This window comes from Ptychodera flava, chromosome 14 (genome assembly GCF_041260155.1).
Source record: "Ptychodera flava strain L36383 chromosome 14, AS_Pfla_20210202, whole genome shotgun sequence".
Taxonomy (NCBI): domain Eukaryota; kingdom Metazoa; phylum Hemichordata; class Enteropneusta; family Ptychoderidae; genus Ptychodera; species Ptychodera flava.
The window spans coordinates 35501068-35622963 of NC_091941.1; the positions used below are offsets into that span (position 1 = coordinate 35501068).

Below are 121896 nucleotides of genomic sequence, written 5' to 3' on the forward strand. Positions count from 1 at the left end.
TTATAGGCAAGAATACCCAAGACAAAACAAACACATTCATCATGTTAAACCCTTGTTTTATTATGCAAACATCAACGTTATGAGACAAAGCTTTTTTTTTTTTTTTTTTTTTTTTTTTTTTTCACAGGCAAATTATCTTTTACACACTCATAACAATGACACTCTAAGTGAGAATCAAAATACATCTGAACTGGCCAATTCACAATTCTGTACAAGTCAGTCATTCCATCATAATTCAGACTACTTCTTATCTGGACAATTTCTGGCTATATGACCTTTGTTTCCACAAACGTAACACTTAATGTCTCTTCCTCTGCCTTGAGGGCGTTGAAATTGATAAGGACGAGGATAACTGCGCGTGTTCTTTAGAAATTTGCCCACTTTTGACGCGATTTCTTCTTCCTCTTTGTTGCCAAGTAGAAGGAGGACTAACTTTCCCGCGTCACTCCCAAAATCATTACTCTCAAATTGTGCTAGCACAGCTCTGAAACGTTGAAGTTTCGAGTGATTCACCAAGGTAGCCCTATCTACCAACACTCTCAGGGCATTTATGATAGCGTATCTCGATGCGCCAGAATGTGCCACATCCATAACTTTTTGCAGAGCTTCATCGACATTCGCAGAGTCTGCCGCTTTCTGTAGCTTTTCCACTTTTTCTTCCAATTGTTTCAAAGCACACGCCACTGGCATCTGAAAAATAGTGCTTAAATTATTTCAACACGTGAGCAAGCATAACACTTCCTTTCATTTTAAAGTTATGCAATTACCCTTCTTAGCACCATTTTCACAAAACAAGACGACTTGTTGCATACCTCAGCGTATGCAAATTTTACAAAGCAAGACCACTTGTTGCATACCTCAACGTATGCAAAATTTTACAAAGCGAGACTACTTGTTGCATACCTCGACGTATGCAAAATTTTACAAAGCAAGACCACTTGTTGCATACCTCAACGTATGCAAATTTTCACGAAGCAAGACCACTTGTTGCATACCTCAGCGCATGCAAATTTTCACAAGCAAGACCACTTGTTGCATACCTCAGCGTATGCAAATTTTACACAGCAAGACCACATGTTGCATACCTCAGCGCATGCAAATTTTCACAAAGCAAGACCACTTGTTGCATACCTCAGCGTATGCAAATTTTCACAAAACAAGACCACTTGTTGCATACCTCGGCGTATGCAAATTTTCACAGAGCAAGATCACCTGTTGCATACCTCAACGTATGCAAATTTTACAAAGCAAGACCGCTAGTTGCGTCCCTCAACGTAAGCAAAATTAAAGTAAAAAAAAAAAAGTAAAAATGGAGGGAAATAAAGATGGTGTCCCTGTAACGCTGAGCAAAAACCGTAACTTCGCACAGGTGAACAAAGACATAACTAAGGAAAGGGAAAAAACTACTAACAAAAGGTATAAAACGCTAATTTACAACACCTAAAAGCACATGTAACAAGCTGCTATATAACAACCACATGTATACAAAAAACAAAAGAGAAAAACTGAATGAAAAGGAAAAAGGAAAAAAAAAGAATACAACAAGACAGAAAACAAAGGTATGCTACAAAATAATTACTAACAAGAAAATAAAATAAAACAGGAGCTAAGGAGATTTCAAAATCGAAAAAATTTCAAACTTATCGCACACACCAATGGAACAAAGAGAAAAAAAAAAAAAATAAACAACGTACACAGAACGACTACGATCGAATTAAAAAACCAAACAGTTCAACTGAAAACTCGTGTTCTCAACGAAGATAACAAATAACCGTGTCTCAACGCAACCCCAGAAACATTGAAACTTGACCGACCGCATATGCACGATAAAAAGGGGTAACTCGACAATCAGGCAATGTAAAACTTGAATAGAATGAAAGAAACACATGATATTGAGTCTCACCTGAGATTCAGACTCTTTAGAGGTTGTTTCAGTAACTACTACAGGTGTAGGAACTTGTGCGCTGGTAGAAGGGTTTTGAGCCGGAGTCCTCGCAGCACCAAGATTGTCTTGAGTCGATACCTGAGTAGCAGCATTACCAGAAATTGAAGGACGGGACACAGCCGAAGCAAAAGACCTGGTTGCATCTGCTACAGTGTTAGGACGATCCATTCTGCCGTGTTACTGTGGCTCCTCCGTTATCGAGTGACAAACTAAGTGTACCAATTATGTTGCCCTATTTATACTCATGCATTATATATATTTATGAGATGCGTAATGATATCGCTGCGTAATGAGGCTTTGAATAATGTCATTATTTTAGTCCTTATATGGTACTAAACTGGGTTCAAAGGGTCAGGAATACCCTCCTTCTGGCTGAGTTCGGCAATGCATAGCTAAGTTAGGCATAAGCATAGAACGCAATCACTGTCGGTTTATAATACCGACGTGGCGCTGAGAGCGAGAATGCCGTGTCGGTTTATAAACCGACGCGGCACTTTAAGGGTTAAAGTACGGGGTCGGTAAGATTTACTGGGATGTGTTTTACGTGTTCAGCAGCTTCGCAAGGTGTACACCAGCAACAGATATTGCTGCGTCCCAAGGGACGCGGGTTTAGTTTTTGAGGGGTCCTGCGTCCGGTTTTATGCGTAAAGGACGCAGAAATGCGCGTCATGTAAAACCCTGCAAATGAATTACCTGTATTATAGAATAATACACGTGAATTCACATGAATCCACATGAAAACAGGCTTGCAGAATACAAGCAATGGATTATTGACTGTATTCATCTGTATACCCTTACCGAAAATTATTTCTACTGCAAATTTGCCGTAAGTTTGCTGCAAATATGCAGCAAGCATATAGCTTGCAGGAAGGAGTTGCAGAAGTTTGCAGGTAGATGTGACCCTCCTGCAAACCCTTAAGTCAGTTTGCAGCAAATTTGCGGTAAACGACTAAGTTGCTGCAAATTTGCGGCAAACCAGATTATTGCTGCAAATATGCAGCAACACATGATTGACATATTTCCCACTATTTCATTACCAGGGAGTACACACTACACACTGAGTTATACTGTTGCACTTCGTGACCAGTCATGTGTAAGCAACATAAAATTGATCTTTCATTTATATTTTATGTTCCTTTATTTCATAACAGACAATCCACTTTTTAAATTATAATAACTGTAATGCTAGATAATGAACAGCTTCAGTTATGCTGGTGAAAGCATTGCATGGATATAGAGTGCATCTATAGTATATACTGTAGTGACATGATGTAATAAAAGTGCCCTTTGACAATCTGGTTGGGTAAATTATGGTTGGATCGAAACTGAATTTTTAGGGAAACAATTTTTGAAACAGGGACTTGTCTGTCTTGCAAGTTACACCCTGTATTTTCTGCGAATGATACCAAAATGCAAACAGTTTCGAACGAAATGTGCGTTTGATGATGGTCTGTAAGGACACGTCGTAGACTTTTGTTACTGCAAATCTGTACAGTAATGTTTCCGCTGCTACCTCCAAGCAGAGTAGTGGCTGTGCTCCAAGCTATTCATCCCATCAATATAGTACATGTATATACGGTACGTACAATGCACTGCAGCTTACACTTACAGTCTGTCCCATCGATGCCGCTGACAAAATCTCGCCTTCTGATAACATGGGTCGAGGTAAAAGGCTTTTGTCCATGTTTTCAGCGTTAGAGTTGTATTGCCGAGCACAAATTTGAGATTTAGGATTACACTCCATCCCGAGTCGCTGTACGAAAATTCAAAGCGCCGCTTCACCAACATCCAACACGTCCTGTGTATCAGCTGCGAGCAGCCGACATGTTTACACTCTCCGGTCACGGTTCATCAAGGTCAGTTCGCGCATTGATATTGATTCTTCGTGCTGAAAGAATTTTTACTCTCTTTTTAGTCTTTCTATGATAAAAATAACCATTTTCATTAAACTAATAAATTAAATGCTATATTAAGTATGAAATATAACGGATTGGTGCAGATGTAGAGTCAATTCCAGCATTTAAAAACGGGACTACATTATCAATCGCGTAATGATTTATAGATCGCACTTCCGTTATCGTCATGAGGCTTGATCGGCGCGAAGTTAGATTTTAGTACCATCGGCCAGTGTCGGCTGCGTACTAGTGAGCAGGGAATTTTCTAGTGGACAATTTCGTGATCTTTCTATGGAATCGCCAGCCAAATGATATCACATAGTTGCAAAAACGTGTATACAGTACCAGGGACAGGCGGAGTTCTAAATTTGTGAACGCGAGCGGCAGTAAAGATGCCGACTATATTTTCTGAGTACGGTATTTACACACAGCACGGTGAGACCTGCAACCGGACCGGGAATCGTCCAGCGTCTGCGAGCCGTTCAGAAATGTAAGTCAATGTACCGTTCGTCTGTACATCGATCGCTATAATTATGTTCTGTAATCGTTGTATTGCAATCTTTACCTAAAGATAAATTTTCGTTGAGTACTGATTCATACTGAATTCACTTTCGTTTCACAACAGTTACTTACAGTAAGTGCTTAGATTTTGCAGATTGTCGCCGTCGTGTATGTAAACAACATACGGCGAGTTGTCCGCTGTCGGACATTTTAATCATTATCAATTTAATTTCGATCATGAATATTTATGCAATTTCTGCTTCAATTTTTCAACTTGATTTTGTCTCATTTTCAAATAATTATCGATTTCTTTCATGAAATTTACAATGTTTGGTCAAACGGTAAAGACTTACACTCTTCCCTGAACGATTTATATTTTCAGAATCCATTGCTGGTACACTAAGTAAAGGGACAAGAAATTCAGAGAACAGAAAGCCAAATCGCAGCCTTTGACAGTAATGTAAATGTTACAAACTTCTCAAGTCAAAAGAAAATCTTGACATGATCAGACACTTATGTGGCATGAAATGAACATGGCATATAAAATAAATTGTACCACAATTGAATTTAACCTTTTTTTCTCTGTCATCTTTTTGTTTATAATAACTTGCGCTGACCATTGTTTCTCGTGAAACTGGTATTTCAGAGTTAAGTTGGATAAATAATATTTATATATTGGCCGACTGTGGACAGCACAAGATGTGTTTTATCAACTAAACTCTGAAATACCAGTGTTATTACCAGTTTCACGAGAAACAATGGTCAGCACAAATAAAATAATTTGCTGTATGGAGTTTGCGGCAAATTTTCAGTAACATTCAAATTAATTTGCCGCAAGTTTGCTGCAAGGATTGTGCAGCAAATTTGCTGCAAAGAGTTTGCAGCAACGTTGCGGCAGGGAGTTTGCTGCTATTTGCAGCAAGTTCACAAGAAACCTAATTTGCATCTGAAAAATGAACCACCCGCATATTTGCGGCAAATAGTTTGCTGCAAATTTTGCAAATTTGTGCTGCAAATTTTGCATTCTGTGCCGAATGCAAAGGACACAATCCGACAGCTTGGACCAAATAAAACTGACAATGCAATTGTTCATGCAACTCAGGCAGCAGACAACATTGTAACACAGAATTTCAGCCATGCCATCGGAGCACGTCAGAAGTCATCAAGACACACAACAAGGTTATCCGAAGCCGATAGAAACAGAGTGAATTCAAAAGAACAGTTGCGTCAAGTTGATGACACTGAGACTTAGCTGCTGCCTTAAAGGGGAAGGTCACCAAGGCTGATTTGTTCTACATGTCTCCTTTACGTACTGCTTGATTTTGAAGCCCTGAAAGTGAATACTTGTCAAATTTTTCCTCTGTTTAAGAGAAATTGCACAAGTTGACCTAAAACAGACAAAACTTATCCTTGGTGGCCTTCCCCTTTATCCATCATCACTCTACAAACGGTTAAGAAATGCTGCCTTTTCATTGAACAACAAAAATTTGAGCAAATCACAGACCCCAGAAAAAGACTTGAGTCTTCGAGCAAATATGCTTACAGATCTACTTTGGCCACCAGTGTACAATAGAGACGTTACATTCTTTAGGAAATGTGTTTCAAATATAAAATTCCCATTTTACATTTTATTATATCAATATATACAATATTGCCATTTACATATTTACTATTTAATATACGGTGGAAAAAATAATATTTTTTTTGCCAAACAACACACACAGGGAGTGTGGTAAGGAAAAAATTAAATAATGCAACAAAAACACTTGGTCAAAATGTCGATCCAACTGTAAATGTTGGGTTGGTTTTGCTTGATATAGCACCCTCGAGAGGCTGGGACTTGTTTTCTCATCAATGTAAGACTGTATCAATCTCGTTGAGTTGCTCAAATTTCAATCTGAAATCAGTGCATATTATTTATTTACTGCTTTTTGAATTCCATACCAAAGGTTCATGCTTACAAATAATTTCTGAAAAATTCTAAACATAACATCATCTCCAGATATATTTTACTGCTTTTTTTTAACTTTTGCAATCTGATATGATAGTGAAAGAAACTAATCTTTTTTGTCCAAAAATATTCACAAACATGTAGTTTGTAATCCTTATTGTCAAAACGTCTTGCTGAATTGAAAGTACCACATTCAATGTATTAGCCTTTTCAAATTATTATTATGTAATTTCAGGAAAATGGCTTAAAATGTCATCAAAAAACTGGAATGAGCTGTTTTGAAAGTCAACATGGGTCTGAGACTTTGTCTGTTTTTAGACCATGTAGTTAGCTGTTTTCACACCAGTAGATATCATTGGATAGGCACAGTTATGGCAAAACAACATTTTAACTAGTACTATCCCTGTATATTGTCAACACATCTGTAATTCTTGAAGTTATATTTCAACGGAGATGGTCAACATTGAAAGATGATGTATGGCAGGAGAGATAGGGAGTTCATTCTTGTGATGAAACCCTATAAACAGGCCATAATCACAATCGATAACAATGTGTTTAGGCCAAACCATCAGAGTGAAAAGAGTTAAAGCCCAAATGTGTTATAACATGATCTCAAAGTATTCCATGTTTTCCAAAAAGTTTCTTTGAATAAGACCCATTGAAAACTGAAAAAGTGTACAACACTGTCATAAGTGCCAAAAGTGGCATGTAAATTCAAACGTTTTAACATCATCTAATGTGTTGTGCATGCTTGTTTCTTTTATGATGACAATGTGCATGTGCAGGAAATACTGCATTTTTTTGTACTTTTCCATGGCGTGCCATTTTAATGAGTGTGGCACCCTATCATTATTTATTCTGTTAAAACGTGTAGGAATGGTCCAAATCGGCAAGCAGTGATACTTCTATTCAGTTAGCACATTTGCATGAACCAACTTTGGTTGAAAATACAATCATGAAAAAAATGCATAAAATTCACAGGTATTGGGGCTTTGATATGAAGCACGAGTAAATTTGTCCATAATACAAGATGCTTCGCAAAACCTGCTGAGTGAAATAGTTCCCGATTATGTTGCGTAAGAGCTTCTGTGCTACCAAAACGATTTAGAAGCGAAGCGTCAGATCCAAAATTGCTGCAGTGCTTTGCCTTGGAATAGCTGGTAATTCAATACCGAATTTAGATTACGTCCTAGTGTTTAGTATCATTATACTCAAATTTTTTTCTTTGAATTTCTTTGTTATTCCATTTGATTGTGCTAATTTTTGAAGATTGTTCAATGAGTCCGGCTCTGTCTACCAGGTTATAAATTTTCCTCGGGATCTGAACTTCAGCTTAATATCACTAATTGTAATTCTACTTTGCATGTGGTCAATTAGGACACAAAATTCCAAGTGATATTCACTAAATACCTACGTCTTCAAGCACATATTCGTCTCCAAATCACTTTTTTTTGAAATTGTTGCCATTTATTACTGAGCATGCTGAGTGTGCCTCGTACGTCTCTTGGGTGGGATAAAGGTCATGACCTCAGACGTGGTCTATAAACTTGTCTGAGCGAAAAAAATGCTTTACATATGTAACACAGTTTACTTGCATCGAAGCCCGCTCGTACTACCGGTATTTGCACTGCAATGCAATACCAAAAACATTATGCTGTTCCTTTATGTTAATGAGTATTTACCAATTTTGACCCGGAACTATTTTTGTTCGAGTTTGAGTCTCAGATTGGCAATAAGTCATTGATGCTGCAGATTGAAAAATGTAATAAAACCTTAAGGCATCGAATATTTCATTTTTTTCTGCATTTTGTCATCACAGATAATTGGTAAAGTGTAAAATGTATGATAAATCAAAATATAACTTCGCTGTAGGCTAATGTGGTTAGTTGATTAAAATTAGTTCAGTGTAGAAAAGAAGGTAGAATAAATTCGGAATGGTGAGTAAAAAAACGATTCACTACTTTCGATAGGATTTGCTGACTCGATGTGCGGCGTTAGATGTTCGTTGTCTGCTCGCAAAGTGATTCTTTTTCATCCTGGAGTGCGGCGACAAAACGTCATGGGACGCCACACTGTTTGATTGACAATTTGTGAGAAGAAAGTTGCAATTTGTGAACCACTCACAGACCCCGGGGGGGTCACTTCCATTACTTGCCTATATGTATACGTGCCGCCCAATGGGGTGGGTATTTCAGCAACTTGGTCTAAAATGGGGGTATCAATTCCATTGCAAACCAAGGTTAAAATGGGGTTGATTTTTGAGTGCCACACAAGAACAAATTTCAACCGTCTGTTTCCGTCTCGCTCGCAGGGCTCTGAGCTGCACTTTATAAGCATCGATATCTTTTTCTGTGGCAGGGGAACCATTAAAGAGACCCCCTGGCTTACGCCAAAAGTAAATATCGACTTGGTTGTCAAACACTGTCACTGATTGGTAAGAACTCCATATATTGAAGATTTTTGCCCAATATAAAATACCCAAACAAAGTGGTTCCTAGTATTGATCATGACAGACAGGTCAACCATGGCCACATGAAGTAGTGTTGCTTTACAGATGAACAGCGAGGTTTGTTGTGAATTGCAATTTCAAAAAAACCCACTAGTCAGACTGTAACTGCAGATAATTGATAATTTGTAGAAGCGTGACCAAAATTCGGTGAGGGTGAAAGACAAAATTTTCTTTCATCAATTTTTTTTGGTATTCCTTTTGGAAATCATGGTTTGGCCCAGCAACAACATAGTCCTAAACGCAGTACAGTGGTAGGCTTTGCCGGGGCAAATACTTGCTTTTTTCCGTTTTAAAAATTTTGACACTTTGACTTTTGACCTGGGTCAAAGGTCATAAAGGTCTAAAATGGGGTCCTAAAATAACGGGATTTTAGGTCTAAAATGGGCCCTGGGTTTTATACCTGCGGCCGCACACCCCTACCACTTCTCTGAACAGGTACCCCCCCCGGGTCACAGACCTTGTTGTTGATGAACTTCCCCCCACGTGGTATAAAATTGAGACAAAATTCGGAAAGGGCCAATCATGACGCAAGTTTTAGAGAAGACAATCAACCCGAGATATGGGAGGGCTTTATTAGTCCTTTGGGCCTTTGGCCGCGCCCAAAGTACTAATGTGATGACGCGGCCTCTGTTGTTGCATACAGTGGGCCGTATGCTGTGAACGCAGGAATCTCAGAAACGCTTCAGTAACTTTTCTGAAATTTGGTCTGGTGGTCACTTTGGCATGTATCTCAAACGGTCTTTTTCTTTTTTTGATTGAATCATTTTAAAGTCACTTTTTTAGCTTTTTTGTGAAAACCACTATTTTCAATTTTTCCTCAAAACCACTGATTTGATTATTGTGATATTTGGCATGGGTGTTCGTATAGTTGAAATGCCGTCAGAAATGTTCAAAATTTGGTGATACATGCCTTGTATTATTTTTAAACAATATTTTTATCCATTTTATTTTATATTTACTTTGATTTTGACTCGCTTTCGTTAAAGCTACCGTCTGCGCATGCGCACAACTCTAGGACAAATCTGAGTTGAAGAATCGAATCGGACGCCATCTTGTTTCTCGGTGTGGGCACATTTTTTACTTTGTGAACGTTTCACTGTGTATTTCAATATGTTCTATAGTTATGAAGTTGACAGTGATGCACTTTTGCGGCTGTCGTGTATTTTTTGGTACGAAAGGCGCCTTTGATCGACTGAAGAATGATGGTACCGGCAGGCATATCAGTTCTACTGAGGAAGTAATCCACTGGCCGCATAGGTCAGGGACTCACTTAGGGAGAACCACTTGATTTCTGAGGGGGGGGGGGGTATGGAGGATTTTGAGAAAAAAAAATTGTCACCAGGTGAAATAAAAGAAAAAAATAAGCCTGTAATGGCTTGAGAAAAAAAATTCTCATAACAGACAGAAATAAAAAAGGAATTGTCATAATGCAGTTGAAATGAGCAAAATTTTGGAAACTTCATTCTCATATGTTCTTGCTAGCATGCTGCCATAGGCAGCGCAAATGTTTTTACCACAAGCAATTCTCATGTGTTTTTTTTCCCCAGCACTTATGATATAAGCATTCACTACTTTACACCTCAGTGCACTCGATGTTTTCCTTCCCTTTTCTGACCCAAGAAATCATATACAGGATTTCTGTTGCAATATCTCAATGGTACAGGCAATATCTAGATTGGACTATTTGACTTCTGTACATTGTGAAAATTTAAAACACAAGACAGGAGTCAATAAAACTAGTGTAAAAACCAATATATTATTCTCTCAACATAAACATGTTAGAAAGATTACAAGTTGTCAAAGAAAAATTGAGGAACAACAAATATAATGAAATACAATGTGTGAGCCTTGTTTCTCTGACCACAAAAGATAACATCTCCCCTGAGAACTTAAAAGGAATTGACTGTTATAAAGAAAAGCAGGTATAGTACTGATCACTGTTGATTTGCCAAAAAAGTGTTCTATAATTTAAGTTGTATATATACTAGACTTTCCATTTTGTTTTCATTCGTTGGAATGTAAAATGAATATATAAAACCATCCTGTGACATGTGAAACACTGGCTTAAATTGAAAAATTGCACTGCTACTCCATTTGATAAAAAGAATTGATGCAGGTGTGACAGTTGAAATTAAAAATTGCTGTCTCTCTGACAAAAAAAGTTCCCATACCCACTTCCTGCATACCCCCCCCCCGAAATCAAATGGGTCTCCCCTTAATATGCGCATGCGCATATAACAAGTAGCGTTGTTTTGCAAGGACGAGCTCCTGGCAAGGACTTTGAAAATCAAACCGATGCCGTCTTGTTTCTCGGTCTTGTGCGAATTTTGACGTTTTGAAGCTTTTAGCGTTTATTTGATGATGTCTTGTAAATATGAAGTTCACAGTTATTGTATTTTTGTTGCTGTCATGTATTTTTTGGCACGAAACGCTCCTTCGTTACCGGCGAATCCATTGCTTTAGCGAGGCAATCCCACCGGTGGCCCGTTAGTAATAGCTGGGTGAGAGCGAGGGAATTCGCTCTGTCCTTCTACCTCCATGTCATAACAAACTAGCGTCGTTTTATGTTGATGTACTGTCCTTTCGACACAGCGATAACTTTAAGTTTTCTGTTGCTTATTTTGGGTAATTTCGACAGTTGTGCATTGATTTTGACATCATTGTTGATGACAGTGTGTGCTTTAGACTGTCGACAGTCCTCGTGCCTTCTTTTGACCGGATCCGGAGTCACTTGCGGTAGTAATCCAACGTAGGCGATCGAGCGCCGAAGGCGCAAGGTCGAGTGCCGAAGGCACGAGCTTGTATTAATACCGAAAGCTACGCGAGACCAAGCAGTACAAGCGACTGGCGAGAGTCTATGTGTGCTTATGTTGACCGATTTACGCGCACTTCAGAATCACGGCATAATCCGACATGGTAATTTGGCATGATCATCAGATCATACATGATCCGAGATTGCACTTTAGCAAGGTCACGATAACTAATGTTGTTTGTTTCACTGTCGTTTAATACCTATATTTCCACTAAAAGACCATTAGAATTTCCTCCTGGCTACTTTGAAATTGTGCACTGGCATGCATGTAGTTGTCAACATCACTATGCTTGAATGTAGTAGACCCTTACTATGAATATATCGACTGTCACTGCATATTGCATATGTGTGCAAGTCACTCCATATCATATCAAAAAATGTAGTATTGCGACGTTTGAGCTGCCACAAGCCAGAATTTACAGTTTATGAGAAAGTTATCTTACATGTAAAACTCAGTTCTACTGTGAACAAATGCAAGCTATGTTGCATAACTATGGTGAATAACATAATATTTTGTACCTATCACCGTGTCAGAAAATCAGAAGGAAACAACCACTCAGACAAACTCTGGTCAGGATGATACTGTCCAATTTTAATATTTGTCTCTCGGCACACACTAGATACTCATGACTGTAAAACAACATCTCCATATAATTGTATATTCAGTTTTTATATTTAGTTTGCTTTTCACCATATTCTATGACAGTCCTTCCCTGCACTACATAATTCAAAATTAAATATTGTTTTTGGCCTATACATACTTGAGGGGTAAGCTTATTTAGTCTCATACATTAAAGATGCACTGTTGAGCTTCAGAGTCCAAACTTTTTATCATTGTATTGTAGATAGGTGTACACTCCAAATACTAAGTTCAAGTGTGGAGAGTGTAACAAGCAAATGTTTTTAAGTCAATGGCCCAAATTTGTTTTCTATTTGATGGACAATAAATACATGTGTAATCAATGCACAACCAGTTTAAGTAATTTGGTTTAGATTAGCCATTGCCCATTATATTACAATAGTTTGTGGCTAAATTTTCTCCCCTTCTGTATCATATAAGTTCACCGTTTCCTGTTTTAGATATTGTTGATCCTATTGAGTTCCATCTCTTATTCTTGATTCATATTAACTTACATTTATGTCCAAACGATTTGACTTTTTTTTGTCAAATTTCACATTTATGGCAAATAATAAACAGTAAGGAGGCACAAAGGACGTCGGTGCCCCGGGCCCCATGTTTTTATCATCCAACGATAGTTTGGACTTATTTTATAGACATCCTGAAGGAAAGTCATTCATTGATGCCAAGTCACAACTTTGAACAAAGCAAGAGTCCTGGGCCGCCGGGGATGTTTGAGTACGATCACCCGGCCTCGACAATAGGGGAAAGTGGGGCAAGTGGGCCGTCGGGGCAAGTGGGCCACTTTCCATTTTACGATAAATTGTCGTTAAAAGCGATCTCCCCCTTTACGGCAAGTTTACGTTCCAGTATACCAGACATCAGACGAATCCAGCCGATGGTGTCAACCGCCAGCAGACGCGCCGATTTCAGGTAAAAATCCGTATTTTCTTCTTAGGGTTGCGTGTTTTACTACTTGTCACGTGTCCACTAGTATGTGTGAAAGTGGCGATAACATGGATTTCGACCGTATTCTATTGATATGATTATTTCGATAAAAAATAACTATGTAAACATGACAGAGACAACGGTGCATTTGTTTATGACACCAAATAATCAACGATCAATAACAGTTGTTGAATTATTACACGATTTTTGACAGAAATCGTATTTGCTTTTTCTAATATGGCCGCCAAATTCAAATATAACGACATAAAGTGAAAACATCACGTATTTTCTAAGATTTTAGTATTCACATTTATCATTGTATTTTGCATGTATAACTCCTCCATGTTAACAGTACAAGTTTTGCTGCATATATTACATTGTATTCGATAACAAGAGTCGATTATTTCCTCTCTTGATTTCCTTTGGCGGCCATTTTTAAATACTTCTCGTGGGAAATACTGGTAAAATTTGAGAAAATTATTTATAAACTGAATATTCTCGATTACAATTTAATTCATCTATCAAAACATATATGTTATTGAATAAATATTCCATGGCAGCCCATTGAATCAGTACTGCAAGTTATATTTTACTAATATGGTGACATGTTTTGTGACTGGCCCACTTACCCCAACTACTCTGGGCAAGTGGGCCACCACATATAGTGAATTCAAAGCTGTGTATACTGCCTGAAAAATTAATGTTTACCAGCAGAAGCAGCTGGCCTGTAAACACATAGACACATTCACATAGGAAATAAATAGATAAATGACAATGAATTAATAAATAAATGGATAAATGAATTTATAAGTATACAATTATAATATTGTTTATAATAATATAGATAATATATTTATTTTCATAAAAAAAATTGAATAAATTAATTATATATATATTTATTGGTGGATAAATTGATGATGTAATGAATTAATTATTCAATCAAGTAAAATTATAAATTTATTGATATATAATAAGTTAATATATAAATTTATTAGCTTATAAATAAATAATATGTAGGTATTTATTTATTGTATGCATAGCATATATTTAATATTATGTGTAATATATGTTCGTGCATATGTGGATAAATAAATATGTCTGACTAAGAATGTGTATTTATATTGTGAGGGTAATACAGTCAATTATATATTATATTAATATGATTTTTTATATATTTGCTCCACAACAGAACATGGTAAGAAGAAAAGACTTGCCCAAGAAGTGTTTACACTGTGGCATAACAAACAAGACTTAATTCCTACATGTAAGTTACTAAAATGTACACATCATATATGCAACCTATGTTAAAACATCTAAGGTATTACTAGATATAGTAAGCTAAGCAATTTAGCAATTTTTTTCTGTCACAGTTTGAGTCGTTAGAAAGGGTGTCATCCATAATGTACCAAAATTGCCTGCTGGAGGCAGGAAATAGATTTCTCACCTCAGTGTATAAATTGCAATTAAATCTCAAATGTGTTTTAGCAGTAATTGTGGTTAGCATACGCTGAAATATTATGTCAAATATCGCAGTAGGGCTATATTGGCCACCAGGCATCTGCTTTGCCTATTTCAGTGTGAGTGCTTGTCAAGGTTCGCTGCATGAAAACGCAATAATACAGATAAATTCACACAAATGAATTACCTGTATTATAGAATAATACACGTGAATTCACATGAATCCACATGAAAACAGGCTTGCAGAATACAAGCAATGGATTATTGACTGTATTCATCTGTATATGCACTCCAGCTAAAACACAGGCAATAATCCATGCAAATACAGTATGTATTATTGGGTTTTCATGCAGTGGTTATGAATGAAAGACAATCAACCCTAGAATAATGAGATAAATTTGGCATTTCTAGTATGCTTCATTTTTTATTACTTTTTGTTATTTCTTGACTATCTTTTTCCTTGCAGAAGGCTTTTAGGCGTTTTTGGAACAAAGCTTCTGGACGTGACAAGGGCACACTATTTTATTTCAAGGCACTACTTCGGCGTTCCAATGTCAATGGTCTAGTGAAAAACAACTATACAGCACATGAAGAGCTGTTCCTGTTGGTAGGAGAATTTCTAATAATGGAGCAGGCTATGGAGTATCTTGGAATGACCACATATGACGATACCCCCATCAAGGTAGCAAGCCTAGAGAACGTTGATAAAATGAGAAAGGATAAGAGGATTGAGTTGGCAGATAGAATTCTTCTGGGACTATTGAATCGGTATGGTTATGGATTATTCAGCATAGATGAACATTATGGAAGTAAAGTCAATCCTCCACAAAGCATTCTGAATGAAGGGGAAAGTGCTACAGATCAGGTCATGAGCTACTCATCACATTTTTGTCACTGGGCCCTTTACTTAATGCAGCTCAATGATATGGCTATAAGGAAGGTGACCTCGATAGACTAATATTATCATGTAAAGTGAATATTCTATTCTTTTTCTCACATTCAAAACTCAGCAAATATTATGTTGAAAACAGATTTTTTGCTGAAATCTAAGGTCATTACATCAGAATGGATGCAGCTAAGAATAATGGAAGAAAGTTTTGTAAACATGAGAGGTGGTACAGGTAACAATATGGAAACCGATCTTGTAATGGAACATTCTGTGCCGAATGCAAAGGACACAATCCGACAGCTTGGACCAAATAAAACTGACAATGCAATTGTTCATGCAACTCAGGCAGCAGACACTATCGACATTGTAACACATAATTTCAGCCATGCCATCGGAGCACGTCAGAAGTCATCAAGACACACAACAAGGTTATCCGAAGCCGATAGAAACAGAGTGAATTCAAAAGAACAGTTGCGTCAAGTTGATGACACTGAGACTTAGCTGCTGCCCCAAGGTCACCAAGGCTGATTTTGTTCTACCTGTCTCCTTTACGTGCTGCTTGATTTTGAAGCCCTGAAAGTGAATACTTTTCAAATTTTTTCCTCTGTTTAAGAAAAATTACACAAGTTCCCCTACTAACTGAACCTAAAAGAGACAAAATTATCCCTGGTGGCCTTCCCCTTTATCCATGGTCACTCTATACTTACAAACGGTCAAGAAATGCTGCCTTTTTCATTGAACAACAGAAAATTTGAGCAAATCACAGACCCCAGAAAAAGACTTGAGTCTTCGAGCAAATATGCTTGCAGATCTACTTTGGCCACCAGTGTACAATAGAGACGTTACAGTCTTTAGGAAATGTATATGTGTTTCAAATATAAAATTCCCATTTTACATTTTATTATATCAATATATACAATATTGCCATTTACATATTTACTATTTAATATACGGTGGAAAAAATAATATTTTTTTTGCTAAACAACACACACAGGGAGTGTGGTAAGGAAAAAATTAAATAATGCAACAAAACACTTGGTCAAAATGTCGATCCAACTGTAAATGTTGGTTGGTTTTGCTTGATATAGCACCCTCGAGAGGCTGGGACTTGTTTTCTCATCAATGTAAGACTGTATCAATCTCGTTGAGTTGCTCAAATTTCAATCGGAAATCAGTGCATATTATTTATTTACTGCTTTTTGAATTCCATACCAAAGGTTCATGCTTACAAATAATTTCTGAAAAATTCTAAACATAACATCATCTCCAGATATATTTTACTGCTTTTTTTAACTTTGAAATCTGATATGATAGTGAAAGAAACTAATCTTTGTTGTACAACAATATTCACAAACATGTAGTTTGTAATCCTTATTGTCAAAACTTCTTGCTGAATTGAAAGTACCACATTCAATGTATTGGCCTTTTCAAATTATTATTATGTAATTTCAGGAAAATGGCTTAAAATGTCATCAAAAAACTGGAATGAGCTGTTTTGAAAGTCAACATGGGTCTGAGACTTTGTCTGTTTTTAGACCATGTAGTTAGCTGTTTTCACACCAGTAGATATCATTGGATAGGCACAGTTATGGCAAAACAACATTTTAACTAGTACTATCCCTGTATATTGTCAACACATCTGTAATTCTTGAAGTTGTATTTCAAAGGAGATGGTCAACATTGAAAGATGATGTATGGCAGGAGAGATAGGGTGTTCATTCTTGTGATGAAACCCTATAAACAGGCCCATAATCACAATCGATAACAATGTGTTTAGGCCAAACCATGAGAGTGAAAAGAGTTAAAGCCCAAATGTGTTATAACATGATCTCAAAGTATTCCATGTTTTCCAAAAAGTTTCTTTGAATAAGACCCATTGAAAACTGAAAAAGTGTACAACACTGTCATAAGTGCCAAAAGTGGCATGTAAATTCAAACGTTTTAACATCATCTTTTAATGTGTTGTGCATGCTTGTTTCTTTTATGATGACAATGTGCATGTGCAGGAAATACTGCATTTTTTTGTACTTTTCCATGGTGTGCCATTTTAATGAGTGTGGCACCCTATCATTATTTATTCTGTTAAAACGTGTAGGAATGGTCCAAATCGGCGAGCAGTGATACTTCTATTCAGTTAGCACATTTGCATGAACCAACTTTGGTTGAAAATAAAATCATGAAAAAAATGCATAAAATTCACAGGTATTGGGGCTTTGATATGAAGCACGAGTAAATTTGTCCATAATACAAGATGCTTCGCAAAACCCTGCTGAGTGAAATAGTTCCCGATTATGTTGCGTAAGAGCTTCTGCGCTACCAAAAGGATTTAGAAGCGAAGCGTCAGATCCAAAATTGCTGCAGTGCTTTGCCTTGGAATAGCTGGTAATTCAATACCGAATTTAGATTACGTCCTAGTGTTTAGTATCATTATACTCAATTTTTTTCTTTGAATTTCTTTTGTATTCCATTTGATTGTGCTAATTTTAAAGATTGTTCAATGAGTCCGGCTCTGTCTACCAGGTTATAAATTTTCCTCGGGATCTGAACTTCAGCTTAATATCATTAATTGTAATTCTACTTTGCATGTGGTCAATCAGGACACAAAATTCCAAGTGATATTCACTAAATACCTACGTCTTCAAGCACATATTCGTCTCCAAATCACTTTTTTTTGAAATTGTTGCCATTTATTACTGAGCATGCTGAGTGTGCCTCGTACGTCTCTTGGGTGGGATAAAGGTCATGACCTCAGACGCGGTCTATAAACTTGTCTGAGCGAAAAAATGCTTTACATATGTACCACAGTTTACTTGCATCGAAGCCCGCTCGTACTACCGGTATTTGCACTGCAATGCAATACCAAAAACATTATGCTGTTCCTTTATGTTAATGAGTATTTACCAATTTTGACCCGGAACTATTTTTGTTCGAGTTTGAGTCTCAGATTGGCAATAAGTCATTGATGCTGCAGATTGAAAAATGTAATAAAACCTTTAGGCATCGAATATTTCATTTTTTTCTGCACTTTTTCATCACAGATAATTGGTAAAGTGTAAAATGTATGATAAATCAAAATATAACTTCGCTGTAGGCTAATGTGGTTAGTTGATTAAAATTAGTTCAGTGTAGAAAAGAAGGTAGAATAAATTCGGAATGGTGAGTAAAAAAACGATTCAGTACTTTCGATAGGATTTTCTGACTCGATGTGCGGCGTTAGATGTTCGTTGTCTGCTCGCAAAGTGATTCTTTTTCATCCTGGAGTGCGGCGACAAAACGTCATGGGACGCCACACTGTTTGATTGACAATTTGTGAGAAGAAAGTTGCAATTTGTGAACCACTCACAGACCTTGTTGTTGATGAACTTCCCCCCACGTGGTATAAAATTGAGACAAAATTCAGAAAGGGCCAATCATGACGCAAGTTTTAGAGAAGACAATCAACCCGAGATATGGGAGGGCTTTATTAGTCCTTTGGGCCTTTGGCCGCGCCCAAAGTACTAATGTGATGACGCGGCCTCTGTTGTTGCATACAGTGGGCCGTATGCTGTGAAACGCAGGTATCTCAGAAACGCTTCAGTAACTTTTTCTGAAATTTGGTCTGGTGGTCACTTTGGCATGTATCTCAAACGGTCTTTTTTCTTTTTTTGATTGAATCATTTTAAAGTCACTTTTTTAGCTTTTTTGTGAAAACCACTATTTTCAATTTTTCCTCAAAACCACTGATTTGATTATTGTGATATTTGGCATGGGTGTTCGTATAGTTGAAATGCCGTCAGAAATGTTCAAAATTTGGTGATACATGCCTTGTATTATTTTTAAACAATATTTTTATCCATTTTTATTTATATTTACTTGATTTTGACTCGCTTTCGTTAAAGCTACCGTCTGCGCATGCGCACAACTCTAGGACAAAATCTGAGTTGAAGAATCGAATCGGACGCCATCTTGTTTCTCGGTGTGGGCACATTTTTTACTTTGTGAACGTTTCACTGTGTATTTCAATATGTTCTATAGTTATGAAGTTGACAGTGATGCACTTTTGCGGCTGTCGTGTATTTTTTGATACGAAAGGCGCCTTTGATCGACTGAAGAATGATGGTACCGGCAGGCATATCAGTTCTACTGAGGAAGTAATCCACTGGCCCGCATAGGTCAGGGACTCACTTAGGGGAGAACCACTTGATTTCTGAGGGGGTATGGAGGATTTTGAGAAAAAAAAATTGTCACCAGGTGAAATAAAAGAAAAAAATAAGCCTGTAATGGCTTGAGAAAAAAAATTCTCATAACAGACAGAAATAAAAAAGGAATTGTCATAATGCAGTTGAAATGAGCAAAATTTTGGAAACTTCATTCTCATGTGTTCTTTGCTAGCATGCTGCCATAGGCAGCGCAAATGTTTTTACCACAAGCAATTCTCATGTGTTTTTTTTCCCAGCACTTATGATATAAGCATTCACTACTTTACACCTCAGTGCACTCGATGTTTTCCTTCCCTTTTCTGACCCAAGAAATCATATACAGGATTTCTGTTGCAATATCTCAATGGTACAGGCAATATCTAGATTGGACTATTTGACTTCTGTACATTGTGAAAATTTAAAACACAAGACAGGAGTCAATAAACTAGTGTAAAAACCAATATATTATTCTCTCAACATAAACATGTTAGAAAGATTACAAGTTGTCAAAGAAAAATTGAGGAACAACAAATATAATGAAATACAATGTGTGAGCCTTGTTTCTCTGACCACAAAAGATAACATCTCCCCTGAGAACTTAGTAATCCAACGTAGGCGATCGAGCGCCGAAGGCGCAAGGTCGAGTGCCGAAGGCACAAGCTTGTATTAATACCAAAAGCTACGCGAGACCAAGCAGTACAAGCGACTGGCGAGAGTCTATGTGTGCTTATGTTGACCGATTTACGCGCACTTCAGAATCACGGCATAATCCGACATGGTAATTTGGCATGATCATCAGATCATACATGATCCGAGATTGCACTTTAGCAAGGTCACGATAACTAATGTTGTTTGTTTCACTGTCGTTTAATACCTATATTTCCACTAAAAGACCATTAGAATTTCCTCCTGGCTACTTTGAAATTGTGCACTGGCATGCATGTAGTTGTCAACATCACTATGCTTGAATGTAGTAGACTCTTACTATGAATATATCGACTGTCACTGCATATTGCATATGTGTGCAAGTCACTCCATATCATATCAAAAAATGTAGTATTGCGACGTTTGAGCTGCCACAAGCCAGAATTTACAGTTTATGAGAAAGTTATCTTACATGTAAAACTCAGTTCTACTGTGAACAAAATGCAAGCTATGTTGCATAACTATGGTGAATAACATAATATTTTGTACCTATCACCGTGTCAGAAAATCAGAAGGAAACAACCACTCATGGATTGGTATGATTGCGATTATTTTACTCAGACAAACTCTGGTCAGGATGATACTGTCCAATTTTAATATTTGTCTCTCGGCACACACTAGATACTCATGACTGTAAAACAACATCTCCATATAATTGTATATTCAGTTTTTATATTTAGTTTGCTTTTCACCATATTCTATGACAGTCCTTCCCTGCACTACATAATTCAAAATTAAATATTGTGTTTGGCCTATACATACTTGAGGGGTAAGCTTATTTAGTCTCATACATTAAAGATGCACTGTTGACCTTCAGAGTCCAAACTTTTTATCATTGTATTGTAGATAGGTGTACACTCCAAATACTAAGTACAAGTGTGGAGAGTGTAACAAGCAAATGTTTTTAAGTCAATGGCCCAAATTTGTTTTCTATTTGATGGACAATAAATACATGTGTAATCAATGCCAACAATCCAGTTTAAGTAATTTGGTTTAGATTAGCCATTGCCCATTATATTACAATAGTTTGTGGCTAAATTTTCTCCCCTTCTGTATCATATAAGTTCACCGTTTCCTGTTTTAGATATTGTTGATCCTATTGAGTTCCATCTCTTATTCTTGATTCATATTAACTTACATTTATGTCCAAACAATTTGACTTTTTGTCAAATTTCACATTTATGGCAAATAATAAACAGTAAGGAGGCACAAAGGACGTCGGTGCCCCCGGGCCCATGTTTTTATCATCCAACGATAGTTTGGACTTATTTTATAGACATCCTGAAGGAAAGTCATTCATTGATGCCAAGTCACAACTTTGAACAAAGCAAGAGTCCTGGGCCGCCGGGGATGTTTGAGTACAATCACCCGGCCTCGACAATAGGGGAAAGTGGGGCAAGTGGGCCGTCGGGGCAAGTGGGCCACTTTCCATTTTACGATAAATTGTCGTTAAAAGCGATCTCCCCCTTTACGGCACGTTTACGTTCCAGTATACCAGACATCAGACGAATCCAGCCGATGGTGTCAACCGCCAGCAGACGCGCCGATTTCAGGTAAAAATCCGTATTTTCTTCTTAGGGTTGGGTGTTTTACTACTTGTCACGTGTCCACTAGTATGTGTGAAAGTGGCGATAACATGGATTTCGACCGTATTCTATTGATATGATTATTTCGATAAAAAATAACTATGTAAACATGACAGAGACAACGGTGCATTTGTTTATGACACCAAATAATCAACGATCAATGACAGTTGTTGAATTATTACACGATTTTTGACAGAAATCGTATTTGCTTTTTCCAATATGGCCGCCAAATTCAAATATAACGACATAAAGTGAAAACATCACGTATTTTTCTAAGATTTTAGTATTCACATTTATCATTGTATTTTGCATGTATAACTCCTCCATGTTAACAGTACAAGTTTTGCTGCATATATTACAATGTATTCGATAACAAGAGTCGATTATTTCCTCTCTTGATTTCCTTTGGCGGCCATTTTTAAATACTTCTCGTGGGAAATACTGGTAAAATTTGAGAAAATTATTTATAAACTGAATATTCTCGATTACAATTTAATTCATCTATCAAAACGTATATGTTATTGAATAAATATTCCATGGCAGCCCATTGAATCAGTACTGCAAGTTATATTTTACTAATATGGTGACAGTTTTGTGACTGGCCCACTTACCCCAACTACTCTGGGCAAGTGGGCCACCACATATAGTGAATTCAAAGCTGTGTATACTGCCTGAAAAATTAATGTTTACCAGCAGAAGCAGCTGGCCTGTAAACACATAGACACATTCACATAGGAAATAAATAGATAAATGACAATGAATTAATAAATAAATGGATAAATGAATTTATAAGTATACAATTATAATATTGTTTATAATAATATAGATATATATTTATTTCATAAAAGTAATTGAATAAATTAATTATATATATATTTATTGGTGGATTAAATTGATGATGTAATGAATTAATTATTCAATCAATTAAAATTATAAATTTATTGATATATAATAAGTTAATATATAAATTTATTAGCTTATAAATAAATAATATGTAGGTATTTATTTATTGTATGCATAGCATATATTTAATATTATGTGTAATATATGTTCGTGCATATGTGGATAAATAAATATGTCTGACTAAGAATGTGTATTTATATTGTGAGGGTAATACAGTCAATTATATGTTATATTAATATGATTTTTTATATATTTGCTCCACAACAGAACATGGTAAGAAGAAAAGACTTGCCCAAGAAGTGTTTACACTGTGGCATAACAAACAAGACTTAATTCCTACATGTAAGTTACTAAAATTACACATCATATATGCAACCTATGTTAAAACATCTAAGGTATTACTAGATATAGTAAGCTAAGCAATTAGCAATTTTTTCCGTCACAGTTTGAGTCGTGAGAAAGGATGTCATCCATAATGTACCAAAATTGCCTGCTGGAGGCAGGAATAGATTTCTCACCTCAGTGTCTAAATTGCAATTAAATCTCAAATGTGTTTTTGCAGTAATTTTGGTTAGCATACGCTGACATATTATGTCAAATATTGCAGTAGGGCTATATTGGCCACCAGGCATCTGCTTTGCCTATTTCAGTGTGAGAGCTTGTCAAGGTTCACTGCATGAAAACGCAATAATACAGATAAATTCACACAAATGAATTACCTGTATTATAGAATAATACACGTGAATTCACATGAATCCACATGAAAACAGGCTTGCAGAATACAAGCAATGGATTATTGACTGTATTCATCTGTATATGCACTCCAGCTAAAATACAGGCAATAATCCATGCAAATACAGTATGTATTATTGGGTTTTCATGCAGTGGTTATGAATGAAAGACAATCAACCCTAGAATAATGAGATAAATTTGGCATTTCTAGTATGCTTCATTTTTTATTACTTCTTGTTATTTCTTGACTATCTTTTCCTTGCAGAAGGCTTTTAGGTGTTTTTGGAACAAAGCTTCTGGACGTGACAAGGGCACACTGTTTTATTTCAAGGCACTACTTCGGCGTTCCAATGTCAATGGTCTAGTGAAAAACAACTATACAGCACATGAAGAGCTGTTCCTGTTGGTAGGAGAATTTCTAATAATGGAGCAGGCTATGGAGTATCTTGGAATGACCACATATGACGATACCCCCACCAAGGTAGCAAGCCTAGAGAACGTTGATAAAATGAGAAAGGATAAGCGTATCGAGTTGGCAGATAAAATTCTTCTGGGCCTATTGAATCGGTATGGTTATGGATTATTCAGCATGGATGAACATTATGAAAGTAAAGTCAATCCTCCACAAAGCATTCTGAATGAAGGGGAAAGTGCTACAGATCAGGTCATGAGCTACTCATCGCAATTTTGTCACTGGGCCCTTCACTTAATGCAGCTCAATGATATGGCCAAGGAAGGTGACCTCGATAGACTAATATTATCGTGCAAAGTGAATATTCCATTCTTTTTCTCACATTCAAAACTCAGCAAATATTATGTTGAAAACAGATTTTTGCTGAAATCTAAGGTCATTACATCAGAATGGATGCAGCTAAGAATAATGGAAGAAAGTTTTGTAAACATGAGAGGTGGTACAGGTAACAATATGGAAACCGATCTTGTAATGGAACATTCTGTGCCGAATGCAAAGGACACAATCCGACAGCTTGGACCAAATAAAACTGACAATGCAATTGTTCATGCAACTCAGGCAGCAGACACGACATTGTAACACATAATTTCAGCCATGCCATCGGAGCACGTCAGAAGTCATCAAGACACACAACAAGGTTATCCGAAGCCGATAGAAACAGAGTGAATTCAAAAGAACAGTTGCGTCAAGTTGATGACACTGAGACTTAGCTGCTGCCCCAAGGTCACCAAGGCTGATTTTGTTCTACCTGTCTCCTTTACGTGCTGCTTGATTTTGAAGCCCTGAAAGTGAATACTTTTCAAATTTTTTCCTCTGTTTAAGAAGAAATTGCACAAGTTCACCTAAAAGAGACAAAATTATCCCTGGTGGCCTTCCCCTTTATCCATGGTCACTCTATGCTTACAAACGGTCAAGAAATGCTGCCTTTTTCATTGAACAACAGAAAATTTGAGCAAATCACAGACCCCAGAAAAAGACTTGAGTCTTCGAGCAAATATGCTTGCAGATCTACTTTGGCCACCAGTGTACAATAGAGACGTTACAGTCTTTAGGAAATGTATATGTGTTTCAAATATAAAATTCCCATTTTACATTTTATTATATCAATATATACAATATTGCCATTTACATATTTACTATTTAATATACGGTGGAAAAAATAATATTTTTTTTGCCAAACAACACACACAGGGAGTGTGGTAAGGAAAAAATTAAATAATGCAACAAAAACACTTGGTCAAAATGTCGATCCAACTGTAAATGTTGGGTTTGTTTGCTTGATATAGCACCCTCGAGAGGCTGGGACTTGTTTTCTCATCAATGTAAGACTGTATCAATCTCGTTGAGTTGCTCAAATTTCAATCGGAAATCAGTGCATATTATTTATTTACTGCTTTTTGAATTCCATACCAAAGGTTCATGCTTACAAATAATTTCTGAAAAATTCTAAACATAACATCATCTCCAGATATATTTTACTGCTTTTTTTAACTTTTGAAATCTGATATGATAGTGAAAGAAACTAATCTTTGTTGTACAACAATATTCACAAACATGTAGTTTGTAATCCTTATTGTCAAAACTTCTTGCTGAATTGAAAGTACCACATTCAATGTATTGGCCTTTTCAAATTATTATTATGTAATTTCAGGAAAATGGCTTAAAATGTCATCAAAAAACTGGAATGAGCTGTTTTGAAAGTCAACATGGGTCTGAGACTTTGTCTGTTTTTAGACCATGTAGTTAGCTGTTTTCACACCAGTAGATATCATTGGATAGGCACAGTTATGGCAAAACAACATTTTAACTAGTACTATCCCTGTATATTGTCAACACATCTGTAATTCTTGAAGTTGTATTTCAAAGGAGATGGTCAACATTGAAAGATGATGTATGGCAGGAGAGATAGGGAGTTCATTCTTGTGATGAAACCCTATAAACAGGCCCATAATCACAATCGATAACAATGTGTTTAGGCCAAACCATCAGAGTGAAAAGAGTTAAAGCCCAAATGTGTTATAACATGATCTCAAAGTATTCCATGTTTTCCAAAAAGTTTCTTTGAATAAGACCCATTGAAAACTGAAAAAGTGTACAACACTGTCATAAGTGCCAAAAGTGGCATGTAAATTCAACGTTTTAACATCATCTTAATGTGTTGTGCATGCTTGTTTCTTTTATGATGACAATGTGCATGTGCAGGAAATACTGCATTTTTTTGTACTTTTCCATGGCGTGCCATTTTAATGAGTGTGGCACCCTATCATTATTTATTCTGTTAAAACGTGTAGGAATGGTCCAAATCGGCGAGCAGTGATACTTCTATTCAGTTAGCACATTTGCATGAACCAACTTTGGTTGAAAATACAATCATGAAAAAAATGCATAAAATTCACAGGTATTGGGCTTTGATATGAAGCACGAGTAAATTTGTCCATAATACAAGATGCTTCGCAAAACCCTGCTGAGTGAAATAGTTCCCGATTATGTTGCGTAAGAGCTTCTGCGCTACCAAAACGATTTAGAAGCGAAGCGTCAGATCCAAAATTGCTGCAGTGCTTTGCCTTGGAATAGCTGGTAATTCAATACCGAATTTAGATTACGTCCTAGTGTTTAGTATCATTATACTCAATTTTTTTCTTTGAATTTCTTTTGTATTCCATTTGATTGTGCTAATTTTGAAGATTGTTCAATGAGTCCGGCTCTGTCTACCAGGTTATAAATTTTCCTCGGGATCTGAACTTCAGCTTAATATCATTAATTGTAATTCTACTTTGCATGTGGTCAATTAGGACACAAATTCCAAGTGATATTCACTAAATACCTACGTCTTCAAGCACATATTCGTCTCCAAATCACTTTTTTTTGAAATTGTTGCATTTATTACTGAGCATGCTGAGTGTGCCTCGTAGTCTCTTGGGTGGGATAAAGGTCATGACCTCAGACGCGGTCTATAAACTTGTCTGAGCGAAAAAATGCTTTACATATGTACCACAGTTTACTTGCATCGAAGCCCGCTCGTACTACCGGTATTTGCACTGCAATGCAATACCAAAAACATTATGCCGTTCCTTTTGTTAATGAGTATTTACCAATTTTGACCCGGAACTATTTTTGTTCGAGTTTGAGTCTCAGATTGGCAATCAGTCATTGATGCTGCAGATTGAAAAATGTAATAAAACCTTTAGGCATCGAATATTTCATTTTTTTCTGCATTTTGTCATCACAGATAATTGGTAAAGTGTAAAATGTATGATAAACCAAAATATAACTTCGCTGTAGGCTAATGTGGTTAGTTGATTAAAATTAGTTCAGTGTAGAAAAGAAGGTAGAATAAATTCGGAATGGTGAGTAAAAAAAACGATTCAGTACTTTCGATAGGATTTTCTGACTCGATGTGCGGCGTTAGATGTTCGTTGTCTGCTCGCAAAGTGATTCTTTTTCACCCTGGAGTGCGGCGACAAAACGTCATGGGACGCCACACTGTTTGATGACAATTTGTGAGACGAAAGTTGCAATTTGTGAACCACTCACAGACCTTGTTGTTGATGAACTTCCCCCCACGTGGTATAAAATTGAGACAAAATTCGGAAAGGCCAATCATGACGCAAGTTTTAGAGAAGACAATCAACCCGAGATATGGGAGGGCTTTATTAGTCCTTTGGGCCTTTGGCCGCGCCCAAAGTACTAATGTGATGACGCGGCCTCTGTTGTTGCATACAGTGGGCCGTATGCTGTGAACGCAGGTATCTCAGAAACGCTTCAGTAACTTTTCTGAAATTTGGTCTGGTGGTCACTTGGCATGTATCTCAAACGGTCTTTTTCTTTTTTTGATTGAATCATTTTAAAGTCACTTTTTTAGCTTTTTTGTGAAAACCACTATTTTCAATTTTTCCTCAAAACCACTGATTTGATTATTGTGATATTTGGCATGGGTGTTCGTATAGTTGAAATGCCGTCAGAAATGTTCAAAATTTGGTGATACATGCCTTGTATTATTTTTAAACAATATTTTTATCCATTTTTATTTTATATTTACTTGATTTTGACTCGCTTTCGTTAAAGCTACCGTCTGCGCATGCGCACAACTCTAGGACAAAATCTGAGTTGAAGAATCGAATCGGACTCCATCTTGTTTCTCGGTGTGGGCACATTTTTTACTTTGTGAACGTTTCACTGTGTATTTCAATATGTTCTATAGTTATGAAGTTGACAGTGATGCACTTTTGCGGCTGTCGTGTATTTTTTGGTACGAAAGGCGCCTTTGATCGACTGAAGAATGATGGTACCGGCAGGCATATCAGTTCTACTGAGGAAGTAATCCACTGGCCCGCATAGGTCAGGGACTCACTTAGGGGAGAACCACTTGATTTCTGGGGGGGGGGGGGGTATGGAGGATTTTGAGAAAAAAAAATTGTCACCAGGTGAAATAAAAAAAAAAATAAGCCTGTAATGGCTTGAGAAAAAAATTCTCATAACAGACAGAAATAAAAAAGGAATTGTCATAATGCAGTTGAAATGAGCAAAATTTTGGAAACTTCATTCTCATATGTTCTTGCTAGCATGCTGCCATAGGCAGCGCAAATGTTTTTACCACAAGCAATTCTCATGTGTTTTTTTTCCCAGCACTTATGATATAAGCATTCACTACTTTACACCTCAGTGCACTCGATGTTTTCCTTCCCTTTTCTGACCCAAGAAATCATATACAGGATTTCTGTTGCAATATCTCAATGGTACAGGCAATATCTAGATTGGACTATTTGACTTCTGTACATTGTGAAAATTTAAACACAAGACAGGAGTCAATAAACTAGTGTAAAACCAATATATTATTCTCTCAACATAAACATGTTAGAAAGATTACAAGTTGTCAAAGAAAAATTGAGGAACAACAAATATAATGAAATACAATGTGTGAGCCTTGTTTCTCTGACCACAAAAGATAACATCTCCCCTGAGAACTTAGTAATCCAACGTAGGCGATCGAGCGCCGAAGGCGCAAGGTCGAGTGCCGAAGGCACAAGCTTGTATTAATCAAAAGCTACGCGAGACCAAGCAGTACAAGCGACTGGCGAGAGTCTATGTGTGCTTATGTTGACCGATTTACGCGCACTTCAGAATCACGGCATAATCCGACATGGTAATTTGGCATGATCATCAGATCATACATGATCCGAGATTGCACTTTAGCAAGGTCACGATAACTAATGTTGTTTGTTTCACTGTCGTTTAATACCTATATTTCCACTAAAAGACCATTAGAATTTCCTCCTGGCTACTTTGAAATCGTGCACTGGCATGCATGTAGTTGTCAACATCACTATGCTTGAATGTAGTAGACTCTTACTATGAATATATCGACTGTCACTGCATATTGCATATGTGTGCAAGTCACTCCATATCATATCAAAAAATGTAGTATTGCGACGTTTGAGCTGCCACAAGCCAGAATTTACAGTTTATGAGAAAGTTATCTTACATGTAAAACTCAGTTCTACTGTGAACAAAATGCAAGCTATGTTGCATAACTATGGTGAATAACATAATATTTTGTACCTATCACCGTGTCAGAAAATCAGAAGGAAACAACCACTCAGACAAACTCTGGTCAGGATGATACTGTCCAATTTTAATATTTGTCTCTCGGCACACACTAGATACTCATGACTGTAAAACAACATCTCCATATAATTGTATATTCAGTTTTATATTTAGTTTGCTTTTCACCATATTCTATGACAGTCCTTCCCTGCACTACATAATTCAAAATTAAATATTGTGTTTGGCCTATACATACTTGAGGGGTAAGCTTATTTAGTCTCATACATTAAAGATGCACTGTTGACCTCAGAGTCCAAACTTTTATCATTGTATTGTAGATAGGTGTACACTCCAAATACTAAGTACAAGTGTGGAGAGTGTAACAAGCAAATGTTTTTAAGTCAATGGCCCAAATTTGTTTTCTATTTGATGGACAATAAATACATGTGTAATCAATGCCAACAATCCAGTTTAAGTAATTTGGTTTAGATTAGCCATTGCCCATTATATTACAATAGTTTGTGGCTAAATTTTCTCCCTTCTGTATCATATAAGTTCACCGTTTCCTGTTTTAGATATTGTTGATCCTATTGAGTTCCATCTCTTATTCTTGATTCATATTAACTTACATTTATGTCCAAACAATTTGACTTTTTGTCAAATTTCACATTTATGGCAAATAATAAACAGTAAGGAGGCCAAAGGACGTCGGTGCCCCCGGGCCCCATGTTTTATCATCCAACGATAGTTTGGACTTATTTTATAGACATCCTGAAGGAAAGTCATTCATTGATGCCAAGTCACAACTTTGAACAAAGCAAGAGTCCTGGGCCGCCGGGATGTTTGAGTACAATCACCCGGCCTCGACAATAGGGGAAAGTGGGGCAAGTGGGCCGTCGGGGCAAGTGGGCCACTTTCCATTTTACGATAAATTGTCGTTAAAAAGCGATCTCCCCCTTTACGGCAAGTTTACGTTCCAGTATACCAGACATCAGACGAATCCAGCCGATGGTGTCAACCGCCAGCAGACGCGCCGATTTCAGGTAAAAATCCGTATTTTCTTCTAGGGTTGTGTGTTTTACTACTTGTCACGTGTCCACTAGTATGTGTGAAAGTGGCGATAACATGGATTTCGACCGTATCTATTGATATGATTATTTCGATAAAAAATAACTATGTAAACATGACAGAGACAACGGTGCATTTGTTTATGACACCAAATAATCAACGATCAATGAACAGTTGTTGAATATTACACGATTTTTGACAGAAATCGTATTTGCTTTTTCCAATATGGCCGCCAAATTCAAATATAACGACATAAAGTGAAAACATCTCGTATTTTCTAAGATTTTAGTATTCACATTTATCATTGTATTTTGCATGTATAACTCCTCCATGTTAACAGTACAAGTTTTGCTGCATACATTACAATGTATTCGATAACAAGAGTCGATTATTTCCTCTCTTGATTTCCTTCGGCGGCCATTTTTAAATACTTCTCGTGGGAAATACTGGTAAAATTTGAGAAAATTATTTATAAACTGAATATTCTCGATTACAATTTAATTCATCTATCAAAACATATATGTTATTGAATAAATATTCCATGGCAGCCCATTGAATCAGTACTGCAAGTTATATTTTACTAATATGGTGACATGTTTTGTGACTGGCCCACTTACCCCAACTACTCTGGGCAAGTGGGCCACCACATATAGTGAATTCAAAGCTGTGTATACTGCCTGAAAAATTAATGTTTCCAGCAGAAGCAGCTGGCCTGTAAACACATAGACACATTCACATAGGAAATAAATAGATAAATGACAATGAATTAATAAATAAATGGATAAATGAATTTATAAGTATACAATTATAATATTGTTTATAATAATATAGATAATATATTTATTTGCATAAAAGTAATTGAATAAATTAATTATATATATATTTATTGGTGGATAAATTGATGATGTAATGAATTAATTATTCAATCAATTAAAATTATACATTTATTGATATATAATAAGTTAATATATAAATTTATTAGCTTATAAATAAATAATATGTAGGTATTTATTTTTTGTATGCATAGCATATATTTAATATTATGTGTAATATATGTGCGTGCATATGTGGATAAATAAATATGTCTGACTAAGAATGTGTATTTATATTGTGAGGGTAATACAGTCAATTATATGTTATATTAATATGATTTTTTATATATTTGCTCCACAACAGAACATGGTAAGAAGAAAAAACTTGCCCAAGAAGCAGGGCCTCTGGGCCCTATTTGCCATGCAAAATGCAGTCAGAGCAGTTCGTTACGACTGGTGGAAGTGCCGAAAATGTACAAAATGACACCATGAATCATGCACTGGTGTATTTGGTTCATCTAAATTGGAACAATTCTGCTGTTCGGACCACAGCAGCAGTGACAATGATTAAAGGGACAAAGTTACTCATTTTGACATTATTCCAGTTATTTAAGTTTCTTGTGAAATATTATTGTATTGCTCTGCTTATTGAAATAGGCTGAATTACCCAGTTGTCACAGCTCAACTCACACCCTGTACATGGACATAAGGCATGATTACTTCCATCATTTTAATTTTGGTAAGTACCACTGCAAAATTGCTTTGTGGAAGAATTCATGCATTATAACTATGCATATGGTGAGAGTTGAACTGTAGGCAACTGGTTATTCAGCATATTTCAGTGACCAGAGCAATACACTTATATTTCAAATGAAACTAAAATACCAGAAATAATGTCAAAATGAGTGAGTTTGTCCCTTTAAGGTGGTTGGAAAGGCTATTTTGGACCAAAACTTTTTGAGAGTAAAATTCAAATTTCAAATGTTAAAGTCAAGATGTTTGGTTACAATTTTTGGGATAACTCCCTTTCTTTACATGTTCTCGGAAGAATATAAAAAATTTAATATTTGCAGCCATGGTGTTATATTAAATTAATGGCTTGTGCAGCTCTGTACAGTTCATATAACAGCGTTCACAATTACGCAACATTTTGCATATTTTAAACTTTGAAAACAACTCTTTCCGCATTTTTTGCCTTGCTTTGCTTTGCATTTTCAGTATACAATGATTACAGAAATATTTCACAAAGCACTGCCCACTATATGATCAATACCACTGCTACTTTGTCAGGTGACTTCATGGAGAATTATATTTCATGAAGGCTCGACCAGATTCATAGTTTGTAAGATCTGTACACAAGACAAGTGATTTATTCTTGCAACAATTTCATGTTAAAAACTGATGCAATACGTCTTTTGCATGTGATGGCGTAAATCAGTTGATAATTCAGGCCACTGTCACAGAACTCAAAGGACTGCTGAATGACACTATACTTAAACAAAAGTAAGGTCAACTTTACTCTGAATTTTGTCTGCATCGCGATTGCCATTCTGTAATGTATAGTTCTAAGTTATGAGATGCTGTAGCTACAAAAATGTAGCGAGATGGCAAGGCACAAAAATACTAAAGCATGGTCAGGCTGATAGTTTAGTGCTTAGTTAGATATCGCTGTGAGAGCTACCAGTAATTGAATCCAAATTGTTGAGCATTGCTCAGTTCTCGCGTACTATCACAATGTTTTCCAAGTTGTGAGGATACAGTTACTTATTTGAAATAAAAAATTACAATGTATTGTTATATTAATTGTAAAATTGACAAAAAATAAATAAAATATTAATGCATTAAGTGTTATTTATAAAGATAATCATTTACATTCATATATCTTTCAAAATAGGTGATAAATTAATATTTATACATAGATTTGTACATCAAGCAGAAATTCCAGCCTTGGGGAAAATTTGCATATTATTGGTGGCCCACTTACCCCAAATAGTGGGGCAAGTGGGCCGCTTCAACAAATATTTTTATGGGCATGTCATTTGCATAATAATATTTCTTTAATATCATTTATTATACCATTATATTTCATTGATCTCATTTTATATTATGACCATATTAACATGAGATTTAATGAAGTCGTTACAATTATATAAAGCAAATATCACTAAGTGGCCCACTTGCCCCATTTCCTATTTACCCCAGAGACCGGCGTGGCGTTGATAGATCATACCATGTAAAGTTTTCTTACTACTATCTCGCATTACTTTTTTGTGAATATTTTGTAAATCACAATTTTCCAATCGCGTAAATAATAAGCTTAGCTCCATGCACTGAGAATAAACCAAGGGACGGACTACGTCGCATAAGAACATTTTCACGTCCTTTCGTGTGATGATCAACCCGGTGATCAACCTTCGCCACTCCATCCGGTGTCAGCCCCGGCCGGACTGGATGTGTTAATCACGGCAATTTGACAGCAATACTTGAAAAGAAATACACTACATCCCTACCCAATGTAAAACTTTATCTTTCTGACATTATTATCCAAACGTCCTTTCACAAACTCCTCACTTTGCGCGATATGCACATAAATATACGTTAAGGCCAGGAGATACGGCGCGCCTTTCATGGGCTTGCAAAATACATAGGAGTTCGTTGACCTCATTGTACGTCTGGGCGACCGACTTGGCGACGCGCGCGAAATCGAAATATCGTTTAAAAACTGGAAGTTTTGAATAGTTCATGTTGTTTAAAGGTTATAATTTTTAAAAGTTCATGGCTCCTATCATATTCCTATCTATTGATCTAAATCTACGCCTCTTTTACGAGCGTATACCGTTTCGGTCACAGGTTCATGTTTGTTTGCTGACAGGCGAAACATCGTCGGGGGTGCGACTCCGCGGCTTGTCCGGAGTGTTCGTTTGATGCCGCTAATTCACATTAAATCAAACCCATTCACAATTTTAAAGACGGGACGAGTAAACAAAGGTATGGCTGGAGTAAATTAACATGTTTCGGGACATTATACGCGTAAAGATACTTGAAATTAGCGGTTTTCGTTTGTGCTAAATTTGTTCCGTTAGAACATAGGGTAAGCGACGGGGGTCACGTATAGCGGTCGGGCGCACTTACAAACAAAAAGTCGGTCGCGAGCCCCCCACCGGAGACGGGATATTATAATTATATACGCAAACACGGAGATAATTTAAGCAAACAAATTAAACCAGGTGAATGTCAGAATAATCTGCAAGAAACATACCAAAATGTACCTCATTAAATGCGATTGTGTTTGTTTATATTTGCCTTTATTATAATTTCTCGCGCGGGGGCACCGTCAATTGTTAGGGTAAGCGAGAGTAACGGGATTTTGCGATTTTTTTATCAAAAATATGAATTTTTATCAACATATTTCTGTATCACCGTTTTCCTGAATGAGAAGAGAACGTGTGGCCACAAAACAGGGTCTCTTTACGATCTGTGCTTGGAGAACTGGGTGAAAAAAAGATCCGGGCGTAAATAGGTCAACCTGAATTCTTTTTACTATATAGTAGTAATTAATGTTAATACCAATTATGCATATATCGGTATTGTATTGAACATAGGATTTTCAATGAAAAAAAAACACTCATAGGTGATCAAAGACATGACAAACATTGAAAGTAATACTTGTACATTGTACCGTACTTTATTTTAAAACAAGTGTAGTGAAAGGTTCGGTTTTTATTTTGAAGCAATTTTTCAGAAATTTTGACAAGAGCTCAGTACTCTTATGAAGCAATTTTATGAGTTGTTACTAGCTCACCTGAAGTGGGTGGTTGAGCTCTTATTCTGATGTTTATAGAATCATAAGTTTCTTCTTAATCAAGGCAAAGAAAAACAAAATTTTAAAGTGTCAAATTTGAAGGTTGACAGACTCGCAATCCATCTTTGGTTCAATGAGTTTCACACATAAAGCAGATTGACTTAAAATTTTCACATTTACAGTCTGATTAGAAAGTGTTTTTTTATTAACCACTGCTGTTTGTTGCTAAGTTCCTCTAGTTTTGATGTCTGACTGTCATGCATATCACAGAAACTTTCAAACATCATCACATGAAATATCAGAAATATCAACATTCCAGCTACCTCTCTGTATCTCTCTATGGTCTATATAAGACTTGTTTATAAACGAGTGCTCTGTCTTTCGGGGATCATACATCAAACTTTTCTATCTATACATGAATCTCTGTTGACTTGTTTAATATGTCTTGCCTTTCTGTATTCATGTCACTTTCTCACATCAGCATATATTTGTTTGTTAGTTCATGGCTCAGTGTCTTGGTTATAGACACTGTCTATGGTACATCAATTTATCTTTCATCTACAGCTGTATTAAGGTCATTATGCCGGTCACTTTGACCATCTAAATAATTAACATCACCCGGCTACCACATCAAGTACTGGTATCTTCTTCACACCCACTATCAATAGTACCTAGCTAAAACACTTGATATGAGTGGAGAGACAAATTATACTTTATCACCATACTGTCTGACAAACAAATTTGCATCTTACAATATCGCCCTCCTGTCTGGACCTGGCTAAAAGACTGATTTAGATTTTGTCAATTGACACACTGCATGATGAGGGTTGGGACGAGGCCGTTAGAAGACTCCTAAAAGAGGCCAATTGGATAGATTTACAGGCTTGTCGTACTCACGGGGCATACCAGAGGAACTTGCCAACTACTGCAAAAGGCTCGTGCTTTTTGAAAAGTATAAAGGTGAAAATGTTTCAGCCAAATTTTCTAGAGATGGGATCTATGGCCATGCCATCCACACAGATACACTACTCAATAAAACTTGCAAACAAAATCAAGGAACACTGCCCTGGATTTTCTGGTGTGGACTTGACAATGGTGGATATGTCTGATGTAAGTAAACTGTGTTCAGAGTTTGAAAATTTTGATTTTTTCTAAGTTGTCCTTGTAGCTGAAGGCTATACTTTTTTATTGGTCCAAAGGTTAATTCACTAGTCAATATGAATGTAAATAAAACTAGCCTGTAACTTCTGGTGTTTTTCTTCAAGATTTTGCTGTCTGTTTTATTTCATATTCTTGATCAACTCAAATATGCACTTCGAAATGCCCAGTGTACAGCTTGTAAATACAATGTCTTTGCGCGTAAGGAACATTGTTACTTTTTCCATTGGAATTCAAGTGTGTACTTGTCAACTTGTCATTGGCAACTGTAGGTAGCATAGTTCATTTTATAAAAAGACAAGCTTTGTTGATAAACACAGATCAAGAACACTTACAAAATCATCAAAGTTACAGTCTCTGTTCTTTTCGACCTTAGTCTAAAATAGCAGTTTTCAGTCTGTTACCGGGGTATATACTTATTTTATATAGTCAGACAAACATAATCGAGGTTTCTTATCCTGTAGAAGACTGTGTGTCAACATACAAAGATTTTGACCCTAGGGCATCTTATATTTCATTGGAAGGATTTATGCACGTGGTATTTCCCAGGTCTGGTGACCAGACGTATGCCTAGAAAGCAATGAAAAAATTACCGGGCCTTGACCTTACCTTACCATGCATATAAGGCCAAGATATTTCTACCAATCGATACATTATGGAAAGGAATAATGAGAAAAGAAAATAACTATCTCCGACATTCCATAGCACTTTTCCTTTATCAGTTTTACTTGTCAAACACAATTACCATGAGAGGAACTGCCGTGAAGAACTGTCCGGCAAAGCAGCTGATTATGTATTCAACATTAGCATATATTAGCATACAAATAATCAGCATATCAACGGACTAGCTAGTGATGTATGAATTTTAAGTGAGGGCGTCTTGACCGATGGGAGGAGAACTCCGCGAAGGTGCTAATTAGTGTTCGATGACAATAATTGGCGCTTGATTACAGTCTGATTGCATATCCATTACATTTGTTTAAAAAAAAACTGTCCTCACTCTAAAAAAACACGTCTTGTCTCTTGTCACGCACTTCTTCCTATTATACTGGACCTGCTTTCTGTTCGTAAGTTGCTTCTGTAAATACTACGTTATTGTTTCCTTTTGGAAGTGGCTATTCGCACCGCCGGCAGCAGTGCGGATAATCAATTTTCTATTGATATTGATGTCGATAGTGTCAGAAAAGAGTTGCTTTGCATTAGCACCAGCAAAGCTATAGGAAGTGATGGCATTCCCAATATGTTTTTGAGGGAATGCGTAAATGAACTTGCTATACCAATTACCATCTTATTCAATAGGTCTATTAAAGAGGGGATTTTTCCTGATATCTGGAAACGTGCAAACATTATCCCTATTTTCAAATTAGGAAGTCGTTCAAAAGTTGAACATTACCGGCCAATTTCCATTTCATTGAAAAGAAATGTTCATATTTCCCTTACAAACTCGACACTCATGCATTGAGTAGAGTCAGTAGCATGAGAGATCTCGGTGTTATTATTGACCAAAGATTATATTTTTGTGACCATGTAAATAACATGATTCAAGTTGCTAGAAAAGCTCTCGGTTTTATTATGAGGAATAGCCATTGTATTAACAGTGAGCACGTTTTAAAATTATTGTACTTTACCTTGGTAAGGTCTAAGCTTGAATATGCTTCTGTTTTTTGGAACAGTATAAGAAAACACCAGCCTGATACAATTGAAAGAGTACAGCATAAATTTTTAACGTTTCTTCATAAAAGAATTACTGGTTTTTACAGTGATGACATTGACTCGTTGTGCAATTTTTACAATTTACAGTCATTAAAATCAAGGAGGACTATTTTTGATCATATATTTTTATACAAATGCATAAATACAAAGTTTAATGTTAATGCTTTAGCTTCATTTTTAATCTTCATGTACCAAGGTTTTCAACTCGACGTACTACTTTGTTTCATGTGCCATTTGGTAGAGTTAATTGTGTTCGTGACTCTCTATTTAGTAGAATTTCGAGACAATTTAATTTGCTTTTAAACGAATACAATGACATTGATCCTTTTTCTGTAAATTTAAATGGTTTTAAAAATGTTTTAAATCATTGTTTTCTCAGTATTTGTTAAACTTGTTCGTCTTGTCTTCATGTTTTAACTCTGTTTCTGTATTTTTACTAACAGTCTTCCATAAATGGCCTCGGCTGTGGAAGTCATTATTAATAAAATAAAATAAAATAAAATAAAATGAAAATAAATTTCTTATTCGCACCGCAAGGCTTATACCCAATCGGATAGCGGTTGATATATACAACCAATAAAATTGTAGCTTTCACACATACAAGGATATTTGGTTAATATTAATTGCTCTGTTAACCTTTATTTGGAACTTGATGTCAAAGTGGAACGGTGAGTAGGCAAGACGTGTCAGAAGTGGCCGTAATTGCATATTATCTGGTGCCGCGTTCGCTTCCGCGGACAGGATTTTTTTCTCCCTACCCACTCTGTTTGTTCATCTCTCGTTCTCTCTCACCTTCTCTTTTTCCTTCCATCTTCCCTTCTTTCCCTCTTCGCTCAGGCCCCAGCCCCATTTCCCACCCCACGGGCCGGCACTACTTAGCCCACACGACACAATAAGTGCAAGTGCAATAAGCCAGCACACGGCCCGCGGGCTTACAAAATAATATTGCAGCTGCTCAATCCCTGTGCTAATGCCTTCAAACTTCACATCGCCTACACCTCAACTTTCCTTAAGGGTTTAGTCTGGACATCGTGAAAACAAAAGTAATAGAAAAAATGTATCCGTCTCTACTGCAGAGACGACGTCAACTGTACCATCGTGACATGTGATGCGATGCTGGCCTAGCGACGCTAACAAAATAATTTTTGCCTGGTTACTCGAAATCATGGACTGGTCCGTACTGAGCCTGCCTTCAGACCATTTTCATTATAAAATAGAATATTTAAATGTTATGTCGGATACACGACGCAAACAATGGTACAAATGCGCGTCCTATTACCCTTACAAGCAGTTTTGCGTCTCAAATACGCACTATGGATCGGGAAAAGTGCGAATAAGAAATTCCTTATCCGCACCGCTGCGGTTCTGATAAGAATTTAAGATTTCTTATTCGCACCGCAAATTTAAATTCCTTATCCGCACTGCTGCGGTGCGAATAACAACTTTCTTTATTTTTTAATTGACTTTATAACCACAGTCCACAATCCAGTCAGATGACTAGGTGAACTGGTTTTGAAATGTTCGGGCAGCACTTTTCCCGAACGAAGTCGTTCCGGCCCCCAAAATGAAGTTGTTCATGGCCCCGAGAGTCACTCAATCGCGCCCTAAGACCAAAGGCTAGTTATGTAAAATTAGATATTTGTCACGAGTCATAATTACTGGCAAAAGATGTCCCTATCGCTCACTCAACCTTTGTTGTCCCTTATGGGTCCGACTATAAATTTATTGTTTGTGTCCCTCTCTCTACATACAGATACATTTGTATCTTAGGAAGGGCCTAGAGCCAGGGAATAATCTTGGTGTCAAAATTATTTCGTTTGAGGGCCGGAACGACGACATTGCTCTTGGGACCGGAACTGTTTTGCTTGGTGAAAAAGCGGGGCCGGAAGGGTTCGGGGCCGGATCGTCAACTACCCTGCAACAATTAAGTGATCAATGACCCTTGTGACTTTCGTTGCCTCTATGGTTGTCACGGTATGGAGACATGGCAAGGAAGTAGTCCAGCGCCCGAGTTCGCACAAACGGCATCAGTCTAGCAAAAGTCAGAAGAAGCAATGCATGGGTTTCAAACAATGATTTTGATAAGGGCAATTACCAATGACTTAAAATTTGTGTTTCTGGTTAAACTATCTTTCCTTTACTATGTATGGCTACACAAAACATATCCTATTTTTATGTGTAACTTACGCATGCAAGTGGAAAAACGACTCACTACCTGTGATAAATTTGAAAGCTGAACTTTTATTGAAAAAAGTGTGAGTATGACACCTGCCACTTTCTATGATCATAGACCCTTGAGGGTCTATGCTATGATAGATTGAAATGCTGACTTCTCTTGAATAGTGGTGCTGAAAGTGATTTGCACTATTTGTCTTAGCATTGTTTGGTATTGTTTTATAACATTACAGGTGAATAGTCTGTAGTATATGCTTATCAGCAAAAGTGTTTTGTTTGCAAACACTGGCGTGCCTCCTGTTGCATGTGCATCCAAAAGCGTAGTTGGAAGAATCTATTTTCATTCAAAGGGAAGTGTGAGATTTAAGTATATCCAACCAAATTTAATATACTCTAAGTAGCTGTGATAATGTATGATTTACTCTCTCACCATTACAACTTGTTCATATTTTAAATGGTAAAAATTTCTTAGGCTATGTCTATAGTAGGTCAAATTGCATGTGGTTAAATGGAATCGCCCATTTCTATCAGAGCCTTACTGTAGAAATTGTCGTGGCTCAGAGCTTTCTTACTGTAGAAATTGTCGTGGCTCAGAGCTTTCTTACTGTAGAAATTGTCGTGGCTCAGAGCTTTCTTACTGTAATAATTGTCGTGCCTCAGATTTTTTTAACAGTTCTCATCGTGATGCCGATGTTTTTAAGATGGCCCCTCCGAAGGTGATACACGACATATGATACATAATTTGCAGACTTTCTGACAAAGCTAAAAACAGTGTTTTAGCGCAGTTATTTGATCAACTGTCAACGGCATTAGGCCATACTAGTACAAGCGACCTAGAGGCCGATATAGCTCCGCTGTGTTTATGTAGAGAATAACGTTTTTTGACACATGTTGATGAAGAAGGTGGAAATCTTTGATAGCTCAATGCAGTGGCCAGAAAAAAGTGGCTAAAATAGCTGCAAAAATACACAATTGAAGATTTCATCATACTTTGCATATATCACATCGGATCATCCCTAAGAACATGTCAACCAAAGCTAATATCTGATGAGTCGTTTTTTGAGAATAAAATTTTCAGACCAAAAATGGCAACAATTTCCCCCAAAATAAAAATTGCAGATTCCATCATAATTTCAAAAGATCAAATTTAGTTCATCTATAGAAACCTGTATACCAAATTTCAAAGCTGTTGGACCAGTACTTTTTGAGAAACACATTTTTTAACCAAAAATGGAAAAAATTGACCGAAAAATTCAAACTTGCAGATTTCAGCATAATTTCAATAAATATCATTAAGGTGATCTGTAGGAACCTGTATACCAAATTGCAAAGCTATCAGATGAGTAGTTTTGGAAATACACATTTTTTGACCAAAAGTGGCAAAAATTGCCCCAAAAATACAAAATTGCAGATTTCAGCATAATTTCAATAAATATAATTTTGTTCATCTGTAGGAACCTGTATACCAAGTTTCAAAGCTATCAGATGAGAACTTTTGGAAATACACATTTTTTGACCAAAAATGGCAAAAATTGCCCCAAAAATACAAAATTACAGATTTCATCAGAAATTCAATATATATTACTTAGTTCATCTATAGAAACCTGCATACCAAATTTCAAAACTATCAGATCAGTACTTTTAGAGAAATACATTTTTTGACCAAAAATGGCAAAAATTGCCCTAAAAATGCAAATTTGCATATTTCTGCACAATTTGAACAAATCTGAAATAGATCATCCCTAGGGACATATGTACCAAATATCAAAGCTATCTGACTGGTACTTTTGAAGAAGAAGATTTTTAAAGATTTTTTACCAAAAAGACAAAAATTGCCTTAAAAATACAAATATGCAAATTTCACCACGATTTGAACAAATCTGACTGAAGTCACCCTAAGTAAACTGCATATCAAATTTCAAAGCAATCGGACAAGCGGTTTCAGAGAAGAAGATTTTTTTACCAAAAACACCAAAAAATGCCCCAAAAATACAAATATGCAAATTTCACCACGATTTGATCAAACTTAAGTAAGGTCACCCCATGTGAGCTGCATATAGAATTTCAAAGCAATTGGACTTGCGGTTTCAGAGGAGAAGGCAATTGTTGACGACAGACGACGACGGACGACGACGGAAAATCAACCTATTTGAAAAGCTCCGCGTCGCTGACAGCGGAGCTAAAAAACGGGGAGGCGGTTGGAGAGTACTTTTTTTCCCTGTTAAACTTTAATACCCCCTTTACCTTGTTCTTTCAATAACCCTTCATGACCATCATGGCACACGAAGTTGACACAAGTGTACTAGGCCTACTAATTGTGTTATTTTTAAAGCAATCGCGATCTTGTGCCGTTCCTGGTTTCATGCCAAACTGATCATCCAAATGCATTTGGGAAACTTGTGGGCACACTCAGTAAACAATAAGGCCTTACTTATTCTGGAATGCTCAGATGACAATACAAAGCAAAGCAACTACTACAGCTACTAGCTAGGAAATTCTACTATATTGCCGAATAGGTAGCAGCTACTAGCCAGAGGAAATTTTTCTTTCTTACTGAATGAATAAAAAAATCGGCTACGTTTTAATTTTGAAGCTACCATGGTTAAACTCTATTCATTTCTCTACCAGACGAGAAAGGTATAGTCACGGTCAACATAATAGAGTAGTTGATGATCGCAGCCACATTCCTGCCTGTGCAGCGTCCGGACCTGGCCACAGCCGATCACCTGTTGGTCACCTAATGGGGGCACGATTTTCCCATCAGGCTTTGCACCATTAAACATGGCTGCGTCCAGTCACTGCACAGGAACGGAGTATCGAAATCTACCCTAGCATCAAACTGATAGCAAGTAAGTGTCCATCCGTACAAGAATTACATGTCATATAGTAATTGGTAGTTTAACCTGATCGCTAATACTCGGTCACGTTCATAAAATGGCTATTTATGTATTTCAGGCAACACTTATCAGCATACCCCGATATCTGTAAATCCACAGTTGGAGGGACTGTGGTAAATTGAAGTGAACACTCTCCAGCATCAAAGTAAGGGACACAAATAATGACGAGAATGTAGGCTATCTGTCGGCGTCTACGCCAATAATCAATCACGTCGCCATTGGCTTATTTCTGCTTTAAAAAGATTGTATCTGGTAAAACAAATTCTAAGTGTAATTAGCTGCGAGGCGGGGTTGACCTTTTGATGACCCGCATAGAGACGCATGCTACCCCGCCAACAGATAGCTGCGTTTCCACTGCTCAAGTTGTATATGAAACATATTTAACCTGAGATCGACTGCAACATAATTCAAGTTTGTTATCATGGCCATGCAATACCATAACGTCGACATCTACGTTTACGTTGTTTATCAGGCTGTAATCATACACCCAGGATTGAGCAAAGCTAGAAATAGTAAGATCTCGCATGATTTTCCGTGATTCAAAAATGGTCTTGCCCATTCACTGGCATGGCAAAGGGCAGAAGTTGCAACTGAAAAATTACCTGCGAAAACCGGAAGTGCCCTCTTTCAAACTTGTTGATACAGGTTTCACACCACTAAATAAGCTCCCATGCATATTTTGTAGGTTTTTAGAAGTTATACACTCAGTGTGACAGTTTTTTGGACAGGCCCTACGAAAAAGTCCTATAGGACCCAAGTGGGATTGACCGTGGTCCAATAGGAGTACCACAGGAACGGTGTAGGACCAGGCTGGTCCTATAGGAATGATGATTTTAAGTCCTATTGGACAATCCCATTGTAAATGAAATTCCAATAGGAACTTTGTGGGACCATTCTTGTCCTATGGGAACAATCCCTGAATGTCCTATGGACAATCCTTTTGTAAATGACATTCAAATATGATTTATCCAAATCTGTCAGTATCATTAGGTTTTGCTGTTGCTCTGACAAAATTATTCTTACCATTCTCAGAGAGCAAAATATTTTGCAAATTAATTTGCAATTAATCTTTGGACTGGTACTGAAGAAAACATGGTTTGTAAAAATATTGCATTTTGCTATTTCTAGAATTAAATGAAAAAAAAATACAAGCAAGTAAAATACATAAATAAATAAACAAACACTTAAATCAATAAGATAAATCAATAAATAGGCCCAGCAATCAAATTTACATGCTGGCTCATGCATACATATAAGTAACACGTAGTTACAATATCATTGAGTTTCCACAGACTGAAGACTATTACAACTACCAGCACTTCAAATTCATAAATGAGAATCAATATCACCTCATTATCTTAGCTATGTCTGATCAACACATATTTGTACACCTTTTTAAAGTCCTATTAGACTGTCCTATTGGAAAACTAAGCCCAGAATGCATTTGGGCGACTGCAGTGCATTATGGGCTAGCATCATCAAAACAAGATGGCCGCTGCAGAACAGACAAAAGGGTCAGTTGTAGCTCTGAAAAATGACGTGTGCTGTGGCAGCATAACCGGGTGTTTTACAGCTTTTATATCACTGTAGTACAGCAAAGTTAGGTAGGACAGATTATTATGTCAATATTTTCCTTTTGAAGACTGAATAGTTACGGAAATAGCCAGGTTTACAATAGTCCTTTGTCTACTTGCCTGCTTATGGTCAGTGTATACCCATTGTATGACTTCCAGCTTGTTGACTAGGCATTTCAGTCCACACAAAGAATATAAACAGGAGTGAAGTTTAAAGCCAAGGTAGTAATGTAGTTAGTGATTGGATACATATGGTCAAAATGCATTAATATTTATGTGAGACAAAGGAGCAATGGAACAATGGGGTTGGACCTCCTGTTACATAACAAACAGGAAGTTGATATCTCAATGATTTCTACTCATGTATTGCCATCATGAAACCTGAATTCTTTCTATGCCGATAGGGCTCATTTGGCTTTTGAATTAATAAAATTATGATACTGAAAATTAAATGTTTTGTGTAACTTTTGGATACATTACATAGCAGCATCAAATTAACTTATCACCTAAAACAAGAGCCAGCCATATAAAGCTGCAGCTCAAAAATTTCATGAAGGCAGACCTTAATTTCTATGTGAATATGCTTCTGTAGTCTCAGCCATAATAATTTAATTAGATAATTGTTACACACAGCTTTGTATAATATTTTTCTGATTATAGAAATAAAGTTTCTTTGTTCAAAAGTATATCCATTGCAAGTTCTTCTTTGCTCCCTAATGAACATTGAAACATCCGCTATATAGCTATTGTCTTCTTAGCGTCTGTATGTGTAAAATGCAAATGTTATTGTTTACATTTTAATTCTAGTCCAGACCAGAATTCATTTCTCAACAATAACAATGTCTACACATGTACAGGCTGAGTTCAATGGAACGTTCTAATGTTCCAATTGGATTACCATAGGACTGTCTAATAGGACATATTATTATTAGACTACCATAGGACTGTCTAATAGGACATGTCTAATGTTCCTATTGGACTACTATGGGACAGTCTCGTAGGACAGGTGTCGCATTCCTATTGGACTACTATGGGACTGTCTCATAGGACAGGTGTCACATTCCTATTGGACTACTATGGACAGTCTTGTAGGACAGGTGTCACATTCCTATTGGACTACTATGGGACTGTCTCATAGGACAGGTGTCACATTCCTATTGGACTACTATGGGACTGTCTCATAGGACAGGTGTTGCATTCCTATGGGACTACTATGGGACTGTCTCATAGGACAGGTGTCACATTCCTATTGGACTACTATGGGACTGTCTCATAGGCAGGTGTCGCATTCCTATTGGACTACTATGGGACTGTCTTATAGGATATTGTCTCAAAATACTATTGGACAATCCTATCAGACTGATTCCTATTGGAGTCCAATAGGACTTTTTTGTAAGGGGGGTACCGCTATAGTTGAATTTCGCCCATAATTACGCCATTTCATAAATGACGAGCAGTACAAAATCTTATTACCATACCCTTGGAAATGGTATTTAGGGGGTCAAAGTTGCAAAATTTTTGACCCATGTTGGGTGCGTAGTAATCGGACTGCTATCGCACTAATTGGACGTCGTATTTGGAATATGATTATAAGGGCTAAATACTGATATTTTGAAACTTCGAACCCCAATTTTTAATTTCAATGTGTTTAGAAACCTATATGGTAATATTTTCGTGATAATTAGTTACGTTTAATCCATAAACGACGCAACAATATTTTGACGTGTATAGGGCTCAGATATCAACCACGGGCTGTCTCTATGTAGCGTTCAACACCTTGTATCATACGGTGTGGCTAACTTTGCCAAGTTTGTAGCCCGAAATGGCTTCTACCGAAAAAGAAACTATCCAAAACGGGACAGCAGCGTCACCTGACTTAACATGCCGTAGCATGACTTGTAAAACACCCTTACCGAAATCAGGTATACCCTAAACCCACCCCAGAAGCCAACCCCAGGCACACCTGAAAGTTACCTGTAAGATACCCGTGAACGCATACCTGTAACTAACTCAAAAGTACCTTGATTTCGACACTTACGGGTGGACCCGTTATCCACCCACAACCACCCCTGACTTACGACAAACCTCAAATCCACGTTTAAAGGCCAGGGCCGGGTATAAATAGCCTACTGCTCCCGTTGGAGTTAGTTTATGCAAAGCATGGCTTTGGTGGCGTCTTGCTCGATCGCTCCGTAAAAACCATACCAAAATGGTCACAGGCGAAGAAATTTACGCGTCCATGCACCTATACCTAACTATGAATGTCCAGTGATTGAATGTATCGATAAAATTTTATGATTTGAGCATAAATAAAGCTGATTTTGATCGATGAAGGTATTTCTCTTTGTCTTCAACTAGCGTGGCAAGCGGCCATAACAAAGGTCTGCAAGCTGTCACTCAAAAAAGGACGCGATACAGGTGTGAATCGGTAAACGTTTGCGATGTCAACATGTTAGATACGGCACAGCATTTTAATTAGATGGAGCGACCGCAGTGCAGACCCGCAAGCACAGGCGCTCTGTAGCTTGGGAGTCTGCTAATAGATCGATTTTCGGCTCGATCTATCGATCCCGTAGTCGATATGCCAATGACTGCAACCTAAACACCCATACTGTGCCTGCTAGTATGTTACTCAAGCCATAGTGCGTTTTTGCGTAGACGCCGTACCACGACACGCCGCTATTTCCAATCGTTTCTTCAACAGAACTGTCATGTAAAATTCAGATTCAAGTTCTTTTAGATTTTGCTGTCGTGAAAAGTATTATTATTATCGTCTTGCCGTTTTCAAAGATTTTTGAGGACCTAAACGACATCGTGTGTTGCTCCATTGCCATGGAATCCGATGTCAAGGAAAAGCGGTGACGCTTTTCAAGTTGAATATAATTTCCTTTCTGTTTGCATTAGTCAGTTCATCGAAATACTTTTCACAATTGAGTAAACTATAGACAGTGGACTGTCTCGATTCTCCCGTCTATGATTAGATATTCACTGACTCATCCTTTCTCTAATTTCATCTACAATACTCTGTCCTAATTTGAAAGATGTAATTATCCAAACCTATATTGTCATTTATTTTTGACCAACGTACAAAAACTTGGTCCGTTCGCCAAAGCATATATCTGATGAGATGTTTTGCGAAACAGTGAATAAATATATTGGATGAACAGCCGTACTCTATGCATTAGGGGATATTCATGTTGCAGTCTCTCCGAAAAAAAACGGGGATGTTTAGGCGATAACAAAGGCGATGACTCAGTATATAGTTGAATAAAGAAAAATTCGGACATCATATTTTTATGTAAGCGTACACTTGTCGGTTAGATGTGCGACCGTACGCAGATCGCCCATGCATTCTCCTAAAACTAGTCAAAACAATTCTGCGACAATGATGGTTTCCATTCGTGAACGTCCTTGAACCCGTACCCGCGACCATTGTTTTTTTTATGTGTTTCGTGGTTGATGATTGGTAGAGTTCATGTATCGAAATTTGAAGACACACGTGATTGAATCCTATGAATGTTATGCAATTGACGGTGTGTAGCGACGGCAACAGTCCACGGACCATGGGAGTATCAGCAGTACGCAGTACATTGCATGCTTTCTAAGAATGAACAGCGTGTTTCCATTGCTACCATGCGAAATCCGGCTTTGATCAATGTTCCTGTCCTGACGTAGGATTACTTTCAAGCTGCGTAGCTACTGTTGAGGTTCAGATATCCGAATCTTTCGTGTTCGAAAGGCTTATCGAAAATACTAAACGTTTGTTATTAGTTTAGATGTACATAACCCAGCACATGGGCAAAGCTAAATACTAACCAGGTTGGAAAATTTCTGCGAGTCGCTCTCACCAGAGATCACGAGGAAAAAATACGTCGATATCATTAATCCGCCATGTTTATTGTTGTTTGTACATGTACGACTAATTTGAAAGTGAGAGACTTTCTTGACGGTGAAATTCATATTCATTCAATATTTTATGCACTAAGTCACCTTTGCACTTAAAGACGTCCATTCGGGAGCAGAAACGTTTACAGACTTTCGATGGTGATAACTAGCTCCATGTTGTGACATGTCTCCAGTTACGAAGTTTATCCGGTAAACTTCGTAAATCGAAATCGACATTAACATTGAGCGATGATCGTGAAGCGTTAAATAAATGTCGGCAAAATAAAACATCAAATGGCTAGACGAGGAGAGAGAGAGAGAGAGAGAGAGAGAGAGAGAGAGAGAGAGAGAGAGAGAGAGGAGGGGGGTGGTTTATGCACTCGCGAACGGATCATGGTCTATAGGATGGATGGATGCTGTGTCGGTTCACACATTTGCGCTGCACAGATATCGAAAATGTACAGATACTTTTCCGAAATTTGACTTATTTTATAACAAGCGTAGAACAAAACCAACAGTGTTGAAGATACTCTTCAGATGCTTGATTCGTAAGTTTGCTAAAGTTATATTATACTTACAGAAAATAGTCGCTGTAGTCTTCTCTTCAAAGAAATATGTTCTTCAACATCACGTTTCTTATGATCGGTGATGTTGCATTTTATTATCCCCGTTAATAATCTTTTATAGATTAATGCACCACGGTGTTAATTTCGGATCAATTCAATGATTTCAAACCATAATTATTTTTTTAGTGAGAGGGCTTTTCTGTCAACAAAACGATCGGTAATAGCAGAGTATCTTGGCAATGGCACGACGTCTACACTATCGTTTCATTTAGCTGCAGCGATTGTACAGTTGCAGCCCGTGCCCGGGCCCCGGGTAGGCCTAATTCGGAACCTAAAAAAGCCGTCAGCTGCAGCGGCGTCGTGCTGTACCTTTGTCATTACTGTTGAAGTACAACTGTCATTGCTACTAGCATCGCGGGCCGCTTCATGAAACGTTTCTCAGTCTGCTCAGTGTACTGGTCTCGCCGTTATATTCAGTTACGTATAATCTGTTGTTTGCATGTCAACACATTGGCCTGTTTACAATCTCCTGTGCACACTAATGGTGACCGTATTTACAAAGACATAAACATTCGATCCCGCCCGTGAATGTCAAAGGTGAACGGGATTAACTTGATCCCGGGTATCAAGTCCCTGGCCTTTAACTCACCTATGTACACACACTTGTAACTCACCCAAAAGTACCTTGATTTCGACATGTGCAGGTGCACCTACAAACCACCTGTGCAGCCACAAAGAACCCACATTTGGCAGTACATCCATCCGAAACGAGCTCACAAGTAAAGGTGGGTCTTGAGTGGACCTGAAACCCACCTCCTAAGTCCAACTTAAATGATGCTCATCTGGATGCAGTCATTTAAAGGGTATACTCAGAATAAGCATACATTATCAGGATTCCACATTATTGGGACTTTGTCGAGGGATTGGGGTAAACAATGCCATGGACAGCAATCAGTGTGTGCAGAATATACTTACATTTTATTCATGTAAAATATTCATGAAAAGTTTACATGTACTGTGTTCCTTGCAATTCCTGAGTTAAGATAATGTTTCCAAAAATAACATACCCTGTTTTCTGAAAGGTAAAAAAGTCGTATGCATGCAAAATATATTTAATATAAACTTTTGATCTAAGTAAAATATGAGATAAAATTAAACACTTTATAAAAAAATTCATTGCATTTCTCCTGCAGTCAAAATGTTGCTCATGACAACTGAAAATATTGCATATGGCTGTCGAAAATCTATGTTGACAAAATTACAAAATTGCTATCTCCTCTGCGGAAGAGGGGTTTTTCTTCTCATTATTCACAGTGAGAAATCAGAAAGTAATGATTATCACATATGGATCGAGCTGTTCTGCGTACAGAAGAAATTTGCATTAGTCCAGTGAGTGATCTCCATGTGTAAGGATCATGAAGAATCATGGGTAGCAGGGTTCTCAAAAATTTTTGAAGTAGGCGGAAAATTCAGAAAAGTAGGCGGTTAGCTTCTCTGTGCAACCAGGTTCCCTGGGCGGGCAAGGGGGTTGGGGGGGGGGAGACAGTTCTGAGCAATTTCATGCATTCTTACACAGTGTATAAAAGGCTATTCCAACATACACACAGGGGGGGTTTCAGGGAGGGTGTGCAAGAAATTTTTAAAATTTGAAGACATTTTAGAGTAATTTCATGCATTATTGTACTGTATGAAAGACCATTTCAGCATGAGAGTGTTAAGGATTATTTTAAATTTGAAGACATTTCTGAGCAATTTCATGCATTCTTATACAGTGTATAAAAGGCTTTCAACATACACAAAGGGGGAGGGTTTCAGGGACGGGGGTGGGCAAGAAATTTTTAAATTTTGAAGACATTTTGGAGTAATTTTATGCATTCTTGTACAGTATTAAAGACCATTTCAGAATACAGAATAATCATTATCATTGCCAATTACAACATGTTTTCAAGGGATAAAGTTTAAAAAAGTCAGAAAAATTAATTTGATATCACTCGGGCCTGTCAACTGCATTCAGTTGACATGGATAATAGCAAAATTTCATCAGACTGTTGTGCAGAATTATGTTTAGCTCATGACTTGAACAAACATTTTGAAATACATCATAGAATGGGGCCTAGGGTTTTCATAACCCAGATAACGATCCGCTAGAATCCTGACCAGCCTGGCTGTACAAAGTGTTTTACTGATTTAAATAAACTTGATTGAAGATACAGTAAAATCAAAGAGTTTATTCAATTCAATGAATTATAGGAACACAATTTTCAGTGATTTTAATTCACTGTACTAATTTCACAATAAAACGAATCCGCGAGCTGATTATCGATTTTTTGCTGATGTTGAATATAATTGAAAAAGAGAGCTAAATTTCAGTGTTCATGTTTGATAAAACCTCAAACTAACGACACTGAACGCCAGCCTGTACTACACCGTGTGTGTACAAAGCACCGGTAGTCAATTGTAACACAGTACACACAACGCGATATCGGTCGACCTGAAATTTGACACTGTGATCGACGTAGCGTTTCAGAAGTACGAAAAGTGAGGCCAAGTAATTTTTTGTTTATATTTAGATTTGATCTAAACCTCCCAAAACCAACAGACAAAGTCAGAAAATCAAAGTTTTCAAGCGTCGACTTTGTCTTCCGCGATGCACACAACCACGGCCCCTCCACAAAACGCGATGTCGATCGACTTGAGTTGACATCGTGATCGACCATGGATAGATTGACGTGGCATTTCGAAAGTATGAAAAGTGAGACTCAGTAACTTGTGGTCGCTTTAGATTTGATCAAAAACCTACCAAACCCATCAGACTAGGCCTTACTCTTACGCAGAAAACCAAAGCTCTCAAGCGTCGACTTTCTCTTCCGCGTTTGAGCGAAACAAAAGTCGGCTTCATTCGGAAATGGTCGGCTATTCGCGGGCATAACGTAATTGTATGTTAGTCCAATGTTCGGCTATACCCGATGTGAACGTCGGAATAATTCGGGCTGTGATCGGGCGAGCGAGGGTGACCTCGAGAGCGATTCCCAGTCACGGTGTACAGTACAACACGTTCGCTGATCGCGGTACTACTGCAGTGATAGCAACAAGTTCACCGCGTAAATTGCTAGACTACATATAGCCACGGCACTTCTGAAATATTATCTGCGGCTTGCAAGACCACCAAAAAAATCTAATTATTGTTATCAAAACCAGAATTTCCGGCCAGAGAGCGAAACAGTGCTGAAAGTAGCCGGCCAAAATACGAAAGTAGCCGGTCAATTTGGCCGGCATCCGGCTAAAAATGAACACGCTGGGTACCTCACTTACTGTGTAACGCCGGATGCTTGACGGATACCCATCCCAATAGCTTCTATAAACTGTAGTCTATAGTAGCTAAAAATCAGTTTCCTTCTGCTAAAAATTAATGTCCAACATTTCAACAATGTCCAAAATTTCAAAATTTCAAAACGTCACAAAATAGACAATTGGTTACTGACAGAGCACATCACTTCTTCCTGTTAGACCTGGTTTTCATTGCAGTTATCATGTTCCCAATAGTGCTGTTTATAACTGATTCTTTAATGGCCTGGTCACAATGATCCTGAAGGAATGCTGTGAAGAGAAATAATCGCAATCATACCAATCCATAATCCAATGACAGTAGGTCAGCATTCGCGAGACAATAGTTGTAAACATAGACACAAAACAGCACACAACAGACAGTAAATAGACGGTACACAAACAAAGTCATATTCATGAAAGAAAGATATATGGACCTCTGGCCAGAAGACCAAGAAGTGAAATAATCTCAGGTTAGCAAAGACAAGCAAGATGTTGCAGTACCAAGAAAAGGGACAGCATAAATAAGCCTTTAACCTTTAATTTTATTCTGCATATTGGCTAACCTGTGCAACTCAATAAATGTATTGAAGTAAGCACCAAGCTTATATAGCTTGTATATCTATAGGTAAGCGGACGAGTAGGAGGCGGTTTACGGAATTTAACGGTACAGTTTGCCAGTAAAACTCCGAGGCCTGCAGGGCCGAGGAGTTTTAAGGCAAACAATACCGTTAAATTCCGTAAACCGCCGACTACGAGTTCGCTTACCGTGTTATACCACGAATTTGCCGAGTTTGAGAGCCTTGTTTGCACGCCGAAAGTTTTTATTTGTAATTTTAGTGCAGTGCACGTTGAAACTTTGGCAGGAAAACATTGACGCGTTTTGACACCTTGTTGAACGAAAGTATAAAAAAACAACCCATGATTGGATAAAAGAAAGTTGACATGTGTTGCCATTGTAGTGCGATGACGTGGTTGAGCACCTGGTTTTATTTGAATTGTATGAATTTGCTTTTAAATTATTGGTTGGTTGGTTGGTTGAATGAAGTGAAAAGGTGTTTGCAGATCGACGTTAGAGTCACGCGTTGCTCATTTGGGTCGAAAACTTTGAGCAGCATACATGCAATTGCCGAGTCGCTCTACGTAGTTCGATATGGCGGATGAAGTACAAATGAAAGCTGTATCCGGTGCACTTCAACTACCAAAGCCAAAGATGGAAAAGAAAAGTCCCCTGTCACGCCAGTGCTAACGGTCACAATCGGAAGACCAAGCTACACAGCCACGTCAGAGAAAGGCGCAACAGAAACTGCAAGTACAAAAAAACAATATGTCTAGATCCACAGTGACTGTGGTACTGCGTGTGTGTTTGCATGTAGCTAGATTTAACTTTACCAAAGGCGACTGAAATCTCCACATTCAGTGTTTGACAACTGACTTTGAAGTCTTAAATTTAAGCTTCGAATGATCATGATAACAATAACCCTAACACAGAAGTGATATTTGCAATCAATACCGTTATTTCACGGTGACCTGTAATTGATTTTGAGATGTACAGTCACGCAAAATTAATTCAGTCCGGTGATTCTTTTATAGTGTCTTTACTCTGTCCGTGATGGTGAAATAAATTCCTTCTGGTTAATGTCTCGCATTTGTTTTTTTTTACTCGTCGCCACGTGATTTTCTTTTGTTTAAAAAGTGTCCATTTTACAAGTTCTTTTGTTTAAAAGCTTCCGATTCACTAGTAAATCGGACAGTTTGTAACAAAAGAACTGTCCGATTTACTAGTAAATCGGACACTTTTAAACAAAAGAACTTGTAAATCTGACACTTTTTAAACAAAAGAAAGCCAGATGGTAATAATAAACTATTCGGTTATGGAAATTAGAAAGCATGATTAGAACAATGGGTACGAGGCGGAGAGTAGTATAACAGTATTAATAGTTAATTTAATTGAACATTGGGACTTAATCCAATTGTATATAATAAACAAAATAATTGCATGCATACAGGCTGTGGTGGCAAGCTGAAAAGTTACAATTCTCCACATTTTACAATATTCCAAGACACTACACAGTTTACATGGTAACAAGTCATTGACAATGACATAGTCCCCACTTGTAATAGGAGTATTAGTCTTGATGGGGCAGGGAAATGTGGTCATTAAGAAGTATCACTGGAGTGTATATGTTCAGATCTATGGGCACATAGGTCTATGTCATTGTTCCCAATTTGAAACAAGAGGCATGTCTAAGTTAATTAAGGTTCTAAATTGGGAAAAAAGATCAGACCTCTAGCTGTATTGGCCAGCCAAGAAATACATATGCGCATGATAAATGAGGTACAAGATGTGACATCTTAAGGTCTATTATCCTATCAAAATTGAAGCGTAAAGAACTTATGGTTACTGAGTTATGCATATATATGTATTATCAAGGTCAAAGGTCATCAAGGTCACGTGACATTTTCAAAAAAAAATTGTATTGCTAAATAATCCCTATATGCCAAAATTCAGACCTCTAGCTCTATTGGCTTGCCCACAATTATATATGTACATAATTAATGAGGTAAAGTATGTGTTGTCATAAGGTCTCCCATCCTACTAAATATAAAGGACATAGCACTTGTGGTTACTTTTTTATTGCCATAAACATGTATTTTAGGTAAAAGGTTATCGAGATCACATGACATTTTGTCAAAAAATTTCTATCCTATAGTTATCCCTATATACCAAAAATCATACATCTAGCTCTAGACGGTGTCTGTGGGGACTAAAAATGAAGGAAGGTGTCTAAAGATAAAGCTACTGCACTTTTAAGGTTACCAAGCAGCTGCTTTTGGGGTCATTGTTGAAATTGTAAAAAGAACAAAGTTGAGGTTTGGGGACATAGCGATGTGATTTTTTTGCTCTTTCATTCAAGGGCCATTGAAGTCGCCCATTATTCATGAATTTTGTTTGATATGAGGTACTGTGACATGTTGCAAGATACTGAATAAATGGGTGACCATGCATATATTTGACCTTTGGTTTCTAGACGCAATACATGAAACAAACGAGATAATGAATTAATGGTCATGACAATTCATTCATTCTCGCTATGGTTTCATTTCATTTGTCTAAAACTTGGGTCAAATATATGCATGGTCACCCGTTTATTCAGTATATTTCAACATATGTCAAACAATACTAATAGTACCTCATATGAAACAAAATTCATGAAAAATGGGCCACTTTGTCCCTTTAAAAATTATGTAAAAAATACAATGTGCACATACTAGTCAGAGCTACTGTTAGGATTTTCAAATTTGCATAAGGCTGTATGCAATTTTTTTTTATATGCGTAAAAAATGTATCAAAAATGCATTACAACTACATGTACCAATAAAATAGCTGTATTTGCAATATTGAATACTTGTTCAAAAGTTCATGAATAAAGTGTTTAATAAACATGATAATGTGTTTTTCTTTGACCAAGTTTTACAATCTTTAATACACTTTTGTTCTATTCTCTTACTAATTATTTAGACTATTACTTCCGATGATGTCTTTGCTACCTAAACTCTATCATCACTTCTCTGAAGTCAGTTTGCAAATTTCTGGGCCTTCCATGGTTATCACCATCAGATCATTTATGACATCTCCACTCAAACAACTATGTTTTGATGTTTCAATCCTGTTTTTGGGTACTGAACCCACGTTCACACAGGACAGATGAGATTTGATTCATGTCTGAAATTATGGCCAACTTTGTAAAGTTTGGAAAAAATTCATGGAAATTGTTGTAAAGAAGCGTGCAGACCTGCCATTAAACTATTATTTCTAAGTCTGCTGAGAATTATAGCTTAAATTGTTGATATTTGAAGTGGAGATCGTCAGGGTTTAGAAGTACGCATTGGGTGCAGTGGAGGAAAAAAAAATTTAAAATAATGACAAACTATTGTACGGTACATGTTACATTTCTATTGGTACAGCCTTGAAGGAAACTATTGATAAGACATAATTGACAGGAAGTAGGACGAAATATAGCAAAATAAGGAACATCTTTATCAGCAAACATTGATTTTCAGTCATGGATAAACAACGCAATGGAGGGAAACTACATGTGCTCATGTCTTTGTTATGGAAACTGCATTTTTTTCAATGCGCATCGGATCAGCAGACGTCAATTTACTTTGCATATTTCAGAGTAATTATGGGAGAAATACGCAGAATTTTGTGTTTACGGAAGCTCTGACTAGTGATATTGAGATGACTGAATATTTCTGAAAGTCATTGAAATGCCAGATTTTAAGCAAGCTTTATCAAACTTACCGAAAATGGAGGATCTTATCGCAGGGTCAATGCCTCCTTTTCCATTTATGCCTTTCACATTCATGTGAATAAGTTCATCTTCATCATAAAACAACTTCACCAGGAAACGAGCACAGGCTGTGGGACTACACACTTTTGCCTTCTTCGTTGCTATTGTCATATGTTTAATGACATGCTGTTACAGTGTTCGTTGATGACAACGAACAGCATGTCATTAAATGCCTGAAAACTGGGGTCGTCTGAAAACTGTCACACTGAGTATAGTGGTCTGAGGTATTTTGATTTTGACTCATTACACTTACTTATTGCCATTGCTAAATATATGGTATGGTATAGAAATAATTATATCCAATGACTGTTTATTTAACTCATGATACGTTTCAGCTAATAAAACTGAAGGCTTTAAGGTATTAAAATATCAATATCAGGCTAGCTGCAGTATAGTTTTTTTTTATTTGTCCTTAAAATTATTTGTGGGGACACAATAAATAATTGAGGATTGAATTGTCTGTCTATATTTAAGGCATGACATAGGCATAGGCCATTAGCAACAAGATTAAATTGTTCAATCTACTTTGTTGGCTGCCATTGCTAAAAATAATGGTACCGTACAAAAGCACTCAGCATGATAAGATACTCAACGTGATTAAACAATACAAATAATTTTTTTATTTACCATTTCAAACTATTTTGTAATATTTATACATTGGCATCCCAAAGACATCGCACCTCTTTTTAAAGGATTTTCAGATGTCCAGAGAGGTAACTATAAACAGATGATGAATGCTACGTCAGCTTTTGTCAAAAACCATGATCAGTCAGACTGTCTGCTCCAATTCAAGTAGTACAGCAGGAGGCAGTGGAAGATAGCAATTAGTCATCAAAGAGAGGGACACTTGACAAGACAGTTGAAGAATCCATCAAAAAGAGCAAGAAGGCCAAGACAACAAGGTTTACTGCAATCACAAGAAAATAGATCCTTACCTGCAAACAGAAACAAACTAAGCCTCTCGAGTAGCAGAACAAAAACGTATGGTGGTGGATATGGTTGATAAAATTCATGGAGGTACAGTGTTGGTAACTTTTTTGCTGCCCTTGCATTGAGTGTATATGGCTGTGTTGATGATGCTGACAACAATACCAGTTGCGTTTGGAATGGGGTCTTGAGTTACAAAGATGTTCTGCAATTTCTGAACCAAGCCAAAGTCAAAGTCAACAAGAAAAAATCAACTATATCATGAGGTATGAGGTGCCTAACAAACTAAAAATCACACCAGAAGAAATTCTTAAAATCACTGACACTAACAACAACTGGTGTCTTTGACGTCATCAGGTGCATTGGCAAAAAACTTCCGGGCCGACATGCCTATACACTCATTTTAACGGTCCTCGACATTCAATACTAAACATGAAAGTCCGAATATTGGAAAAAATCTACCATCCTTCCAATAGTTCTAAACTAAGCAGGAGCTACCGCAAGCAACGTGAACACTATTGGATCACTGAACTTGGCACAGCTATGCCCTATGGATGTAACGATAACATTCTAGGGGTGGGTAATTTATCCAGCCCTAGGGGGAGTCGTGTAAATGTGATGGGTTTATTTAACTCTCACACTAGAAGACGACGTAGCCATGGGCATAGACATGGTAATACCAGCAGTCCCCCCAAGTTCAGTGATCTTTTGTCTATTCTTAATCAGCCGTTAGGAGTTCACAAAATAAGAACTGCTTTGTTTGCTTGCTCCTTGCAGAAATTGAGATTGCTACTGTCAAGAGTTCAAACGATGAATATCAACCAAAACAGCCCTGATTATCGTTTAGTCCAAATTATTATCGATATCAGCAATTACCGGCTGTTTAAGCCAGTAAGGACAGAACTCTTGAACAGTGACAAGCGTTTATTTTTTCATGTACCATTTGCAAACAGAGAGGATTGACCAAATAACATCAGCAATATTTTGCATGATAAGAAAGTTGTGGAAAAAATACCTCCATATTTTAAATTTCAAGAACCACCGATAGTTTCCTACTCATACACAAAAACCATTGGTAGGAAACTTTTTAACTATAACAATGTCTTGAAAAAATTCAACTTTCCATCAAACAACAGCAGTACTTGCAATTGCTTGTCATCCCCCTTTTGCTATAAACCACTTGGTCACATAATAACTGGTGACCTGACCATCATTACCAACAGTAAACTTCGGCAACTCTTTCAATATGGCCCAAAATATCGTATTTCACATTTCCGTTCTCACAGTAAAGATGTAAATACTTCCTCAGTATTAGATGACCCATCGGTCAAAGCATGCGTCGATGCTTTACACAACGAATATGTTGTAGTTCCTGCAGACAAAGCTTCAAACAACATCATCTTTGTCTGTAGGAATTATTATATCCAGTGTATAATAGATGAATTAAACCTTCATTCAGATAAGAGTAATACCACCTACACTCTTTCCTCCCTCACTGATGAAGACATTTTTGCAAACCATTCATCTGTGCTCAATGAATTTGGCATTCCTTTGAAAGAGAAGGACAAAAAACTGCCTATGTTGTATTGGATACCTAAACTGCACAAGAACCCTTACAAACAACGTTTTATTGCAGGATCAAGCAATTGCACTACCAAACATCTGTCACAATTATTGACTATAATTTTAACAACCATCAAAAATGGTCTTTTTCGATATTGTGACAAAGTGTATGAAACAAGTGGGTTGAATCAAATATGGATACTAAAAAATTCGAAGGAATTGTTGCTTGATTTAAAAGTCAAGAAAAACAAGTTCAGCTCAATCCGAATATTTGACTTTTCCACATTATACACCACAATTCCCCACGATAAACTTAAAACAAGGCTGTCATCTCTTGTGAAACAAGCTTTCCTGCATAAAAATGGTATTAGAAGGTACCAATACATTACCATCAAACATAGGACAGGTTATTTCAGTAACAACATGGATGCCCAGCACAAATACACAGATGAAGAAATTATTAAAATGCTTAATTTCTTAATCGACAACATATTTGTTAAGTTTGGCGGTATGACATTTCAACAATCTATCGGCATACCAATGGGTACAAATTGTGCACCCTTCTTGCAGACTTATTTCTGTATTCATATGAAGCAGAGTTCCTACAGTCTCTCTACAAAGCAGGGTCTAAAAAACTTGCAAGGCGTTTTAACAACACGCACAGATACATCGATGATCTGATTAGTCTAGACAATCCAGACATATCAAATTACTTACATCATATTTACCCTGATGAGTTGGATATCAAAGAAACAACAGAGGGTAGGAACTCTGCTTCATATCTTGATCTGTTCCTACAAGTGGGTACTAATGGGCTACACACTAAGCTGTATGACAAAAGGGATGATTTCGATTTTGAAATCATAAATTATCCCCACTTGTCAAGTAATATTCCATCTGCACCTGCTTATGGTGTGTACGTGTCTCAACTTCTCAGGTATTGTAGGGCTTGTGATTCCTACACTGATTTTCAACTGAGACACAGCTCATTGGCATCAAAATTACTGAGACAAGGATACACAACAAAAAGACTCGTTAGGACTTTCAAAAAGTTCTACGGTCACGGTCGATATGACGACATTGTGGCCAAATATGACACCTCGGTCACACAAATGATTAACGACAGCATTCCTGGCTTTGACTTATTACAGTGATTCATATCCTGTATCTTTTCATACAATATTTAGACAATTTTGGGACCAATCCTGACGGGTGTAGCATGCTAGCAGGGTACGCTTACCCATTCCGGACACCTGGTACCACCACTAATTATCAGTGGTTCAGGATGGTCCTACTTAAATTTGTAAATCACAATTGTCCCATGGCATGGACCTGGTAATATATTACCTTGAATGGAAATGATTATTGGACCAGTTTAATGTCATATTCCATCCCTGGAGCCCGCTGTTTGCAAAGTAAGGGGCAAGTTTGCAGAACAATTTCAAACTTTAATGCTACCAACAAAAACTGTAACCGGTCTACGTATTGATCTTCATCGACTGACATCCAGGGTTTTACAGTGATTTTATTTTCTGGGAGTCCCTGGGATGCAAGATGTTTGAACAAGGGGGTCCCATCTACAAATCTGGGAGTCCTCAGATATAAGGGAGGCGGGTATCAAAAGACAATTTTGTAACTGCCTTAATTCCCTTAAAACACTACACAAAGGTAATGATACAGTTCACTTTTTATTACTGGTTTTCATGACAGCAACATGAAGTATTTTAATGTGGTATAACATACAATATGCATTACATCACAGTGTTTTACATGACGCAAGATAATTTAGACAGAGTTTTTCAAAGTTTGGTGACTTTAGTATGTTGAAAACACCTTGTCACTGACATGTATTACTGAAATGGTCATTTTACAAACTCTTTACAATCTGCCTACAGCTCCTTCAGCAAATAACCTGGCTGCCTGCAAGAAATCAAAGTCATCAATTACAGGACCAACTAGTTTGATAAACATCAACCTGTTAAGTCGTAGAGGGTTCAGCCTGTTCCTTGCCCTCTGTTTAATGGCATTCTGCACTGAGAAACCCCTTTCACATGGGGCAGATGACACTGGGATTATTAAAGCAATTTGACCCAGTATGGCAAAGTCAGGATACTCATCCTTAAAATCTGTGATTAATAATTTGACATACTTATCAAATGGAAGAGCAATTCTATGGGATCTTGTAAAATGCTTGAATAAGAGAAAGTGTGACCTTGCTCTGTCAGCATCAATACCTGCTGTACTGTTATAATGATGTAACAAATTGTCAAGTTGGTTTACGCCATACTCTGGCAGATTATTCACATTTTCTGGATATCTATTTGGATTGAACACCACATCAAAACATTCAAGAATATTTAATTCTTCTTCTGGGAAACGATTTTCTAAATTCTGAACAAGTTTATCAATGTATCTTTCCCTCAAACTTCTGAATCTTTGTCTGAGTGGCTGATTGTCAGTTATCTCAACATCATTATACTTATTTTTCTGACCATTTGGGGGAACCTCACCTAGCTCAGTACGGACTTCTCTCACGGTCTGGGAATCATGTGTAATTGTATCCAAAGTTTCCTTGGTAGAATCAACACTTTTCCTGATATGAGACAAGTTTACTGAGTCTTTCTGACAAGTCAGACTCAATATTCCAATAACTGTTAGAACATCAATTAGCAGTGCAGAGAACGACACAAACAGGGAGTTTTACATGAATTTCAAGAGCCCGTCCGCTTTACCACCCTTTTTATCACTCTGTAGTGCAAGATAAATGGGCTGAAAAGCAGTGAATATCATCTTTACAGCAGATTCTACTGACAGCCAACGTACCGATGTTGGTTCTGTGATTTGTTTTGCTTTACCGTTTAGTATACATTGTATCTCTCTCAGTTTGTCATATCTGACTGAAGAGTCGCTGAAGTACTTGTACAAAGAATGAATCATGTTATGGTACTCCTTGCAGTAATCTATTTCTTTGCCGGCTTGAGATGCAGCGAGGTTGAGTCTATGAGCAACACAATGTACTTGCACAAGATTTGGGTTACGGCCTTTCAACTTAGCGCCCAATCCATTCAAACGACCCGTCATGACAGCGGCGCCGTCAGTGCCAAGTCCGTATACTTTATGGATATTTTCATCGCAGATTCCCTTTCTAATCAAATAGTCAATCAGTGCAGTTTCAACTCCAGCAGCGGTACAGTCCGTGATATGTTCATTACCTAGAAACGAAACCATCGCTTCACCATTTTCGATGTACCTTACGTAGATGGCGAGTTTCTTGTGAATTGTGATATCGCATGTCTCGTCCAACATTATACCAATGTAGTCACTCGCACTGATGCTATCCATCAGAGACTTGGAAATTACGCGTTCGATGCACTCCTCAAATTCCATGACTATTTGAGGTCGTTTATAGTAGTCAATATTCAAACCATTCAGGTTTTGGACATGCATTAAATCTGTAAACACGTCGCACGGGAGATCGCGTTTTGCTATGAGGTAAACGGTACGCAACTGGGCGACATACGACTTCATACTATCGCTCTGACCTTGGGACTTCAAGTCATCTGCGGCTTTACAAGCAGAGGCAAAGTTAGACTTCAATGACAGAATCTGGATGCTCTGAACATGATTTCTTGAATCTTGGTGCCGAGTAAGGGTAGAGTTCTGAAAATTAGAACATCCATCCGTAAAAGGATTCTTTGAATTAGCTTTCATACATACGTCGCACGTCATTACATTTCCATCTTCGAAATAACGCAACCATTTAAACTTGTCTAGCCAACTTTTTTGGAATGTACGGCCCTTCTTTGGCAAATTCGGTAGGGTTCCATCAGATTTATCCGAATCGCCTGGCGTCGCTGCTTTCTCCGATAACGTATCTGAATTGTATAGCCGGCCTCTGCTGGTACCAGCACTACCGCCAAAGAATTTTCTGAGATCGGACTGACGTGGTTGTTTTGCAGCCGCCATGATTAAAACATGCCTGATTCTTTGTTATGGACTCTAACACGATTGTACGCCGAGAGTGACATGTGATAAGCATTGACCGTTGGTGATGTATGTTACAAGGTATCCGATTGGTAATTTGAAACAGCAGCCGAAATCTATCATGCGTCATAGTACCGCGATTTTCCATATAAGGAAGTTGCATTTTGAACAGACCAATGATCTTTGCAAATGTGTGGACATTCCATTTCATGGAGGGACGGCCAGTGACTGTACGGATGTGCATGTGTGCGTTTATTTTCTGCGTCCCATGGGACGCAACATTTATTTTTTTAGCGTACGGGTCGAGGTTTTAAGCGTCAGAGACGCAATATCTTGCGTCATGTAAAACCCTGGACATCACTGATAAAGTTCAAGCATCCTGAAATACCCAGAAGCAACCAAAGATGGCATGTTCAAGGAGATGCGAGATCGTATGGAGGGCAGTGCACCACTATGTTGGCAAGAATCTGCAGCTGTTCTTATAATAAATGGAACCAATATGCAGTCACCCAATGAAGTCTACCCAGTCACTATATTTGATGGCAAGGACTCCAGGGAAAATCTAGAAAACCAGTCATTGACAATGACATAGTCCCCACTTGTATTAGGAGAGTATTAGTCTTGATGGGGCAGGGAAATGTGGTCATTAAGAAGTATCACTGGAGTGTATATGTTCAGATCTATGGGCACATAGGTCTATGTCGTTGTTCCCAATTTGAAACACATGAGGCATGTCTAACTTATGGTTCTAAATCGGGAAAAAAGATCAGGCCTCTAGCTGTATTGGCCAGCCAAGAAAGGCATATGTGCATAATAAATGAGGTACAAGATGTGACATCTTAAGGTCTAATATCCTATCAAAATTGGAGGGTATAGAACTTGTGATTAATGAGTTATGCATATATATGTATAATCAAGGTCAAAGGTCATCGAGGTCAAGTGACATTAAAAAAAAAATTATTGCTAATTAATCCCTATATGCCAAAAATCAGATCTCAACCTCTATTCGCTTGCCCAGAATTAGATATGTGCATAATTAATGACATTAAGCGTGTGTTGTCATAAGGTCGCCCATCCTACTAAATATAAAGGACATAGCACTTGTGGTTACTTATTTATTGACAAAAACGTATATTTTAGGTAAAAGGTCATAGAGGTCACATGTTGATCAAAAAATTTCTATCCTATAGTTATCCCTATATACTAAAAATCAGACATCCAGCTCTATTGGCTTGATCAGAAATAGGTATGTGCATAATTGATGAGGTACAGTATGTGGCGTCATAAGGTCTTCCATCATACCATCTGATGCCGTAGGTTGTGGGTTCGAATCCGATTGAAAACTAGCTGTATACCAAATATGAAGGGTGTACCACTTGTGGTTACCGAGTTATGGACAAATATGTTTATTTCAGGTCAAAGGTCATTGAGGTCACGTGACATCTTGTTAAAAAATGTATTGATAAGTTATCCCTATATACCAAAAAATCAGACCTCTAGCTCTATTGGCTCGCTCAAAATAAGATATGCACATAATTAATGAGGTACAATATGTGGCTTCATAAGGTGTCCCATCATACTATACATGAAGGGTGTAGCACTTGAGGTTACTGAGTTATGGACAAATATGTATATTTGAGGTCAAAGGTCACCGAGGTCACGTTTTGTAAAAAAATTGTATTGCTAAGGTTTCCCTGTATACCAACAATCAGACCTCTAGCTCTATTGACTCGCTCAAAATTAGATATGCACATAATTAATGAGGCACAATATGTGGTGTCATAAGGTGTCCCATCATACCATTTATGAAGGGTGTACCACTTATGGTTACTGAGTTATGGACAAATATGTATATTTGAGGTCAAAGGTCACCGAGGTCACATGACATTTTGTCAAAAAAATTGTATTGCTAAGTTATCCCTATGTACCAAAATTCAGACCTCTAGCTCTATTGGCTTGCTCAAAATTAGATATGTGCATAATTAATGAGGTACAATATATGGCGTCATAAGGTGTCCCATCATACCATTTATGAAGGGTGTAGCACTTGTGGTTACTGAGTTATGGACAAATATGTATATTTGAGGTCAAAGGTCACCGAGGTCACGTGACATTTTGTCAAAATATCTAAGATATCTGCATGAATGGAGGGACATGACTCAATCTATAAGCTCCCTGGACTTCATCCGTGGGGCTAAAAACTGTGTCACTGCATCCTTTTTGCAATATGAATACGATGAGAAACTAAATTTTTATTTTACTTGGCCTTATACATGGGATTCTGTGCAGAACTGACTTATACATGGGAGTCTATGGAGAAATGCCTTATACATGGGAGTCTATGGAGGTGTAAACTAAAAAGTCCTCTAACACGGCCAAATTTGATCGCATTGTGAAACAAATCAACGTGCATCTGTATGGGGTAGGGTACTATCCTTGTGCAAAGTTTGAAAGAAATTGACCAGGACGTACGTGTCTGAGATATCTGCGTGAACGGACGGACGGACGGACGCACGCACACACGGACGGACGGACATGACCCAATCTATAAGTCCCCCCGGACTTTGTCCATTGGTGATGGGCATGGTTGACCAGGCTACGTGAACAACTTCCGAGCAAGACAAATGACAGAAGGCCACACAGTTACAGCAGGTGGAGACTCGAAGTTTCTTGATGCTTTGGTATCTCCAAAACTGAGCCCAGTTGTTGATGGCTGTTTCAATCTATGGTCAGAGATGAAGAAGGCAGACAAAGGAAAAGTGTGCTCTAACAGTGGTTTGCGCAGTGATGTGATTGTACCCCTTGATAGAAAGCTGACAAACTCCTTGCTGCCTTGCCTTCCATTACACTCATATGTAATGGATATTGATCATGCAGTGGTGAGAGAGACTGAATCCTTGCTGAAGCGAACAGTGGAGAAGCTAAGGGAAGCAGGAATAACATCATATTAAGAGGAAGCAGACTCAAAGATTGCTCACCTAACAGCCAACATCAATCAACGACAAGTTCGCAGTGGCCTGTTCAGATTTATGATAGAGACTGATGGGAAGCTTGCTGATATCTCGCTTAACAAATCACACGCAATAATGATTCTTGCCCCAGCGAATACTTTCGTAGACAAACACTACTGTAACCTGTTTGATAATGTATTTTCGTCAGATTTCTTAATTTGCAAGTCCTCTTCCAGCAGCTCTGCAAAGAGAAATGAATTGGCCCTCGAAACAGATATCAGAGTTCGATCTCATGACCACTATGTTTGAAACTCGTTTTCAAATGTACCCTATGCTTAAAGATCCAGCCATACATCCAAAAGAAGGCATTGAGAATCCCAAGAAGATAGAAGACTGCAATGTTGGTCTATCAGATGAAGATATAAAGAAGTACAAAGGGTAAATACTTTTCAGTTACTAGTTTTGATATTTTTAGAAGGGGGGGGGGGGGTTAATCTCCATGAGAAGTACTTGCAAACACATTTTATGTTGTGTATTTGCATTATGGTGATATAGTTTTTTACATTGTGTATAGATATTTCACTGTTACAGTAGTTGTTTTGGTACCGTGTCTGGAATAAAGTAGCAGATTCATAAAGAGCTAAATCACTGGGTCTGTTTTGAGAATTATTAAATTCAGAAATTTATTTAATAATGGACATGAATGCACTGATTCAAACTAATAAAACAAACCATTTTTTCTTCTTCGCACAGATATGCTAACATCTATCATGGTCTGATAGTGCTGAGGTTTGGTTCAGAGGCCATAACACCATACATGACCAAAACCATAGACATAATTTGTTCCTCAACTGATAAGTCAGCATCCTGACAAACAGATTGGCTTGGCACACACTGAAGCAGGAGAGAGAAAACATTTTTACACCTCACTCATTCAGCGTGCACTGCCATTGGTTAAACATGACTCAGGTGACATGTAAAAGAACGATCATGCCCACTGCAAACGTGATAATGCCCTCTGCGAACTTGATGATGCCCTCTGCATTTGATATTACATAGATGATGTCATTTTACTTACTGCGCGTCCTTTCTGCGCATAACAAATTGTCCTTCGCTTGTAAGCAGTCAGCAACTATGGCTGCGAAACTTCATGCACAGCTGTCACCAGCACAGTTAGATGATATTTTGATGCAAGTAAACAGCAAACGAACGAAAATGGCAACAAGGAATGCAATTTCTGTGTTCAGCGACTATGCAAGCAACAAAAGTGGATACGCCACCGAGGAGATAAGCAAACTTTCAGCGGCTGCCCCTAGACTCGGCACTGACAACAACTTACGCTGAGGTCCGGACTCAGAAAGGCGAACTGTACTCGAAGAAATCTTTGTGTTTTTGTGTCTTTGCATGTTTGCTTGTTCGGTGTAATAAAATTAATAACACACGCCAGCACAGTAATATTGATGATACCCTCGCCTTCGGCTCGGGCATCATCAATATTACCGTCATGAGCACCATCCCTTGGGCGGGCAACAAATCGTGATCTTGCCCGTGCTGGCGTGTGTTATTATTTAACTATGACCACACACTGTGGTATTGGGGAGTAAGTATCACATGTTGAACTTTAATATGTACAACATACTTAGCCCTTGGACCACTGATCAAGACATTTTCCCAAAATAACCAACCAAATAATTGCCTTAAATGTTATTGATCCATTTACCGCGAAAACTAAGGTCATATAGCTTTGTAATGTACTACATTGGAGATAATTTAAATGGAGAATGTCTCTCTCCAACAGCTTAGTGGCAATAAACAAACTAGATGGTACCGTACATGGAAGCATGATACCATTTTACTGACCCATCTTAAATCCGAAGGTATACACATCAGTGAAGTTCAGGAATTTACGGATGGCTCAGCTGCTCAATATAAAGGGAAAGTAGCGTTTTCTGACCTAACTCTTTCTGAAGATGACTTTGGTATGAAAGTGCAACGAAACTTCTATGAGACAGGCCACGGAAAGTCAGTTTGTGATGGTATTGGTGCTATTGTTAAACAGAGTGTTGCAAGAGCCATCAACAAGCGCCAAGTGAAGATTACAAGTGCTCATGACTTGTATCAATATGGCAAAGACAACCTTGAAGACGTTGGTAGATCCTCATATAATTCCCGAAAGAAAATGTACGAAAATTCCAAACGTACATTCGTATGGATTCCAAAGGAAAATATTCAAAGAGGTGATGTGAGGGATAAGAGAGCTTACCAAACTTTGGTTGGCACCAGAAAATTACATGCTGTACAGAGTGTTGCCCTTGGTGGAGTGATCTTGAAAAGAAGATTATCATGTTTTTGCCATGGTTGCCTGGATAACACTGGTAAATGTGAAAACATGGCATACACAGGTGGCTGGGAAAGAACCACAATGAAAAAACAGGCAGACAAGACAGATGTATATTGCACCAGTAACTTGAAAAACCAACCCAGTCAAGAACAAAGTACATCTACTTGCAATGACCAACCCATTGAAAAGAGAGGTAGCTGCAAGACTGCAGGATCTGATCAAGATAAATCAGACAAAGTAATGTAAGTATGACAACTTAAAGGGACACTATCACTATCTTTTGAAACTTTTTACACCAATATTGTTGCCAACGAGCAGTTGCTGATGTTATTCGATTTATTGAAAGATGTCTAGTAGCCCACAGTAGCCCACCAAAAACCTCTGACCCCAGGTTTTTCTAAACAGTGTAGGCAAAATTGGATGGAAGTTGTCTATGGTCGCCCCTTTTTTAGACATCTTTCAATAAGTCGAACGACATCAGCAATTGTTCGTTTGCAACAACATTGGTGAAAAAAGGGCCAAAAGATAGTGATAATGTCCCTTTAATGTTTATCAGTCATGCCTGAAAGATGTTGTTAAACTTCAATGTTTTCTAACTGATCTGGTAATACACTTTCTGGTTAGGGGAGTAACTAACAATATTTCACAAAGCTTTCAACATGTTACAGTGTTCATTCTAGGACGTAAAAACAAGGGGCCACTTTGGGCCCCTACTCCTGTCCCAAGGGGGCCATTTTATAAAATCGGGGGCCGTCATGATCACACATGTAAAACCCTTGAATTTTCTGCTGAAAATACCATAGTCTATCAAGTCAAGAAAAGGAGAATACCAGTCTGATCGGGCCACCTGTAACCAACGAAGCCTACAGCAAAGTTGTGCTCCGTATACGCAACAGGCCCAACAATGGCAGCAGCAAACTAACCGTTTGGTTTGATTCAATTGTTTACGTAACTTATGTGATGAATTATTGATGTCGGACTTTAGGGACTGGTCAGTTTCTTCGGCCTGGGGGGGGCGGGTGGATTATTTTTTGCCGACGTCAAAAAGTGGCTGACCCCCCCTATTCCAAATTTTGAAAACAGGGTGACCCCCCTATCCCAAATTTTGAAAACAGGGTGACCCCCCCCCCCCCCCGCACGCCACAACTGTAACACAAAAGGTTGACATTGTATATATATATATATATATATATATATATATATATATATATATATTATATTTTACATACATTTATATTTTAACAGTCATTCTGTGTTTAATGAAATTGTTGACATGTCAGTTGTAAGATAGGAATTTCAAAGTGTCAATCTTGAAGTTTGAATACGGTCATTTTGAATGAGTTGTGAATGTATTTCACATTTTCTATGCTTAACCAGATGTCCTGAACAGAAATAGATGTCAATCATTAATATCAAAGAGAAAAAAGCAGTAAATCAAAAATTTTGATGGGTGTTAAGACTTGCCAGCCATCCAATTAAATCTCCTGAGGAGCCATAGAGAGGCATTTTAGCTAATTCTGATGTGTGCAGTGTCTGAGATGTCCTTTTCTTGTAACATTGAAACCATAAAAGCACAGCTAATAATGACAAAAACTGCCTTTTTAACTGTTATTTTGCGTCAATGACAACGAAAGATATCTTGTCATTTTTCTATCTCTAAAATAAGTCACTTTATGAAATATATATAATTGTGAAATATTTGTGCATGTTGCTTTCTCATACTGAATTCTCATACAGAGAACAGAAAAGTATCAGGAATTTGTCATGCTTTTCATATAAAATGCAGATTTCATAACGGTACACTTTCACTTAGCAAACATCAAGATATATCTCTTGCATATATCTCTGATTTATTAAAGTATGACGCCCAAAGGGCGCGGAGAAAAATATGAAACATCCTGATACCTCTGATATATATTTCTTGTATATTAAAGTCATGCACAGGAAGGGCGTACTGAAAAATGTCTGACATATTAAAGTAATGTGCTCGAAGAGCACGCTGAAAAGTATTGAACATACAGACATCTCTGATATACCGGTATGTATGCCTGATATGTTAAAGTTGGGGGTGCTGAAAATATGTCTGATTATTAAAGTTACGCGCCCGAAGGGCGCGCCGAAAAATGCAACTGAATGATGAAATTTGTGGCTGACATGATGCATTTTAGGCAATGATGAGCCTGTGTCGAAATTCAAAAACACACTGACCCCCCCTATTGGGCATTTCAAAAACATGGTGACCCCCCCCCTATCACCAAAGTCAAAAACAGGGTGACCCCCCCCCCCATGAATCCACCGCCCCCCCCCCCGGCCGAAGAAACTGACCAGTCCCTTAACAACTGCACAAATTACTACGGACTGTGATTTTGACTGGAAACGATCATGATCAAAGCTTAGCGCACCGGTAGGATTTCTCCGAGTGGCCCCCGATTTGCACTGGTCGACAATTATCACACTGATACAACACGAGAGTGTAACCCGTACGACCTACATAAAGTGATTGATACATCAACTTTTAAACATAACTTGTATGTATTAGCAAATTTACGATCATTGGTTCTGATCTGGCTACTCTGGATAGCGAGATATGTCCGACCTAAACTGTGTTGCTCTTCAAAACGATCATATGGCCGGCCAAGCATGAATGCTGTCCTTGCAGTGTTCAACGTTTCACTGGTATGGACGATAGACGTTGCAAACGCTTCAATTTAAGGGACTGCCCGATCATCCTGGGTTCATCAACTATTATATAGTACTGGCGTTAAAAATCTGAGCGGCGACTAGCTTTTCACGATAACGCGGCGGCCGCGGCCGCGCCGGAGCCGTTGTTTACATTCATCGATCGTACCACATGCGCACGGCTCCAATACACCATTGCCCCTACATCAGTCCTTTTTACCCAGCTTCCTATGCACCACCATATATGCCGTAGTGGGCAAAGGTCGAAGGGTAACTGAATCGTTTAACATGGCACACTATGACTGAGGTAATGACCTTCCGGGAGCTACGTAAATGTATGAACTAAGTGAACTCTGCGTGATCGACCGACCCATTCATAAAATGTTGTGCCCTTGGTGGCGCATCAAAGGTAGAAATGAGGGGCATTCAAGATTTTTTTGCGCAAATTGCGCAATGGCGCGTCCTAGAATTAACTCTGATGTTAATTATGCCAGAATTGTAAAAGGAAAAGAAACACGAGCTAGTGTTGTGAGTATTTGGAATTTTTCTGTAATACGGATTTTGTAACTGGTGTAAAGCTTAGCAGAAGAGATCATATACCAACAGAAATACTTTATAAATTAGAAAATTTTCATTTTTGTTTTCAGCCATCTAAAACAAGGAGATTTTGTAGCAGTTAAGTTTGCTGCACTACAATCCAAAAAGTTCCATCTATTTTTAGCTCACATTTGGTTTTACCAATGTGAGTTTATCGTATAGGCTGAAGTCGATGGCGTCTGTATGTATGTGTGTATGTATGTATGTATGTATGTATGTATGTATGTACAGTATGTCCGTCAACATCAAAAACACGCAAACCGCTGCACGTTTCAGCTTGGTATTTGTTGTGTGATGCATAGTGGGCTATACCGTAGATGGGATTTTGTTGAATTGAAGTTTGCATTGCCCAAATTATGCAAATGAGCTTACAAAATGTGAAAATGGTCAAGAATTAATAACTCAAGAACTGCTTTTTTGATTGCTTTGAAAATTTGTGTGCAAGTACCTTAGGTTAACCTTATACAGTTTTATGAATATTGTGAAGATATCCTTAATTTTGTATTTTTGCTGAATTTTTTGGTGATTTTTCTCATTTTCAGTAAAAATTCTTCTTCTCTGAAACCGCCAGCCCAATCGCTCTCAAATTTGGGTTGTCTCTTTGCAAGGGTGTTACTCTTCTAATTTGTTGAAATTATGACAAAATTGGGAAAATTACTATTTTTGTGCAATTTTGTCATTTTTGGTCAAAAAATCTTAGACAGTGTTTCCTTTTTAAAACCCCTGGACAGACAGCTTTCATATTTCGTACACAGACGTACAGAGATGACAATAGTTAGATATGTGGAAAGTGTCCTGAAATATAAAAAATTGTATTTTTAAGACAATATTGTCATTTTTGGTCAAGAAAACTTTATCTCAACATTACTTGTTTGATAGCTTTGTAATTTGGTATAAAGTCCCGAAAGATGTTATTAGATAAATTTTCTGCTCAAAGTGTTGGGAAACCCCAAAATTTGTATATTTTAGGTACTTTTCTCAGTTTGTGACCTTAAATGACCTATACTAACCCAGGATATGTTGTGAGACAATTTTGAAGGCTGTGAACATAATTTTGTCATATTTGATACCAATTTGTAGGAAAATTTGATCCAGAAAACAAAGCTGAGGTGATTTTTTTCATTTTGGACCAATTTTTGCAACTTTTCTATGTAAGACATACAAAAACTGATGAGAAATTTGGATCCAGGATAATTCCAGATGTTGTAATCACCACCCACAGTGGAAGGCATTTCACTATCTGTAACTAACTTAAGTGCTGTTTACATTAGAATGATAACACTCATGGCATTAATTAAAAATCTCAAAGGTTGTAAATGTACTTCCTGTCATTTGGTCTTATGTAATACCAAGGGGTGGAACATTTGATATGCAGGAGGGGGTAGGGTTTAGAAGATCAATGATGTAGCATTACTTTTTTACCAGATCCCTTGTACATTTTTTGCCCACTCCCACCTTTTCTTTTTATCAAGCCTTCTCTGTTTTTTGTTGTTGACATTTGCTTATGTATTTAGGATCTGCTTCTCCCATTGCTATAGAAGTTGATATTCATGTTCCTAAAGATGACTTCCAGTACCTAAGTTGGAGACCTTATTTGCTTTTGTCATTCTTGTTTTTCCTGGTTTAAATATTTCTCGAATGGACCAATTCAAACCGAATGTGAGCACATAGTGTCCTTGACGGTATTTTTCGCATTGGTGCTGCAAACAGAGCAGGATACTGGCATGGTTCACATTCGCTGTCTCCGGCAGAATGGGAAATATTTTGTATTTCCCCCTAGAGATGATGAGTGCTGGGTCACCTTTGATGACATTCTTTTAAAATCAGTGCCAACCATGGACAATAGAGAGAGACTGTCCTTCCCACAGGATGACATACTGCATGCACAGGACTGTATGAATACTGAATGAAAAAAGTATCTGTAAACAGGAACTTCCTCTCTCAAAGCTGGATTATATAGTAATCTATGCAAATGTAAAAAAGCCACGCTACTGATCAGACGTGCCATGTTTGGTCCCAGTATCCCATGATTTGCCATGTTTCAGGTGTTCATTGTCATTGAATCTTGCATACATGTATGATGTCTGTGACAACTTAACTTTAGTCAAGACTAAACTGAAATAATGTTCTCTTTTTGTCATATATAGAACACATATGTTCAGAATGTGTTCTCTGTACAACCATTTGACCCCTCTTTGCATAGGTCAAGAAAGTGCCTATCAGGATTATTCAAATTTATCATACAGTCAAAGCAATACTATGAGAATTCAAAAACTCTTGCCAAGTCCATGCAAATGGCTGCGTCATCAGTAATTCCCCTGTTGTATGTCAACGGTTGTGTAGGTTCCCATTTAGAGGACCAGTATTTTTGTTTTGTATATCAAATGTATTTTCTTGATCACTTGCCTAAAGCATTACGAAATTTTCAGTGTTCATCTTGTGAACTCAGTTGGTAACAGCATTGTTATTGTTGACATATGAATTTTAGTGCAGACTAATTCAATAGTAAATAATAACATCTATTGGCTGAAGTAATAATTTGAACTCTGGGTATTTTAAAATAATTTGGGAACCAGGACAAGGAAATTCAGTTGATTTACGGAACAGAAGTATTTTAAAAACATCATCAAAAATTACATCTAATGTCCTTCAAAACGCATTTGCAAACACTCCTTGAGTAAAAGGCATTTCCACTCACAGTGTAATGCTTTAAGGGATAGATTTTTGTGAATATGAAGGCCATGTCTTTGCCTTGTACTGTAGTTTTTTGTCAAATGAACACAATTACACTGTTCATCCTCTTTATTGTTCATAATTTGCGTTGAATTGTTGTTACAACTTTCATATTTTATAACTAGAATTGATCTGTGTATTTATTTGTTTGTACTTCAGATGAAAATACTTTTGGTGTTCTGATGTGCCACTTTCATGGCTTTGTTGTTATGAAAAATATTTTGAAATTAGAGCAACATTATCAAACTCATAACACAAACAAAATACACACCCACTCAAAGCTGAGCCTCCCATCCAAAAGTTACAAAATACTGCTGTATGACTTAACTTTTGTATGGATGATGTCAAGTAACCAAGTTAACAAGACAAAAGCCATTAACTTTGGACATTATTTTGGTCCTTTAAATTCACTTGAAACATTAACTATATATTCTTCTGTTACCTGTTATAGGCTCAGTTACCAGTTGTTACAATTCAACTCACACCCCATAAATGATTATGACGTGAACAATGACATCATATACTTTTTACAATATAGCAAAATATTCAATTGGCTAATCATGTACAACATCAATTAAAGGGTGTGAGTTGAGTTGTAACAACTGGTCTTTGAGCCCATTTCAGTGAATAGAACATAGATAATGTTCAAAATAAAATAAACACAATAACGTCAAAAGGTGGCAACTTTGTGCCTGTAACATTCATCAGACATCTCATTGTCCCGTCCGAAGAGTTGAGTGTCCCGTCCGAAGAGTATTTGTAATATTCATTTCCTTGATTGCAGAATAACTTTCTTATGAAAAGTAAACAGGTTTTTCACTAACTGTTGTTAATACTGCTTGCATTAAAGTTTTTTTGACAGTGATTGATTTAGCAAATGCCCTTTTTGTGATATTGGAACAAATGCAACAACGTAACACTTATATTTTCTGTGGATATATCTTCCTAAAATTGTTATATTATATTTTTATCATAATGAGAAGCTATACACTTTGTCTGAATAATGGATTCCAGCCAAGACAGAGATATTCTAAACAAAATCACAATAAAAAATAATTAAGTTAGGTTCATTTTCACTTCTCAATGGAAATTTGTCCCGTCCGAAGAGTTCTTCTGCCCTCAAATGTTAATACATGTATTCCTATTCACAAACTATTTAAACTATCTTTTCAATACCCAAAACATGTACCTGAAAGACTAACCTAACTGATTTTATAAGTAGCCAGTTTGTTAGCTGTTGTTCATTTTTCATGATTTTGACACCCTTTTAGGCACGTTTAGCTTGCAACAGCTGTACTATCTATATGTATGTATAAGTATGTATGAACATTTTTGTATAATTTTGACCAGACTCCAGTGTCCATTTTGTGTCCAAAAGGGAGAAAAACAAAACAACAAAACATTTCTTCAAAATTTTGGTGGGAAAATGTGGCAGTCAAAGGGTTAAAGCAAACGTTGAAAAAGTCTGAACATGATAATAGTCACAAAACTTCAGATGCACACATTGTATACAAATAAATTGGTCAACTAATTTCAAATCATTTTGTTTCCTAAAACTTTCCGTTATTCTTATTATTTCAGACGTGAAGTCTCTGGCATTACAGCTCTAAGAAAAGCTATGAAATCTATGTCCTGGCAATCCAAGGTTAAAAAGCCACGTGTCAAGAAATTGCCCAAGAAGCTGCCTGCGTATATCTTCTATGTTAAGGAAATGTCCACCAGGGTAAGTGAATGTCATAAACAGTTACATCCAAATCAGCTGTTTCGTGTTTGCATGTCAAATTGAAAAATCCTCGCATATAATATCATGGATTTGTGATCTGAGATTATGACCAGGATGCAAGTATTTCTTTTGTAGAGTGTCACTGTATTCCATTATCAGAAATGTAAACTTGCAAGTCTTTTATGTATGCCCAAATCAATAAAACTGAACTTATTATAACTTTTTACTGATTAATGTATATTTTGACCTGACCTAAATCAATAACACAAAATTCATGTAACTGTGTGATCAATAGAACACATTTTTTTTTTACTTTTGTGACTCTGGTATCAATGGAATACTTTAATTGGTTGATTATTATTTTTCAAGGCTGAAGAAAACTCATCAAGGGAAAAATGCCGTGTTTCTCAATAAAGTGTTGCAACAGAAATGGCAAAGAATGCCTGAGGAAACGAAACGAGAATACAAGACAAGGTCTTTGCAGCAGTACAACCAAGACAAGGAGTGCTACGATGCTGATACAAGACGGAACACAGTCAACATAATGGAAGTATCACAACAGAGACTAAAAAGTGCAGACTTGGTTTTTGAGTCTGACATTCATTTTAGAGAACAAGTTAGAAGAAAACAAATTGTAACCCATGTATTGGGTCACAATGAGCAGCTAGAAGATAAGTAGGTTCACTGCCATAGTTAAGTTTGTCATGAAACTGTGTGACGTAAATTTAAAGTTTAGGATTGAGTGCTACGATGCTGATACAAGACAAAACACAGTCAATGTAATGGAACTGTCACAACAGAGACTGAAAAGTGCAGACTTGGTTTTTGAGTCTGACATTCATTTTAGAGCCACAAGTTAGAAGAAAACATTGTAACCCATGTATTGGGTAGATCTACCGGGGTATAGTCATAGCATTGTAATAATTTCAGGAAGGTAGTCGATGTGGGATCGCTCTCTTAACTATATAACTCAGCAGGTCAATTTTGGGATGTATTTATTCACAATGAGCAGCTACCGGTAGAAGATAGTAGGTTCACTGCCGTAGTTAAGTTCATCGTGAAACTGTGTGACGTAAATTTAAAGTTTAGGATTGAGTGTGTATCATCAGATATTCCCTACTGTCATGTCACCTACAGAAACCACATTGTAACACGTGTCTTAGGAAGACCATTGGTCTGATTGTATTGTATTATATAGGTACTGATGACAATCAGATGACTGCAATAAATCTATTTAATTTAATATTTAACCAGCACTTGTTAATTTTTTTTTGTCACTGTCTCCACCAGAAAGTGACAAGTCTGATTCACCAGACACCATCCGGTTGGCTTTGGCAGCTGCTGATGTAATAGATGCCCATGAAACACATCCAGATCCTGAAGATTTCATCTCTGCAGATTGGATGCCGAAATCGTACTTCGATGTGGTTGTACTGATGGCACCCAACAGCTTCAAGTACAATTACATCTTGTACGATTTTATGAAAACAGAAAATAAGGATGAAGCCGTAACAGTCACTATACCAGGGGTTGATTTGGCTGCTGAAGAGGAAGAATTTTCTGTTGAAACAGAGTGAGCCATGTAAATGTACCATGGGTACCAAACAATCTATGGGCTACGGCTATGCACTTCACAGAATCAACCATTCCGACTCATTTACCTGTTGGTAAATAATTTTTGTCAGCACTGTATATTGTTGCATGGGTGAAATCATGCAATGTATGAAGAAGGACAGGAACTGCAGTCAAGGCAATTAATCATGATTGTCAAAAGAAAAACCATAATGTTGCTATCATCTGTACTGCATGGAACATGGGTGAAATCATGCAATGTATGAAGAAGGACAGGAACTGCGCTATGAAAACAGAAAATAAGGATGAAGCCGTAACAGTCACTATACCAGGGGTCGATTTGGCTGCTGAAGAGGAAGAATTTTCTGTTGAAACAGAGTGAGCCATATAAATGTACCATGGGTACCAAACAAAACGATCCTTTCAGGACCAACACATCCTCAAAAAAGAGAAGTATCGGTCAATCGTATCCACATGACATACACTTAAAAGTTTTATTCACATTTAACTTTTATGCGCAGTTAAAAAAATGACTAACTGACATTTTAGGCATAAGTGAAACTTAAATGAGCCCGATTTTCTAACAATGTATCCTACAAAAATACGCAATTTCTTAAAAGTAGAAGACATTGGCCGAGTATCTATCAACAGATCAAACAATATAAATATGGTAGTATCTCATATCAAACAAAATTCATTAATAAACGACTTTGTCCCTTTACGTTTTGTTAAAAAGAAACTCAGAACAAGTTATTGATGAATTTGTTTGAATTTAAAGTTGTTCCATTAATTAATTTTTCCATATGATCTGTCACACTACAGGAATGGTCTGCAGACTGAGGAAATATCACGGCTTCTTGTTGCAGTCAAGGCAATTAATCATGATTGTCAAAAGAAAAACCATAATGTTGCTATCATCTGTACTGCATGGAACATGGGTGAAATCATGCAATGTATGAAGAAGGACAGGAACTGCTATGTACAGCCAGCTTTCTGCCACATAGAGAATAGTAGTAGGGGTAAGCATAATCTTTTTTATCAATAAATGGAAACAAAACATATTTCATAACAAGGCATAAATCCCATACATTGCTACATAACATACATGATTTGTAAGTCATAAAGCAACTTCTCCCAATTGTAGATTTTAATGTTGAATTTTGTGTCTCCATGGCAGATATATCTTCATTTAGCCAAGCATATGTAGGATTTCCATTCTACTTAATGGAAATTTAACATTCTATGTAAATTATGTTGTGATCTTGTAGAGTGTCAGCAGCATATACTAGTGGTCTCTTTAAATTATAAATATTTAGAATACTGGTAATCAATAATTATACGTCAATTAGCTTTAACTTTTAACTATTTTTTCAGTATTTTTGTTCTGTGTTTCAATACAGTTTCTGGTGAGAATCACTGAATCAAAATGAATACCAAAAAAATGTATATTTGTCAATGCAACCTTTTTGTGTACAATCATGCATTGTTTACTGTTGAAAATTGTCAACAATAACAATGGTCGTTACACATGTACAGAGTTGACAAGCAGAATACGGGACACTTCAGCATGACAGGGAAAAAGGATTAGAAACTGTAGTACATTTCTAGAACCAGAATGCTGAAAAAATAGCCAAAATTACAGCTACTGTCCCTTAAAACATATTGTTGTCAACTATTAGCCATACAAGTGTATAATGTAACGCTTTCCGTGCAATTTATTGCAAGTAATAATGTAGTTGTTCCATGCTTTATAGTGTCTTCAAGTATTAATTATCAATATTAATTTATTTACCAACAGGTAAATGAGTCGGAATGGTTGAGTCTGTGAAGTGCATAGCCGTAGCCCGTAGGTTATTTTGGAGAGGAAAACCTTTTCATCTAACCATATCAGATCAACTAAAAACATGTGGATGGTGAAAGCAGACTCTGATAACCAGGATAATCCAATTGGTCTGTATACCAGATTAGTGGAATTGTTAAGTCACCCGTGAGAGCGGGTCTTGCATGGATCAGAAAATGAGAAAGGTGAGAATGGTGTTTATTTTCTGACAATGTTTTTATTTTGCATGTTTTTACAACTTGTGCCATCTTTCATTGTGCAGGTTTAATTTTTGTCAGCACTGTATATTGTTGCAATTTATTTTGGTGCACAGCCTCTACAATCAAAATGAATAATGTAGCAATAAGAAAATGTACTTATTCATCAAGATTGTTTGATGCATCAGTGCGCTTTGTTCAAAATATGTGAAAAATAATATTTACAAAATGTTTTTCTCCACTTTCCTAAAATACCACTATCAATTGCAAAATCACACACTTAAATTTCCTATTCCAGTTTAAAATCTTTTATTATCTTGCTACGGAAGTGAGATGAAACATATATGACTTCTATGTATTATTGTCTATTTCATGTCATATTTGTACAGAACTCATTCCTGGATTTGGTATTTAAATTTCAGTGGTTATGTGGTGCCTTAGAGTGTCCAAAGGCTTAAAGGCGGAGCCTCCCTTTAAAAGGGCGCCAACCTATGGCGGCGTTCACCGTGTAAGTGGACACCAAACAGGCAACATGAGGGCACACGCTCCAGAAAATGCCACTTTTTAGTTTTTTCGGACCGCACAAACGCTGACAGACTTCAAAGCGGTCAGCACGAAGCTGCTGCCAATCGAACCCTGTGGTTATATTCAAATTCTAACGTGACTGGAAGACGTTTTTTTTAAGGAAATTCGAGAGTGGTGCTGGGAATAAATGACCGTTGGCAATTTGAACCACGACTGTCAATCAAACGGTTATATAAGCTCTATTTGCAGGATTAGCAAAGGTTACAAAAGATTGAAATCAGTTTGTGTAATTAATGTAATAGAAATCAAACATCGTACTGGCCATGTGTTTGACTGGGAGGAGAACTCCACTAATGCGAGAACCTGGGATTGAAAAGTGCCGCTTTAAGTAATATTCATGGCATCAGGTTTCTTCAGCCAAGGCAAGAGATTTTGTTTTGTGTAATTATTTTTCTTTACCTCAAAATATTTTTTACATCACTTAAAACAAGTGACAATCATCTGAACTTGTGTTATATAATACTCAGAATTTGGACACTAATGCAAATCCTCATATTTACATGACAGGAACTGGAATTTTGGCAGCAGTAAATGTTTGAAGACACTGCGTCTACAGGGACAGGAGTCTTCTGAGACTACACATTGTGTGTGACACTTTAAGTGCAGTGATGGACATCGACGCCGATGAATGAAGACCATCTTGTAAAGCGATGAATATCCTTGGTCGGACATTATATGATCCAATATGGCCATTTTGTCATGTTTTTTTCATGTTGAGAGCCATAACTCTGGCAAGTCTCAACTCTACCAAGTTGGTACATGGACATTGACTTATGTTATACGTATGCATGTTGATTTTTTAGACAGTAAGATCAAATATGGCTGTGTGGCAGCCATTTTGTTACGATTTTGTCATGTACAGGGCCATAACTCATAAGACATATTTCCTGCAGTATAATCACAGGGGGAAGAAAAAGTCCCCTGGGGTGGGGAGGGAGCTTTTTTTGTGCAACGGTGTACCTTATTAATTTTATTAATTTTGACTGTGATATTTCAAAAGAGTTCAACTCCACACCGTCAGACTGCTTTATATATTACCAACAAGTCCTTATCTCGCCTCCAATTTGTGTATACACCACTATAATTGCTCTGAAAACATTGCCAACTTGCTAATCGGCTGTCCGTATCAGCGGATTAATTGATTATGTCAACACCACTGCGGTCACGTAGTCACTCACGTGTGTTTGATAAGAGATACAATGACTACCGTAGATGGCAGGAAGTATGTGAACTATTTACAACCTTGATACTCTTAAAACTTTGAAAAAACTTTTGAATATATATGTTGGAATCCAAACCTGATAAAATCAGGTAAACCTGATAAACTCAGAATGACAACAATGCAACTGAACAAATTTCAACGGTCTACCTGTAGAAACAATCTTGAAATTTACAGAATACCAGAGAAAGAAAATACTGATGAGAAAGTTATAAAAGTTGCAGCAGCCGCAGGCATGAACATCACAATATGAGCCATGGAATGAGAAAAGGGCCCTCTTGGTTAAAAAATCACTTTTTGAGTTTTTATCAAAATATAATACTGTGACACTTAAATTTTCATTTGATCAAGTTTTAGGGTCAGGTCAGGCCTAATTTGCATATTTATGCATAATTTACATATATAATGAGTCAGTTTGGCTTCAGTCATGTTGACTACAAATGCTTATATACAGCAAATTATTCAGGTTTTCCTGCAATTGTATGTTGTTTTCAATATTGAATACAATGTATTTTATTTCTGTCATACTGCAGGACTTTCATTTTCAAAACTAGACTTAATAAATTAAACAAACAATAATTGAAAAGGTTTGAACATTGCCAGCAACTGCAATATTTTAAAGAAAAACTGGGAAACAAAGAAAAATATAACCAAGTCTCTCTAAAAAGGACAGTAGCTTTTTCTTTTGATAGTTTTCCAGTATCTTTGTTCTTTATATCAAATATTTATTCTCATTCTAATTTTAAAAGTATGTTTAAACATTAAAATTTGTCAAGCTATATTAAGTAAAACACATGACTGTAAGCCCGGACTAAAATTCATGCTGGCGACAGGATTACACATTTTGTGTGCTTACACTACAGCGTGTCTACGTGTGATTCTTGAAATCATAACAAGTCGTCACATCAAAGAGAGTACGACAAATGCTGTGAGCTTTAATACTGAAAAATTCATCAACCATTTCATCATTTGTAATGTCGGTCTCTGTAATATTACTGTTGACCATAGTTTCTTCGAGTCTGGGTATTCAATGTCATGGCTACATTGGCATTTCCGCTGTCAGCAGTACTCATACTGATACTGAATTCGTCTGCACTGTTCAACACAGCCGTCAACACTCATCGATAGAAAGATATTTATGTGCAATGTTTACGAAATAATGCACGCCAGGCGTTTTGTCCAGAACTAATAACAGAGTCGCATTTTCAGGTGATATTACCTGCCTGTTTTAGACTCATTGGAGAAATACGACGCTTAATGCTGACGATGACAACGTCGACTGTGCCATGCTCACACATGTAAACAACATTCAAAATGGCAGCTAAAGTACAGCGTTGATAACTTACCCTGTTCTAAGAGGTCATATGATTACCCACAAGTCATCTGAGTGGGCAAAATATGGGATAAATTCCACTAGACACCGCAATGCATGAGTGGAAATTAGCTGTTTTCATGCGGGAACTTTTAACGCGTTTTTTTATTATTATGCAAATTTGCCGAGAGGGCCCTTTTCTCATTCCACGGCCCATATATGATGCAGTTGACATTTCTCACTGCTTGCCTGGACGGATAATCTCAAAAACCATAATGACCAACAGCTGGTAAAGTAAAGTTTATCTGCAGCACCATCCACAACAATGTACTCACTGAAGAAAAACTTGAAGAACAAAACTATCTGTCACATAGGATCGTCAAATGACAGCAGGATCTACATCATCAAGAACTTAACTCCAGCAATAAACAACTCTTCTACCAGGCAAATCAGCGATGCAAAGCGAAGCATTGGAAGTTCGTTTGGATCAACAATAGTAAAATCTACCGGTACGTAAGAAAGACAGCCGTTGACAAAGCAGTCCACATTACCAAACCAGAAGACCCCTGTGAAATCATCTGAAACTATCTTTATTAAAGTTGTGCATTGATTGAACTTACAAATATTTATGGATAACATCTGAAATGAAATGAAAGCACAGAGAACATACTTGATGATGAAAAACAATGAAACAACATAATGAAAACAAGTCATTGACAATGACATAGTCCCAACTTGTAATAGGAGTATTAGTCTTGATGGGGCAGGGAAATGTGGTCATTAAGAAGTATCATTGGAGTGTATATGTTGAGATCTATGGGCACATAGGTCTATGTCGTTGTTCCCAATTTGAAACACATGAGGCATGTCTAAATTATGGTTCTAATTGAGGAAAAAAGATCGGACCTCTAACTGTATTGGCCAGCCAAGAAATACATATGCGCATAATAATGAGGTACAAGATGTGCCATCTTAAGGTCTAATATCCTATCAGAATTGGAGGGTATAGATATAAAGAACATAGCACTTGTGGTTACGTATTTATTGACATAAACGTATATTTCAGGTCAAAGGTCATCGAGGTCACATGACATTTGGTAAAAAAATTTCTATCCTATAGTTATCCCTATACACCAAAAATCAGACATCCAGCTCTATGGGCTTGCTCAGAATTAAATATACGCATAATTAATGAGGTACAGTATGAATCATCATAAGGTCTCCCATCATACCATATATGAAGGGTGTACCACTTGTGGTTACTGAGTTATGGACAAATATGTATATTTGAGGTCAAAGGTCACCGAGGTCACGTGACATTTTGTCAAAAAAAATGTACTAAGTTATCTTTATATACCAAAATTCAGACCTCTAGCTCTATTGAATTGCTGAAAATTAGATATGTGCATAATTAATGAGGTTCAATATGTGGCGTCATAAGCTGTCCCATCATACCATATATGAAGGGTGTAGCACTTGTGGTTACTGAGTTATGGGCAAATATATATATATGAGGTCAAAGGTCACCAAGGTCACATGACATTTTGTCAAAATATCTGAGATATCTGCGTGAACGGATGGACTCACGGATGGACTCACGGACGGACATGACCTAATCTTTAAGCCCCCTGGACTTCATCCGTAGGGACTAAAAACTGTGTCCCTGCATCCTTTTTGCAATATGGATACGATGAGAAACTAAATTTATATTTTCCTTGGCCTCATACATGGGAGTCTATGGACTGCCTTATACATGGGAGTCTATGGTCTGCCTTATACATGGGAGTCTATGGAGACTGCCTTTATACATGGGAGTCTATGGAGGTGAAAACTAAAAAGTCCTCTAACACGGCCAAATTTGATCGCATTGTGAAACAAATCGACGTGCATCTGTATGGGGTAAGGTACTATCCTTGTGCAAAGTTTGAAAGAAATTGACCTGGGCATGTCTGAGATATCTGCGTGAACGGACAGACGCACACACGGACACACGCATGCACACACGGACGCACGCACGCACGGACATGACCAAACCTATAAGTGCCCCGTGACCGTGTCCGTGGGGACTAATTAAACACTGTCACCTCCACTGATGCTTTTAACATTTACATTCTAAGTTATACTTTTTTTGAAGGGTAAGTCAGGTTTACTTGTTAAACTCTTATTTTGGTAGAGCATTTCTGACAACAGATGAACTTCAGAAGTAAAACTTACCTGAAAAGATCGTGAAAGGGTAGACAGATGAGGCAAAACATCGCACATCATCTTGAGAGTAGCAATGAAGCACCAGTCTTCAACAAATCGGGATAACCCTGCTGCCTGTGGATCATGCCTCTCACTGGCTTCCCGCTGCAAACTTATCATCAGACTAGGTAGAATCTGGTTGATGGTAGTGCATGCACTGTCATGAGATAGCCATTGGACGGCTTTTGCCTGCTTTGGTTTGAGTACTGGGTTTTCTATTGTTTTCTGAAATAAAAAAAAATAAAATTTGTAAGTTAGTGATATTTTTAAAGTAAATCTTCTCTGTACATTTAATTTTTGTTACAAACAGTGAAAAACGTACTTACTTAAAAGCCAGAAGTGCTAATAAATAATCATAAACAAATAAGTCATAAATAAACATATGGAATAATATTACTAACCTGGATTTCTTTTAAACCACTTGATCTCACAGGAGAATTCTTGTCCAATATCTCGTTAAATCTTTTCACATAGAGCACACCATTTGCTGCCTGGTGTCCTACCACCAAAGCAAGTCGGTGAGCTACACAATGATGCGACAGCATGAAACTTGAAAACTACAAAAAATAACATATTAGTATAGTTAGAGTACAGTTACATCTTTCTTGTTATTGTTTAAATAAATCTGCTAATTGACAAAGTGATTCAAAAATTGCTGCTGTTCTTCACTGAGTGAACTGGCCGGTACAGTTTAAAAAGTGAACAGATACTAACAAACCAAGATAAAGTAAATGTCATCATGTATGTTCTCTGTGCTTTCATTTCATTTCAGTCATCCTCTCTGGATTTTGATCGTGTGAAAGACCAGATAGCCACCACATTAGCCGTACTTGATGCCAGGTTAATGATTCCTGGAGACCACTTCAGGGGAACTGTAGAGTACATCACTTCATTGAATGACAATGGCTTTGATATATCTTTTGGGGGACAGGAGAATATCGACAGATTCAAGAGAGATGTAAGTAAAACAATTTAGGCAAATATAAATTAAATTCTTGTAGCTGTCTTCAGTTAAGTTCTCCAAATACTGGCTATCTCGTATCATTAAAAATCACTCCCCCCCCAAAAAAAAAAACCAAACAAACAAACAACAAAAATCACAACAGAAGCTAACATGACTGAATCTAGTGGCAGTTAAAACAGTTGTAAAATTGTACTTCAGCTGATAGTACTAAGAATTGTTTTCTCCTTGTTTCCACAGGTGCATGACAAGTTTATTCTGGCCATTTGTGACAACATCAAATCCAGATTCCCAGATGTGGCAGTACTTGAGGCCTTCATGATATTTGACCCAAGGAAAGTACCAGGAGATGAGCTTTCTGAGATCATTGATACATACGGTCAAGAAGAGCTGGAGGTGAGTTTTGGCAAAAGCTGTAGAATTCTTTATTTTCACTGGAATTAGTTTTTGCTGAAAAAAAAAATTATGGACTCAGATTTCATTTTCACTCTTTTTTGTTGCTGTATGTGTACAGAATAGAAAATAAGAATTTTCACTGGAATTTTATTTTAGCAGAAAAATTAGTCAAGCGAAAATAGTGAAAATAAAGTAACAGTACTAGTATTTTCATAATCTTTTCATTTTGTGCACACTTTCATGAAAACATTAGTTGCATATAGGCTTTTCATTCAAGCAATAACATGTTCTTTTCAAATTATGTTTCAGATTCTGACAGATCATTACCAAAGTGTACTGGTGGATGTTGAAGACACCTAAGAAGAGTGGAAGTGTTTGCTTCCCACCCTCCACAGAAGAAGAGAGACTTTATCTTTCCAAGACTCACTGAAGATGTTGGTCCATGACAATTCCTGTGTCAACAGCGGGTAATTATTTGAAGTTTAATTCATTTTTCTTCATTCAAATTGCATATTCTGTTAGGAAAATTAAGGGACAGCATATACTTCAAATATTAATTTTACTTTACTATTTTCACCTTACATTTTTTTCCTAGATTGTGAGAGGGGTTTTAGTGCTTTGGCTAGAGTAAAGACAAGACTCAGAAATCAACTGAGCCAGAAAGTGTTGAATTCACTACTCATGGTGTCAATTGAGGGGCCAGCACCACAGGATTTTGACTTCAATAGAGCCGTGACCAGATGGACCAGTCAACGCAACAGAAGAATTGATGTTGAGGTCTGAATTCCAAGTAATAGTCGTGTAAAAGTGTGGCAAGTGATGATGTTTGATGATATTTGGATTTGGCTTACTAACAACTTTTTCATTTCCATGTAAGAGGAGTTTGTGCAATTTCTGTTTTGTATCTTGAATTGTCTTTTAACTTTTCAAATGCTATGTTAGAGGAGCATGTGCAATTTCTGTTTTGTCTTTCAACTTTTCAACATCATTTTTTGACATGGATTGCAGCCATCAAGAGCATAATTTATTACAATACTTAATTTCAAAATTTAACTTATTATAGAAGACACTTTTGCATTTGTGAAAAATATTTTGATAAGATTTGTTACATTTGGATTTTTGAACAGAGTTTTAAAAACACAACTTATTCAGAATATTGTTATCTGGTATATTAGGTCAAAATATGTAAATTTTACGTAAATGACCATGTAAATGTTATGCAAATGATTATGTAAATTAGCCCCCCACTTAATTTAAATTTTTATCATTGGAGAACAAAAAAAACCTCTCACAATGCTCTTTACAAAACAAAGAACAAGATGTATTGAAATATTCTCACAAAACTTCTTGAAGTGGCCAAAAAAGGTTATTATATTAATAAATTTGGATTGGCCAAAGGTAACACGAATAGAGTGTGGAATATAATTAATGAAATTCTGGGTAAGAGTACCAACAATTCCTCTCCTAGGTAGCCAGCAATGTGATTTTGACAGACAGATCTGCTATATACACTGCATGGTTAATTGAGAGCAAAATTGCATCAGGGGTGGACCATTTCATATTTGGGGGGGGTGTCTGGAAGATTGATGAGGTACATTATATTTTTTATCCGATCCATTGTACATTCTTTTATCCCACTCTCCCAACTTTTCTTTTTGTCAAACCTTCTCTGGTAGATTTTTTTTTGACATTTGTTTGGAATTTTTTCAAAATCTGCCAGTACCCCTCCCACCAGGATACCAAATGGTCCTCCCCTTTGTATTGACCATCTTTGCATGAGATATACAATGACCAGATGGCAGGAAGTGTGTCAACTATTAACAACCTTGATACTCTTCAACATTGAACAAATTTTGGAATATATATTTGTTGGAAACCAAACCTGCTAAAATCAACTCGGCTATGTTTTCTCATTTACCGCATTTCAACACCAAATACAGTTTACCATATCAAATGCTTACTAAATCACCACACTATATACTCTTAGTTCCAGTAGGTATTAAATTACCAAAAAAATAAACACAAAATGAAAGATATCCCTGTAAAATTGACAGTTTTGCAAAGGATTGATGCTACATACCTACACACAAAATATGAACACATTCTGCCCAATGTTTCTTGAGTTGCAGCATCTTCACAGATTTTCCCTTTTTTGTATCTCATTTGCATATTTTCACACAATTATCTTGATTTGAATAAATACACATCTCCAACCTAGATGCCCCACAGTACCAAATCTGAAGATTTTGGGTGTTGCAGTTTTCATGTTTTTGATCTTAACGGACATACATCCATAAACATACATACTGGTATGTATGTATATACATACACACAGACACCATTTTGCCACCTTATAAGAATACCCCCATTTGCATATATACATATGCATATATGGGAGCAAAAAACTCTACCAAAACACAACATTTTAGATATTTCTCTGAAAATTTAAAATAAACAACCTTGCAGTTGATAGAGCTTGGTTTATGTTATGTAGAGAATAACTTTTTGTGACGCATGTGTTGATGAAAAAGGAATCTTTGCAAGCCTGCTTAAGGTTGGCCTGGCCAAAATGGAAAAAATAGCTGCCAAAATACCTACGGTAATTAACGGTTTTAGCATAATTTGAACATATTTAATTGAATTCATCTGTAAGAACATGTCTATGAAACATCTAAGCTATCAGACAAGTGGTTTTTGAGAAACAAATTTTTGACCAAAAATGGCAAAAACTGCCCCCAAAATTCAAAATTCCAGATTTCAACTTAAATTGAATATATCATATTAATATAAACCCTGTGAACCTGAAACTAAATATCAAAGCCATCGGACTGGTAAATTTAGAGAAAAATATTTTGACCGAAAATGAAAAAATACCGCAATTATGCGGTGTCACTCACATTTGATCAGAATTGGTACATACCAGTATGGGTACCAAAGATCAACAATAAGTGTTGTTTCTATCTGTTCAGTGCAGGAAAATTCTACGTTGATGATATGACAATGATTTCTGCACAGTACAACCAGGAAAACAACAAGAAATATTTAAACCAGAAAAACAAGAATGACAAAAGTAAATAAGGACTGAAACTTTAAGTACTGGAGGTCAATTTCAGCAACATGCATAGCAGAGAATGTTTCAACACAGCTAGTCCTTCTTAGTTTGAGTAGGTCTGTTAACATGTAACAGTTAAACAATGACAGGAAATGACTAAAGGTCAGTGGAGTACTCTGTTTCAGTCATTGGCATGCCACCTCTCCTGCACATTTGCAGGATTTCCCCTTTTTCTTACCTCATTTGCATATTTTTGACACTGACATGTTCATTTGAACAACATCGCATCTCAACCCCTGCATCTACTGTACACCAAATACTGAGATGGTAGCTTTGGCGGTATGGGCGCCTTTGTGTGTGACGGACATACATCCATACATACATACATACACACATAGCGGTACATACATACAGACATACAGACGCCACCGACTCACCATATAAGCTCTTTTCGGTATTTAAATACATACCAAATATGAGCTCAAAAGTTGCCCCCCCCCCACCTCAATTCAAATTGTAGATTTCATCCTAATTTCCATATTATCATAAACCCTCAGAACCTATACACCAAATATCAAAGCTACCAGATCAGTAGTTTTAGGAGAAAATTTTTTTGACCAAAAGAGGCAAAAATTGCCCAAAAACAGAAAGAATTACCAGTTTCAACCTGACTTCAATATATTATATCAAGACAAATCTTAGATACCTGTATACCGAATATTAAAGCTATAAGATCAGCATTTTTTGGATTAAAAAAATTTTTGACCAAAACTTGGGGAAATTGCCCCAAAATTACAAATATGATAATATCAATACTATTTGTACAAACTTGACTGTCATCCTGAGGAACATGAATATTAACTTTCAGAGCGATCAGATGAGCCACTTCAGAGAACAATTTTTTTACTAAAAACGGACAAAAAATACCCTAAAGATACAAACATGCAAATTTTACCCTAATACACCCTTCCTGAAATTCCAACATGTACGAAAGGATAAGCAATTTTGCCGCGCGAGGGCGTATGCATTGGGATCAACGCACTTCCGGTTATGGGGTGGGGCCCATCCACTGCATTGCGGACAATGGCGAGCACAATGGACAATATAAGAACAATGCGAGTTCCTGAACTGCGAGACTTTTTGGCATCGAGAGGGATTACATGTAACAATGCAAGGAAGGACGAGCTTGTACAGTTAGTGGAGTTGGCGATCGAGTTGGACATTCGACCGATCGAGCCGGACGATCGTGAGATTTCCAGTAAAAGAAGACGCACTGTGGTCGACGCTCGAAATCGTCAGATAACTTTGCCAGACCCAGCCCAGATAAGAAACTGGGATAGTAACCTTTGTTCCCTCCCACCGATAGTCATCACTGACGTAATGATATACCTATGGGATGTTTGTCAGTGGATGAGAGGAAGAATGGCTCAATTTCGTAAGGATAATGGTCATCTTCTCTTTGCTGATGGACATATCATCGATGTCAAGCTCCACCGCCAAAGCGCCCTCAGACGACGCAACCGCTCGCTTTATTGTATCTCAGGAAGGGTGTATTGCACACATAATTTAGAATACCTAAAGGAATCTGCATTCTAAGTTTCAACCAAATCTGACCAATGCTTACTGAGTTTTAGCCATGTGCAGGATTTTTCCTTTCCCCCCCCCCCTCATTGCATACCAGTATTTTAGGCACTGACATGTCGATTTGAACAAATTCACATCTCCACCCCTAGGTGCTCCTGTACACCAAATCCTGACATGGCAGCCATTGTGGTTTAGGAGTTTTTGATCTGGACAGACTAACAGACATACATACATACATACACATACACACAGAGAGATGCCATTTTGCCACCTTATGACAATACCACCCATTTGCATGTATGCATGTGTATGTATGGAAGCTAAAAAGGTCTTCTGAAGATGTTGGTAACTACAGACCCAAGTCAATCCTCTCTAATTTCAGTAATATTTTTGAAATCATTGTCAAAAGCAGTTGACCCAGTACCTTGAAGCAAAACACATTCTTATTGACACACAGTATGAGTTCCGTAAAGAATATAACTCAAAATTAGCCCTTGTTAAAGCTCCATAAGCAGTCTCTTTTGGCTATTTTTCAAAACTTTTGTTTTTGTGGTTTCCCTACACTTTCTGCATTGAATACCCAAACTGTAATGCCAAGTATTTAGCATATCAACACAGCCTAGTATATGAGTATAATGTACATTGTTAATGTTATTGTTGAAAATTGTATTCAAGTCTGGACTATAATTCACTTGTAAACAATAAACAATGATCACTGCACACATACAAGCTGTGTTAACAAAGAGAATACTCAAAATTTCAGCATGACAAACGGATTAGGGTCAGACACGGTAGTTGATATACAGAAGCAGAATACTGAAAAACTTGCCACAATATTTGTACAGCTTATGTCCCTTTAACCTGCTCTTCGACATCAGTGACTGTTTATAATGGCTATCTAACATTTGGCATTTTCATTGATTTTAAGAAAACTTTTGACACCATCAATCACGACATATTTGTTCATAAGTTATGGCTCTGTGGTGTTAGGGATGGACCATTAGACCTTGGGAGGGGGGGTGGTCACAATGAAATTGTGAAAATTTTTTTTTTACTATTGTAAATTTCTGAATTTTTTTTTTCCAATTGAGCTTAGCTGTGCAAATTTTTTTTTCAGAGTAAATTTTCAGATTTATAATTTTTTTTAGTTCGTCGCTGTCTGAAGATAAAGAGGGCAAAGATGTGGTGCGAAGCACCACAAGCGGCCGCGCAAGCGGTTGGAGCTTTTGAAAAACAGAGATTAAAATGGTGTTATTTGGTGGCACTTGGGGAGTATTTTTGCGGGGGGAGGTCAGGAGGGGGGTGCCCCCTCCTGCCGTTGGAGCTTTTGAAAAACAGAGATTAAAATGGTGTTATTTGGTGGCACTTGGGGAGTATTTTTGCAGGGGGGAGGTCCTGCCGTTGGAGCTTTTGAAAAATAGAGATTAAAATGGTGTTATTTGGTGGCACTTGGGGAGCATTTTTTTCAGATTACACATCTTCCTCTGAAACATGGTCTTCTTGCTCCTCAGTAGCTTCCTATTGTTTTGAAAATTGACTATTTTGGTTCCCTACATTCACCCTACCAAACATCATGCATATCTCATGATTTACAATTGATTTTGACAATTAAGTTGAGAAGCTGTTAGCAAAATATAGTGAAATTTGCATATTTATGTTTTTAGAGCAATTATTGCCCTTTTTTGATCAAAACCTCTATTTCTCTGTAGCAGCATGTCCAAAGTGATTGGATGTGTATTGATGTGGTGAAATTTCAATATTTGTCTTTTTTGGGCAATGTACAGTACCAGAATCACATAACTTGTAGCTTTTACCGCGCTGTTGGCCTACCTGCTGGTGCGGTAACTTCGCGGTAACACCTCTTTTGTTAGCTGTTGATTTTCTTTGTCCTCGATTGCGGTAAATGCGGTAAGTGAACAATAGTTCCCGCAGCAGTTGCGACATGTACAACAAAAGAACGTGCGGTATTGCGGCAATTGACGAGGTGTTAATGACCCCAAGTTGGTTGCCGCACAGACCTTTTGTGAAGGTTTGCTTTTGCCCCGCCCTCTGAGTTTAGGATCACGATCACAAGTTTTCACCATAGCGATCTCGGCAAAGTTGGGTACCTGAAAGCATTTCTTGCATTTTTTTCCTTTGTACTCTTTGTAAGTGTACGGTAATATACAGTATACAGCAAAACTTGCATTCAGACTCGGCTGGTTTTTGATAGCATTTAGACGCGTTCAAGACGCATCCGAGACGCGGAAAGAATGTCAAAAATGCCCTTCGTAATGTACATACAATACTCCTATTACCTCGCGTTTTTGTCACGTTCTTGACGCTCCAATTCCTTTCGTCTACTATCATAAAATGTAGCAACTTTTTGCCCAGTCAATGTTTAATAGTGCAAACATTTGGAGAAAAGAACGATTGATTATATGTTGTTGCTCCAAAACTGCCCAGCTAAACTCATTGCATTATCATTATCGAGTTGACCATGCGTTGTTCACTGTGCATGTCCACGAGAAAATCATTATCGAATGGTCTGGCCCGATGCCACGAAGTAATTGCTAATACCGGAAGTAGCATGTACAGTTGTGGTATTGTTGACAAAATGAACAGAAACACTGTTCATTCATGTATCTGCGAGCTTTCAGTTTGGCAACAATCTGTTTTATTACACTGTATGCATATGTATTATTGCCCGATTACTGTATTCTGTTTCACCCTTGCGTCCTTTTTACATAGGCATAGGATTAAAAAACACACAGAAACGACAGCTCGCATAGGAAATAAAATTTACTACGAAAACCCAGATCTTTTATTTTTCGTCTTTTCCTTTTTTCATGATGTTCTGAGGTGCGTCATGCGTTAGATGAACGCTACACAATAAAACAGAGTGATTAGTTGATGAGTACGTTGTTACGAAAAACTCATGTCTACGCAGTTGTAAGTGTTTCTCGTTCGTGGCATAGATGTCAAGCAGATGATGGTCAAGGGGCCGAATCGATACTAAATACGGTCTCACGTTTATCCCGCACCGTTCGGAGAGGTTACATGTATCAGCTATTGTTAAAAACGTAACGATTTAATTCCCATTTGAGTACAATAACCGGACAGGTATAAATGGAATTCATGTTTGAATCCAATCGAAATTTACCTCTGCTCTGGCGGAAATCAACCATAGGCAGGCTTTACCCAGCTTTCCTGCAATTTCGATGAGCATGTCATGTCCGCAAACGACATTTTACGTCTTCTTTATCATTGATTGCAATACCAACGAAATGTTTAAAAGGGAACTTCCAAACATAGAGGGAATGGCTCGGCAATTTCAGAGTTGCGTTGTTAATTCTGAATGAAATAACAAATGCGAGTTCGAAGTCTGGCAACAAACTTTTACTAAATACATTATTATTCGATCACTGTATTATTGTTTTAACCACTTTCGTCCTTTTTACACAGGCATATAGGGCCTAATGAAAAGACCAAGAAATAACAGCTATCATGGGAATAAAATCAATTACGAAAACCCAGATCTTGTATTTTTCGTCTTTCCTTTCTTTATAATCATTCCGAAGTTGCGTTATGCCTTAGATAAACACCACACAATAAAACGGAGTGATTAGTTGATGAGTTCGTTTTACGAAAAAAAAAACCCATATCTACGCAGTTGTAAGTTGTTACTCGTTCGCGGCTTAATTGCCGAGCAGATGATTGTCAAGGGGCCGAATCGATACTAAATACGGTCTCACAGTCACATTTATTCCGCACCATATGGAGAGAGGTAGCACGTAGCGGCTACGGTATTGTTAAAAACCCAACGATTTCATTCTCATTCGAGTAAAATAACGCGATAGTTGTAAAATGCAATGCATGTCATATGGTTAGGTCCACGGTCCCTCCACGTGGAGGGACCGTATTAGGTCGAAAACATTGGCGAGAAGTAAGATAAATAACCCGCGAAATTATCGAGAAAGTGTAGATCGCATCGTCATTGCAAAAGCATGGCCCCCATGACCTTTGGACTCTGCATGACCTTGATCACATAACGTTGTCATAAAAGTGGCAATATTGTCGATTAAAGCACGGTCCCTCCAAAACGTGTGGAGGACCGTGATTAAAGTAATTTCGAAAATAACTGCAGTGATAAATATTTCTTCTAAAATGAATCCGCTAAAAATGACTCACCAAAAGAGTGAGATCATGACAGAAGCATTTCACTGTAATGTGAACGTTAACGAAATTTACCTTTGGCGGAATCAACCATAGGTAGGTTTTACGCCACTTTGCTGTTCGATTTTAACCAAGGCAATTTCGATGGATATGTAATCTCGTGTTGGCTGTCAACAACGCTTTCAGTGGTGACGCAACACACTCTGAATTTTGTAGAAGAATGTATTCTGAAAAGGTTGCCTTGTCAGTTGCTTGACATGTATCATGTCATTGTCACTTTACAGTACGTGACAATGACATAGTGCTCTTACACTCGGACGGAGATAACTTATCCTTGTCACTGTCGGCAAACGTTACAGCGAAGACAATGTCGTAATTCTACTGGTAATGCAGTATTGTACATGCTGTTAAACAATTAGATTGATTGGGGAGGACACCGCGACATTGCACTTTTATATGATATCCTATATTTACGGCTACTAGACTATACAATATCGAAGTTAGATTGGCTTAGCTAGATCTATAAAGGGCTTAAATCTCCGATATATATATATATCGGATATTTACTTGCGATTTGACAGAATCTAGTATCGTCTAGTATCGAAGCTAGAGTCAGTCTTTGGAAGTCGGGTTAGGCCAGAACTGTGAGGTGGTGAAATCTCACCGCAGTCCCGAAAACGTCGATATGTCAAACTTTGGTACTAGATTGTAAATATCCGATATTTAAAAATTGTGCAAAGTCGCGCCTTCATGTGATTGGGAGAACAAATGTTCATGTACTTTTATAAGTGCACATTCATGAGCTGCCTCGGACATTCATGACCATGCATATTCCATTCCCGACTTTGATAATTCCCGAAACGAATACACAAAAATCATGTACAACGTAACAATGCACACAACGACGCAATCGTACATACTTCAGGGGCGCAATTAATCTTAGATTTATTTCTGGAGCTTGCTCAGTATAGGCCTTTAAAAACATCACTGCACATCGCATCGACATGACTTTCTCACACCAGAATTTCTTTACTTTGAACTAATATTGACATACCGTCCCTTCACGAACACATGGAGAGAGACGCAGCGGTGCTTCGTAATATAATAGAGGTGTACCTCGATTGTAATATTAAAACTGTCGTATCTCGTAATCTTTCCCCGGTCGGATAGAGTCACCTTACGGCAGCACGATCATACACCTGCCTCCGTTTGCCGAAGCCCATAATTGTATTTTACACTGCTGCGTCTTGCGTAGCGGCAACGAAATACCGGTAGACACAAGCTAATCATGGATGTAAAAAATAGATTTACATCCATGAGCTAATAAGCTTACTTCTGAGCGTAGCAGCCATGTTTGCTTCTATAAATGCCCGATCTGACAGGTTGCGTAGTTGATGACGGTATCAATACTTCCGCGATATTGCTCATTTTCGGAACTGGATTTTTCAACATAATGACATGTCGGTTGTTAAATTTAATTATTTAGTTTTTTGTTCCACACAGAGAATGAATATCCAGCGTTTTAGTGACCAGTTTAGTCCCACTGTGTAATACTTCTCTGAACACAGTGCATGCGTGAGCGCTCAGATAATTTTAAAAACGGACACTGGACAGACAAGCTTGGCCTTCGCGCCTCGGTAAGATAGTACGCCAATTCGGGTACCTCGGAAACATCAAGTCAGATCTTTTCACTGACAAATAAAACGGAATTATAAGCAAAATCAGTTCGCCGATGAAATCACTTGCAATTTTCTACAACATTATTACCGTTGACTTAGCTGGTACGGACTCATATAACCACAGTCCCTCCACCCGTGATATAAGATATAAACTAGCGTACCATCACGTTGACATAGGAGCAAAGTCGTACGTGAAAAAGTAAAGGAAAAAATGCAAGTTCTAGGTTTTCAAACAAATTTTGTTGAGATGTAAGTTGATTCTCATTTCCTTGTCGCTAGCGCTCCCGTCAAGACCCGAGTAGAAAGGACACGTGGTTTAAAATGTAATAAATTGACGGGGCACCATTCTCTTGGATTTATTTGGTGCTCACTGTTATTTTTTACTCAAATTTGTAATTTTTCTAACAGAACATAAAACCAATGGAGAGCACAGTGTCTGTTGCTGGTAGTTTTATTTGTTTTGTATTTTAAATTTTACTACATTTGATCTGCGAGGTATAATCATCTCAGAACGAGTTAGTTTTACCCGGGAAGACAACTTTTTCAAGTTACCTGTCCTGGTGGGTGGTTGCAATGCCCACGAATTTCGAACACTGGCTTTTATAAGTTTTCAAAACTAGTAAAATATCCGTGACAGACTCGAAGAGGATGTCTCCTTGTGAATGTCCTTGAACCCATGACCGCGAGCGTCGTTTTTTTCTATGCGTTCTCTTTGTATACTGATCGATACACGTACATTAGCGTTGGATGGGTGATACCATTTTCACGAAGTGGTAAAAAGCAGGGGTATGCAAAAATGTCGTTGCCAAGTCACTAAGAAATTCAACCGCAAATCGCAGTGACAATGCAATTCATACGATTTTGATCAGTTCTAAACTAAAACTTGAAAAGACCAGACCTTGTCCATATTTTTTCATTCTTTAATTATTATTATGAGATAAAGTGAACGTCCCCTCCAGAAAGATAGTCAGGGCCGGATGCTTTGCAACAAGTCTGGTACGTGAGTTGTTCACTTATGTAACATGTACATAGCGATGTGTAATCGGCGACCCGACCGCTCTGAAACAATTTCGAAAAGACTATAACTGTAAAATCTTGTCTTTCCTTGTTCACTGTAATAAGCAGCGTGGCATGAATGTCCCACGTAGATTTCTAAGTGCCATGCCCACACGATGTTTCCATAAACATGCCAGACTGGGCCTGTAGCTACTTCGTCAAATCGCCATATCCCCCTTCTCATTCTCGCGAGCCACAGCATAATTTCTGCTCCGCTGACCTAGTACCTACGCCAAAACGGGTAGCGCTGAGCTACTGCCGTAAAGAGGCACATTTATTACAACGATGAATATCCCCAGCCGGTTCCCTATGTGTGCGAAGACTACTTTTTAGGAAACATGCAAGTCAACTTCCCAGGCGCGTTTTATCGAGCGGCTGGTCGCGATGTGGACATGTCACTTATCGCATGTAATCCCGGCCACTTTGACAGTGATTTACATGAGTAAAGTCCGACTTGTTTGAGTATTTTACATGTATTAGATACAGCATTGAACAGCTTAGGAGTGAACTTTTGACGATGTCGGGACCCTAGAAAATTTCACAATCTACCTGTGCTTTGAAGCAGTCTCCAAGCAGCAAACTGTCTCGCGTGAATTGTCTTCCATAAAATCGATCAGTAATTTAGTAAATTATTTTTGCTGTGTTATTTCCTATTAATTCTACGAGGGATAATAAATGGTTTTTACAGAGCTTCCGTTAGGATATTCAAACCTGAGTAAGGCTGTACGCAAATGTTTTTATTATTCGCGTAAAATGTATCAAAAATGCGTACATGTAAGCACTTATAAAACAGCTGTATACGCCATATCGAAAACTAGTTCAAAAGTCAATGAATAAAGTGTTCAATAAACATCAGCAGTGACAATTTTTTTGGACGAGTTTTACAATCTTTAATACTCTTCTGTGTATATTCTCTGACGACGGTATTCGTTTCTGACTAATTACATTTAGATTACAACTTCCGACGATCTCTTTGCTGCCTGAACTCTATCGTCGCTGCTCTGAAGTCAAATGCGTAAAGTTTTGGGCCTTCCATGGTTATAACTATCAGATCATTTACGGCATCTTCACTCAGATAATTACGTTTCGATGTTTTTAATCGTGTTTTGGGTACTGAACCCCCATTCACACGGGACAGATGAGACTGGAATCACGGCTGACTGTGCAATATTTGGTGAGTTCACGATAATCGTTGTAAAGAAGCGTACAGAACGGCCATTAAACTATTATTTCTAAGTCTGCCTAGCATTAGCTTAAATATTCGACGCAGAGATCTTCAGGGTTTACAAGCCCTAATTCAAAGAACGTATGCAATTCTGGGGTGAAGAAAACGTAGTTCTAAGAAATTACAGTTTGAATTTAATCTCGAAAAAAGACAAACAATCCAAAAAAATTCAACTGATGTGGGGTTATTACAAGGAGATATGGGTCGTGTACACTGTTATTCGGCGAAAGTAACACTAACTTTTTCAATTCTGGCGCCAGATTTTTCACCTGTAATGAATATATTTAGTCTGAAAGACCGTTTCTCAAACTTCCAGTTAGACCGGCTCCAAGTCTGTGGGCATATCAAAACATATAGTAAATTGAAGGATTAAATATCAGTAGACCGTCGGGCTGAGTTGTAGGGCTGTTGGGATTGATCGCGGGGTGATCGCCTGGCTTGGCCAACTATGCAGTTACCATGACTTTTTGGAACTTAGCTTCCGAGAAAAGCCAGGGGACTGGGAGCCAGTTTAACATCCGGTAAAAAGCCTGGAAGTGAAGATACAGCTTGCAGCTTGACAAGCGTGAACAAGGGCTGATAATTTATGCAAAACTCGTCAAGTTGACGCTTTGAAGGCTCGTTGTGCGAAAACAAAAGCGATTTTAAAATCCAAGACTGCTTTTTTTTTTGGCTCAGTATGTACCCAGCTCTCGATTGCCGTTAACGGAACACCAAGGTCTATTGCATACAGGTAAAAGTCGCCACTTATTCACAGTAAACTTGCCAAAATATCTATTTCCAATAGTAACAAAGCATAGACTTTAAAAACGGATCCGTTTTTAAGGTCTATGAACAAAGATGGTCTCGATACCGTAAACTGCGAAACCTGTCCGATCATGGATGTAAAAAATCTATTTTTTACATCCATGGTCCGATCGGGCATTTCAAAGCGCAAACATGGGTAACTACCTATGCCACAGCGCACATCGTTGTGTATAGACTACAATTCTTTCTATACTAGGTTGCGGGGACTTATCTGACCGTACTGTCATAGAGGCGTCTTTGTCCGACCGGGAAACATAAGGAGATACGACAGTTCTAAATATTACCATGGCGGTATATTTCTATAGCATTAGAGCACAGTCTCTCCACAGATTGTTGAATGACAGTGACAAAAGTTAGGACAAACGATGTAAAATAGGAAAGTCATGAGCACTACACTGATGACCAGTTGTATTTACAGACTCCCTGTTAGTTTCACCATGGAGGTAGGAAGCTTCTACCTCCATGGTTTCACGATCGATCAAGCAGATTACGCAGCGCATTGGTGCCTGAGGTTTCACCCGTCCGAAGAGAAATAAATGCGTCTGTAGAATTATTGTTCGCAATTTACTGTCATTGAAGGCTTTATAGCACTAATCCTACATTATCGCTTCAAACTTTGACGCGGTCACAAGGGAGTACATGGTCATTTTTCACCTCCTCGCATGATACAAACATGAAGCTATGGAACGGGTGTCATGATCGGTTGACGATAATTTATGAGTGAAAATGAGGAAAGCTTTATTTCAACAAAAATTCTGCATTTTTAGTCGTGGATCGTACTTGTGGAAATTTTAAAACTGTATTTGAGCATGTACCAACCACTAAAGTTGAAATGACTGGTACAGATCAGTGATCAGTTCCGAGTTCACCGGCATTCACTTCTTGCATTGAAAAATAGAAAACATGTCTTCTGCGATGTGTTGTGGCATCAACTTACCACCGGACCGTGACTCACTGATGGTCACAATCATCGAATAAATTTCTCTTCGACATCACGTCTCTCTCAGATCAGCGATGTCATCTTTATTTAAGAAATTTATTAAATTATCGATCGGATTCAAACTCGCAACATACCGCACCCGACCCACCCAGCCAGAGAAATATTTTACAGTGATAGGCTATTTATTGTGTTGTATACCAAAGAGAAAGACATGATTTATATTTTTACAATTTTGGCGATTGGTGCTCAATTACTGTGAACAGCATGCTAAGTTGACTCCCAATCACCTTTCCTGTCTTGATGTGTAGGCCTACAGCTGACCACTCCGTGAAGTTCAAATTTGCATTTATATTTGGTTTGTAGTAGGCCTACAGAGTCGCAATTTCTTCAGCTGTGGTTTGAAGCTGTCAATCATTCAGTTGCCGCACAAGTTTCAACATTTAGAACAATAGAATGCGATCGCAACTAGGTGTTACCGCAGCATTTGAGTTGTCAGTGTGTTGCCGCATGCTGTTGCCGCATGTTTTGAGGCATCAGTGAGTTCCCGCAAACGCGTTGCCGCAGTGTTTGCGGCAATAAAACAATGGGAAGTGGGCATGAAACAATAGATACCGCAGACCTTGCGGGAGAGAACAATGCTACCGCACAGTTACCGCATGTTTGCCACATACCGCAAAATGCGGTTACAAGTTATGTGATTCTGGTACTGTATGCCATTCATGGTCAAAAAATCTGTATTCTCTGAAAGGGTTTGTCCAATTTCTTTGAAATTTGCTACATAAGTCCCTTAAGATTTGTTTAAATCATGCTCTTTTTTGTGGTGGAAAAATTCTTCAGATAATTGTCATTCAGCATTTGCTACACACAAACGATTATTCATGCAGATTTATTCAGTATTTGCTATCGAGAAACTTTCAAAGTTCAACCCTTTTGTGTGTTTTTGTGTTGGGATTTGTTGGATAGATGGCATTCTACGTAGTGTATTGTTGAATGTTAATCAAAGTGAGACTTGAGTGGACACCGTGGGTCACCAGTATGTATTAGGGAGATGGTGCAGTGGCATAGAATGTGAAATTTTCAGAAGAGTTACTTTCAGAATGTGCTTAGGAATACAATTCAGAATAACATTCAGACACTCACTATGTGAGATAATATTCTGTATATTCCAGAAGAGTCCTTTCAGAATGTGCTTTGGAATACAATTCAGAATAATATTCATACACTCACTATGTGAGATAATATTCTGTATAGAAGTAACAAGTCATTGACATTGACATAGTCCCCACTTGTAATAGGAGTATTAGTCTTGATGGGGCAGGGAAATGAGGTCATTAAGAAGTATCACTGGAGTGTATATGTTTAGATCTATGAAGTTATGCATATATATGCATATTCAAGGTCAAAGGTCACCAAGGTCACATGACATTTTGAAAAAAAACCCCATTGTATTGCTAATTAATCCATATATGCCAAAATTCAGACCTCTAGCTCTACTGGCTTGCCCACAATTATATATGGGCATAATTAACGAGGTAAAGCATGTGTTGTCATAAGGTCTCCCATCCTACTAAATATAAAGGACATAGCACTTGTGGTTACTTATTTATTGACATAATCGTGTATTTTACGTAAAAGGTTATCGAGGTCACAGACATTTTGTCAAAAAATTTCTATCCTATAGTCTGTCCCTATATACTCAAAATCATACATTTACCTCTATTGGCTTGCTCAAAATTAGATATGCACATAATTAATGAGGAACAATACGTGGGGTCATAAGGTATCCAATCATACCAAATATGAAGGGTGTAGCACTTGTGGTTACTGAGTTATGGACAAATATGTATATTTGAGGTCAAAGGTCACCGAGGTCACATGACATTTTGTCAAAACAATTGTAGTGCTAAGTTATCCCTATATACCAAAAATCAGACCTCTAGCTCTATTGGCTCGCTCAAAATTAGATATGTGCATAATTAATGAGGTACAATATGTGGCGTCATAAGGTGTCCCATCATACCAAATATGAAGTGTGTAGCACTTGTGGTTACTGAGTTTTGGACAAATATGTATATTTGAGGTCAAAGGTCACCGAGGTCACATGACATTTTGTCAAAATAATTGTATTGCTAAGTTATCCCTATATACCAAAACCAGACCTCTAGCTCTATTGGCTCGCTCAAAATTAGATATGTGCATAATTAATGAGGTACAATATGTGGCGTCATAAGGTGTCAAATCATACCAAATATGAAGGGTGTAGCACTTGTGGTTACTGAGTTATGGACAAATATGTATATTTGAGGTCAAAGGTCACCGAGGTCACGTGACATTTTGTCAAAAAAATTGTATTGCTAAGTTATCCCTATATACCAACAATCAGACCTCTAGCTCTATTGGCTCGCTCAAAATTAGATATGTGCATAATTAATGAGGTACAATATGTGGCGTCATAAGGTGTCCCATCATACCAAATATGAAGGGTGTAGCACTTGTGGTTACTGAGTTATGGACAAATATGTATATTTGAGGTCAAAGGTCACCAAGGTCACATGACATTTTGTCAAAAAAATTGTATTGCTGAGTTATCCATATATACCAAAAATCAGACCTCTAGCTCTATTGGCTTGCTCAAAATTAGATATGCACATAATTAATGAGGTACAATATGTGGCATCATAGGGTGTCCCATCATACCATATATGAAAGGTTTAGCACTTGTGGTTACAGAGTTATGGACAAATATGTATATTTGAGGTCAAAGGTCACGTGACATTTTGTGAAAGCATCTGAGATATCTGCGTGAACGGATGGACTCACATGGATGGACTGACGGACTGACATGACCCAATCTATGAGCCCCTGGACTTTATCTGTGGGGACTAAAAACTGTGTCACTGCATCCTTTTTGCAATATGAATACGATGAGAAACTAAATTTTTATTTTCTTGGCCTTATACATGGGAGTCTATGGACTGCCTTATACATGGGAGTCTATGGACTGCCTTATACATGGGAGTCTATGGACTGCCTTATACATGGGAGTCTATGGACTGCCTTATACATGGGAGTCTATGGACTGCCTTATACATGGGAGTCTATGGACTGCCTTAAACATGGGAGTCTATGGATTGCCTTATACATGGGAGTCTATGGATTGCCTTATACATGGGAGTCTATGGACTTCCTTATACATGGGAGTCTATGGACTGCCTTATACATGGGAGTCTATGGACTGCCTTAAACATGGGAGTCTATGGATTGCCTTATACATGGGAGTCTATGGATTGCCTTATACATGGGAGTCTATGGATTGCCTTATACATGGGAGTCTATGGATTGCCTTATACAGGGGAGTCTATGGAGGCAAAAACTAAAAAGTCCTCTAACACGGCCAAATTTGATCGCATTGTGAAACAAATCAACGTGCATCTGTATGTGGTAGAGTACTATCCTTTTACCAAGTTTGAACGAAATCGCTCCAGGCGTCTCTGAGATATCTGCGTGAACGAAAAAAGTCATAAAATATGCAAATGAGCAATTAATTAATAAGCCACACCCACCAAAATCTAATCAGATCTAAGTCTCATCATGATAATACCAAATACCAAATTGCATGACATTGGACCTAAGGGTTCTTAAGTTATGAGTGGAACAAAATCTGTCTACGGACGGACGGACAGACGGACACACACACAGACATTGTGGCGACATAGGACACCTTTGGTGCTTCGCACCACGGTGTCCAAAAATGAGTTGCTGTTGTTTTTTGAGGCTGTTTTTTGAGAAAAAAAAATTGAAAATGCCTTTTTAAAAGCAAAATAATACATAATGACTTGATATGTTGTTTTATCATTATTGACGTGTTTCTACTTGGTCACCCATTCTTACAATCATCATTGCAATAAAATGCTGTGAAAAAAATGAACCTGATGTGGCCTGCATCTGTTAACCTTGATCTTAAAAGGCAAATACAACTTTCTGTCTTGACAACCATACCATAGTTTCAATGTTTTACCTAGTGTACCTGCTTGGTTTATACGCAGGAAACAAGTAGAAAACAGGCTCTATAATTTTATAATTTTCAAGTGATCAGAATACAAAAGTCCTGAAAAGATAAGATAATCACAACTTCCAGTTTAAGGGATACAGTCACTCTAAATGTATAAATTAAAATTAAAAATGTGCCTGGAGGATGTACTAAAAAACACAGAAAGTTGCTTCCTGTCGGTAAAATCTAAAAAAAATTCAAGATTTTAAAGACTTTTGCAGATTTTTTTTTATGTATTTGTCTTCTTATTTATTTTTTTTTTATTTTGCAAACTAGTTTGAAGATTTTTTTTTTTCCTAACTTTCTGCTCTGAAATTTTTTTTTTCTGTTTTTGACCACCCCCCTCCCAAGGTCTAATGGTCCGTCCCTTAGAGGTATCCCATTGCAGTGGTCAACAGGCTACTTGTCGAACTGTTAGCAATCTGTTACTTTCAATGGTGTTTCATCTCTGTGCTTACAAATACAAATTGGTGTTCCTCAGGGTTTGATACTTGGACCAATTCTTTTCTTGATTTAATTCAATAATATTGTAAACTCCACATGGTTCTCAAGATATTTGAGTGGACGGACGCCTTACAAACGGACATACATACATACATACATACATACATATACATACATCCAGACTGACGACGGACGCCGGACGGATACCCATCCCAAGAGCTTCAATAGACTATAGTCTATAGTAATTAAAATCAGTTGAGATATATGCCTGAGTTATGGCTTTGTACATGACAAAATCGAAGCAAAATGGCCGCACAGCAGCTATATAGGTATTTCTGTGTTAGTCAGCCTACAAAATGCATATGTAACAAGCTCACAAAGTCAAAACTGACTTTCAAAGTAATAGCTTAGCATTATTTATAACACGCCACATGCTCATTCCGTGTCGCGATTCACCAGAATATGTCACATGACGAAGAAATAGATACGTATAGTCCCCACCAGATTGAAAAAAGTGACGTCAGAGGGTATTTTTTGAAAAGCTATTTCCCTAGGGAAATAGTTCTGACCAAATTTGGAAACCCAGTCACATGACCATAGTGTCGTCTGCAGCTTTGCAACAATGGCAGGTGACTAGAACGTGATGTGCGTCCGGGATAGGTGACGACACATTCCCTAAAACAGATTTTCCAACATTTTACAACATTCCAACAGCATAGAAACTTGAACAGCTCATCGACGGAAAAGTTAAAGTGCAACTAGAAAGCATTTGCAAGCAAAAGCGAAGTTCCAGAGACCAGAGCAGCGGAAGAAACAAGAGAATGTGTGACAAAGATAGGTGCAGAATGAAAGACTGCTTTGGATTTAATATTCAGGGCTGATAGCAGTAAACACCATAATACAACTAAAAGCAAGGCAGTCCGGGGAATTACAGTACACCGATTACAAATGCCTACATGTACGGTAAAAACGCAACAGATACATACGGGGGCGACGACGCACGGAAATGTTTATCAGACGACATTCTCGCGAGCCAGAGCAATAATTTTCGCTCCGCTGACCTACGCAAAAATCAATCGCTTGACGGGTAGCGCTGAGTTGTTGCCGTAAAGAGGGGTGTCATTTACGACGATGATCAGACGAGAGGAAACATCGGACCTAGGCCGTTGAAATTGAGCCACATGCATTTTCATTTGATTAAAAGCACAGACTAAAACAATTTTCATTGCTATGTCGCTGTTTTCACAAGATACTGACCATTTGATCTTGGAAAGTTGAGTTGCTTTTACGTGCAGCCAACGCATGCCGGCGCATGACAGACAGTACGTTCACTATGAATGCCTAGCTCTGCATGGCAGGGCTGTGTGTTACCGGCGTTAAACGGCCTCCCACCACAGCCCCGCAGACTGATATAGGAAAAACCGCTGGTGGCTCCTCAGAAATACGGCGGGCAGGTTCTCCGCCCAAACAGCCCATTTTAGTCCAAATTTTTCATTGATCATCGTTTTCGAGCACACCCACCTCGCCTAAGTACACGATGTGCCCAGCCGCGCTTGTAAATTTAGGGAAAGGCTACTTTTCAGTCTCTGTGCGAGCGAGGCGATCGTTACGCGGCCATGTTGTTTCATGAGCATTCGGGCGAAACAGTATAGCGCCACGTACGGCGAGTATTTAGAGAAAAATAAAATCAAAAAGCAACAAAAAACAAAGCGAAATAAAGCTAGAATTATTAATAACTGAACGCAATATGATAGTTGAGCAATGCCAAATAAAAAATAAATAAACAAGAAATGCCCGTAAAACCCGTCCGAGCTGAGCGATGACGTCATAAGCGTGTCGCAATGCATTCTGGGTAATTAAGGTAAAATTTGTGTATAGCATGTTCTATGGTAGTAAAACCGGAAATAGAGAAAGAAAGAAAGAAAGAAAGAAAAGAAAGAAAGAAAGAAAGAAAGAAAGAAAGAAGGAAAGTGAGCAAAAACTAACAGTTCCAGAGCTGGTCTCTGGAACTAACTAAGGATGTCGCTAGGTATGCTTCAAATATTTTTTTGAAAGAAAGTGATACCACGTACAACTGAAACCGCTGTCGAAACATCGCCAAGTAAACTTGTCACAATGGATTGTTGCGGTGCAAAATATCAAAACACATTAAAAACTATATAACAATGCAACATGAGCATGTGGTGTGTTATAAAACACCTATAGCCTGGTCTTTATTCGGGCTATAGCGCTCATCTATTACCCTCGTGGCCATGTGTTACCAGAAAAACATCGCTATACCCCTCGGCCTACGGCCTCGGGGAATAGCGGTGTGTTTCTGGTAACACATGGCCCCTCGGGGTAATAGACGGGCACTATAGCCCTCATGACCAGGCAATAGGTGTTTAATATTATACCCCAAACATGGGACTATGTGCCCGAGGGTAGGTGTCCATTTGCCCCACGTAAGGAGGACAAATGGTCTCAGGCCCCGAGGGTACATACCGGTAGTCCCTTGTTTGGGCTATAATGTTTTTATTACATGCCTCTCTTACTCAGTTTGCACCAAAAATATTACGTTTATTGGCAAATTATAGTCAAATGCTTTATTTTCATTTTAGACCAAAAACTGTTAGAAATAGAACGATTTTCATCATCGAATGTCGCATTGATACGTTTAAACTACTGTTATGCGGTTCATTGATATTTTTATGCAAAATTTTCCAAAAACCGGATTTGGGCCAACTTGCAGCGATTTCGAAGCTGTTATCCTATTGGTTGGCTGAATCTTACCAATATAATTAAAACAATACAAATAAACTCCCTAAGTTGCTGTGAATAGTGACAATCGACCAATCAGATATAACCTTGCAAACACGCTGCGAGTCAGCCGCCGGATTTTCTGTGCAAAACATGAAGTTTCAAAACTTTCACATCCAAGAGTTTTCAAGTTGAAAAATAGTTCCGGTTCATTTTCAGTCCAGTGATGACTATGCGGCCCGCGACGTCATCGGCGAGTTACCATTGAATCCTATGGAGCGCGCGACGTTCGATATACGAGGTATGTAATAAAGCTACTTGTGGTGCTTCGCACCACACCTTCGCCCTCTTGTAAAAGTATCCTGGGGAGAACACTGGTACATGACGGATAAAGTCAGCACACGGCCCGTGGGCTACACATTACTTACGATAGTAATTGTCTAGCTCTGCGTGGCAGGGCTGTGTGACGAGTCATAATACGGTGGTGGGTGGGAGGCCGTATAACGCCGGTTACACACAGCCCTGCCACGAAGAGCTACTCCTAACTTTCTAAATTCTAGGAAACTCCGCCAACGAGAGGAAAAGCGTACATCTTACCAGGCTTTTAATGACATATTCTCTACATCCTCTGGTCCACACGTGTTCATGCTTGGTTATGTCTGTGATAGAGCGAGTGAAGGAGAGAGTCCCTGTCCTAATACCCATAATGAGCCGTATCTTGCACTGCACACCAGTTTCATGTTCCGCCTTTGGTTGTGTCATTAATATTGTGGATGTCGCTGGTCACCCCACAAATGCATATGAGGTAACACCACCTGATAGGAGACAACAACTGCAGTAGTTATTGGTAACTCTTCTGCTTAAAGTCTCAACAACGACTGGTAAACTTAGTTTCCTCCGACATTTCGCGGATAATTCCAAGCGTAAGACGCATGCACATAAGTCCACGACAGTCCGCCATGTTTGAGAAAATGGGCGAAACAATTTGAAACGGGGGAGACCCGTCACAAGAGAGTGGGCCCACTCGACATTCTTTGCTGTTGTGTGCAGCGTCACGGAAGTTGTTCCAATTGGGAGGCTGAATCTTGCCGTTATAATTGAATAGTACAAATAGACTCCCAAAATTGCATGGTGACAATAGACAAATGAGATATTAGGGAGCCGTCATTATTTATGGCCTGGGGGGGGTCGGAGGAATCTGAGGGGGGTCACTCAAAAAATCGAAAGCTACAAGGGGTGATTGCTCAAAAGTGGGGAACAAGAAAGGTGGGGTCTACTCAATTTTGTTGACATGTATTGAAGCATTTAGTGGAGTTACGAATTAATACAACAATAATAGTAAAGATATGTATATTCATACCCGGTATTTGTGTACACACACACACACATAATAGGCCTATATATATATATATATATATATATATATATATATATATATATATATATATATATATATATATATATAGATATATAATATAAATCATGATACAGGTGGTTTCAAGTAGACACTAAAATCTCATTACACTATGTGTTTCACGTTATTGTGATCTTCAGACGAGACTGATCAGCTATTCGACGTGGCAAGCCTTATGTTAGAGGCTAGTACTGAGTACATTTTTCATTATTTCCTGATTAAAGATTGATATACTTGCCTGATCATTAATGAGAAACGTTTGCTTTCTATATTCTACATTGTATAGGTTACCGATAGGGGAAAATGTGTAAAGCAAGCTTATTCTGATGCTATAAAGTTTAAAACCAGTTGAATGCCTTGACAAACTCATCTTTTATCGCAGGAAAATAATAATAAATAATAAATGTAAATAAATGTATGTCTGTCGCTATTTTTTTCAGTTTCAAAAAATATAGTTGAAATCAGTGAACTGAAATATAAGTTTTGGAATACTGTCTCAGATTTATTTTCCTTTGAGTTTTTTATACGAAAAAATACTCCCGAAGTGCCACCAAATAACACCATTTTAACCTCTATTTTTCAAAAGCTCCAATGGCAGGAGAGGGGACACCCCCCTCCTGACCTCCCCCCCGCGACCGCTTCTGCGGTCTCTTGTGGTGCGAAAGCACCACATCTTCCCCCCCCCCCCTTGAAAAAAAATCCTACAGAATAAGTGCATGTCACCAGAGCACTGGATACAGACCTGTACATCAGCCCTGCCACAGCAATTGGAACCTCCTTCCGACAAAGACCTATACCACAGGGTTTAATCAGGGTCTGTACAGGGCCTGTCGCAGCAGCAATCCATTTTACTGTATAAATATTTAACTTTCCCAATTTTTTTGGGGGGGATCACTCAAATTTTCTGTAGCAGAGAGGGGGGGTTACTCAAACACGTCATGGTTGGCAAGGGGGGGGGTACTCGAAATTTTGGAGTTTCGAAAGCAATTCCTCCGACCCCCCAGGCCGTAAATAATGACGGCTCCCTTAGGCCTACCTTCCGAGCACCCTGCAGATCACATCAGCCAAGGTTGATGATACTTGCATAGTATAACAGTCATCTGGTGGCTGCGCGCTATGTGCGACAGGTGCGCTCGAGTCAAGATGACCCAAGTTCAAACGATGGTATTTCGCATATCATTGCCCCACAAACCGGGTGGTTTCAGAATTCATGTCGCTTGAACAGTGGAGAAAGACCGATGAGACTGTACCAAATAATAGCTGTGGGTGGATCCGCAGCTGTGGAATTTGATACAGGATGCCTACGTTTTGGAGTCAGTTTTGACTTTTACACCTGTGTTGGAAGTGGAAGGGTTTAAAGTCGTAAAATTTGAAAACGGTGTTTTAAAATCAAGGGTATGTGGTCATGGTGGTGTAGTGGCACTACAACTACAATAATACGTCACTACATGAATATATTAGCATATATTACACTGCTTCCCCTTTCAAAAGAAAAGTGTTACATGCCTGATTTCTGGGACATAAAATACTTGGTGTGCGATGTCCGTCACTTTGGGACGAGCTAAATGCAGTCAACATGCAGTTTCATTTGTTTGAAGCAATTATCATTTCATCTGTGAATTTTTTTTTCTCGTAACTATTAAAATTTCCATTGTTATATTGTTGTTTTCACAAGATGCCGAGCGTTTGATACCAGAATGTTGAGTTGCTTTCCCGTGTGTAGTCTTTGCATGCCAGTTCACACTATGCTGTTGGTCGGCAGCATACAAGATGTACTTGTGTCAAGTTTTGGGGTTTTGATGCTGAAATTTCACGAAACTGTCACTTCTGTATCAAGAGATTGTGGAATCAGTTTGATTTGAAATAGTAATATAAAACACTGTGTCAGTTAAGCTTGGCTGAGTTTCGCTGTCTTTTATCTATGGTTGTCGATCAGTTGCTGCAAAAACGAGCCCTGCCACTCCTTGACGTGTTCTACTGGGAGTGGGGAATTACCAAGCTACCCGAATGGCAGAGGCTACGGATTCGTAGCAAGTTGATCAGTATCAATGTATTACGTTCTGTATAGAGAGACTCGGGTGTAACAAGGCATACCAGTTCATAAAGATCATGAGAATATTATTTTTTCTGTTTTTCTTTACTCACGTTACAATTTCTTTGGATGTGTAATCCGATTTTGAAAGTGATCGAAAGTGTTAAAATGTACATAATTAGCATAAATTAAGCGTTCGTGAAACATAACATGGGGTTTCTCGAGTTGAAGTCCCTAGTTTTACTGCTATTTTGTGTTTCTGAACCGGGGCCTATACTCGGACGAGTACAGTAACCCTAAACTAAAATATTCATGGACTACCAGCCATTGTCACTGGGCTACCAACTTCAGAAAATGGTAGCCCAAGTGGACTACCAGGGTAAAAAGTTAATTTCGAGCCCTGATTTCGTGAACAAATTTAAACCCATCACCGCTTTCCCGAGCTCGACCATCGAAATTTACGCACTTTTCGTAGAGCAGCTCGTAGCCATAACATTTAAAACCCTCCACTTCATAGCCGTAGACTGCCCCCTGCCACCCTCACACCTTCCCCGGAATATTTGGGAAGACTGCTTTTTTTTTCGAATACACAGATATGCTGATGAAATCGTTAATATTTCCGGGGCGATTTCCAGCACGTGTGACTTGAATCGACGGTTTACTATAAAAAGCAAGCGTCTCTGTACAGAGACAGTGACTCTTCGGTTTGATTTATATTGTTGCTATGGTTTATTGTACGATGGGTTAACTAATTGTTACTTTTTGCAGTGCGCTGAATAAAATGTGGCGTTTTTGCGGTTTAAACGAATAAGTTACATCTCTGTGCGGGCAAATTCGAAAAGAAGCGCGCGCGCGCGTACACAAGGACTAAGCCATGCGTACAGGTCTGTGTGTTCCCGGCGCGGCGTTATACGGCCTCCACCACACCGGGGGAACGCTGGGAACACACAGACCATAGTGCACAGAAATGTCCCCTGGGGTGGGGAGGGATGTGTTTTTGTACAACGGTTTATTTTATTTGATTTTATTAATTTTGACAGTGGTATTTCAAATAAAGATTTCGACTCCACACCGTCTGACTGCTTTATAATTAGGGAGCGTTCAGTTATTATGGCCGGGGGTGGGCCGGCAAATTCTTCCTGCGCATCAGTCAAAATAAGTGAACCCCCCTACCCATTGCACCAAAAAATTGATGACCCCCTTTAAGATGACAAAAATTTCATGACCCCCCCCCCCCCAAATTTTCAAATGACCTTCCTTACAAACTCAAAAGGTGTTAATGCTCAGATTTCCCATTGTGACTTGCTATATTTTGAAATTACCCCTCAAAGGGGTGGACAGAAATTACTGGTGGATCGCAATATTTTTGCGCAAGCGTGTGTGTACATATTTTGATATTTGGATTTAATTAAAAATCAGCTGTTGATAATGTTGATTCACTTTACATGGTATACATATATTTTCTCATACATGTATGAGGAATCTATGTAATACTTTCTCAATGCAAAACTATATCTATGCATTTATAGATATTTGATAATTTACATAAATGTACTTAAATGAAATAGGGTTGTTACAACTGGCATGTGGACAAAAAGTTTGACCTTAGAATTTCACCAAAAATGTTCATCCACTATACATGGGAGTCAATGATAAAATTGTTAATAATTTTTTTTCCAATGAAAAACTTGGTATACTTGTGCATATACAGACATTCAATAATTAACATAATTGTACTTGATTAGAATATGATGGTTAAAGGTGCATATTTTGTGTACAAGAAATCTGATTATGGAATTTCACTGAAAATGTTCATCCACTATACATGGGAGTCTATGAGGAAAGTATGAATATTTTTTTTCCAATACAAAAATAGGTAAACCCATGTATTTATGTACTCTCGATTATTGATATCAATGTACTTGATTAGATTAGGGTGGTAAGAAATGGATGTGTTCGCCAGAAATTGGATTTTGGAATTATACCAAAATGTAGATTCACTGTACATGGGAGTCTATGAGGAAAATATATGAGGAAAATATATATGAATAATTTTTTTCCAATACAAAACTATCAAAATCTGTGTATTTATAGACATTTGATAATTCATTTTAAAGTATTTAGTTAGCCTAGGACGGTTAAAGGTTGATATGTGTGCAAGAAATTAGATTTTGGAATTTCACCGAAATGCTGATTCACTATACCCTGGAGTCTATGAGAAAACTAAGAATATTTTTTTTACAATGCTAAACTAAATTAATTTGTGCTTTTATAGGTGTTTGATAATTGATACAAATGTACTTGATACAAATAGGGTATTTAAAAGTTCAGATGTGGACAACAATTATGATATTGGAATTTCACCTAAAAGTATTATTTAACTTTTCATGGTACTAGTAGTCTCAGTACAGGTAACTGTTAAATAATTTCCCTGACAAAACTTGCTATATCTCTAATATGTAAGTAATAGGAATTGTTCATTGCCCTCAGTGCAGTGAGCTTGATTTACAATAAGACAAGCCTCAGAGTTGTCAAGTCAAGATGTTCATGTGACAGATAATTATACTTTTGTTCAGATTTACAGGTGAATAACTTCAGAGAATGAAATCATGCAACGAATCATTTTTATCTCCCAGAATATTTCTGAACACTGAAACTGCTTTTTGACGGGACGGATACTTATGAAAATTAAGTGACCCCCCCCCCCCTCTGAGCTGTTTGAAAAATACCCCCCTTTGCAGTTTTCAAATTTGAGGTGACCCCCCCCCCCTGGATTTTGCCGGCCCACCCCCGGCCATAAAAACTGAACGCTCCCTTATATAGGCCTATTACCGACAAGTCCTTATCTCCTCTCTAACTTATGTATACACCCCGTACACACCACTGTAATTGCCCCAAAAACATTGCAAACTTGCTAATCCGCTGTCCGTATCAGCGGATTAATTGATTGAGTCAACACCACAGCCGTTACACATGTATTAATATAAGGACTACGTGTGCAAAGCATAATTTCCGCTCCGCTGACCCACGCAAAATAACGGGTAAGGCTCAGCTGTTGCCGTAAAGAGGTGTGTGGTTTACGACGATGCTATGAATAATGATATCATCTATGTGACCTACGCAAATAAATGTGACTGAACCGTAGGCGTTATGTTGACTGGGTAGTTTGTAGAATAATATTTTATAGCGGTTCGCAGTAAAGCGTTAAAATATTGTTTTGTGGGCAGCGGCAGATGTAGCCGTTTTCGGGCCTGTGGCGGCCGGTGTATGATTGTTTGCTACAAATTAAGTAAACCGGAGGCGGGAATTTACTGACTAGCGATTGGTCAGAAGTTTCGGAGGAAACACATGTAGGTGTATGATTGGCCACTGTCGTGGCGGTGGATAATGACTTTCTGATAGAGCACGAGGTCATGTCACTCCAGGCTGCAAGCTTGAACCAGACCGAACACGTCGCAAGAGGCCAAGAATAAAGCTTGCGAGCCACCTTCCCTGATATAGATTGTGAGTTGTTTGTTTATTGAGTGAATGAGAGTGTAGACAACTTGAAACGTGTAGTTTATGCTACGTTCCGGGACGACGTTCTGATAGTGATACGTAGCCTTACCACAAAGGTGTGAAACAGACTTGTCTGGCCTGCAAATAATTATACAATGATAATTTATTCAGTAATAGAGGCCTCCGGCCTTATTTACAATACAGTACAAAAATAAGAAATAAGTTTCGACACAGTGAGGCGAAATATGCATAAAACTAAACAACACGAAATTTACAGCGGTTCGTTTCTGAGTGACTTTTCTCTTGACTTCAAAGCGTAAAATATAAACTTAGATAAATTAATTAATGTATTTGGGTTCTTTGATGATAAAAGAATTGAAAATTTGCTATGTGATGGGAACTCCCAAAAAATGATGGTAAAAAAGCTTGTCTTAAATTATGAAATACAGGGGAAACTAAACAGAAGTGAAATTCAGTTTCCACCTGATTTAATTTACACATCTGACATATTCTGCTTTCTCTTGGAATTTTCTCTGATCTTCTTTTTCAATGAGAAGATTGTGGTTAGAGACTCTAAATTTACACAAGGCTCGTCTAAAAATATCAATCTTTATAACTTTCAAATAATCCTCAACTATCAAACTGTTTTTAAACAAACGATATGTATCTAACTTTGAATACATTTCCAGGTTCATTTTCCATTGTTGTGATCCTATATGTCTTTACATCGTTGTTTGAAATCATGAAGAAATACAGACTCATTCCCTACATTCTGTGATTCCCAAATAATGCCAAAACCAAAAGTGAACAAAATATCTTTGACATGTTTTGCCCAACACATATAACCCTTCGAGGCCATTTCAAATTTCAGGGGGCCTGCAAATAAAACTGCCCGTTGTAGTCGAAAAAAAATACAAATCCTACGGCTAATTGTAATCTGCGAAATAGCGAAATGGCGAAATGAGGAAATCACGATTTTTTTTTCAAATTGCACAATGAAGATCTGAAATAAAGATACTACACATAGAGAAATTTCCTGCCACCTAGACTATGCTGTATAATCGATGTTAAGCCGAAATACCCGGGTGCATACTGCAATCTGCACAGTGGATACCAAACCCATGTGTATGCCGTGCAGGTTGGAAATTAATAAGAAAATCTGCTAAGTTTCATCTGAATAAAGTCAAGAGAAGATAAGATAATAATTTATTGAGTCCCATTATGGGTAATTAAGATGTCTGCTGACATACAAACACAGAACACTACAACAATAACAACAAACATCTCATCGAGATCTGTTAAAAGCCCTATTAAAATTCACAATTGCACGGGGAATGAACGAATTTGAATAACGGTGGGTTCTAGAAGCCGGCAGTCTCAATCTGCCGCTTCTGTCAATACGTAAAGTGTCAAATTCCTGTCGAAGTGGATGTGAACTGTCTGCCAGAATACGCGACAGTTTGTCCTGAATTCGCCCTTGATAATGCGAGTCTAACCGACCGTTGTTTCTTACCGATAATAATCTCTGCCTTCTTGATCATTTTATCTAGCTTCCCTTTCTCATGTTGTGGAATGTTTCCACGCCAGCAAACAATACAGTAGTTGAAATTCAGTGAATCTGCACATGTTTTGATTCTCAACATCGAAGTTTAGCACCGAAAGTACGATAAATTCGGCGAAATCGCGCGATCGCGAACCCGGAAGTTGACAGCGCACAAAACCACATATACCTCGAGGCTTAGGGATAGGCCATTAGATTTTCGGAGGGGTGGTCACGATCGGATTGTGAAAAAAAAAATTGTACAACTGAAAATTTCAATTTTTTTTCAAATGAGAATAGATGTGCAAATTATTTTTCTGAGTCTTGCAGATTTATTTTACTCAATTGTGTTCTAAATATTTTGTTTATTATGCAATGTAGTGTGAAAATATTCCCCCCCAACTTTCTGTTCTGATTTTTTTTTTCCGTTTCTGACCACCCCCTCCGAATATCTAAAGGTTTTTCCCTTAGATCTCTTGTGCCAAGATAAAAATGTTTTGCGTAAGCGTGCGCGCGTACACGTAGTTTGGCAGGAGTATGTGATAAAACGGCGGCCAAACAAATAAACTAAACCGACAATGGTATCATCGCTAATCAGTGCCTTTTCTTTATACTGTAAAACACATGCCAGTAATAAACTTGTTGTGGGCGAAATCCTTTTCATGTGACAGAAAATTACTTTGCTTTGGTCAGTTTGGAAAAAACATGCCAGCTGTTTGTTCAGTCACTCGAAACTGAATTTGATTCAGAGGCCAATTTCAGCGATGTTCAACATGGCGTTTTACATGTAATGTTGTACTAGTAAAAGTAGGAGACGACTGTAACAACATGTATTTTCGACCGGTTTTCGGACAGCCGTCAACGGTTTCTGCTCAAAGTGTGAACTTTTGCCCTCAGTGTATTCACGTTCGATCCCCCCTTTTGGACATGTGACTAGACTCATTTGAATATGACTGAACTCATTAAAATATGACCTCAATGACGTAATTTACGCGCTAAAACCACCTACATTGAACCTATTTCGATTAAATAAAGTTGTGTTTTAATCAATTCAATGACTCGGTAGTAATTTCTTTCACAAACACACCATTCTTGTATGCATGAGAGTGAGACAAATACAACAAGATATCTCTGATCTCAAAACTTCGACTGATACATGAAAACAACGGAAATTGTTTAATTTTTAGAAAATTTACCTTTGACATGTAAATTTACAATCAACCTAGACCCAACAAAGCGCGCAGCTAGAATAGATGTGAACACTCAGAGTACCATGGCTGATGTAAGAGGTATTTGGGCTGTGCTGAAACAAGAAAATGGTTTTAACTTTGATCTGAAAAACGAACAGTTGGTTATCATTGCAAAACTTTTAACAAATACATGGTGTTTCGCAATACTGCCTACTGGGTATGGCAAAAGTCTCTGTTATCTGGTCCCTCCAATTATGAGAAATATTGTAGACCCTTCAGGAAACACTTCAGCATCGTGGTATCACCGCTGATAAGTCTGATGCGCGACCAATGTAGGTCATGCATCGACCTTGGAATAACGGCTATCAGGCTACAAAACACGAAGGACATGACCGAGGATGACATTCGTGGTAAGTAACAATATTTTGTTTTTTGTTCTTCTGTAATAAACACACACAGAGACACACAAACACACACATACAGACACAAAGATGGATACCTCTTGCACAGACAGACGCACACAGAGACAGACACAGACATAGACACAGGCATACACATGCATAATATTACACACACACACACACACACACACACACACACACACACACACACACATATATATATATATATATATATATATATATATATATATATATATATATATATATATATATAATATATATATATATATATATATATATATATATATATATATATCACCCGCTGTAATCTTGCAACTTACAAGCATTTTTAGAAGCATCCCACTATAGAGCCAAACGTCGTACGCAAGGAAAACAGATGAAATTACCAGTTATGGCATACGTGTATATATAATATTATTTATATATATATATATATATATATATATATATATATAATATATATATATATATATATATATATATATATATATATATATATATATTTTATATCATCATCAAAATCATGTAACTCACTTATCGATATTTTCAACAGGTTTGGAGAATGGTGAATTTTCAGTCATTTTCGCCTCCCCAGAAATTCTAGAAAAGACGAAATGGCGCGAACTGTTGGATAGAAAAATATACCAATCGCGGGTGTGTTTGATTGCCGTAGACGAGGCACATGTGATGGAATTATGGTAATTATTAAGTTCTGCTTACTCACAATATCCCCTAAAATGCTAATGTTCGATTTTAAAAATAAATTGTAACAAGTTATGCTGGCAGCGACACTTTTTTTATTTTATTAACTGGTCAAACGACTTATTTCTTCATGTACTTTTTCTCTGTAACTGGTGTTGTTACCAAGAAATTTGATTATATATATATATATATATATATTTGAGTGTGTTGCCAAATAAATTGTCCATTATGTAATTAAACACAGGCACTCGTTATAAATGAATTCAGATTATCTGAAACAGATTTTTCTGTTAACTTTTAGGGGAGAAACATTCAGACCAGCTTACAAGCAAATCATGGAGCTCAGATCACATTTTCCTGCATGCCCTGTTCTCGTCCTCACAGCAACGTGCACAGAGTTGATTAAGACAAACATATTGAAGCAGTTGTATTTAAACAAAGAAGATGTTTTCGTGAAGGCAGTTGTTCCGGACAGGTACGTGTCGCAACGTCTAATATCATTCGACTTTACTATAAATTTAGAGTAAACAAAGTTAATTTTGGGTTTAAAGTGCTCTTGTAAGCTAGATTTAGGACACGGTTTATTGATAACCACGTAATTCTGGTAAATTACAACAATGCTGCATGCATAATGGGTAGTTACGATGATGATTGAACAACACGATAATATTGGAATGATATTTCGTTGATTCATTTCTCAAGAATTGTGTTATTAAAAAATCAAAAAAAATAAAATTCTTATGATGAATCAACTATACTCTTTAGGTACGAAACCTGATTATTGAGATGTCAAACATTCATCTATCAAGCTCATTAATATACGTTCATATATATGTCACAGGCCGAATATATACGTGGCTTTATATTGTGCTCCTGGAATGGCTTTTGAAAAGGAACTATCTTAATTGGTATATAGAAGAAATACAAGAGACGAAAGAGAATGCGAAGAAAACGTTGATATATGTAAGGTAAAAAATGCACGTAATAATTCACAAAAAAGACTAGCCATATCATTTATATGATTAATCCTATCAAATGCAGCTGTATACTCAAACGCCACCAATAGATGTAATCTATACTAGGTTGAAAAGCTACACATCATCAATGGAGATAAGTCAAGCCTTCTCAATAAGCTTTCGGAGCTAATCTCTAAACGAAGACATGAAAATAAGCATTACCTCTTATACTGGATCCACCAACAAAAGCAAAACTGGAAATTCGAATACAAGAGACTAAAAGTCAGCGGAATTCTTCTTGTTATTTGAAGATCGGCAAAATCCGTAAAACACTCAGCTATGAAAAAGTGTTGTGTTTTTAGTCTAATCGAACAACATCCAGCAACAGACACACGGAGACCGTAGCACAGAAACTCATATATTGTATATTATATTATATTACACACACAGAAACACAGACACAGACAGACAGACACAGATACAGACGCGCACACACACACACACACACACACACACACACACATATATATATATATATATATATATATATATATATATATATATAATCATATATATAATCAATATAGATATAGATATAGATATAGATATATATATATATGTGTGTGTGTGTGTGTGTGTGCGCGTCTGTATCTGTGTCACACACACACATATATATATATATATATATATATATATATATATATAATTAATAATATATAATATATATATATTTATATATATATATATATATATATATAATTATATATATATATATATATATATATATATATATATATAGTGTAGTGTTAACGGGAACTAAGGCAGTTTCAAGGTAGGCGTTGTATTACTGGTCAGTTTCGTGTAGGTAGAACCTACACTCATCAGATACCGTAGCCTATTGAACAAGAACGCGGTGCTGACTGTTATTCATGAGACAGACAAATCATCACCACCTGTCACACCCCATTCTTTTTTCCACTGCCATTCAACTTCAGGCTCATTTGCATATTCAGTCCAGTACAACGCATAATTTTTGTTGAGCACCGCGTTCTTGTTCAATATGCTACGGTATCTGATGAGTGTAGGTTCTACCTACACGAAACTGACCAGTAATACAACGCCTACCTTGAAACTGCCTTAGTTCCCGTTAACACTACAATATTTTGCTCTGGATTCGTACCATCGAGCACTCTGCCAGCAATACTTGCAATGAACTTTCATAATATATATATATATATATATATATATATAATATATATATATATATATATATATATATATATCCGCTTCCATTTAGAACCATTGTACAGTGTGGCAAGGTGTTCACGGTGACAACGTTAATGGCAGAACTCGGATATGCGGCCTACAGAGACGGAGTGAGGACAGTGAAGAATCGCCTTCTTGATATCTATCACGCCGGTATTGGTCAAAGTGACCAGGAAAGAGTTCTTGGGGGATTTGCTGAGCCTAACGGAACTTTGAGATGCGTGATTTGCACAGTAAAGTTTAAAGTTTAAAGTTTATTTATTTTCTAGAGCGCCTTTTCTATTCCTAAATATTCAAAAGCGCTACACACATTAATATAAACCATAAAAAAGTCTGCAAGT

At 37.6% G+C, this 121896-nt stretch overlaps 2 protein-coding genes across 2 annotated transcripts; one reads left to right on the plus strand and one right to left on the minus strand.

Moving 5' to 3' along the window:
- Nucleotides 1-50248: 50248 nt before the first annotated feature.
- LOC139150294 (uncharacterized) lies at nt 50249-109578 on the minus strand. Its single transcript, XM_070722582.1, has 4 exons — nt 109133-109578; nt 85848-86003; nt 85417-85671; nt 50249-52894 (listed from the first exon to the last, which is right to left on the minus strand). The coding sequence occupies exons 1-4, from the start codon at nt 109295-109297 to the stop codon at nt 52847-52849; spliced, it is 624 nt and encodes a 207-aa protein (XP_070578683.1). The 5' UTR covers nt 109298-109578; the 3' UTR covers nt 50249-52846.
- LOC139150295 (uncharacterized) lies at nt 86140-87865 on the plus strand. The gene is made up of 4 exons (XM_070722583.1): nt 86140-86404; nt 86648-86803; nt 87113-87270; nt 87399-87865. The coding sequence occupies exons 1-3, from the start codon at nt 86186-86188 to the stop codon at nt 87161-87163; spliced, it is 426 nt and encodes a 141-aa protein (XP_070578684.1). The 5' UTR covers nt 86140-86185; the 3' UTR covers nt 87164-87270; nt 87399-87865.
- Nucleotides 109579-121896: the final 12318 nt, after the last annotated feature.

Excerpts from the sequence above, each read along its gene's own strand:
- LOC139150295 (XM_070722583.1), top strand. The coding sequence starts at position 86,186 with ATGTATGTTCTCTGTGCTTTCATTTCATTTCAGTCATCCTCTCTGGAT. Across the intron at positions 86,405-86,647 it reads TCGACAGATTCAAGAGAGAT|GTGCATGACAAGTTTATTCT; the intron begins GTAAGTAAAACA and ends TTGTTTCCACAG. Across the intron at positions 86,804-87,112 it reads ACGGTCAAGAAGAGCTGGAG|ATTCTGACAGATCATTACCA; the intron begins GTGAGTTTTGGC and ends ATTATGTTTCAG.
- LOC139150294 (XM_070722582.1), bottom strand. The coding sequence starts at position 109,297 with ATGACACAACCAAAGGCGGAACATGAAACTGGTGTGCAGTGCAAGATA. Across the intron at positions 86,004-109,132 it reads AATATGTCATTAAAAGCCTG|TTTTCAAGTTTCATGCTGTC; the intron begins GTAAGATGTACG and ends TATTTTTTGTAG. Across the intron at positions 52,895-85,416 it reads CCCTTTCACGATCTTTTCAG|CATTCCTTCAGGATCATTGT; the intron begins GTAAGTTTTACT and ends TTCTCTTCACAG.